Below are 127978 nucleotides of genomic sequence, written 5' to 3'. Positions count from 1 at the left end.
CCGAGTGCTGGGCAAACGGAGACAGCCCGGAACTAGGTCTCCAGTGAGAAGGCCCCGCCCCATTGGGCCTGGTGGAGGCGCTCTCCCGACAGGAAGGACACGACGTGAGCAGGAGGCGGCAGCGGCAGCAACGGGAAACCGTCTCCCGAGTTCTCTAAACACGTGTGACGACTGACTAGGAAGAGGCCAGTTATGATAGCTGGCGAGGCAGCCAACTCATCAAGTAGAGAGAACCATCCCACACGTGTGTGTAGCTAACAGCAGAGCCTCAAAACACACGTGGCACAAAGTGAGACGCGGCAGAAGTGACCGCTGGAGAGGCCAGGCGCTCCTCTCTCAGCAAAAGATGAAGCTAGTCGGCAGAGGCCGTGGAGACACAGCTGAGCCCTCCCCGTCGGCTTCCTAGGCAGCCCAGACAGTGAGCCGCACACCGGGAAGTTTAAAATGGAGAACTGATCCTCTCCGAGTCCTGGAGGCTCAGGTCGGAGCTCACGGGGCTGGCAGGGCCGCTCCTGGGGAGGCGCCCTTCCGGGCTCTTCCTGGGTTCGCCCGCTGTCTCCAGGGCTCTGGAGAGACACGCTCCCCAGGCCGGCACGTGCGTTCCCCTCTGCGTGTCCAGACTCTGGGCATGCTGGATCGAGCCCAGCCTAACGCCTCCCTCTAACTTATCTCTGTAAAGGCTGCCATTCCAAACGAGGTCACGTTCTAAGAACCACTGAGAAACAGTACTTGGTAGCTTTTGGGGAACACAGTTCACCCCATGACGAGTATCAGCCACAAATCTGGTACATACAGGACGCTCCCCTCACCGACCACAGCAGCACAGACAGGCACGGGATTCCAGGCGCTTCCTCCAGCCAGGAGGGATCCTGCCGAAGCTGCGAGCCTGTGCGCAGGGCTGGATGGGACGCAGGGCAGCAGGGACGCCCGGCCAGCCCTGGAGACAGGCACAGGCAGGTGTGTGCCTGTGGGAGTGGAGTGGGGAGGCGACAGACTGGGGGGGCTGGCGTTTACAGCCCCGCCGTGCTCAGCACGCCAGGCTCTCTACCCTGGGGCAGGGGACCCGGTGCACACATGTCCCGTGTGGGAGACCAGACATGGAGACAGAAATCACACACACAGCAGAGGACCTGATCGGCAAGGGCAGCGCCTTGGCCAGCTGAGGCGGCACGAGGGGAAGGAAGCCGGACTCCGCTTTTCTGCAACGCCTCTTTTTAATTAAAATATGTAATTCAAAACGTGGACATGGCTAACTCTGGGCACGGAGTTTATAGCTCTCCGTGCTGTGCTGCTGATTAACGTCTCAAACCAGAGAAGTGAGTGGCAGCGCTGAGCGTGTCCTGCGGGCCCCGGGGTCTCTGAGGACCTGGCCCTCCAGTCTCCCAGTCGCAGTCACGAGCACAGCTGGGTGTGGACAGCCAGAGGCCAGGGCCTGTGCCCGGCCGGGGCCCACCAGCTGCACCCCGTGCTCAGGCCGCCCGGGCTCTGCCGCTGTCAAGGGGACCCCCAGGGCGGGCGAGGCTGCTCCTGGGGCAACACCACATCAGGCCGCCACTGAAGACAAAGCCACTGACACTTTCCAGGCCGGGGGCCCTGCTCTCCACGGAGCCCCTGGTGACACCTGAGGGAGGGAAGCTGCCCAACAAGCAGTCTCCCAGGAGAACAGCCGATTTCCCTGAGGTCCGCGGTGTCCAGGAGCCACGGGACGCTCAGGGAGACGGCCAGGGTCACTGCCCCCAGGGCCGGAGCCAGGACAGCACTCAGCACAGAGAGCTGAGGGTTTGCTAACACCTCCCCGCGTGGACGGGAAAGTTGACGTGTCTCTTGGCAGGGCTGGGCCCCCCACACACCCCGCAGGGCCGGGGACATGGGGCACCCCCCGCGTGCAGCCTGTCAGGCTGGCCCAGCAGGGCTCTCCTCCGAGCGGCAGCCAGGCCCGAGGCCGACCCTCCTCTCCCGGGCTCCTAGCCACGGCCGCCCTGCTGTGGGCTGAGGGCTCCAGGGCCGTGGGGCGCAGCTGCCAGGGACACACGGCCCCGCTCAGGACGGGCCCTTCAGGACTGAGCTCAGCAGGCACGCAGCCAGCGCAGGGCCGCGCTGCGCCAGAGGCGGCTAGAGCCCGGTCAGGTCCACAATGGCCTTGATAAAGATGGCGTCGTCACGCACGTAGGAGTTCTTGGCCTCCATCTTGGAGACAGGGCAGAAGAGTGGGCAGCCGCTGGCGATGTTCATGTCGCCGACCGGCCTCTGGAAGGAGGACGAGGTCACGTCGGGCCTGAAGGCGTCGATCACGTGCTCCCGGTTGTTCTGGTCCAGCAGCATCAGGGTCACCTGGGAGGAGAGCGCCCGGGGGCCACAGGGAATCACGGCTCCGAGGGCGGCTGGGCGTGTCCATCTGGACCCGTCCCGGCCTGTCTGCTGACAGAGGCCCAAGGCTGGCGCGGATGTGTGGCCCGCGGGCCTTCTCTCTGAGGACACTCGTCTCACGGGCATTTTCTCAGCAGGAGCTCCCAGCTGCCCCGGCCCAGGAGCAGCGCCCCCCGGGGAGAAGCGCGACCCCGCCCTGCGCTCGGGGACGCCACATCCTCCGTGAGGGCCACGGGGCTGTGTGTCCCCTCACTTCCGTCCTGACCTAGACCCAGACCTGGGTCCCCAGCTCAGCCCGGCTGCCCTCCGCCCTGGCACACAAGCTCTCTGAGGCAGCCCTGCACGCACCTTCTGGTTGAAGGGCCAGCGTAGGAGGGCGTCGTGCGGGCCGCGCATCAGCACAAAGAAGAGGGACAGGTGTGTGCCGCGCCCTGTGCCGTCCCCGTTGAGGTAGGCGCGCAGGCACATCTTGTAGCCGTACCTGCTGGTGTAGAAGGCTGCGGGGCGGCGGGGGTGAGCTCAGGCCGGCCGTGCGGCCCCCCCACAGCGCCTGCCACTCAGCCCGGGCTCGAGGAGGGGTCAGCCACCGGCGCAGACAGACACAGAGCGCTCAGAAACGGGAACGTGAGCCCATGTTGGCCCTGCTGCCGGCCGGGAGGCTCAGGCTGGGTCAACGTGCAGCTCGCAGGGCTCTGGGCAGAGGGCCAAGGTCAGCCACCCCCGGTGTGGACGAGCATCCCGTCCAACGAGGAGTGGAGGGCTGAGCACTGGGTGCAGCGGGGGCGGCCGTGTAAGAGTGAGGGGGGTGAGGAGCAGGGAGCAGGCCTGCGGCAGACCCCAGCCCAGGGGCGGGGGCGGGAAAGCCCCCAAGAGCACCTGGGGAGAAGATGGCGGGCGTGCGGCCTGCCACGGCTTCCTGGCGCTTCCTGGAGAAGTCCGAGATCTTCCAGACAAACACGCCGTCGAAGGTGGACGCCTCCATCTCGAGGACCTTCTGCTCCAGGTCGGCCACGGCCAGGTCCTTCAGGCCGATGCTCCTCTCCAGCTGCTGCACCTGGGGCGTGGGGCTGTGAGGACGGGCCTCACCAGGCCCTCAGAGACCAGCTCGCGTCCGGCACACACGAGCTTGTGACAGACCTCCATGCCTGTCCCCATCTCCAGGAGGGTGCCCCTCACCCAGCGCCTCAGCCTTCCTGGGCTCAGCTGCTCGCAGGTGGGCTCCATGCCCCCGAGACCCCCACCCCAGGAGGAAATGCGTGTGGGTCCACACAAGCAGCAAGCACGCCCCCCGCGGCCACCTCCGCCCCCGTCGGAGGAAGGGCTCAGAGGAGCTCTGCTCAGGCCCTGGCGGAGCAGGGAGCCTGCCGGACACCCAGGCGCCACCCTCCATCCCTGGCTCGGACACCCCACACCCCTGTCTGAGGAGGCCTGGGCACTGCGGGCACGCGCCCCGCCCCCAGCACGGACCTTGTTGCTCAGGGCCTCGATCCTGTCTTGGTCCAGCCGGTGCTGCCGGCCGCAGGCCTCAGCCGTCACGGCCACCCGCTCCACCTCCCGGTTCAGCACACAGACGATGTTCTCGAAGGTGGCCGTCTTCCGCTCCAGGGCCTCGCACCTCTGCAGCAGCTCCGCCACCCTGGAGGGTGTGCCGGCCTCCCAGGCGCCCTCGCCTGGCCTGAGGAGCGGGCGGCTGTCCCCCGGGGGCCGCCCAGCCTCCAGCAGGACGCCCAGCAGCAGGGCCAGGTGCTCCCGGAGCCGCTGCGCCTCGTGCTCCGGCTGCTGCTCGCTCTCCACCTGCCGGGGAGACAGCACTCAGCCCTGCAGGCGCCGGGCGCAGACCTCAGCAGGCGCCGGGCCCGAGCGCGCGGCGGCAGGAGCGTGAGCCCCGACACTGAGCGGCAGCGTGGCGCCACCCACCCCCACCTGGGGACACAGACCTCCCCACGGGCCGCCCCCGCGCGTGGGCCGCGGGAGGAGCCATCAAAGACGCTGCCACATGGCGGGGCGTGGGGATAAAATTCACCTTCAGGTAGTCCCCCCACACAGATCTGACTTTGAAGCCACATCCCTTGCAAAGCTCCACAGCGAGTGTGGAGGGTCAGAAGGGCCGAGAAAGTCTCAAGCACAGATAAAGGGACACAGCTGCACGGGAGGTCTCGCGCCTGGGAACCTGGGGTGCTTGACGTGGAGGCTGTGCCGAGGCCGCTGCTGGAGCCACGAGGTCAACAGGACGGGACCCTCCATAGGCCGAGAGGAGGCCCTTCACGCCCTGGGCCCCTCTGCTGGCTGCTAACAGCCCTTGGGCCCATGTGGAAAATAAACAGCGCTGCAATGCCCAGAAGCAGGAGGGCACACACAGACCGAGGGATGGAGGGGGCCCCACCCCCATTCAACCTCAGAAAATCAGGGCAGGTGATGAGACCCAGCGACGCCAAGTCACCAGGTACCAGCAGCGCCAGCAGGACGCGCCCGCCGAGCGCAGAGGGCTGGGGTGCCCGTCTCTATGGGCCAGGCCTGCACATGCCCAGCCCTCGGGGACACAGAACCGGTGAGAGAGGAGGGCCAGGGCCACGCGCACAGGGAGCCGCCCAGAAGCTGGCAGGTGCGGCCACAGAGAGGAGGTGGGTTCAAGGTCCAGAGAAAGTCGGCGTGCTGGAGGACAGCTGGGCCAGTGTGGGAGTGAGATCACACAGCAGGGCCATGCAGGCCACAGAAGTGAGGTGGGGAGGGCTAGGGGCCATCTGGGAAGAACAGAAGCTGGGCCGGAGACCGGACGTGACGAGAGACAGGAGGCAGGTCCAGGATGACCACGGGGCTTTTGGCCAGAATAGCCAGGTGAAGCGAGGTGAGCGGATGGGCAGGGGGCGTGGCCAGCCCTCGGGGGGCGCAACATGCTGGGCATCCTTTCCACTGGGTGGTCAAGGCTGGGCACTGGGGATCACTGGGAGGACAATGGACAGAGCCAGACACCCGTGGGCCAGGCTGGAGTGAGAGTGGAGACGTGTCCAGAAGGGCCTCTGCTTGAGAACGAGAAGCCGGGCCACCTGCAGACCTGGACTCACCATCTCGGGGCAGCCAACAGCGTGAAATCGGCACGGGACTCGGCATCTGCCACATGCCCGGACGTGGTCCTGAAACTGACGGGCCTGGAGTCAACACCGCTCCGCCTCTGCTCTGGCCACTCACCCCTGCGGCCCCGACCAGGTCAGAGTCTGAGCAAAGGTCCCTGGACCCACCCCACCGGCTTCTGCACACTCAGGCCAGACAAGGCCCAGCAAGGTGCTCCCAAAGCTGCAGTGCACACTCGTGCACATGCACACTCACACTCACACGCATATGTGCAAACTCGGCCACGTGTGTGCTTGAAGCCAGCACAGGCTGAGGACATCTCAGATCATTCGCGGAGCCTCTATTCCCCGCACAGGCCTCCGAGTCCCAGAAAGCAGCCCTGCCGTCTCCCCCCCACAGCCGGTCTATGGCCCCGGGGCTCTAAGGCCGGAGGTGAGTTAGCGGGAGTCGCTCAGTTGTGTCTGACCCTTTGTGACCCCATGGACTGTAGCCTGCCAGGCTCCCCTGTCCATGAGATTCTCCAGGCAAGAATACTGGAGTGGGATGCCATGCCTTCCTCCAGGGAGCAAACTACACCCCAATATAAAAAAAACCTGGGGGGGATGCTGGTGAAACTCAAGGCAGAAAAGCTCTTGGCCACGTTCACACGCCGAGCATCGCCACCTGAAACCAGCCGGGACACAGTCCTCACCGCTTGTGCGGCCAGGCCTGAGGGACCAAGGCTGGCAGGGCGGGTCGGGACGGGCCCCCTCCCGGCCTGGGAGGGACCTGAGCCCCCACGCGCCCAGAAAGCACCCACCACCCAGTCCTCACCCTGGAGCACCGTGACGGCTCAACACAGCTACAAGCAAGTTTTCTCTACAGAGCGACCCCAGACACTCAAAAGAAGAGAAGACAAATGGACTCTGTCAGACGCACCACGGCTGCCTCCCCAAAAACAGGCCACAGGGCTCTCATCCTCCCCCCAGAGCTGGAGGACTGGAGAGACAGCCGGCCAAACAGGTCAGATCCCCACACAGCTAGCAGGGACGTGAGATGGGCCCGCGAGACCACGTGCTGTGTGAGCAGACGAGAGCTGCTGCCCACCCCACCCTGCCCCACCCTCAGAGACAGAGACCCCCAGCAAACTGGGAGCCCCGACACAGCGTGGAACACCCAAGCGCCAGGTCCCCGCCCCCGCGGGCCAAGGGCGCAGACCCCGGGTGGTGCCTTGGGGGGTGGGGGGGCGGGAGAGACATGGCGCCCACCCTGGCCCAGAGCGCCCACCTTCTCACGGGCGATCTTCTTCTTGCCGCAGCCGTCGCACGTCAAGGGGAACTTGGGGCAGATCTGGTGGTGCGCCTGCAAGGGGCACGGCGGCCGTCAGAGCCCTGGCCCGGCGTGCGGGGGGCGTCCACAGGCTCGGGGCCGGCCCGTCTGGACGCCAGGAGGCCGAGGGAGGGAGACGCGGGCCCGCGTGCCACCCCGGCGCGCTGACCTTCATGTCGGCGGGGGAGCAGGGCGCCCTGCAGTGCCGGCAGCTGAGGCTCCGCTCCGGGCACTGGTGCTCCAGGTGGTGCTCCTTCTCGCCCAGGCGCACGAGGCCTTTGCAGGCCGGGCACTCGGTCAGCATGAATGGGCACTGTCCTTCGTGGCAGCTCTGGCAACAGAGGGCGCGGGCGTCGGCGGGGCAGTGGCGGGATGCTGGCCGCGTCCAGCCCACGGGACCCCCACGCTCACTCCGGTGCCCCTGCTCCAGGGCAGAGAGCAGGACCCGGGTCCAGCCGGCGGAGCCCCACCTTCTGGACACAGAGGGGACGGTGAGGAGGGCACGGAGGCAGAAGAACAGGCTCTCAGAGGACGAAAGGCAGAGAAGAGCCACCCCGGCCCAGGCGACAGCCAGGCGGAGGCCCTCCCCTCACCCTCCTGGAGCCGAGGCCATGGGTGACGTGGCCGGGGACGCGAGGTCCCAGCCTGGGCTCCGAACGATCAGCCAGGCCCAGGCTGTCCCAGGAGAGGTGACGACGCGGGTGGCTGTACCGCGGCCGTGAGAGCCAGGCCTGCCGGGCACTGGGGTGGCCACAGGGTGAGAGAGGAGGCGGAGGCAGCTGGAGCGGAGAGAAAGGGTGGGCCGGGAAATGGGCGGGGTGGTGGGCGCAGGGGACAGGCGGAGACCGGGAGAGCCGTCAGGAAGCCTGGCCGGAAGGGGCGCAGGAAGAGGCAGTAAGCAGAACACAGGACGTGATGCTTGGTGTGCGGTGGTTTTATAAAAACTGCAGTCAAATCCACATCATGTGAACATGACCACTCGTAGGAGCACAGCTAGGCGCCAAGCACACCACCCCGCGGGGCCAGAGCCTCCGTGGAGATGCAGGCTGGGCCCCCACCAAGCGGGGGCTGCTCAGGGCTGCAGGGCCGATCTGCAGGGCCGGATGCCCAAGAGGTCAGCCACAGTGACCCTGAAGGAGGAGGAGCCTGTCTCGGGCCATCTCCACGCGGCCCACAGTCCAGGACGGCACGCACACACGGCCTCCAACTCGCGCAGCAGGCTTGGCTGCGGGGAAAGCAGAACCCCGGAGCACCCTGGAGGCTCGGCATGGGGGGGCCCTCCAGGCAGCCGGGGAGCCCCCAGGACCCCAGCTCCATGCTGCCCCAGGGGTGCGCATCAGATGGGATGCAGCCCCCAGGCAGCCCCACATGGCCGGGGGGGGGGGGGGGGGGGCGGTAGGGACGCTGCTGCGGAGGCCGGGCCCCAGGACACAGACGGGCCACGCAGCGAGGGGGCAGGACAATACCAGATGCAGGGAGCAGAGTGGAGGGACCCTGCCCCGGGGCTGCCGCTCCATGCACAGCGCCTCAAACACTGCCCTGCAGGTATGCCCAGGGGGCACGTCCCTGAACCCCCAGGGCACCCGCAACTCCCCAGAGGGCTCTGGTCTGACCGCACTGAGCGCAGGGCAAACCACCACACAGAGGCTGAGGGGGCCTGAGACGCCCACGGCTCCTGAAGCACAAACAAGGGGCACCTGGGTTTGATCAAAGCAAAGGAAATGCTGGAGGCTGGGCACGGGGCAGCTTGACCAAGCCTGGAGAGGAAGGCCCGCCTGGTCGAGCCCGGCCCCACTCCACGGCGGCCACCCCCAGGCTCAGGGTCCCGCTCAGGGGCCGGGCTGGCTCCATCAGCTCCCACTCCTCTCGGACGGCACGGAGAAATCAACAAACACGCCGTCAGCCAGAGTTCAAACCAAATGCTTAGGTGTTTCAACTTTGGATGCCCCGGCAGGGCCCAGCACCCCCGCTGTGCGCCCCTTTCAGCTGCAACGGCCCCATAGCCTGGCCCCCTCAGGTCCGCCCGGACCCTCCTCTGAAGCCCGAGGTCCTTTCTCCCTGCTGTTCCCTCCCCCGTTCCCTGCCTTTCCCTTCCAGAGAGCAGCCCCCAGCCGCCCCCACCTGCATTTGGCAGGTGCTCCACCACCTTTTGACTGAACTGGAACATTATCTCACTGGGTTCTTAGAAAATGCTAGACATCACCGCAAGGGAAAAGCTTATTCAAAGGCTACACAGGATTTTCCCCATCTTTCCACACTCTCCGGAGCTCAGCTGCAGCCCCAGCATTTCCCAGCACAGCCCCAGTTCTGAGCAACCCAGAGGGCAGATGTCTTGGTGCAGGGCAGAGGGCGGGGCCACCATGCAGCAAGGTGGCTGCCCGCACACGGAGGCGGGCCTCGCTGGCTGTGGCCTCTCGAGCCAGTGACAGGTTAAGCCTGCACCGAGGGCTGCACTCAAGAGACCAGGCGGGCCCGCCTCCCACATGACCACCCCCTTGGGGACTTTCCTGAGCTCCCAGGCCCAGCCAGGGACTTTCCAGCCCGCGTGCCTGCAGGGCTGGCGGGCCCACGGCTGGCTGTGGTCCCAGGCTCTTGGCCAGAGGCCCTCGAAGCTGCCCTCGCACTGCCAGCCGGACGCAGAAGAAACCCCCGAGGACTCGGGAGCTGGGGTTACTCCACCTGTCCCCAGGGACCTTTGGTCCCCTCAAAGCGCATCACAGCATCCCCCCCCAGGGAGACCCTGCCCCAAGGCCTCCTCTCTGACAGCCCCGGGCAGCAACAGTGCAGGCCCGTCCACAGACGGGACCCGTCCTGCCGCTGCCCCGCGGTGGCCCATGGAGTCCCGCTCCCGGAAGGGGCGCAGAGAGGCCTGTGCGTCCTGGCCCAGTGCCTGATCAGAGCAGAGCATACGTGCTGTCCATCTGCCCACAGGTTCCTCCACAGACGTGGACAAGCTGTTCTGGCAAAATGCAGACCCCGAGAGCCCGAAGCCCACAATGTCGAGTCGGGCAAGAAAACAGGTAGCACCGCTGGACATGGCCCAGGGCTGGGGATAGGAAGAGAGGATCCGTGGGGACCCAGGGTCCCAACGCCAGAGCCGACGGGCCCCGCTCTCGGGCGGAAACTCAGGACAGCCTGGACTTGCCCCCCGGCTGGGAGACTGCTCTGTGGTCTGGGCAGCCCTGGGGAGAGAACAGGTGCCCTGCAGACAGCCCTGCAGCCTCGCCAGGGGGCTGTGTGGGCACTGAGGCCTCCTCCGGGGCCCAGCCTGGGGCCCCCCCCCGACACACGAGCCCCGGCCCCTCGGGCGGGGCCTGGCCACTCTGCCCTGTCGCGCTCCCCTCCCTCAGACCCCGCGTCACAGACCCCATGGCTGAGAGTGGCCTCGGAGTAACGGCCCAAGGCCCCTCCCCCTGCAGCCTGGGGCGGGCTCCCCTGTTCTCAAGACTAGGCCTAGCCCGGGGTCTGACCCGCCACAGCGTGGGCACCGCGTCCTCCGCGGGGAGCACCCGATCCCTGGGAAGTGCTGCGGGCACCGCTTGTGCGGACGCCCCGCAGAGGAGAGCCTCCAGGAAGAGCACTGGCCCGGCTCCCGAGGAGGCAGCGGGGTGGTAGGCCCAGCTGCCAGGGTGTGGCTGGCACAGAGGTGCCCCAACCTGCCAGACGGGCCCACAAGAGACGCAGCCGGCCACTGCCCTTGTGGCTGGCACCTTGTCAAGACGCCTTCCTGTGACCCCAGGACTGACAAGCGGGCCACTCCTATATCCTCCAGCGTGAACACGCTCAGCGAGGAGACACCACCACCTCAGCAGCGAGAAAGCTAACTTCTCGCCTGCGTGGTGCTCTGGCCGCACCCGGGCCCCGCACACACTGCTGCTCCCTGCCCCCCGGCCACCCCAGGAGCATGCACAGACAGCGAGCTCCCCAGCCCCAGGCACGCAGCTCCGTGCAGCCACCCAAGTGGCGGCTACTCTCCTCCGTAGAGGCCCCTACCTCGTAGTCCTTCAGAGTCCCCTTCCAGGAGCAGCCCTCACTGGGGCAGACGGCCGGCAGGCTCTCCACCTCCCTGCGGGCAGCATTGTCCGGGAACGCCTGGGGAGACAGCGGCCCTCGGGTGAGCCCCCCACCACCCACCCCAGGCCCGGAGCCGAGGCTCGGGAAGGGCCGTCTGTCCTGTGCAGCTGCTGCCCCCAGGCTCCCTCTCGCGACGCGGCCGGGGCAGCGCCTACGGCTCACTCACCGAGCTGCTCTCCAGGATTGAGACGCCCTCCTCGTAAATGCCCTCGTGCACGCAGGCGGCGCAGCTCTGGGGCCCGGAGCTGGAGGGGGGAGCGGCCCTGTGAGCCTGCTGCCGACGGCGAGCAGCCCCTGCCAGCCACCAGACCCACCCCACGGCCCTGGCACTTTCACGGCCACCAAGTAGGGCGGCCAGCAGGCACAGGCCAGTGTGTGCCAGCGCACCCCACAGACGGACGCGGGGACCGGGGACACTGTCCTGAGGACCGGCCACTGCCCCCGCCTCCCAGCCCCTCGGGGACGCGGGCGCCCGGAGCAAAAGGGCCGTGAGCCTGCGGCTCTGTCAGACTGTGCGGTTCCTACTAAAGACACGGAGGAGTGGGAAGACTGGCCCCAGGAGACGACCGCCTGGCCCCCACCATGGGCCCACCTCAGGATGTTGCTCAGGCAGGAGGAGCAGTAGCGATGCCCACACTGAGCCTGGAAGGGTCTGCGCAGCACGTTCTTGCAGGCTGAGCACAGGTACTTGTCCTCTAGCTTGGTCCCCAGGAGAGTCTTGGAGAAGCCGGGCTGCAGCAGGTCCAGGGAGCCGGGAGGGGTCACGCTGGCTGCAGCCATGAGCGCCGCAGCCCACCAAGCCCACGCCCTAAGGGAGAGCACAGCGCGTCAGGGTGGGTCTGGGGACGCGCAGCCACCAGGGGCCGAGGCCACTGGGCTATGGGGGTCCAGCCCGAGAGGTGGGACACTGGTCTCGTACACGCGGGGGCCGAGGCTGAGGCAGCGGGCACCCCCCACCGCAGGGTGGCCCCTCTCCCAGGCCAGCCGGCCCAGCCTGCGTCCGACGGAGACCGCAGCCCTCAACCCTTGGGGCTGGCATCTCCTCAAGGCGGCGATCGTGGAGTGCTCGGGAAACACCGGACAGCGTTCACAGTCGCCTGCAGGGGGCCCCCCGGGCAGCCCAGGAGCTGCCGCGCTGACCCCAGCCCCAAGACAGCCGGTCTCCCGCGGCAGCTTTCCACCCAAACACGGCTGGCTGGCTACCCCTCCTGCGGCAGGTGGAGCCCGTTCCACAATCCACACACTGCTACTCCTGTTGGACGCTGAAGAACCACACAACGGTCTCTTTTTTGAGCAATAAAGAGGGAAAAGGCCCCAATACATTGCAGGCCTCGACCTCCCCCTCAGCAGTCACAGCTCCCTGGCCCAGAGCGAGGGCGCTCTGGGAGGTCTCAGTGCTTAAAGCACTGTGTTTCATTCCATCACATCTATAAATGCACTTTAACCCTTAATCGTAAAGGAGTGAAGAAGGAAATGGCAACCTACTCCAGTATTCTTGCCTGGAAAAATCCACAGAGGAGCTTGGCGGGCTGCAGCCCATGGGTCCCCTGACTGAGCACACGTGCGTGAGGGCAGGGGGACATGGGTGGGTAGCCATAAACTGGTAGAAATAAAAAAAAAAGGATCATAACGGGGACACCACAGAGGCTCTAAGCTCGTGCCCAAACCCCACCTGAACCGCACGCTGCTGCGGCCGCCTGCCCAGACACCTGCGCCCCTCCCGCACTGTGGGTGGGCAGCCGGCCACCTTTGTACTCAGGGGACAGATGTGAGGGGTCAAGTGTCAGGAGCCTCCAACCAGGCACCAAACCCCTCCTGGGCCTTCCAAGCTTCCAGTTTATTTTCCAAGTCCTCACTTCTCTTGAGCAAGGTGGTAAAAAGCAAGGAGTGCTCCGCGTGCCCAGCCCTGGCCTCACACTTAACTCACACCCCAAAATACGCTCCAGACGGGAACGCATTGACTTTACACAACAAAGTGACATTCTGCTAAATGGCATTTCTACTAGACAAAAAAAATTACTTATAGAATAACTCCAGTTACAGGGAGTTGGAGGACAGGCAAAGCTAACAGGAGACGAAGGAGCTGGGGGGCGGCTGCCCTGGGGCGATTCTGAGGCAGCAAGCGCGGGGGCTTCTCCCTACCGGCAGCACCCAGACCCCCCCAGGGCTTCCTGAGCGATGGGGCCGGATCGCCCCTTTACCACCACCCCCGTCTCCTGGGGGTGAGGGGAACTAGAGGTGACTTTCTGATGATTTATCAAGCGCACCTTCACAGTGGAGCCCTCTAGAAAACTCTAAACCAGGGGGTTTGGAGAGCTTCTAGATGGACACGGGAAATGCACAGAGGGGGTCTGGCTGCCCTCCCCACCCCCGTACCTGGCCCTGGGTGTCTCTCCCAGCAGGCCGACACTTGAGATTCTCTGAGTTTTCCGAGCTCTGTTAGCAAATCATTGACCCCAAGGAGGGGTCATGAAAAACCTCAATTTACAGTCAGTGGGTCTGAAGTACGGGAGGCCTCGCCCACCCACTGCCATCGGAGGTGGGGTGGGGGCAGCCGTGTGGGGCCAAGCCCTGAATGTGCGGGGCCTATGCTGACTCCAGGCGGCCAGGACACCGGTCGGCGTCCATCGAGAAACGGAGGGCTTCCCTGGTGGCTCGGTGGTGAAGAACTGGCCTGTCAACGCAGGAGACACGGATTCAGTCCCTGGTCCACGAAGATCCCAACATGCCGTGGGGCAGCAAATCCTGAGCCATAACCACTGAGTCTGCACGCCCTGGAGCCCGGGAGCCATGAGAGAGCGGCCCCCGCCCTCCGCAACTGGAGAAGAGCCCCCGCAGCAACAAAGACCCAGCAGAGCCAAAGAGAAATAAATTAAAAAAAAGAAAGGAATGGAGAATTGCTTGGTGTGGAAAAACCCACACATTTGGACTCAGAACCCTTACAGTAGCGGAGCAGAGTTTCCGTGTAGGAGGGTTAGTGCTACGGGAGGGGAGGACTTCCAGAAGGAGCGGTGGCTGTGTGCGTGGACACAGGTGTGTCTGCTGTACACTCAGAATTTGTACACTTTGCTGTACAAGTATTTCATTTTAAAAATAAAGAGACGGAGCTTGTATTCCCAGAGAATCCAAAAAAGATGGTGAAATCCCTAATTATGGTACACTCATGCACATTTATCCAGAACAACCCTGCTTCATAACGTTAACAATGGCAGGGCAACCTTAGAAATGGGTTTTAACACAAAAGAAGCCCCCAGGTGGGCTGCAGCCCCCAGGAGGGTGGAGGCACCTGGCACCTACTGCTCCTTGCCATCTCCTTCACTGCAGGCCTCCTTCGCAAGCCCAGGTCCCACCTGCGTGCAGAGCAGGAGGACCCGCGGAAAGGGCCGTCCCTGCGGGAGATCGCCCAGACCCCAGCTGAGCCCGAGGCCACTGGGCAGCTGGGCCCCACCGTCCTCGCCCACTGCATGGGTGTCAGTGAGTCATCTCAGAAGGGTGAGCTGCTGCCCAAACCAGCGTCACATCAAGAGTCGAACAGGCGGCTGCTGGGGGGCCACCTGTCGCCAGCAGACACACGGGTTCAACTCAAAAGCCTCCCTCTGGGATGCCCCAATGCAGGGACTGAACTCCCCCAAACCCACGCTCCCACCGACAGCTGCCCCTGCTGCTTGAGTGCTTGGGCTCCCACCCCCCAGGGCTGAGCTGCTGCACAGCAGACCTCCCGCGGCCACAGTTAAGGCCTGGCATCTGCGCATGGCGCGCAGCGCGGCCCCAGGACCAGAGCCCCAGTGAGCAGCACTGTTCACACGGCGTCCACCTTCCTTCAAGCTTGACGCGATGCCACGTGATCGGGTACCAACTCAGCACCCAGCAACTGCTGACACGAGAGCGCAGGAGGACACGCTGCGCCCGCCCTTCTCGCAGCATCCACTAGCAGCTACTCGTGCTGCCAAGCCCCCTGCCCTGCCAGACTCTGGCCGAGCAGCGGCCATCACGGGCGCAGCTGTCCCCGGCTCCCGCTGAGCCCACCGCCAGGTCCACCGGGAGCCCGGTCGGCATCCACTGACCAAGCTGGCACATCCTGCCCCCATGAGTCCAGCAATGTTCAGACTGAGAAAGCCCACTTGCAGAAATGAAGACCCAACAATCCCTCCCCCCCCAAAAAAACCAGCATCCAGAACCTGACCACAATGCTACCGCTGGGCCAGGCCACCATCCACCGCGATGTGACTTACTGCAGGGCCGCCCCAGGCCCTTAAACACGTGATGGGGACCCGGCTCCTCCCTCAGAACCCCAGGCTGCCCAAGCAGGCTCTCGGAGTCCCAGAGCGCCCTCACCTGCTCCCTTGGCACAGGGGCATCACGGGCCTGGAGGCAGGGAGGAGGGGCCCGGCCATGTGCGGGGGGTTATGACTGCCCTCCCTGCTTCCCAGGCTCCCACTGGCCACCAACTCCCACGCCTGGGTCCGGCCCTTCCTCTGTGCTGCCCCCGACACACACCAGCCCAGCCATGCCCTACCCCGTTCCAAAGCAGGGCACCCCAATCCTGGAACCTGCACCACATCAGCCCTGCTACTCACCTCCTACCCCCACCACTGCTGTGCATTCACCTCCTAAACCACAGCCAGTCCACAAGAACACCTGCCCCAAACGCCTCTCCACCACCTGCGGGCCTGCCCTGCTGCTCGGAGCCAGGCTTCTGTGGAGCCTGCCTCGGTCCCTCTCCCGAGACACAGCCCCTCCACGGAACAGTGACACGCCCTCCCCCTAGACCCATCTCCCGGAAGGGGCAGTCCTAGCACCCCTCGTGGACGGGGCATCGAGCCCAAGCCTGGACTCGAGGACGGACGGGCTGTGTGCACCGCGCTCCACATGACCCGTGGAGCCTGCAGGGCACTTTTTTCTGAGTTTTCTTCTCTTGACCTTCCTCCCCTTGCTTGTGTGTGCCATCCTGCCATGGAAACCCACCTGCCAGGCTGTGCCGAGTCCACACTGGTGCGCTGACCATGCTGGCAGGTAGGCTGGCCTTTCCCACTGCTGAGAGGGGCCCACACCTGACTCAAGTCAAAAGGTCTATTCTTCCCCCAAAAATACTGTTCCCAGCACCTAGTGATGGTTATAACTCCCCCGCTCCAGCCCCGGCTCACAAGCGCTGTTGAAACGGCCGGTCCCTTCAGTTCCCCAGAGTGACCGAGTCAGTGATGCACACACGTGACCTTCACCTCATCCTGCCGTGCGCCACGCAGGGCGCTGGGCACGCTGAGCGGCACACCACCACCAGTACGGCCGACAGACCGGGGCCACCGGGCACCACGCAGCCTGGGACAGCAGAGGTCTGGGACGCAGGCAGGGGGATGCCCGAAGGGCCCGTGGTGCAGCCTGGGTGTCTCAGGAGGTGCCCACGCAGCTGTCCGCCGCACAGGACCGCAGCGCCCACGGGCTCGGCTCCCAGCGCCGGCCTTCGCAGGCTGCAGCCTCGGGGGGCGGGGCTTCGGTCCCCGGAGGGCAGGCTGAGGTGGGAGCTGGGCCAGGCTGCGGGGCTGGGATCAGCGAGTCCGACGCCCAAATGTGTGAAGAGGCTACTGCCCCCCAGAAAAGGCTTTACAAAAGCACTTCTGAGGAGTTTGAAATTCAAGCAATGAGGAGTTTTACGATATGCAAACTGCACCGCAATAAAGCTGTTAAAAAATACAGAAACAACTCAAGCCACACTTCTGGGCAGGCTGGGAGACTGAGCTACTAAAGGCTGTCGCCGGCCGCACCGCCGGGGACATGTGGCCCCTGAGTCACGCAGGGCCAGGCGCGAGGCCCGGCACGCCCCCTGCCCTGCCAGACTCGGATCCGCCGAGCGGCGGCCGGCGCGGGCGCAGCTGTCTCCGGCTCCCGCTGTGCCCACCGCCGGGTCCACCGGGAGCCCGCTCGGCGTCCACCGAACCCGAGGCCCCACACACGCGGCAGAGCAGCGTCCCCGGGCTCCGCCCGCCCCGGCCGCTGCCTCCGCTCTGGACCCCGCATCCGCCCCGGGGCCCGGGGTCACCGTCGGGCAAGGCCAAAGCGCAGCGGGGCCGGGGCGGGCGGAGGAGCCGCGGCGGCCCCGAGGTCGGGGAGTCCGTCCGCACCCCAAGCGGGCCCGCAGCTGGCGGGCGGCTCGAGGCGCGGGGGCCCCACCGGACCCGGGCCCGCCCCCGCGGACGCCCCGCCGTTCGCGAACCTTCCTGCGTGGGGCCCGCTCCGACTTTCAGTTTCCGGCCCCGAGAAATCCCCTCAGGCGCGCGCGCTGCGGCGTCCGCGCCTCCCGCCGGGCCTCCCGGGTCCGCGCGCCCCGCCACCCCGCGTCCCCGCCCCTAGACCCCGACCCCCGACCCCACCGCGACCCCGACCCCGACGTCAGGACTCACCAACGGTCGCCTCGCGCCCGGAACTGCCTGCCAGCCAGCCGCCGCGGGTGCCGCCGACCCGCCCCCGAGCCCGCCTGACGGACTGCGGTGGGGGCCTACCAGAGGCGCCCAGGAAGCCATAGCGAGCACCGATTGGCTATATTTATCCCCGCCCCCTCATTAGGGCCCCCGCCCACCTGACGGACTGACACAAAAGCCTACCAAGGGCCTGCAGAGAGCCACGGGGGGCCCGATTGGCCGGCCCTGTCCCCGCCCCTCCCGCCTCCTGACGGACTGACACTGGAGCCTACCAGAAGCGCGCAGGGAGCTTCAGCGGGCACCGATTGTTCGGGGCTGCCGCGCCTTGGGTACTTAAGTCTCCCGTGGGCTCTGTCCTGGAAGGACTCCGCGGCTCCTTATGCCGGTGGTAGCTGTTCATTCTCGGAGGGTCAGCTCCAGGCCCAGGGTCCCGGCGTAGAGCTGAGCCCGAGAGTGGGCTACATTCATGAGAAAAAGTACAAACGGACCCCGCCTATCTAAAGGGTGCTTGTGCTTAGTCGCTCAGTCGTGTCCGACTCTGCGACCCCATGGAGTGAAGCCCACAAGGCTCCTCTGTCCATGGGGATTCTCCAGGCAAGAATATTGGAGTGGGTTGCCATGCCCTCCTCCTCCTTCCTGTCTAAAGGGTAGGAAGACCTAAAGGGAGGTCTCCTTTCCAAGTAGTGAAATGTTCTATATCAAGTAGCGGCGATGGTTCCCAGACCTTGCAAAAGTACAGATGACACTGAAATGTAAGCTTGAAAGTGGTTTAAATGGTGAATTTTCTATTATGTGAATTTTACCACCAAACAAAACCAAATATACATGCCTTTGGCATGCAAACACACAAGTGGAAACATTTAGAAAGGAGGCTGCAGTCTTGACCAGAACAAAAGGACCGTGCCGGGAGGGGCAGGGCACTGCCTCTGCGTGTGGGACCCCAGGACAAGCGTTTCTTATCTGCTGAAGGAGGGTGGGGAGGATTCGGATTCTCTCCCGTGGGACACAGCTTTCTAAATACCGGAGAACAGTCTCCTCTGACACCAGCTCGGGGGAAAGGGGATGGCTCTCCCCATCTTGCAGGAAGGGATGGGCAAGATTCCTTTGGCAGGTCGCACAGAACACTGGGCACCCCCGTTCCAGGGGAGCATCAGAAGCCAAACAAAGTGCTCAAGGACGGAGTGAACGAAACCAGGCAGGCTGTGAAGCCACGTAATGTAAATTATCCACTCGGCATCCAGAAGTACTCTCGTCACACTGCATAAATCATGACTTGGAGTCGGAATTCCCCAGTCCCAAACACCACAGCCCTGCATGCAGCAGCGAGGCCACCCTGTGTCCAGCACGAGTTTTGTGAACCTCGAGGCTGAGTTTGCCACTTCCCTGGTGGCTCAGATAGTAAAGAATCTGCCTGCAATGTGGGGGACCTGGGTTCAATCCCCGGGTTGAGAAGGTCCCCTGGAAGAAGGCATAGCAACCCATGCCAGTTTTCTTGCCTGGAGAATCCCGTGGACAGAGGAGCCTGACAGGCTACAGTCCATGGGGCTGCAGAGAGTCGGACGGGACTGGGCGACTAACACTTACCTCAAGCATTCCGCCCCACCGTCCCCTCCTATGGGTTCCGTGAGCCTTCCTCTCAAGGCTCATGACTCATGGAGCTCTCAGGGGTAAGGAGGTCTCTTCTCCTAGGGTCTGGGGGGCCGAGGCTGTCCCATGAGGTTCCCCATAGCAGCACCCCTCTTTCTTCAGGGTAAAATCTGGGAGTCGCTCACCTGCCTCTGCAGTGTGTCCCCAGGGAGGCTCAGACCTCACTCCCCCTTCCAGCATTGGGACAGCAAAGGTGCTGGGCTCAGGGCGCCATCAGCCCACCCTGCCTCCCGAGGAGGTTTCCTGGGCGAAAGTCCTGCTTCCCCAGAAGGCGGCTGCCTGCAGCCTTTGGCACTGACAGGGCTGAGCTAATCTTGAAGGTCCTAGAGAGGCTTCCAGCATGAGAATGCTTTCATATCTTTCAGACTGCCAGTTCAGAGGGTCTCCCTGCATACACTGATCAATACATAGAGTGTACGTGTGTGTGTGTGTGTGTGTGTGTGTGTGCGTGTGCGTGTGTGTGGTTCTGGCAGCAGGTCCTGGAGAGACCGGGGAGATGGAGCCTTGGCAGGGAGGGGCTGCTGACGGAGAAGCGGCCAGCCCACACCCGCCACCAGCTCAGAAGGTGACATCTAGGTCCTGGCAGGCTGGGAGGAGATGACTCACTCTGGTCGTCCAGCAACGCAGGGGATTCCCATGCAGGTTCCTTCCTGCCAAAAAGAAAGCAAAACTCAGTCTCTGAGGCAGCCATCCGGGAGGTGACTGGGGCAGCCCAGTGGGCCCTGCCGGGGCGTCATCGGCCTGCTCCCTGAGGGCTGCGGCCTGCGGCCTCTGTCCCTCACCTCGGTGCCCCCCAGAGAGGTGTGGGCCCGGGGCCTGCGTCATCGGCCTGCTCCCTGAGGGCTGCGGCCTGGGGCCTCTGTCCCTCACCTCGGTGCCCCCCAGACAGGTGTGGGCCCGGCTACAGACCCGGGTCGATGCTGCTGTGGCTCCTGGCTTTTCTCAGCTCTCCCAAGCAGGCAGGACAGGCCCCATCTGCCGTTCACTGGGCCTGCAGACCCCTGGGGACGGTGCGACCGCCACCTCCTACTCTGCCCGAGGCCCCCTCCCTGGCCCCTGGCGCCTGCTCAGCTGCCTGGGGTCTCCTCTCCCAGGCCCTCATCAGCGCCCCAGGACACTTCCTAATGCCCAGGGCACCTCTGCTCCTCACTGGCACGGCCAGTCTCCTTGGACATCTCACCTCCTGTCCTTTACGCCCAAGCTTCTGGGAGAACAGCACTCAGCCCTGAGGCAGGAGGGTCAACATAGGCCCCCACTTGGGACCCTGGTTGTGGGCTGCCCCCCTGTGCCTGAAGCTGTCCCCAGAGCAGAGGCCGGAGCTGGTAGAGCCAGCCTTCTGACACAACCCACTCCCTGTCCTGAGAGCTCAGCCCTGAAGGTCACACCGGGGCTGCAGCTTCTGAAAGGAGCCAGTTTCACTCTCACTGTGTAGTCACCTGATGGAGGGGGTTCCAGAAAGGCCAGCCTCCAGTCCTGCCCAGAATTCCCCTGCCCCAGCGCCAGCCACAAGGGGCTCCCCCGCTCTCCCGCCTGGAAGCGCACTGCCCACGCTGTCCCTCCTCCAAAAAAGGAGAAAGAAGGGGGTGGTGAGGTCCGGCAGCTGACTTCACAGCAGCCAGTCACGCCCACTGACGCCCAGGTGCAGACGAGGTGCAGAGAGCAAGGAGGTGACAGTGTGTGCAGCGTCCTCCGTAAGCCGAGGTGGGAGAGAAGGGTCTCCATGGCCGTTTGTATTTTGTATTCTCTGTAGACTTGGGAAGGATGCAGGAGGAAGTAATTGACATGGTGGGAGGCGGGGAGGGGCCAATTTCTCTGAACACCTACTGTTTTTAAACCACTTCATGGTACCACCTATTCACAAACATTTGGTTTTAAACAACAGAAGAACATTTTGGAAGCTCTGGAAAACACATAAAATTGCCAAGAAGGCAAAGATCACCCCCAATTCCCCCACTTAGAGACAAGCTCTGCCCAGATTCTTAGAAAATGGACCCCACCCCACATGCAGAACTGCAGACCTGGGAGACAACCTCACGTGCAGAATCACAGGTGCCAGGGCTGCCCTGACCACCCACGGCCTCCCGACACCAGGCCAATCTGGCCCCAGGGCCTTTGCACCAGCTCACAGGTGGCGGGGAAGAGCTACCTTCCCCCTGCCAGGCGCTGGACACAGCCTGGGCCCTCTAGTGTCTCAAGATAGAAAAGGTCTGTCTCCTGGTTGCCCTGTGTTAAGTGGGCCTCTCCCCCACCCCTGGTGGGACTAGCCTCGTGTGCTCCTGTCCTCCCCCAGATGTGGGTCTTTGGAGGGCAGCGGCCCCTTCGGGCTCATTGGGGAGCAGCGGTCGGTCCGCGCGTGCCCCCTGCCGGCCTCATCCGGAACTTCGGCCCTTGCCCCTTGACGCCGGCGGGACCTCCCGCCTAGGACCCGCACTTGCTTGCTACCTGGGCGGAACTCGCTCCACTGCCTCACTTCGAACCCGGAAACCCTAAGATGGCTCTGCTCGCGCTAAGACCCACCAGCTCCGTGTCGGAGAGGCTGCGGCTGGCCCTCGGGGATCTCCAAGGACCCCTCCGCAGCAGACATTTCCCGCCCCACCACGGCCACCCTCCTCCATGGGGCTCCCTCCTGTCCAGGACCCAGCAGTCTACAGCCCAGCTGGGACTTGTGACCCTGGTTCTGCCAGCTGTCCACCACCCCTCCTAGCTTCCACTGAACCCAGGCCCATCCCTGGCAGCGCCACCCTCTCCTGCTGGCCCCCTCCCCTCCCCTGACCACCTGCAGAGGCCCTGTACCTGGCTCAGTCTAGGTGGGGCTACGTTCTGCAGCTGAAAGAGGTGGCCGCCAGGGCTCTGGAGAAGCTGGTGGGGCTCCTCCACTCCTGGTCCAGCCACTCGGCCCCCAGAGACCACAGCCCACCCTCTCCTCCCACACACCTGGCCTTTGCAGTCCCCACTGGGGATGCCCAGTGGATCTTTCAGCTCCCCGTCTCCGGAGGACCGAGAGCTCAGGGATGACAGTGGCCTGAAAAGAAGAGCCAGCGGTGGGAACGCTGTCTTGCTGAACTTCATGCACACAGCCATGTAAAAAGTGAAAAGTAAACACACTCAATAAACAGTACAGGAAGGGGAGAGCGATGGACAGAAACTTTCTTTATATTAACGTGTTTTCTAAAAAAAGAGGGGAATGCACATTCCAACACGTCCATGTTTCACAGTAATGAAGAACATCATGGATCAGTTTCTGTTTTCAAGTCTTAGTATCTGCAAATTTGACAACGCTTTCGTCACAATCAACCTTTTCCATCTTGTCATATTCAACAGACAATCCAGCCACATTTGTCCATCCACTCTCACTCAGAGGTGACCAAAGAATGCCCTTTATGAACCTTAACAAACTTACGGTAATTTTCTTTCACTTCTCCAGTATTGTTGCCTGGAGAGAGGAGCCTGCCAGGCTACAGTCCATGGGGTCACAAGAGTCGGACATGACTTAGCGACTAAACCACCACGGCCGCTGCCAGCCAAAGCTGGAGTGGGGACTGGGCTGTAGGAGAAGCCCTTGTGCCTGCCATGGATGCCAGTTACCCCAAAGAGGAAGGTGCCTCTACTTACCATCAGGCAGGAGGAAGGAAACTGCCCTAGGCACCCTCAACCACCCCCACAGCCCAGCCAATAAAAATAGGGGCCCAGCCAATGGGAAGCCTCCACTGGAGCCCTAGTTCCTCCAATCACCTTTCTGGTCATCACAGCCCCTGCCAGCTCCCCCTTTCCCTATAAAAGCAAGTTCCCCTCCATGTTGTTCTCTGGATTTGCCTATGGTCGGTCACACTTCTAACACCCTGAATTGCAACTCCTTGGCTTTTCCACATAGTCTCTCTTTTGCTGATAACATAATTATTAAAGTGGACAGTGACAACCTGTTTGAAACTTGGCTGAGTAACGTCAGTGCCTCTGAGCTAGTGAAGGAATTCACAGGTTCCATCACCCGTGTGGGAGCTTTATGTACACATGTCCCCTGCGTGCGCCTTTACATGCGGAAGTTTGGGGAAAGGCTGCAATGCTCGGGCAGCCTCCTGTCGTGATGGTTGGAGAAGACAGGACAGTGTGCCCTGCTACATTCACTGTCCTGTTCTCCCCGCATAATGGAAGAGAAGCCTCACATGGATCGGTCCCATTAAACCTCTGTAACGGCCTTAAGTGAGAACTTTGCAGGAGGCATTAAGAGTTTCTGGCTTTGCCTCTGTAGGAAGACCCTTCCTCCCATGGATGGGAGTGAGCGCCAGTGAACCTGTGACCACCTGCTTGCTGAGCGAGCAGGTGTCTGCAATAGCAAACGCCTCTTCCTTCGATGGTTAAAGGCCTCTGGGGAAGTAGAGACCCAATGACAGAAAATTAAAGAGCGGACACGTTGGCCATAGCACCGTCACCTGATAACCAGCTGTCTTTTTCGTTTATTTGGCTGGGTTCCTGCAGTTCTGGGCTCCTGATTTGGAACCGTCTTGCAAATTGGGCTTATTGTATGCTTCTTTAAAAAATACTTCATCTCTGTGTGGTGCTGCTGGGTCTCTGCTGCTGAGCGCGGGGTTTCTCTAGCTGCCGTGAGCAGGGCTGCTCTCGGTTGTTGTGCCCGGGCTTCTCCGTGCAGTGGCTCCTCTCGCTGCCGAGCACAGGCCCGAGGGCTTCAGGAGCTGCAGCACCCGGGCTGAGCAGTTGCGGTGCATGGGCTTTAGTTGCTCTGCGGCACGTGGAATCTTCCCAGACCAGGGATTGAACCCGTGTCCCCCGCACTGGCAGGCAGATTCTTATCCACTGTGCCACCAAGGGTGTCCCTATTACATGGTTTTTAATTCTGCTCAATATACTCAAGTTCTGCATCTATTGTTTGTTGAAACTTTATAAACGACACTTCTAATAAGACAGTGGCTTCCCTGGCGGCTCCGTTGGTGAAGAATTCACCTGCGATGCAGGAGACCACGGTCTGATTCCTGGGTTGGGAAGATCTGCTGGAGAAGGGAAAGGCTACCCACTCCAGTATTCTGGCCTGGAGAATTCCACGGACAGTCCATGGGGTCGCAAAGAGTCGGACACAACTGAGTGACTTTCACTTTCGATACGATGATGCTAGCTTAGCACTTGGAGATAATTCCTAGTGCTCATAGCCTTGGCTAAGCATGGACTTGTAAAAGGAGCGCTGAGAGCTCTCCCCACTGTGCTCTTCCTCACTCAGATGCCGTCTGCCTCATTTGTTTACTTTTCCTCCAAAATGGGAAGTGATGTGGGGCTTCCTTGGTGACTCAGTTGGTAAAGAACCCACCTGTAATGCAGGAGGCTGCCTGAAATACAGGAGATCCGGGTTCAATCCCTGGGTTGGGAAATTCCCCTGGAGAAGGAAATGGCAACCCACTCCAGTATTCTTGCCTGGAAAACCCCATGGACAGAGGAGCCTGGCAGGTGACGTCCATAGCATTGTGAAAGTCAGACACAGCTGAGTGACTCGACCACGACCAACATGGGAGGGACGTGACAACCAGCGAAGGTCCTTGGCACTGAGGGAGAAAACACCACTATACAGAGATCCTCTTCTTTTTATTTTTTAATATTTCTTGATTTGACTACACTGGGTGTTAGTTGCACCATGAGAACTCTTAGCTGTGGCGCGTGGGATCCAGTTCCCTGACCAGGGATGGAACCCGAGCTCCCTGCATTAGGAGAATGGAGTCTTAGCCACTGGAGCACCAGGGAGGTCCTCTCATCTTTTTATAAGTTAATTTCTTCGGCTGTGCTGGGTCTTAGTTGAGGCATGTGGGATCTACTTCCCTCACCAGAGACCCAACCCGGGCACTTTGTACTGGTAACTCGGACTCTTAGGCACTGGATGATCAGGGAAGTCCCGAGATCCCAACTCTTGATCACTGATACTTTGACAAAAGATCTTCATGAAAGGGGGAAACGTGGAATTAATTACAGAAACCACACCTGCAGGAGGCTTCAGGCTGGGGGAAGCGCTCACCTCCACCAGGTGCATCAGTTACTCTAAACAGGAAGAGATCTCTGTCTACATCTCCCACTGGGGAGGCGCCTCTACTCACCATCAGACGGGAGGAAGGAGACTTCCGTTGGCCCCCCACCCCACGCACAGCTCAGTCTGTCCGAGATTTCAGCAGTCCAGCCAATGGGAAGCCTCCACTGGACCCCCAGTGCCCCCTGACTGCCCCTTTTCCCCATGAAAGTGAGTTCCTCCCATGCTCTCTAACTGCCTGTGGTCTGCCACAGTGGTGTCTACACGCGTATTAGAATTCCTCTGTTGTGGAGCATAAACCTACAGGAATGCTGCAAACAGAGCACGTCTATGCAAAGCCAGGAGTGCTACCCAAACCAAGGTCAACATTAACTTTGATCTAACAGGTTAAAGAAACGTCTGAACTGTTCTTTCCAGAAAACAATTCTGCAAAGTCATGATGTGGCATTCAATGAGAATGCAGCCAAAAATGCAAGCAAAAGCGTTAAAGATGCATTCATTAACTCACACCAAGGCTATTTTTCTGAATTTTGTGATGCTTGTGGCATTTGTCAATTTTTGACTTATTTTCTCATGATCCAAGATTACCATAAAATAACTATTAGTTATCGTAAAATAGCATTCACTACATTATGTATACATTCATATTATACTGTAAAATTATGTATACATTATCCAAAATATACGTTACACAAAAACATATTGTATAACTAATTTTGTCTTTATAATTTTACACATTTCCTTGCGTCGTCCCACAAAATGTATTTGCTTCAGGCCCCACCTAAGCTGCATCCACCCCGGCCCCACCATCTTTGTATCGCTTGATAATAACCCCCGAGAAACAGAACTTCAGTGGGCGTGCAAGGTGACCAAAAAAGCCAGGAAACAGAAACGAACATCAACGACAGAGGAATCGACGAGGCCACCTTTCCCCTGCATCAAGTTCGCGCGCACACCTTGCCCGCGAGGGCCCAGGCCGCGTCCCGCCGAGCGGGCGCAGGAAGTCAGGCGTTGGCTCGTCTCCCTCCTTCCCGCCGCCTGCGCCCCCTCCGCCCCCTCCCCGCTTCTCGCACAGACCTCCCCCCACTCGCGTTTCTCCTTCCCCGGCCAGTACGCCTCCTTTCGTCCCGGCCCCCACCTGGTTTCGGGGCCCACCCTGCACCGCCTTCCCGAGCCGGGCTCCCCTTCGCCCCACCCCTCCTCCTCTCGCCTCCGCCCCGCGGCCCCTGCGCCCCTCCCCGGCCCCAGCGGCCCGCGGCCCCGCCTCAGCCACCCCCGGCTCCCCCGGCCCCCTGCAGCGCCCCCCAGCGGCCACGCGTCAGGGCCGCGCCGTCTCCCGCCCCACGTCGCGCACAGCGGGGGCTTGCTTAGACGAGCCGGGCGCGGATTGGCTCCGAGCCGAGGGAAGTACCCGCCCCCCGAGTCGCCGGCCAATGGGAGGAGGGGCGGGCCCGCAGCGGGCGCCGGAAGCGGCCCAGCGACGAGGGGACGTCGCGTCGCCGGGTCTCGAGCAGCTGCCGCGGAGCCGCCGGACGGACCGCCTTCCCTGCCCGCCCCGCCATGGCTGAGAGCGACTGGGACACGGTGACGGTGCTGCGCAAAAAGGGCCCCACGGCCGCCCAGGCCAAGTCCAAGCAGGTGCGGGCGCGGCGCGGGCCTCGGGACCCAAGGGCGGCCGGGGGCGGGCAGTGGGCCCGGCGCCGGATCGGGCACCGGGTGGGCGCGGAGAGGGGCCCCGGGGCGGGCCGGGGGCGTCGAGGCGGCTTCGGGCAGTGACAAGGGCCCGCGGGACAGGCACTGCGGGACCCGGGTGGAGGAGGAGAGCGGGCCGAGGCTGTCAGCGAGGACGGTCAGTGGCGGGCCCTGGGAAGCGATCGGACGCGGGCAGGGTTGGCGGGCACCACCGCCCCGGCGAGTTCTTCCCCCGTCCGCCGGCTGCCCGGTGCCCGGCCAGTCCAAGGCCGCCCGCGGAGCCCACTGCCGGCCGAAGGGAGTCCCTGGCCCTGGGCTGAGTGGCCTAGGACAGCGTGCTGGTGACCCTGGTGTCCCCATCTTGCCAGAGTAGCCTGCACGCCCTGAGGGGCACTTGGGGCAGACGGTTCTCTGGGAATCCATAGGGTTCCCCCCTGTGAGTCGCTGCAAGGGAAGCTGGGAAGGGCAGGTCAGTCTCCAGCCCTGCTCGTTTCTACTCTCAGCAGCCTTGGGCCGGCCTTAGACACGCAGTGCCAGGTCTGGGCCACGACTGGCTTTGGCCCTGCTGACTAGCATTCATCGACCTGCCCAGGACTTTCTAGTTGGTCAAAACCAAGTTCACTCTCTCTCTCTTTTTTTTTTCCAAAGGAACCTTAATAGCCACAAGCTAGGAATCACGTGAACAGCTTTAGAAAACGTTTGTGAACATGTCACACTTAGAATGCCCCACAGCCGTGTCTCTAAGGTGTCAGAAACTTTAAGAAATACGCTACATTCGTTCTCTACACTGTGGATCAAGGGGTAGTGCTGCCTCTGCCAGCGTTTGGGGCGAGGGCCACAGGCCTTGTGCGATGCGCTGTATCTTATTAGGAGCCAGTTTGGCTGAGGAAGGCCAAACGTTCTTTCTGGCTTTTGCAGGAGAGTCTCGTAGAGAAGTCTGTTTCAAGTGTGGGTTTCTAAAAGGACTCACTTGCCTGTCTTTTTCAACAGCAGAGTCATGAGCTGTTTCTGTTTTCTCTAGTAGAAGTTTATTGAGACTTGCCTGGACAGTTGGACATAGAGGGATTTGTATGACAAGCTTTGGCTTAAACCCAGCATTTGCTTGTCGGTCCTTGAAAAAACATCAGGTACCAGGCACGTAGGAGGGCGCCTCAGGGCGTGAGTTCAGAGCCTGACTGCCGGGGCTCGAGAAGCATGAGGCATTGTTAGTTGGCTGACAGCAGCCTAAACTGCGAAGGCAGTGGCACCCGCTCCAGCACTCTTGCCTGGAGAATCCCATGGACGGAGGAGCCTGGGAGGCTGCAGTCCATGGGGTCGCTAAGAGTCAGACATGACTGAGCGACTTCACTTTCATTTTTCACTTTCATGCATTGAAGAGGGAAGTGGCAACCCACTCCAGTGTTCTTGCCTGGAGAATCCCAGGGATAGGGGAGCCTGGTGGGCTGCCGTCTATGGAGTCGCACAGAGTCGGACACGACTGAAGCGACTTAGCAGCAGCAGCCTAAACTGGGGTTGGCCAGGTACCGGAAAGCTAATTTTGACCAAAAAACACTTTCTAATTTTCTAGGCCATCTTAGCAGCTCAGAGACGAGGAGAAGATGTGGAGACTTCGAAGAAATGTAGGTACTCATATGCCCACTTGTGGGAGCAGGGAGTGTCTAGGTTCCCTGGTCGTTAGGGTGGCTGCAGAGCTGGGGTCTGTGAGGGTCCTGTTGGAGCAGCGGTGGTTGGCATGAATCAGGAGGGGTCCTCCCACCCACTTCCTGTCGCTGGGAGGAAGTCCTGGGCTCAGGGCTCCTAGATCTGTGAGGGTGTCCCCACTTTGGGTGGCCTGGCCGAGCCTGTCTTCTAGGCTCAGGGCGCCTGTGGGGCCAGGTTCCATTCCGAACCAGCTCACCTGTGGGATTGTTGCAGACCTTCTCCTTTGCTCTTGCCTTGCACGGTCCAGGGGCCGCCGGCCAGAACAAGCAGCATTCGATCACCAAGAACACGGCCAAGCTCGACCGGGAGACCGAGGAGCTGCACCATGACCGGGTCACCCTGGAGGTCGGCAAGGTCATCCAGCAGGGCCGGCAGAGCAAGGGGCTGACGCAGAAGGACCTGGCCACAGTGAGTGCGCGGCCCCCAGCCGCAGCCGGGCGGGCGGGCGCGGGCCCCGGGAGCCCCGAGACCTCTGAGGAGCCGCACGAGTCAGCTGGGACTTGCCGAGCTGCATCTGCTCTGGCCCTGGGCCCGCACACAGCTGTGCGGAGCCTGAGGCCCTCCCCTGGCTGTGTCCGTCTCCCACCACCGCCTGGAGCTGATGGACAAACACACGTTCTCTCTAGAAAATCAACGAGAAGCCGCAAGTCATTGCGGACTACGAGAGTGGCCGGGCCATTCCCAACAACCAGGTTCTGGGCAAGATCGAGAGAGCCATTGGTAAGTGTCCTGCTGGCCTTCACTGCCTGGCCAGGCGCAGGGTGGCCGCCCCTCCTGGCTGCAGTTGGTGAGGAGGCTGCAGGAAGGCCCCGAGGGCCCCGGAATCCTCCAGAGCCTGAAAAACATTCCCAGGAGCATGCTGTCTCTGGGCGCCCCCCTTCACGTCTCCCCACCCCCCGTGCTGCCCACCCAGCATTGGCAGCAGCATAGCTCAGAGCAGAAGCCTAGTCCTGGGAGGGGCTGTCCTTTCCCCTCGAGGAGGGGCAGGCAATGCTCTTTAGAAGCAGACGTGAGAACTAGTCCTGGGGTGGGTGAGAGCCCAGGGCCGGGACGGTGCTCCCCGCCCCCTCCAGATGACGGGAGCCGGTGCCCCAGGGACAGTGGGTTCGGAGGCTGAGGAGCTGCCCTGTGCCTTCAAGTCCAGGGTGGGAGCTGCAGTGGTCAGTGGCGGCCCATGGCTCTTTCAGGCCTGAAGCTCCGGGGGAAGGACATTGGGAAGCCGATCGAGAAGGGGCCAAGGGCAAAATGAACATAAAGCCTCGAAATCAGTGCGTTCCGGCTGATCTCGTCCGGCTGGTCCTCTCGACCACCGGCGCCAGCACGGCTCTCTCCACGCGGCCGAGCGGAACATGGGCGGGAGCCCCGCCCGGGAACCCCTCTCCTCGTACCTGCTGTCTAACTAACAAACAAAACCTTGCAAAGTGTTTGCTTCTGATTTTTTTCTTCCCTGCCCCCCGCCCTCAGTGGGGTGCAGAACACTGCCTTCCTCTCCCCCGGGGTCCATCCCGCTGCGGGGATGGCTCCAGGGAGCTGGCGGGGGGTGGGTGGTCACCGTCTGGGAGAGGAGCTGTCTGTCCAGCCTGGCTCGTAGAGAAGCTAATAAAGTTTGTGCCCTTCTGCTGGTGGTGTTTCCTTGCCCCCACCCTCTGCTGTCCTGCCTGCAGTGCCCCCTCCCTCCGGCCCCCAGTGCGGCAAATGGCTATCTTCACGAGGCGCCGCGAGGGAACCTGAGGGGCTGGGACAGTCCCTCTGCAAGCTGTTTCTCGTCACTTCTGCTGGGATGGTTAGTGGGCATCGGTCAGCCTCTGGGCATCAGACTTGGGTGCCCCTGGTGCCAAGTCCCCAGTCACATCCTTGTCTCTGGATCCCAGTGGGCTCGGGTGGCAAAGTGGCGCCGCCTGGGCTGGAGGGGGCACCTGGCTGTGCAGGCGTGGCCGCCACACCCTCCGGGACAGCCAAGCCTGGGGGCCTCCGCGGACTTGGGTGGGTGGTGTCTGAATCTCCTGTGTGTAAGATCAGACCTGGGACTGCCCCTGGGTTAGAAAGACTCTGCTTCATTTTATTACGTGAGGGTGGCTTGTGGGTAGGGATTTTGACCGGGGAAGGGCGGACACGGGGACCTTGACCCTGGCAGGGTGGGCACGGGGACCTTGACCCTGGCAGGGGGGGCACGGGGGCCTTGGCCCTGGCAGGGCGGGCACGGGGGCCTTGGCCCTGGCAGGGCGGGCACGGGGACCGTGGCCCTGGGAGGGCGGGCACGGGGACCTTGACCCTGGCAGGGCGGGCACGGGGGCCTTGGCCCTGGCAGGGGGGGCACGGGGACCGTGGCCCTGGGAGGGCGGGCACGGGGACCGTGGCCCTGGCAGGGTGGGCACGGGGACCGTGGCCCTGGCAGGGCGGGCATGGGGGCCTTTCTTTGGGACTCTGGACAGATGGGAGCACCCCCCGCCAGTCCAGCCCCGGCCACCGTGGACCCTGACGAGTGTCTGCGACTGTTGCCTGAACCTGTGGGGGTTTCTGTCTTTCATCAGATACGGAATCACCCAGTGAGGTGGGGCCCTGGGGGGTCCCTCTGGCCTGGGCTGGGGAAGTGGCTTCTTGGGACCCCACAGCATCTGCCTCCAGGTGCCGCGAGCCCCTGGCCGTCTCCTGAGCCACTGAGGCCCACGGGAGGGGCCCCCAAGCATGTCCTCTCAGGTAGATTGGATTGGGTCTGGGGAACTACCCTTCCTGCTGACGGGCAGACCCCAGCCAGCGGGGCGGTGTCCTGGTGGGCTGGCACATATGTTGCTGGGGTTAGGACCACACTTGGGTCTGTGGGTGCAGCCCCCGTGAAGGTGATGGACGCAGGGTCTCAATGTATTGGGAGGGAGGCAGGTGTTGGTCCCTGGCCCCGGGTCCTGGTGGTGGGTGAGCTCATGTGAGGAGCTGAGGTCTTCTCTGGCTCGTCTACTGGTCGTTGGGGACTGATGCTGGCAGGGTGACGCGGTCCTAGGGGGAAGGGGAGGAGCTTAGTGGCCTCTGGGGCCCTGTGCACCGTCAGGCTGAGTGTGGGGCAGCACACAGCGACCCCCGGCTCCCGCCCGCCACCCCCACCCAGGGCTCCTACCGCACTGAAGAGAATGTTGTCGAAGCCGGGAGTCACGGCGTCCGCCTTGCCCCAGGAGGGGCAGCCCCCCTTCTGCAGCCAGCGCCGGCCTGCGACGCCGAGCAGCAGCAGCACGAGCAGGAGGAGGGCCCCGCCGACTGCAGCCGGCACCGCCGCAGCCGCCGCCCCGTCCCCTGCAGGCCGCAGGGCACGTGACCCAGGATCCCAGTCCCATTTCAGCCCCACCCAGGCTCGAGGAGGGTGCCCGGCATGGCTGCCCCATGGCCTGGCGTTTCCAGGTCCCCTCTGAAGTCACCGGTCATGGGCTGAGGCTGGGCCCTGGCAGGCACGGGGCTGCAGAGCCGGGGCTTACAGCCCCAGGCTGGACGCCCCCTTTATCGTGAAATCACAGCCCCCAGCGAGTGCTCCAGCAGGAGGGCGGCCGTGGTCTCTGGCCTGACTGGGAGCTGGAGCACAGTGGGCAGAGGCCGGGGGCACCCCGCTCCTGGGGGCACAGGAACCTGGGACGGCCCGGCCCCAGGCTGGGGCCCCGCAGCAAGGGCAACCGGCCTGTGGCTCTCCTGGTCCCTCAGGCGAGGGCGTGACCCCCCCACCCAGGTCCCTCAGGCGAGGGCGTGACCCCCCCCCACCCACGGGGCTGGCAGAGGCCCTGCCCTGGAGCAGAACCGGCCCGCTGGGCAGGGCTTACCCTGGCTGGGTGTGGGCAGCTGGCACCGCTGCCCAGCCAGATACTCAACATCATCCAGGGCGATGGGCCCCAGGGCCGGCTGGCCGCCCAGCGTGGCTTCAAACACAATCTGACGGGAGGGAAAAGAGGCTGCGTGGGCCGGGGAGAGGGCTGGAGCTGCCCAAGGGCTCCTGGGTCGGCGCACCCGCCTCACCTGGAACTCGGTGGCGCTGGCCACGTCCACCTGGCCCTCCAGCCACTGGTGCCTGTGGAGCCCACCCGCGCCCCACACGGCCAGCTGCCCCTGCACGCTGCTCAGGAGGACCCTCAGCTTGCCCTGGTCTGGGAGCAGGGTGTCAGGACAGTCAGGCAGAGTGGGGCGGCCCCAGCGCCCCCTGCCCCACCCTGGGGCTCTGGCCCACTCACAGAAGTGCTCGGGGAAGCCCATGTGGTACCAGAAGCGCAGGCAAGAGGCCGCGGTGGGGGGCAGAGGCTGGCTGATGAGCCCGGCCGCTCGGCCCCCCGGGCCCAGCACGCTGGTCTCGAAGAGGGCGAAGTGGCCTGGGGACGAGACAGCGGGTGCCCGGCGGACCCGATGGAGCCGGCGCCCTGACCTGCGGCCTCTGACCCCGCTGGGCGCTGGGCGGGCCAGGCTGGGGTGAGGCGTGTGTGGCTCTGGGGGCCCTTCCCGCCTCGGACCCACCTGCCTCTGTGCCCAGGGTGTGGTCCACGGGGGGCTGTGGGTAGCGGGAGGGCGAGGCTCCGCTGCTCCAGTCCCAGCTGTACCCGCCCAGGCCGGGCCGGGGTACGTGGTTCCAGCCACACAGACCAGCCTCGAAGTCACAGGAAGCTGCAGGGCCCGGCCGTGAGGGTGATGCCCCGTGCCCTCCACCCCTGGGGCACCACTTCCGCGGGGTGTGGCGGTCAGGCCGGGCGTTGTGGGGGTGGCAGGGAGCTGGGACCACCAGGAGCCAGGCCACGGGCGCCCACCTGGCAGGGGGCAGGGCCCATCCTGGAGGAGCAGGTCGTCCAGTGCCACGTAGGAGTGCTCCACGCCGGCGGCCACCACCTCGAACACCACCTGGGGGCACCGGGCGGAGGTCGTGCCTGCTGCGCCCTGGACAGCCCTTGGGGTGAGGAGGGCCCCCTATTCCGCTCACCCTCCAGGCCTCCCCGGCCTGCAGGTCCACGCTGCCCAGGCGCCAGGCGGCCCCTCCGCGGGAGCTGACACTGAGTACTTGCTGCCTGCCGGCCTCCTCCACGTGGACCCTCAGGGTGCCTGCCGCCGAGCAGCCTGCCCCGTCAGCGTGGCGGGGGTGCCCGCTCGGGCCCCTGTGGTGGGGGGGCTCCCAAGGGCCTCCTGAGGGGACCCCACGGCCCCGGCTCCCAGCAGCCCCTCACCTGGGTTGCGGAGGCTCAGGTGGTACCAGAAGGTCAGGCAGGTGGGCTGCACCAGGGGCCGCTGCTCCTCCGAGGTCAGCAAGGCCACGTGGCCACGGGGCAGAGCCTGCGGGCTCATGTCCACGACCATGTAGTGCCCTGGGGGGTGGCAGGGTCAGCCCACCAGCCGCCGCCCCACCCTCCCCGCCCCACCTGTCTGCCCACTGCCCCACCCCAGCAGGCACCCTGAGCTGTCTCCGTGGTGTGGTCAGCGTGGGGGCCCCACGAGGCGTTGGCCTGGCGTGTCCAGAGGCCCCGGCCCCCCACGGAGAAGCCACAGGCCGAGTCCTCGAAGGAGCAGCGCCTGGGGGCCCAGCAGGGCCCAGGCCGCAGGGTCACATCGTCCAGCGCCATGCTGCCGTGGTACCCATCCCGGAGGCCCTCAAACAGCAGCTGGGGGGCAGAGAGGGGTCAGCGGCTGGGGCCTCGCCTCACCCACCGCGCCCACGCCCTGGGCCTCACCTGGTACTTGGCGCCCGTGTCCGGCTGGTGGTGGAGGGTGGCCCAGGCTTCGTGCCAGCGGTTGCCGTGGGTGCCAGACCGTGACCACAAGTGCGTTTCTGCCTCCCCCTCTCGCCTCATTGCCAGGCGCAGGGTCCCTAGAGGCAGGGGGTTGGTTGGGAGGGGATAAGGCCCTAACCCCTGCCTCTCATCCCCTCCCAGGGCCCCTGAGGGAGCAAGAGGCAGGACTTGGGGCCCCTGTGAGGCTCCCCTGAGGCCCTGCCCAGCTGCTGGCCTCACCAATCTGGGGCCCGAAGAGGTGGAACCAGAAGGAGAGGCACTCCTGAGGGGCTGAGGGCGCCCTGGGCTGGGTGAGCAGGTGGGCAGCAGGGCCCCGGGCTAGGGGGTCCGTGGGGTCCAGGAGCACGAAGTGGCCTGCGGGGGCACGAGGGGCTGGGCTGTGGGGCCCCAGGCTGCAGGGGCTCAGCCCTGCGCTCCCCTCTGCCTCCAGGAGTCGGGGTCTAGCAGCTGACCCCGTGGGCACCCCACCTTACCTTGGCCCGTGGTGTGGTCGTACCTCGGGCCACGGCTCTGGACCCGGTGCCAGTGGGCATCTGTGAGGTGGCTGGTGTGCCAGCCGCAGGCCCCCCGCTCAAAGTTACAGGAGACCTCTGGGGGCGGGCAGAGGTGGGTCAGCACCCCCGACACCCCTCCTGAATGCCGAGAGGGTGGGGGAGACTGGCTCCTGGAGAGGGGGCTCCTGGGGCCCCTCGAGGAGGCCTGGGCGGGGGGCCGGGCACCCGGGGGAAGCTCCTGGGGCCCCTCGAGGAGGCCTAGGTGGGGGGCCGGGCACCCGGGGGAAGCACCTGAACCTTCCTCAGTGGCTACTGCGGGGCTGCAGCCCGTCAGGGTCACGTCGTCCACCCCTGCGCCCTGCTGCCCGGGGCCGTCCACGTCCACCAGCCCAACCAACTCCAGCTTCAGGGGGCACGAGGGAGGAGGCCGTCAGCCAGGGCCGGCCCCGCGGGGGCCCCTCTCCGCCCCAGGCCGCTCTCCTCACCCGGAACGGCCGGCGGCGAGCCCCGAGAAGGACCCTGTCCACCTTCCAGCCCCCAGCGGTGCTGCCCAGGGCCTGCCACACCAGCTCGCGGCGGGTGCCCTCCACCACGACCAGCTCCAGGAAGCCTGGCAAGGGATCACTGTGGGCGGCCCGTCCTGCCCCCGTCCTTCGTCTGGGGGCTCTGACTCCCCACCCCAGGATGGGGCAGAGGGTGCGAAGGGATGGTGGTACCTTGGGGGTGACTCTGAAGATAGTAAACCAGGCGGAGCTCGCAGCGGGGGCCCGAGGGGCCGAGGGTGGGTGTGAGTGCTCGGGCCTCCTCGGCCAGCTGCCCCCAGGCCCTCTGCACGGCCAGGAAGTGCCCTGGGGAGAGCAGGCCTCAGAGCTGGTTCCTCCCAGACCCCGACTCAGTGCCCTCCCTGGGGAGAGGGGGCAGCTGGAAGGCAGGCCCCAGGCCGTCCCGGGCAGAGCCTCACCAGAAGCCCCGTGGGCATCCGGGCTGGGCACCCCCCTGTCCGGGGCCGGGAGGCGCACCCACTGCAGCCGCCCCACACTGGCGTCCTCCCAGCCCCCGCCTGAGAGTGACTCGAAGTCTGTGGTGCCTGCAAGGGCAGGGGGCATGGATGGACCTGGGGCCTCGCCCGCCGCTCCCAGAGGGGAGGCTGGGGGAAGGGAGGGGAGGCCCCGGCCGGCTCACCGCAGTCCTGCTCGTCCTCGCCGCCCGGGCACTGCTGCTGGAAGTCACACAGCTGCTCCGGGGAGACACACAGGTCCCCACAGAAGAAGTGTCCGGGCTCGCAGAAGCTCCGCGGCCGCAGGCTGGATGGCTGGGGCCAGGGGCCTGGGGCCCGGCACCCTGGAGGTGGACCCGCCAGCTCTGTGGGCCGGCACGGGGGTCAGGTGGGTTGGTGGGGCCTGTGCTTCTCCCGGGGTGGGGCGTGAGGGCGCCCAGCAGGCTCACCTGGGATTGGCTTGCAGTGGTTGGACAGGATGAGGTCATCCAGGCCCACGACGCCTCCCGGGCCTGTCTGCCCAGCCAGGAGGATCTGGGGACGGACAGGGTCGGGGGCGCCCCAGCACCCCTCTGTGATCCCCAGGCCGGTCTGCCTCCGAGTCCTCTCCCCAGAATCCACACCTCATCCTTGGCTCTTGCTGGACACCCAGCCCTTCAGGGGGCATCTCTGCAGGGAGCCCCTCCCGTCCTCTGGCCTGCCCTCCTCCTGAGACGGTGGAGGGGCCCACATGGGACTCCCTGAGGGGCCCCGGACCTCCCCGCACAATGCTGCCCTCGCCAGCCTCACCCGAAAGGGGTGCTCGCTCTGGATGTCAACTCGGTCTCGGACCCAGGCGGCCCCCAGCTCCCCATGGCGCCTGCGCAGCAGGATGGGGGTCTGGGGGGCTGCAGGGCTCGTCGTCTGCAGGAACACCTGGAGGCAGCCGGCCTCAGACCCGTGCAGGTAGTGATAGAAAACGAGCTGGCAGGGGCCGAGCACAGTCAGCAGAGATGCCACAGGGCCTGGGCAGCCAGGGCCGCGCCCTGTGACTCCCACCCGCTCACCGAGCAGTTGTGGGGCGCCGAGGCCTGGAACTCGGGGCTGGAGAGGACCGCTGGGGCACTGGGCTCGGACACGGATGCGAGGAAGGAGCCTGGGGAGATGGCAGGCCTGGGTCGGGGTGGCGGGCGCGGGGGGGTGTCCCAGGGCGGGGCAGGGCGGGGCGGCAGTCCCCAGGGCCTCACCCTGTGCGCTGTTCCAGGTGTGGTCACCGCGTGGCCAGGCGGGGTACCTGGGGCCGCCGGCACTGTGATTCCGGGTCCAGCCCTCCGAGTGGTTCCACAGGCCGAGGCCCATCTCAAAATTGGTGGCTATGTAGTGTCCTGGGGGACAAGGGGGCTCCGGCTGTCGAGTGGGGCCTCCTGCCTGGCCCCCCCGCTGCCCAGGCCTGTGCTCACGGCCCCAGCTCTGGCGGACATCAGCTGTCTCAGCCCCCGAGGGACGGTGCCAAGGCCAGCCCCCTGCCCCACTCACTGCAGGGGGCCGCATCCTCATCCGAATGGTCCCCGCAGTTGTCCTCCCCGTCACACAGCTGGGGGGGCTCCACGCAGGCCTCGTTCCGGCAGCGGTGGTGCCCCCGGGGGCAGTGTGCCTGGGGGGCTGGGGGCGGGGTTAACCCATCACCCGCCCCAAGTCCCCGGGCGGGGCCACTGACCAGGGCCTCCTGCCGACCCCCTCCCGCTCCAGGAGTTGGCCCACGGCCGGGGGACCTTACTGGGCAGCCCGCAGCGCCAGAAGGCCACGTCGTCCAAGGCCACGGTGCCCCTGTGGGTGGCATTTCGCGTGGCAGAGAAGGTCACCTGGAGAGAGCAAAGTCCCTAAGTCAGGGCCCAGACCCTCCCCGCTGGCCCCACCGTCCAGCGTGCCCATCTCACCCTGAAGGCACCCCGGATGCGGCCAGTGGGCACCGCCAGCTCCTGCCAGTCTGGGCCCCAGGGCCCTGCGCTCCGCCACAGGGTCAGCGTCTCCGCACCGTGGGTCAGCTCCAGCCGCAGCTCGGCCACATCTGCAGTGAGGGGTCCGGGGGCAGCTCAGGCCCCAGGCCTCCCCCAGGCCTGTGGCTGTGCCCACCCCAGGACCCCTGCCCACCCTGGGGGCGCCTTCCCATCTCTGCACCCCTCGTCTTGGGCTACCTGGCTCGGGTCGTGGGGTACGGGGTGCGCACCTCCTGAGGCCGCGTGGTACCAGAGCCTCAGCTCGCAGGTGGGGGCGGCCTCGTGCAGGACAGGGGAGCGCAGGGCCGCGGTGGCCGTCTCCCTCCCGCGGTGTGTGCCGACTGCCACGTACCAGCCTGGCCAGCCGAGAGGTCAGGAGACGGGGCGGGAGGCACAGAGGGCTGGGGACAGTGTGGAGCCCCGCCCAGGCCTCACCAAGGTCAGTGCCCAGAGTGTGGTCCGCGCGCAGCCCTGGCCCTTCCGGCGAGGCCCCTGCGCGGTCTCGGAGCCAGCGGTAACCCGCGGTGCTGATGTCCCGCCAGCCACAGGAGTCCCGCTCGAAGTCACAGGTGAAGGGGGCGCCCGGGCTGGGTGAGGCCCCGTAGTAACCTGGGAGGGCAGGGGGTCAGGCGGGGCGGCCGCGAGGGTGGGCCCCGCTGCTGCCCCCCTGGCCCTGGCTCACCGCACTGCGCCTCGTCGGGGCAGCCCCTGCAGTCACACACAAAGTTGCACACGGCCTCGAGGGGGGTCCTGCAGTGGTTGGGGACCCAGGCCCAGCTGGGGGACCCTGCTGCCAGCAGAGACAGCCAGGTGGCCTGGGGTAGGGAGGCCCCGCTGTTCTCCAGGACAGAGACCCCTATGAGTCAGGCATCCTGGGATATATGGGGGCCGGGCCAAGAGGCTGTGCAGGGAGGGGGCCAGAAAACCACGGAGAACTGCCCCCGGGGGTCCCTGTCAGGGCCCAGGAGAGGCTGGCTGTCAGGATGGGGTGCCTGGGTGTTCAAGGGACCAACCATCCCCAACGTGGGTCCCTCCCCAGGGAGGACCAGAGCCCAGCACGACTTGGGAGGGGCTGCAGCCCAGGCCCCCCAGCCTGCACCCAGAACGGGCTGGACTCGGATCCCTACCCCAGTGAGGCTGTCCCCAGGACCCCAAGGGCTCGCCCGGCATCTGGACTGCAGGCCATCCTGGGCCCACCTCCCTCCTTCCCTGCAGACCCAGCAGCTGGGCCCCCTGTTGTTCCTGCTTCAGGAGCCAGGCCCAGCGACTCACCCAGGAGCATGACCACGGCAGGGAGGAGGTGGCCGCGCAGAGGCATGGTCAGGCCCAAGGCAGGGAGGCCTGGGGCGCTGTGTGCCCTGGCCAGCCTGGTGGGGACTCTGCCTGGCTGTCAGCCTGAGGCCCCGCAGGCCGACTCTGCTCTGACTGCAGGCCTGGCTCAGCTCTTTCTGTATCTGCAGCCCTTCGCTGGCCCCACCCCGTGCTGACAAGGACGAACACCTGGCTGTAAGTGCACCCAGGAAGAGAGGCCCCGGCACGGGGGGCTCCCACCTGCCTGGCCCCCTTTTGGCCAAAGGTCGGGCCTCAGCCGTGGTGCCCGCTCCTGCCCAGCCGTCTGGTGGAGGCCCCGCTGGAGACAGCGCCGAGTGGCACAAGCCTCAGTTGCTCCTCCTGGGGCCTCTGGTCCCACAGAGTTCAACTCAGCCGGGCAGGAACGCAGCTTGTGCAAACCACACACCTGGCTTGAGTTCCCTGCACAGGGAGGGGGCAAGCCTGGCAACCAGGGACTGCATCCCTCCCCGTAACTCAGCCTGCGGGCTCCTCTTCACTTGCTCGCTTAAAAACAATGACTGTTCTCTCGTCAAAAAGCGTCCGAGCCGTGTGGTGTGGGCTGGGTGCAGCCAGGCACAGGATCCAGAGGAGCCGAGGGGCTCTGGGCCTCGCAGCATTGACCCCAGTGGAGGATCTGGAGCCAGGCGCTGCCCAGTTTATCACCGTCCGGCCTTGGGAGCTTGTCTAACCTGAGCCTCAGTTTCCTCATCTTTAGAAGCGTGACGATGGCGCCTGTGTGGAGAGGCTCCTGTGAGGGCCCTGAGGTCCAGAGAAGGCGGGCGCAGCGTGATGGAGGCCTCTGCTCCCTGCAGCGCCAGGAGGAGGGTCCTGGGAGAGGGGCTCCACGCCTGACACCGGTTCACTTGAAGCAGGAGCCTGAGGCAGCGGCCCCGATTCTGGAGTCGAGGGGCCATAGACCACCCTACTCGTGACCTCAGTCAGCAGTGGCCAAGACGGGAGTTGCTGGTGCCCCCACCCCATACCGGGAGGGGCCCCCGCCTCCGCAGGCTGGAGGGACTTGGCCCTAGCTCCTTGCGTAAGGGCTTGCCAGGCCTCTTCCCAGATGACCGTGTGGACAGCAGGTGCACAGAGAAGCAATCAGGCCATAAACGGCGGCAGCGGCCAGGGCCCCCTTATCAGACCCCAGAGGGCTGAGTGCGCACTGCTGCTCCCTGGGCCCCGGGGCAGGTTCGGGTGAGGGGCAGCCTCCAGCTCTCAGCCACCCACCCACACTAGCTGCAAGTACAGCGAGGTGAGCTGAGAACAAAGACGCCAAGACACACAGAGCTCAGGGAGCAGCAGAGCTGACGATGCTTTTAATTCTCCCGAGACGGAGCCCCAGGCACTGAGGCCTGGCCAGGGTGGCAGAGTGCCAGGGGTGCAGTCCGGCCCCTTGGGAGGGGCTTCAGGGCAGAGCTCTGAGTGCGCTGCTGGACGGAGCGGGCCTCGAGTGGGCCTCAGTAGCCGTCGTCAGCCCACGTGACTTCGTAGTCCGGATACTTGGCTTTGATCTTCTCAGTGGAGACAGAGTGCTGGGCGCGACCGTAACCCTGACAGAAGGAAGTGGCTCTCACACACCCGGTCCTGGCTCTGGGGGCCCCCAGGCAGCAGGGACACCAGGAGCCAGCTGTGGAGAAGGCTGTCATGCCCCTAGCCACCCAAGCCACTCTCCTGGGGAAGTGTGGCCTCGAGTGAGCCAACCTGGAGGGAGGGCCCTCCAGCCAGAGGCCGAGCCGGCTTTGGGTGCCCTGTGACCCTGCAGGTAGAGCGGTGAGGGGAGAGGCAGGCATCCGAGCTCCAACGCAGGGCTGGCAGCCTCAAAGCGCTGGAGGACAGCGGCCGGCCAGGCCTTTGGGGCAGGAACAGCCCACAGCCCACGGGGGGCAAGCAGTGGCTCCCTCCCACCCCCTATGTTTCCTGGGTCATGCCGCGTGGAAACTGGGAGGCTGCGGGCCCTGGAGGCAGGGTTCTGTGGCTGAGAAGGGCCGGGTGTTCCCCAGCCAGGACTGGGGCCCTCAGCTGTGGGCTCACCATGGAGTAGCCGTACACGTGGATCTTCCTGTCCTGGCTCTGGTGGGAGATGCGCCCGCCGCCCAGGCACTCGCAGTCATAGCCCTTCTTCTGTATCTCGCCTGATACCTTATCGTAGATGTCGGCTGGAATGGGAGGGGAGCTCAGCACCAGCCAGGGCGGAGGGGGTCTGAGGCCCTCCCCCCGCACCCCCTACCCCGGCCCCCCAGCTCTAAGCAGCCCCCGCCCCCAGGAGAGGAGACTCTCTGGACGGGAGAAAAGGGAGGAGGGGGTGCGCTTGGGCAGGGGCCCTGGGACTAGGAGTGGGGGTCGGGCCACAGCAGCCCCTCGTCTCCAGGACAGTCTGGACGCCTCCCTGCCACCCAGCCAGCCGGCGAGGAGACCCGGTACAGGATCTACCCCGCCCCGCCCTCAGCCCCTCTCCAGCCGCGCTGGCCCCGCCCACAGAGCCCGAGGCCCCGCCCCGGCCCGCCGCCCCGCCCTCACCGTGGTACTCGGCCCACTTGTAGCCGCGCACGATCTCTTTGGTCTCCACGGCCGGGTCCCCGGAGGGAGGCGCCGCATAGACTCGAATCAGCACATACTTGAAGACGCCGTCGGAGTCGATGTCCACGTCGGGGATCTGGGCAAGGCCCGCCGCCGCCATGATCCCGGAGCGCGCTCGCCCTGCGGCCCACGGCCCTGCCCCACGCGACCCCTGGCTGCGCGAACAGCGCGGGGGAGGCGGGGCCTGGAAGCCGCTGGCCAATCCCGCGGGGGCATGCTGCCCGGGCCCAGCGCCTCAGCCAACCGTGCGGCCGACCGGCGGCACAGACGGGCCAATCGCGGCCCAGCTCCTTGCAGCGCGGTGACCGCGCCAGCTCCCCTTAAAGGGGAACAAGGAGCCGGGAGTGGGTGGGGATACCTTTCAGCCCACGGAGAAGCCCCTGCCCGGGGGTCGGGGGCGGCTGACGGGCCCCTCTGGTGGGGCTGGGCGGCCCACGAGGCGCAGGGGGCGCGCGCTGGCCCTGACTCGCTCCGCAGACCACGCGCGCTGCCCTCGGCTTCCTCCTGGGTCCCCGCAGCGTATCTGAGGGCCTCGCGCCCGGGTACTCCCCGCGCTGTCCCGCGGCCTCCCGCCCGCTTCCCCACCGAGTCCCACGGCCTCCCGCCCCGCGTCCCCACCGAGTCCCACGGCCTCCCGCCCGCGTCCCCACCGAGTCTCACGGTCTCCCGGCCCCGTCCCCACCGAGTCCCACGGCCTCCCGCCCCGCGTCCCCACCGAGTCCCACGGCCTCCCGCCCGCGTCCCCACCGAGTCCCACGGCCTCCCGCCCCCCGGCCCCACCGAGTCCCACGGCCTCCCGCCCCCCGGCCCCACCGAGTCCCACGGCCTCCCGCCCGCGTCCCCACCGAGTCCCACGGCCTCCCGCCCCCCGGCCCCACCGAGTCCCACGGCCTCCCGCCCGCGTCCCCACCGAGTCCCACGGTCTCCCGCCCCCCGTCCCCACCGAGTCCCACGGTCTCCCGGCCTCGTCCCCACCGAGTCCCACGGTGTCCCGCCCCCCGTCCCCACCGAGTCTCACGGTCTCCTGGCCCCGTCCCCACCGAGTCCCACGGTCTCCCGGGCCCGGTCCCCACCGAGTCCCGCGGCCTCCCGGCCCCCGTCCCCACCGAGTCCCGCGGTGTCCCGCCCCCCGTCCCCACCGAGTCCCACGGTCTCCCGGCCCCGTCCCCACCGAGTCCCACGGCTTCCCGGCCTCGTCCCCACCGAGTCCCACGGTGTCCCGCCCCCCGTCCCCACCGAGTCCCACGGTCTCCTGGCCCCGTCCCCACCGAGTCCCGCGGCCTCCCGCCCCGCGTCCCCACCGAGTCCCACGGCCTCCCGCCCCCCGGCCCCACCGAGTCCCGCGGTCTCCCGCCCCGCGTCCCCACCTAGTCTCGCGGTCTCCCGCCCTCCGGTCCCCACCGAGTCCCACGGTCTCCCGGCCCGCGTCCCCACCGAGTCGGAGCCCCTCTCTCCACCCTCCCACTCCACGTTGTTTAGTGGTTTCCCACCCCTGTTTCCGAAGGTCCGCCCCCCTCGGCTCCGAAAATCTTCAACGTCGCACCCACTCTGAACAAAAAACGAGGCAGCAGTGGCTACATTCGAGTTATATTTTCCTTGGTTCAAAAGCGCTCCCCCTCTGGAAGTAACCCCAGTCCAGGGTCATTCCTGGGCGGCGCGTGGGGCCGAAGGCGGAGGCCCCTGGGCAGGGGACGCGGCGGCCAGTTTGTGAGGCCGCGAAGGCGGGAGGGGCTAAGCGGGGCGCGTGGCCAGTGCGAATGCGCGGAGCCGAGGCAGGCGCGCAGGCAGGTGAAGGAACGAGAGGAGATGGGCGCGGGTGCGCGGGCGGGGGTGCGGGCAGTGATCGGAGGTGGGGGGTGGGGCCCACAATTTAATTGAATCGATGCCTCCCACCACCTGGCCCTGACGGGGGCCTGAGGCTTCAGGAAGGCCCTTCGGGGCGCCGGGCCTCGCCCTCTCGGGCCAGGGCCAGCGGGCACCCCCCGACGAGAGCGGGGATAACGGACACTGGAGCGTGCACTCCAGCCTCAAGCGTCCAGCCAGCACCACAAGGCGGGGCCAGAGCGAGTTAGAGCGCGGGCGTTTGCGCAACTGCGCCCCCCACACCTCTGACGGACCGCCGCCCTGTGGAAGTAGCTCGCTCCCGCCCCTGCTCCAGACTGGGGACGAACCTCCTCCTCGGTCCTCACTAGGGCTTCTGATAGGGTCCCAGCTGGAGGGCCTCCTGGGCCGCTCGCGCTCACCCAGCCTCTGCACCTGCTCCCGCCTGTGAGGTTAGGGCCGCTCTGGCGCACGCCTGGGGCCATCGACCGGGTGAGAGCAGGCAGCCCAACGCACGCCCTGCCGGGTCTGAGCTCTGGCCAGCGCCCCTCCCCTCTGCTTCCCCGGCCCAGGACCTCCTCCCCTCTGGTTGGGTGTCTTGTGCCTTGGTTGAGGGCCCCCCACCCCCAGTACCCCTTTACTGCTGCTTGCCCCAACCCCCGCGGCAGGGCGGGCAGCACCGTCAGTGTACCGAGGTCTGACCCAGTCTGCGAGGGCCCCACGCAGGTCCCCGCCGGCCCTGCCAGCCCACCAGGCCAGGAAGTGCTCGGGGTGCGGACACACCGAGACCAATCAGCGTGTCTGTCCTCCAGAGAGGAAAAGCCTCTGAGCAGGGTGCATCCCAGACCACAGGAAGCGGGTGGGGGGGGGGTGTGTTTAAAGGGACAGGACTAGGCTTTGGTCAACTCGGGCTCCTGGACCACGGCGAGCCGCGGTTGGAGACGCTCCAGGGAGGCCCTGCAGATGGGCAGGGGGCGGACGAGTCGGATACGCGCGGTCGGGTCTGCAGTAGTGACTTCTCCGCGCAAAGGCAGGGCGGGCTGGTCCTCAGACCCACCCCGCCTCCCAGCGGGGAGCACCAAGCGGTCGAGGACCTGCCTCTAGGGAGCCCCGAGGACGAACTGGGGGAGAGGGAGCCCGGCGGGACTGGGACAGTTGTCGCCGGAAGGGGGGGAAAGGCGGCGCTTCTTGAGACCGCGACGGGGCGGAGCTCGCGGCGATGTGGGCGGGGCCTGGTGGACCAGGTGGGGCTTGGGTGGACCTGATGGGGTTCAGGGTGGGCCCTGGGTGGACTGGGCGGGGCTTGGTGGACCTGACGGGGTTCAGGGTGGGCCCTGGGTGGACTGGGCGGGGCCGGACGCTCCCCCGCGGCTCACATGATGTCATCCAAGAGGTTCGCACTGGCCACCCAGTCGAGCGCGCGCGGCTCGGACGCAGCCATGATCATGCACATGAAGGGGCGGCCGGTGCGCCGGTCCGTGGGGTAGATGGTGGTGGGCGTGAAGCGCCGGTTGGCTTCGACAAACTCGCAGAGCTGCTCGTAGACGCGCGGGAACTCGTGGCGCAGGAAGACGCCGCGCAGCCGCAGCTCTCGCTGGATGTGAATGAAGGCCACTTCGCGTGCTCGCCGGCCCGCCTCGCCGTCCTGGTCTAGGCCCGCAGTGCCGGGCGGCGGCGTCAGGATCAAAGTCTCCATGTCGGGTTCGCGACCCCGCGCGGGGGGCGGCCGTGCTGGGCTGCCGGCCGCCAGCGCCACTTTGGCGAACTTGCGCACCGTGGGTCCCGGGCTGCGAGGCGCGGGCACTGGCCTGGCAGGGGCGCCGGGCGGGGTGGCCCCGGGGCCCACAGCCACCGACACGCTGAGCAGGAAGCACTCGGCTGGTTCGTAGAGGCGCCCAGCGGCCGCCAGCTCCCGAGCATAGCTGCCCAGAGGGGCCGCATGCGTGGCCAGCTCGCGCAGCGACAGGTAGGTGGGCGACAGCAGCAGCCCCTCGAGGCCGAAGCGCAGGAAGTTGTCTGCGGAGCCGGGGCTCGGGAAGCCCAGGAAGAGCACCCCACGGCCGCGGGACAAGAAGCCGACGCGCGCGATGCGCGAGAAGGCGCGGTGCACCGGGCCGCTGTCGCGGCAGAACTGCAGCACGTGGCGGCACACGCTGCCCACGCGGCCGTACACGCAGCGTGCCTTGTGCGCGTCCCAGTCCTCGCGGCGGCACAGGCGCGAGCAGTAGTAGGTGTAGCAGCTGTGGCAGGACTTGAAGTAGAGGCAGGCGTTGAACATGGTCTCGGTGCGCCCGCAGCGCGCGTTGGAGCACGTCATCAGGTCGTCCTCGTCGGCGCTGGGCTCAGGGGAGGCGTCGGCCGCCTGCCCCTGGCCCGCGGGCTCTTCTGCGCTACCGGCGGACGCAGGTGGCGAGCGCGGCGCCAGCGCCGGGCCCCCGGGCCCCGAGGGCCGCGAGTCGAGCAGGCGCCGCAACTGGCGGCCCAGGCCGTCGGACGTGGGCTCGAGCGCCTGGCCGGCTGGGGATCGCGAGTCGATGACCAGGTCAGTGATGAGCTCGTCCAGCTGCTCGAGGCTGCGCTGGCGGCCAGAGGCGGGGCCGTCGGGGGCGGCGGGCTGATACTGGCGGGGGCGGCTTCCCGGCATCTCCCAGCTCCTGGCGGCCGGGCGCTCGGCGGCGCGCAGATCGTTGTCGGTGATGGTGATCTCCGGGGTGACGTACCAGTTTCGGCCGGGGCCCTCCCCAACACGGCCCTTCTCGGACAGGGACGTCTCGGACAAGGACAGCGCCGCGTAGCGTCGGGGCGAGGTGGACAGGTTCACGACGACGGGCGGGCGCCGGCCTTCGGGGGACGTGCCCCGCGGCTCCCGCGCCTCGTGGCCCAGCAGGTTCTCGTAGCTACGGCCACGGCCCAAGGGGTCTTCGCGGCGCGGCCCTGGTGCCAGGATGTTGTCCCAGGAGCGCGAGTAGTGGCGGCTGTCGGTCGCTAGCCGGGGTGGACTGGTGCCCGTGCCGCCGTGCCAGGAGGCGAGCAGCGGGCCGGGGTCCGGCGGGGGCGCCACCTGCAGGGTGCGGTAAGGCCGCGGGCCCCAGTCGCCCCAGGCCGGGCTGCCTCGCGGGTGTGGATAAGTCCGCGTCAGGGCTTCTCGATTGCGGTACCGCCCGAAATCCTCAGTGTAAAACGCGCGGGCGGCGGGGCGGGCTCGAGGCTCCTCGGGGGCATAACGCGGGCCGCAGGGCGGGCCGTAGGCGCGGGGGGCCTCCCCGTAGTAGGAGCGGGAGGGTGGTTCCTGGACCGGGAAAGTTCGAACTTCCCCCGCGTAGTAGCCGCTCCCGCGTCTTGGACTGGGCCCCGGGGGCTCTTCGGGCAGAAAGGGCCTGGGATAGTAGCCGTCGAAGGGCGGGCCAGGGCTGGCCATGAAGCCCCCAGGGTGGCCCTCGGGTTCCTCCGTGTAGAAGAACTGGGTGGGCCCCGGCGGAGTGGTGAAGGGCACACTCCGGCGCTCCGCGTAGTCCCGGGGCCCGGGCAGCGGCCCGTCGCAGTACAGCGCCCGGGGGTCGGCGCAGTAGGAGTCACTGGGGGTGGGGGTGCGCGAGAGGGCCACGTGGCGAGGCCCGGGCACCGTAAGGCCGTGGAGCTGCGGGGCGGCGCGGGGCCAGGGCGCGGTCTCGGGGGGCCCGCAGGGCCGTGAGCCCCGGGCGGCGTGCTGCAGCACCGCTTCGTCTGGCTTGATGTCCAGGCGGCAGCGGACGTGGGGGGCGGGCCCCGCGGGTGGCTCGGCTGGCTCGGCTGGAGCGCAGCGGTTGGCTGCAGCGCAGAGGGGCGCGATGCGGCCAGGGCCGCCCCGCTGCGGCTGCAGCTTGATGGGGTGCAGCTCGTTGGCGAGCGCGCGCAGCGCGGGGTACGCGGGCTCCCGGCGGGGCGACGCGTCGGCCCGCGCCGTTCGCTGCGCTTCTCGGCCTCGGCGCGGCAGCACGGGGGGTGAGGCGGGCGCGGGCGCCAGGCTCGGGGGCGCGCGGGGGGCGCTCTTGGAACGGGCGCGGCGCCGGGTCTCGCCGTCGCGAGATCGGGCGCGCGGCGCAGCGGGCTCCGGAGGCGGCGCCTCTGGGCGGGCCTCCATGGCCACCCCGTCCAGCCCCTCCAGGAAATCGAAGCTTCGACAGTGGCGCTTGTTGAAAGGCGCGGGCGCTGCAGGCCGAGCCATGGGGCGCTCACATGGCGGGGGCCTCGACACGGGCCCCGGGGCCGCCACCTTGATGTCCTGGTACACGGTCGACACCAGCAGATCCGGCGGGTCGGTGCGGGTCATCTTAAAAGAAGTCTCCAGGCGTCAGCTCACTCGGCCTTTCGGGGCTTTCGCCCTGAGGGGAGACGCGGGTCAGGGCGGCCCCTCTGCAGCCCAGGCCCCGCTAACCCCCAGCGCTGGCCCGGCTTACCTGGGGCACAGCCCGGGAGGCAGCCAAGGCCTGCGGCCACAGGCCCATGTTCCATGCCGGCGTCCCAGGCACCTGCAGGGGGCGCCCAGCTGTCCAGCCACTCGGGTCCTGCCCCCTCCTCCACACCATCCTTTCTGGGCCACTTTCTGCTGGGAGGAGGTGGGTGACCAGAAAGGGGACGTCATCGCAGCGGCCCCCGAGCTCCTGTGCTCACTAGTGACCACTGGCAGGCTGGGGTAGACCCCCTTTCAGGGACAGGCCAGCAGTGGGGTAGGAAGAATGAGCGTGACCCCAGGACCACCCCACCGGTGCCCACAGGTGGGACAACTGTGTGCTCACTGGGGCCTTCACAGACTGCTTTAAGGTGCTGGCTCCTATAAAGCAGGTGATGAAGCCCCCTCCTAACGCCTAGTGCAGACCAATCCCCCCATGCTGCAGTCTGAAGCCCCTGGCCCCAGCCTTAAGCAACCTTAACCAGCCTCCTGCACCCCCCCACCCCCCCCAACTGGCGCAGCTGGACAGGCAGCCGTCCCCCAGCGCTGTGTCAAGGCCCAGCGCAGAGGCCCCTGCAGGCCCTGAAGTGGCCCCGTCAGGCCCAGGCGTGGCACAGAGGCTCATGGGCTTGCTGCCCTGCCCTCAGTCTCCGGGTGGCACTGGCCACAGCCATGCTTCCGGAGCTCATACCTGGGCCCCAAAGCTCCCCTTGCCTTGCAGGAACCGCCTCTGACTCTCCCCCTTTTTGGGGTGGTTGAAACTCACCAAGCTCTTTGGGGCTGTCATGACAAGGCTGGGAGAGTGACCCCCTAATCTTTGCAGCAAGCGCATGGCAGCGGAAACCAGGCCCTGGCTGTCGGACCACGTGGGGGTGTGTGAGCTCAAGGAGCTCAAGGCTGCCCCCAGGTCCCTGAGCGGCGCAGCAGGCCAGGAGGCCGCCAGCAGGGGAGGCAGGGCGGTGGGTGGATCAAGCCCCTGCCACCCGCAATTCTCAGGCAGGCCCTCCCCTCAGCATCACGGGAGAGCTCCATGGAAACCTGAGGTTCCATGCCCCCGCATGCAGGCTGAGCTGGGGTCCACCCCTCTGTACTAGGCCCACGTTCAGACTTGGGCCAGCGGCTTCTCTGGGTGCCCAAAGCCTGGAGAGGCTAGGGGTGGAGGGGGGTGGCTCAGACAGCGGTATGGGGTCTCCACCTCCTCACGGGCTGGGGGAGCATGCTCCAAGGTGAGCTCGGAAAAGCGAGCTGGGCGCTCACCTGGCAGGGCCTCTGGTTTGGCTGACCCTCTGTGTCCCCGGTGTGCCAGGGCTTTCCTGCCAGCAGAGCTGCCCCCCTGGGTCAGAGCCACCCAGGCCCAGTGCTTGTCCCCATCTCAGCACCCCCACCCACCTGTCCCTGGTTTCCAGGCCCATCCCCCTCCCACCCTGAAGCCAGGCCAGGACCGGGGGCTGGATGACAGGGTATGAGGCTCCGCCCCAGGGAGGTGACAGCCCGGCCTTGGCGCTGCCGCGGCCCCCGAGGAGCCAGACTGGGCGACACACCTTCCCTTGGCGATGGGACGGTCCGCCCCCGCCGGGGTCCCAGGCCTAAAGAGCCCGGCGGGTGGCCCTCCCCGGCGCGCAGCCCGGCCCAGCCCCGAGCCCCCGGGGGTGGGGACCGCCGTCCTCCAAGGCGCAGCGTCCCCGTCCTCTTGGTCGCCGCACTCACAGAAGATCCGCGGGGCAGCGGCCTGGACCCCTTACCTGGGCGGTGCTCCCGCACCGCGCCCGGCGGTCTGCGCAGGCCCGCGCGCGCTCCGCCGTCCCCCGCGCCGCCGCGGCCCCGGCACCGGCAGAAGCTTCGAGGCAGCGGCGTGAGGCTGCCGGGCCGCTCGGTGCTGCCCCCGATGGCGGCCGGTGGGACTGCACTTAAAGGGACCGCACTGTGGGCCGGGGACCTGCGTGGCGCGCTCGCTCCTGCTTGGGGCCGAGCTGGGTGCGCGGTGAGGGGCTCCTTGAGCCCTCAAGGTACATGCCTGGGGTCCAGCGAGAAGACCTCGGGCCGAGGAGCGCCTGGCCTAGCCTGCCCGCCCCCACCTCCCGGACATCTGCTGGAGGGCAGCCGGCAGCCTGGCCGGCCTTGGAGGCTGCCCAAGTCCTGGCCGCGCTGCGGACAGCTCCCGGAATAAACGCCTGCGGCCAGCCAAGGCAGGAGCAGATGGGCAGCCCCATGCCCTGTTGGCCTCTGTGCTGCAGGCCTGTCTTTGCCAAGCCTTCCCCGGGCACGTGGGCACCCCCAGGGCCCTGCTGCTTCCTGTCCTCCCGCTGTGCAGCCTCCCCGGGAGGACAGGCTCCTCTGCCCCCCGTGTCCAGGCAGGCGGAGGCCCCACTGCCCTGGTCAGGTGTGCACACCCCAGAACTGCATGGTAACATCCCCCCTCCAGCCCCTCACATGAGGCTGAGCCAGGAAACAGTCCAGGCTGGCAGATGGGCAGGGCGCTGGTGCCTGCAGCTCCCAGGGGCAGGGTCAGCCACGTTCTGGCCTGTCAGCTGAGGGGCCCCTGGGCCAGTCCAGGTCAGTCTGGTCCTCATGGTAGTGGGCACTACAATGATAGCCAGCCTCACGAACTGGGTTACAGGTGCCCTTATGGGTTAGTGTGGTGCCCAGCCCCCGCCCAGTCATGACTGCCCATCTGCGTCCTGGTGTGGGTCTCCCTGAGTTGGGGGGAGGGCGGCTGCCCACCGGCCCCTCTTCGTCCTTAGAAGGCAGTCTGTACGCCTTTGGAGGGGACAGTTCTCCGGCACCTGTGGGTGGGGCAGGGCCCTAATGACAGCCGGAGGGGCCTGCAGGGCTGAGGTCAGCGCCAGGTGGGAGCAGGGGTGCGCGGCGGCCCTCGGGGGTGGGACCAGGTCCGCGGAGGGCGCCTGCGCTGGCCCACCTGCACGCGGCACGGCGCGAGTGGGGCTGGGCCTGCCTGAGGCTTCCTCCCCCGAGCGCAGTCACCTCGCGGGGAGAAGGGCCCCATGGCCTGTAGGCAGGGAGTTCGGGACCTTCCTGCCCACCCACTTCCTGCCCACCTGGGCCGGGCCCCTGGCAGCAGCAGCACACACGGACGCACAGTAAAACAGGAGAGCTTTATGGTCCGAGCAGTGCGGAGGACAGTGATGGACACGAGTGCTGAGGGCCTCCTGCTCGGCCCGCGCATGCCCGAGCTCAGGTGCAAAGCTGGAGGCCGTGCCTGGCAAGAGCCACCCCCGCAGGGGCGCCAGCACTGCCTGGCCTCAGCGCGCAGCGGACCCTGGGTCCGGGGACGGAGGCCTGCGGCGCCGGCTGAGCCGCAGCAGGAAGTGGGGACGGCCCGCATGCAGCAGGCCAGGTGAGCGCGTGCAGCGGGCCGGGGGCGAGCAGGGGCCGGCGGGGACGCACCCCCCCTGTAAACAGCCTCACGGGCCTCCTCGGCCTGTCCCATCCCTGAGAAGCGCGGGGGGCCGGCTGCCCGCCGCCCCAGCCCCCGGCGCGCCGGCGCCCGCGGTCCGCAGGGCGGGGCCTAGAGCGCTTCGTAGTCGCCGCCACCGCGGAGGGGGCCGCCAGGCGCCCCGCCGCCCAGAAAAGCCTCCAGCTCGTCCAGGGCCGTCCTCTGCGGGCCCCGAGGCCGCCGCCGCCGCTCGTCCCTGCCCTTGTCGTCCACCCGCTCCCGGTTCTTCTTATGCTTGCTCCTCTTCTTCGCTGCCTTGTCTTCCTCCTACAGGGGCACACCGCAGTGTCAGGGCGGCTGGGTGAGCGGGGCCGCCCCAGGGCGCCCGGGGGCTCAGATACCTCTCTGCCCTTTTTCTTCTTCTTTTTCTTCTCCTTCGCGGGGGGCCTGCCCTCCTTATCTGCAGAGGAGAGGCAGCGTCAGTTCCCCGGCCCGAGGCCAGGCCCACCCTGGGCCTGGCACGGAACAGCAGCCTGGGTTAAGCCGGGGGTGGGCAGGTCTGGTCTGAGCCGGGGTCCCTGGGTCCCCAGCGTGAGCACAGCCCAGAGCCAGCACCTAGCCCTGCAGCCTCTGCCCTGGGTTTGGGCAGGGCCCGGGCCACTCCTGCAAACAGATGTCCTTTCCTCTCTGCTCTGGGGATGAGGAAGGCCCAGGGAGGCCCCAGGTCGGCTTCTAGGCTCCAGCGGCCCAGAGACTGGGACGACGCCAGGAGCCGGCAGCCAGAGACTGTGTGTGGGTCCCCACGGGCCCAGAGACCAGGCCCTCTCTCTGCAGAAGGCCAGAAAGGCAGGGCGGGACCGCGGCCCAGAAGCGCTCCTGCCCGCCGCCTGTGCCTGCAGAGGCCTCCCGTGTGGCTGCACTCAGGTGCCTGGGGAGCTGGGAGGTGGTCAATGAACAGCGGGGCCACGCAGAGCAGGGCTGGGGACGGGGCTTCTGGCCCCGTGGGGGCCTGCCTGCCGCCCCTGTGCCCCTGCTCCGGAGCCCTGGGTTCAGGGTGAGGCCGAGGTCAGCTGGCGCCTGGCAGGAGGGGGCGGGCCCAACACGGCTACCTTGCTCACTGCTGTCCTCGCGGCCCGGCTCTTCCAGCCCCAGCCCGAAGAGGTCGGAGTCGTCCTTCAGTCTGAAGGAGGGGGCCAGGGGTTTGGGGGGTTCAGGGGGCTGCACGGGGCCAGCGTCCTCATCGGTCAGGTCAGAGAGGTCCTCTCGCACAGGGAACTCGCCCTGGACAGGGAGCAGGCAGGTCAGCCGCAGACCCCCGCATCCCCCTGGCTGTCACGTGACCCCCAGGGGCTTCCGTTACCGCCCCAGTCCAGGGGCCCCCCCAGTAACGACGGCCCGCGTATGTCAGCTGTGACGCGGCAGCCCCCCAGCCGTCCCTAGAGCAGGGTCAGCTGTGCCTGTTGTACATGGTGCCCCGTGGGGCAGCCGCCCTGCAGTCCCCACGGGCCTGACCGTGCCCTGGGAGCCCCCACGTCTCGGGCGGCACGTCCCCCGCCCACCCAGCTGCCCTGGGCTCGCAAGCAGCACGGGCGCAAGGCTGGTCCTCACCGCTCTCCGCTGAGCATCTGAGTCGCTCTCAAAGTCCGGGTCATCCATGACAAAGGACAGCATCTGGGCGGCGATGGGCCCCTCGGCGTCGCTCTCTGACGACACTGGCTTGTCCGTGCCCTCCTCCAGCCCGCCAGAGGGGCCCTCGGGGTGGGGCTTGGTGCTGCCCGGCCGGCGGGGCTCTGCCGCCCTGGGAGCCGCGTCCCGGGGCGGCCCCAAGGCCTTTGTGGAGGACCTGGGGACACAGAAGAGCGTCAGGGACCTGAGGCCGCCTCCCGCCTTCCCTCCCCCCAGGGCCCCGGCACCTCTTCCCTTCCGTCCCAACACACCGTCTGGTCTCTGGCTCAGGGCACTTCTGGGGGGCCAGGACTGCAGGCTTGGGGTGCCCTGCCCCCTCCTCTGCCTCCTCCTCGCTGGACAGAGTGATGTCCTCGCTGGGGACGGGGCCTGTGGGTGGCAAGGGCCTGCTGGGAGGCTTATCTTCAAGGTCCACGTCGTCCTGGAAACCTGCCACCATCGGGTTCCCTGCCTGGGTCTCCCTGTCGCTGCAGGGAGGGCAGGGCAGTCAGAAGTCACGAGGAGGGCCCAGAGCACCCACTCTAGCCTCCAGGCCTGGGCCTGTGCAGCTGCTCTGCCCTACGTGGACACGGCTAAGGGGCACCAGCTGCCAGGGCAGCCTGGGGGCAGCCCTGTGGGGGGGGGCCGCCACATGTGTGAGAAAAGCAGGAGTGGGGGCGGGTCTGAAAGGGACGGGGTGCTGGGAAGAGTGCGTGGAGGGGCCTCAGGCGGCCACAAGCTCGCGCCTCCCCTTCACACCCGCCCTGCCCCCGGGAAGAAGTGCACAGCGGCTCTTTTGCCCCAGGCTCCGTCCAGCAGGCCTGGCCTGTGCTCTCAAGCGGCAGCAGCCCAGGGTCAGGCAAGGGGGACGCCTGCTGAGTCGTGACACCGAGGAGTCAGGATGTGGCCTGAAGCTGCTCTCCCTTCCTCCTCCGCGCACCTCTGCTCTGTCCCAGCGCCCAGATGTGGACGGGCATGTGTTCCCGGAGTCCATACCTGATGGGCAGAGGGCCAGGCTGAGGATGGCCCCAGCTGCCTCTTGCCTCTGGGCCCTGCCCTCACCTGTCGCTGTCCTGAGGGCCCCTGGCTCCCAGTCTCTTTTCGTCCTTGGCAGGGACCGTGTCCTCCAGGAAACTGCGGTCCAGGCTGTCTTCAGGAACGAAGTCCTCCACGTTCTGGACTTTCAGGGAGGCCTCTGCAGCTGGGGTCGGCTCTGGGGACAGTGGGTGCCAGCTTGCGCTCACCAACTCCCCCCGCCCCTGGCTGGCCCATGAACAGGATGGTACGGCTGGGCTGCGGGGCCACCTGCCCAGGAGGATGGGGGACCTTGTCCCTCCTGGGGCCGGGGAGACAGACAGGGCTGCTCCCCCTCGGGAAGCCTGGGCCTGCCTCCGGTCCTCCCTGGGGTTGGGGTCGTCCCTGGAGGTGGGGCCTACCTGGGGGCGGGGGGGCCGCCTCTGTTGCCGGCGCGGCCCCGAACAGCCGAGCGATGATGCTGCGTCGGGGAGGTGCGGCTGGCGGGGGCGCGGCTTCAGCAGGGGCAGGAGGCGCCGGGGGGGCCTGTAGGGGTGGCTGCAGAACCGGCTGGGGCGTGCTGGGGCTGGAGCTCCCCGTAGACACTGTGCTGGGAGGCACCACGGGGGACTGGGAGCCGGAGGACGGGCTCTGCCCGCTGGTGGTCAGCGGGGATGCGTGGCCACGGCTGCGTGCCTCCATCATCTCCAGGAAGCTGCGGGAACGGACCACTTGAACGCTGCCCGCCCGCGTGAGTGCGCCGCCCGCCCCGACACAGCCCTCCCCATGTGCGTGAGCGCGCCGCCCGCCCCGACACAGCCCTCCCCATGTGCGTGAGCGCGCCGCCCACCCCGACACAGCCCTCCCTGCATGAGGTCCCTGGAGCTGCTGTGCTGATGGCGACAGGGCCCCTGCCCCAGGGTCCTGGGCACCACCTCCCCCTGGCTGAGGACACCGGCGGCATGGAAGCCTGAGCAGGGCCCTCCTCTGGAGGGACGAGCTTTCAAACAGGTGTGCAATGGAGAGCCGGCGTCCTTGCCTCTAGGCTGGTGTGTGGAGACGGGGTGGGGCAGGCACAGTACAGGGTCTTGGCAGGGGCTGGGGTGGGGTCTGCCTCCGACTTTGGTGGCCTTGGCAGGGGCTGGGGTGGGGTCCGCCCCCGACCTTGGCAGTCCCCCAGCGGCTCAGGGCAGGTCGCAGTCACACCACTGCTGAGCCCCCAGGGTGCCGCCTTCTCCAGGGACTGTCCTGGGGGCTGGTGGAGGGTGGGCACCATGGGGGGGGGGCTCCAGCTGCCACCTCCCCAGGGAACCTGGTGCCCACGTTCAGTTGGAGACCTGGCGGGAGCTGGTCAGCCTTGGCGGGGGTGGGGGGTGTGGGGTGTGGGGTGTGGGGGCAGGCGTGTGCAGCAAGGCCAGCCTGACAGGGTGGGTGAAAACACCGCCACCTGGATGACCCCTGCCGCCCCCCTCTCAGTGTCAGAACTAGTAGCTGGATCTGCCTCCGGGGAGGCCCCAAAGTCCCTCCCTGAGGCCCTGGGGTGGCAAGGAGACGGGAGGGTCCCGCCCGAGGCGCAGGTGGAACAGCGGCTGCCCCACCCGAAGAACACCCAGCAGACCACAGGACACAGTTTAGTGGGAATTTGGGGCCAGGCCTTCCCCAAAGAAACATGCCCACCCCAGGAGCTAACCTGACCCTCAAGCAGACGGGGCTGCCCCGTGCTCTGGGTGCCCACGACCCACCCTGTTGCGCGTCAGAGGAATGCCCACCAGGCCTGCTCCCCATGGGTCAGCCATCCCGCTGGACGCACTGGGACAACACCCTCCCTCTGCTATCGGGCCTGGAGGCTTGGGCCCCTCCCCTGCGCCCTCCCAGGGGCAAGGAGCTGCCTCCACGGGTGTCACCCAGCAACACCGACATCAAAACAGGGACGGGGCCTCGGCTGGCAAACAGGGCCGCCGGGCGTGCAGGGGCCTGGGGTGGACACAGGGCTGGTCAGTGGCGCCTTGGGCTGCACACCAGGTGGCCAGCAGCTGGGCTGGTCTGGACAGAGGCGGGGGGACAAGGCAGCCGATGCCCACAGCTGCACCAGGCCTGAGCACCCCCGCCCCTGCCCGAGACAGGCGGCCACTCCGTGTGCCCATCACACCCAGCGAAGCAGGCCCAGCGGAAGTGCTCAGTGGGCGGGGCGGCAGAGCCCAAGTGCCTGACCTCCCATCCCAGGGAGACTGGGGAAGGGCCGTTGTCTCATCTGATTCCCAGGAAGGGCTGAGACCTGACTGCAGCAAGGCCCGGGGCCTGTACTGACTCAGACCTGACGTGACTCGGTTTCTCTGAGCAGCAGCTCCTCGTGCAGACACATCTACGTGGTGGGAGGCACTCACATGCCGCCCGCCAAGCGCAGAGCAGGGCTGGGGCGCGGCCTGGCCCAGCACGCACCCGCCTTCCTGCAGAGCCCGCCCGGGGGTCTGAGCGCGAACGCAGCCCGGCCACACGCACATGTCATAGTTCTGGTCCTCGGTCTCCTGCTGCACGGACAGCTCCTCCAGCGTGGCGTCTATGTCCAGCTGGTTTGTCTCCAGCTGCCGCAGCAGCGTCTCCCTCTGCAGACAGGAAGCAGGAGGCTGAGCCGGGGCTGTCCTGGGGTGATCAATCGCCCATCGGCCTGGCGGCCCCCAATGGACAAGGCCACCGCGGAGCCGGGAGCCCGCAGGGCCGCACCCAGGGGCCAGTGAGATGCCTTGGTGGCTCCGTGAGGCTCGAGGGGCAGAGATCACAACGTGCGCAAAGCACCCGAGACAGCGCCCTGTTCACACAGGTGCCCTGAGGTTCGGGAAGCTCCAGCACTTGCTGAGACACTCGCTTCCTGATGGCCCGGTGCTCCATGGCAGGATGGCTTCCACCTTCCGCTCTGCCCACTGCTGCCCTTCAGTCCACGCTGGGGGTGTTTTCCTGCGACTGTTTGCATGCTGTGCTCTGACAGGAAGCTCAAGGCACCCCTAAGGGTGATGCAGATCAACCCCCAGGGTGCCCAGGGAAAGGGCAGGTGAAGGGTGAGTGCCCGCATCCTGGCCTTCAAGGGCCTCGTCTCTTCAGAAGGCGAGAGAGGAGGAAAGACAGCCGCTCTCACTGGTGAGCTCTGCACCCTTTCAGAGGAAGTGAGAGGCCTCTGTGGCGGCAGGAGCCACAGGCCAGCACCCCGGGGATGGACCATGGGGTGCTGTGTGTCTGTGCTCCGTGATGAGCAAGGCTGTCACCTCTGGGGTCTCGCCTTGAAAGCTGATTGCTTGTCTAAGGTCAGACACTGAGCCAGACACATCTGAAGGGCCACTGCAGCCAGCAGAGCCGTGACTGACGTGTGGGGCTACCGTTGTGGCGGGGCAGGGGCAAGCTGAGCCAGGGTGCAAAAGCCTCAGCCTTTTCTGTAAATCTAAGAGCATCCCGACAAAAGGGAGAGCGAGACTCCAGAGAGGGTGGCCGGCCAGGTGGGGGAGGGCGGGGGCTTCTCAGCCCCTGCAGCTGTCGGCAGAGTGCCCAGGCCCATGGCGGGGGCAGCGGGGCGCCCATGTGGGCTGGTCACTGCCGCAGGCCACAGCACCGAGAAGGACCCGCGCAGACAAGCTGGGGAGGGCCCAGCTCCCCAACCAGCCTGGGGCACCCCGCCGGTGGCCCCGAGCCCCGCCCCTGCCGGCGGCGCTCACCTGAAGCTGCAGGAAGGGGATGTTGAAGAACCTGTGCAGGTACTTGAGGCCGAAGCTGTTCTTCATGGAGGACTCAGCGTAGCGGAAGTAAGAGGATCCCGGGGGCCTGTTCACAGGAGAGCAGAGTCGGAGAGCCTGAGGCGGCCGGGGCAGCGGGGCGCACTGGGCCGAGGATGCACCCGGGCCAGGCTGTCCTGGGAGCAGTGCCCCGGGGCGCTGGGTTGGCCAGTGGGTAACGGGCCCACCGTCCCAGGAGGAGACGTTGAGGTTCAGGTGGCTCTGCTCGGCAGGGCGTCCTCCGGTGGACGCCCAGACCAGGCCGCTGGGGCCGTCTGCCCCTGCAGGGCCTCACTGTGCACCCACCCATGCTGGCCCAGGGACGGGCCGACATTCCCGCCACACACGGGGGGTGCTCGGCCGTGACCCTGCCCGAGTCAGTCTCCAGGAGGGCCCGGGGCCTGCAGCTGGGGGGGTGGCCAGGGCTCGGGCAAGGGCAGTGCAGCAGGCCGATCCAGGGGACAGGAGCGTCCCGGTGGGGGGGTCAGGTGTGTCTGGGGGCAGCTGTGGACCCACCTGTCCAGGTGGTCGAGGACGTCGCGCACGTCGTCGGGCAGGATGACGCGGTGCTCGCCCATGTCGCGGTAGTTCCCCAGCACGCACACGGGCACGTGCGTCGGCACTTTGGGCAGCTCCCGCAGGATGTAGTTGAAGGTCCTCGGGGGCACATGGGGGGAGAGGCCTGCCTGAGCCTCCACCCGAGGGCGTGGGCGCGGCGTCAGGGGACCCCCAGGGTGCACGCCATGTACCCTGCAAGCCACCCCGAGGGGTCGCCCTGTACCCGCGTGTCCCCAGACCCGTCTGCACCCCCTGTGGGCACCGTGTGCCTGGGCTGCTTTCAGTGGGGGCAGGGGGCCCTGGCTGTCCTGGCACGGGGCCCACGCTCCTGTCTCCTGAGTGGTGAGCAAGGAAGTGCGCCCCTGTGCCCAGATTCAGGGCGCTCTGACCCGGAGCCCGCCCACCTCTGGCCGCTGGCGTGCACGCTCTGTGCATACGGAGCTCCCCGACTGCAAACGCTGGCGTGTCCCAGCGCCCTCTTCTGGTGACGGGGACAGCACCCGGTGCTGTAGGAGCGAAGCAGAGCCATGCTCCCTGGGGCTCTGGGGCAGCAAACCTCCCCACCCGCACCGGGTCTCCTGGGTGGGCTCAGCCTCCCTCTCGCCCCCTCCCCAGCCAGCAGCCTGAGGTGCGGGGACATCCATCTGTGTGGCTCCCTGCGGGGCCCTCCTGGCCTCTGGTCACAGCTCATCCAGCCGTGGCCAGGAGCTTCAGCAGCGGTGACAGGGCACCCGAGGCCCAAAGGGCTGTGCCAGCGCTCGCGCTGCTCCCAGGAGGGGATGGCACCCCCGGCCCGGCTGTGCCCGGAGGCAAACCTGCTACTCCTGCAGGGGGTGTGGCCTCGAGCTCTGGGCACGCAGCGGCCCCTCCTGCTGAGCACCCTGCTGCCACTGGGGGCCGCTCACACATGGACTGGCACCCTGTCCTCTGTGGACACTGAGCCATCTGTCCCTGCAGGTGGGACGGCGGGTCCCCAGAGCGCTAGGCGAGGCTGGAGCTGTGTTAGACCCCAGGCACCCAAGTCACTGTCGGGCACCCTGGGGTGAGCGGGTGAAGCCCGGGAGACTGTCCAGCCGTGACACGGGGGCCCCGTGGTAAAGGAGCGCCCACACTGGGAGGGGCCACGTCCCGGCAGGTCTCACAGCGGCTGTGGGGACGGCCAGGCTGCTCCAAGCACCCCCAGCTGTGCAGCCCCTGCAGCTCCCGTGCACGTCCTCTCCAGGCAGCGCGCAGACTCGAGGCCACCAGCCTGGAAAGGCCTCTGGCAAGGCCGGCCTGAGTCACGCGGGGAGAACACTCCTGTCGGCCAGCAGCCTCCCCCCAGAGCCGGGGTCCCGGGCGTCAGGAGGGCCTGGCCTCCCCCCAGAGCCGGGGTCCCGGGCGTCAGGAGGGCCTGGCGCTGGCCTCCCCCCAGGGCCGGGGTCCCGGGCGTCAGGAGGGCCTGGCCTCCCCCCAGGGCCGGGGTCCCGGGCGTCAGGAGGGCCTGGCCTCCCCCCAGGGCCGGGGTCCCGGGCGTCAGGAGGGCCTGGCCTCCCCCCAGGGCCGGGGTCCCGGGCGTCAGGAGGGCCTGGCCTCCCCCCAGGGCCGGGGTCCCGGGCGTCAGGAGGGCCTGGCCTCCCCCCAGGGCCGGGGTCCCGGGCGTCAGGAGGGCCTGGCCTCCCCCCAGGGCCGGGGTCCCGGGCGTCAGGAGGGCCTGGCCTCCCCCCAGGGCCGGGGTCCCGGGCGTCAGGAGGGCCTGGCCTCCCCCCAGGGCCGGGGTCCCGGGCATCAGGAGGGCCTGGCCTCCTGCCACGAGTGGTGCTGTCAGAGCTCAGAGCCGAGGGACGAGGCCCCACCCTCGAGAGCCCACGTGGACACGACCCTCGGGGCTGGCGGAGGGTGTCCCCACACCTCTGCACGTCCATCTTTGCTCATCTTGCTCCTGAGCCTCGGCTGTGATGAGCCACAGCGGTGTGCCCCCCCCACCCAGCGAGCCCAGGAACGTGGAATCTGGGGACCCTAACACAAGCGACCACTCGACGCTAGCAAGGCCTCACAGCTGGAGGGGCGTGTGCCTCCCCACCCCGGCCTGCCGTCCGGCGCAGACGTGAGCACCCCACCTGGCCCACTTCCAGACTCGAGTGCTGAGGCCCCCAGGCCGGCGGCTCCATGAGGCTGAATGGCCGGGGCGCTCCCAGCCCAAGGCTGGCCCTGGAGCAGCGCTGGGCGTAGTCTCGGGAGTCGCAATGCCCTCGCAGGCCAGTCCTTACCACTGCTTGGTGATGTCAAACATCATGACCACCCCGTTGCAGTTCTTGTACACGTCCAGGAACTCCGCGTCCAGGGCCATCTCGGACTCCGCCTGCAGACGGGGAACCAAACCTCAGAAACGGGCCATGACCCACAACGTGAGTACCCACCTCCTGGTGAAGGCCGAATATGTCTTTTAAACTGAAAAGACATCAGGTGTTTTTGTTTTGGGGAGAAAAAAAAAGTCAGCACGAGGCTAACTGGCGCGGCCACACAGCCTGCCCTCAGACCAGGGGGCCCGCACTGCCTGCCGGCAGGGCCCTGCACGGGGCTCACAGGTGCTGCCGCGGGGACTAAGCTGAAGTGCGTCCCAGACCCGAGGACGTGGCCAGAGAACTTTCCAGAACCCATAGCAGGGACGCTTGTGCCGGGGCAGTGCAACGTGTCCATGAAGGCCGGGGACCTGGGCCGGCGCTCACGGAACCTTCCGGCCGGCTGTCAGGAAGCCGTGAACAGAGGCCCTCGAAGCTGGCAGAGCCCGTCACAGGTCAGGAGCGCTGCCAGTCGCGGGGGTCCTCGTGGAGCCACAGGCGGCCCATGTGTGCCCGGCTACACCCGCAGACGTGCCTGTGCCTTTATGGGCCCGGCCTCTGTGCCAGGAGTGAGATGTGGGCTCCACCTGAACACCTCCCGGGCCACTGCAGCCCCAGGTGGGGTGCGGCAGGGGTCACGGACGTGAGCAGCAGCTCGGGTCAGTCCGCCACCCCAGGCTGCTCAGGAGTGGCCGCTGCGTCCCTCCAGCGCCAGCAGATGCAGTCCTCGGGAGGGCCGGGCCAGGCGGGCAGAGGGGCTGAAGCGCAGACGCCTGCTCATGACCGCCCCGTGAAGTCGGGGCCACGCGGGACGGACCAGCTCACCTCCTGGGGGTCATTCTCCATCTTCAGGCCGTCACCTCGCTTCTTGCATTTTCCTTAAGGACAGATGGACACAGTCACGGGTGGAGGCGCTGTGCCCGAGGGCAGCGTGAGCAGGGCGGCCTCTCCCTGCGCCCTGCCCCTGGCAGGGGCCTCATGCCCATGGGGCAGTGCCGGGCGCTCGCCCCCCACCACAGACCCAAAGCCAACATCACAGCTGGCACGGAGCCTGGCCACCAGCCAGCCCGCCTGCTCCTGGAGCCAACAGTGAGCCTGCCGGGAGCCGGATCGAGGGGGCAGCGGAGGAGCAGCTCACACAGCTGCAGGGTGGAGAGAGCCCGGAAGAGAAAACGCGACGGGAGTGACTCACCTTTGTCGACTACGTCCCAGACTTCAACTTTTACGACGTCATCAGTGGCTGAAACAGGAGAACAGCAGGATCAGCGCCCAGGGTCAGCCTGTGGCTCCAAAGACGGGCCTCCAGGCTGTGCGGACGCCACACTCCCCCGGGCGCCGCCCCCAGGGCTCCTGCACAGGCGGCAGGCACAGCGTCCGGGACGCTCCTTCCTGGGAGGCAGGGAGCAACCTGGACGCGCGCTCAGGTGACAGGACCCCAGGTCCTAAAGGCACCCCTGGGGCAGGCTCGTGCCCAGCTAGTGCCCTGCGCCCCCGGCTGCTGCAGGAAGGCCTGGTTCCAGTGACTCCACAGCTGCTCTTTGGCAGCACTGTCTGGGGGTCGCCAGCCTGGGGTGAGGTCCGGGGCACGTCCCCAGGCGGTCGGGGGGCTACCCACCTCCCAAGGATCCTGTGGGGAAAGGGGAGAGACGTACGTGCCACCCAGAGGAGGGACAGAGCTTCACCCTGAACTGAGAAGGGGCACCCTAGGGGTGGGGCCCAGTGCGGCCAGGGCAGGGCGACGCCGAGCCTGTGTGGCTGCCCAGACAGTGCCTGGCGGGCGCCGGAGGGTCAGGAGGCCCGCTGAGGCCCGGGCATCCTGCTGCCGGCCACGGGGCCTGGTTTTCCGACGACAGGGGACGTTTAAGAGGCTCGAAGACCTTTTACTGTCGTGGTTCCCGAGCACGCAGACTGGCTCCCCCGCCTCCCCGCAGGGTCCCAGTGGTCACCGACCCCCGCAAGGGGAGGGCGGCCTGCCATCCTGGTCATGCCCGGGTGGCCGCCAGGGGTGCTCTGCCCACCAGGTGATTCTGCCAGCAAACCCCTCCTGGGACCCTGCGGGGGTGGGGCTTCCCAAGGGCCACAGAGAGCTGGGCTCCGAGGACCGAGGAGCCTGCCTGCTGAGGCCAGTGCAAGCCGCGGCTGCAACCGGCCCGGCCCGGCCCGGCGGTCTGCTCCGACAGCCAGGGTCCAGCCCCTGGCACTAATCCCCAAGTGGACGAATCTCCTACAGGAGCGGGGACTTCAGGACGACCCCAAAGCAGCGTGTGTGGTGTCCCAGGGCTGACTCCAGGCTGGGGGTGACGGGCGAGCCCTCCCTCCCCGCAGGCTGCGCCCGCCCAACCCCAGGCTAAGGGTCACAGGAGAGCCCCTCACTTTTGTAGCTCCAGTGGATGCTGGTGACCTGGATCTCCTGCGTGGGGATGTACTCCTCCACGAACTTCTTGCCCTGCAGCCGGTGCCACAGCGCCGTCTTGCCCGTGTTCCTGTCCCCACGGATCACGATCTTCACTGGGAGAGAGCACAGGTCAGGTAAACAATCAGAGCAAGGTAAACTTGCTCCTCCGCAAGCATCCACGCACACCTTCTGCACACGCATGTCTGTATGCCGGCGAGCAGGGAGCCTGGGGGAAGAGGCAGCGGGCACAGGCTGGAGAGCGGGCAGCCCTGCTCACCCCCAGGTCCCCAGGGCAGCTGACCGACACCTGGGAGTCTGCACTCAGGAAGGCAGCCTCCGGAGCAGGCAGGGCTGTGCGCTCACCTCCGCAGCCCTGCGTGTCCCACGGCTGCCCTTAGCCTGCCTTCCCGCAGCCTGGGCGTCTTGGGTGCAGGACACGCGTGGGGTGATGGCAGGAAGCCTGGATTCCACCTTGCTGCCCAGCCACTACCTAGGAGAGGCGTGCTCACGCACATGCCCAGGAGGACAGGGTGGGCTGGGGACAAGGTGGGGAGGGGGCAAGGTCCCAAGGTGTTGCAGAAGGGTGGGCTTCCTGCCGCCTGCAGAGAAGGCAGGGGCTCAGACTAAGAGTGTTCCAGAGAGCTGGGGAACTCGGCAGAACCAGCGGGTCGGGGTGGAGCTGATGGCCTTGGGTGGGCAGCTGGGCCTCTGCGGAGGGAAGCTGGGCAGCCTGCAGGGAGGTGTTCTGGAGGCCACAGGCCGGGCTGGGGCAGCGTCTCCCCGGCTAGTACCGAGCGCCCGGCAGGGCTGGGCCTGGGAGCACAGACGCCATGTTTCTCGCCCAGTCATTCTCTAGGGGGCTGTCTTCTCAGTTTCCAACAGAGGGACGCGAAGGCACCGTAACACGTTGACTGAGTGGCTGCAGCTGTGTACTCTTTGTCCTTCATGATGCTGGTTTTGTCTTTTTAATTAATCTTGCCAGGGGTTCATCAACTTGGCCAGTCATGGGCACACAGCCTGTTTGGTTGGCTGGATGCCTCTGTTGATTCTTCTTAAAAAGCACCTGCTTCTGTTTTTTCCCTTGTCACTTACTTCCTTTTACTTCCTTGGAGTTTATCCTGCTCTTTTTCCTGGGTTTTCAAGCTGTATTCTCAGGTCGATGACCACCCCAAGCATGTGGGGAATCACAAATACTTCTTCAACCTGTAAATTACTTAGAGAGGTTTCCAAGTTTCCCCTCGGAGCTGTGCTTGTCGCTGTTCCTAACCAGCTCTGTTCACTGCGGCCACAGACGTGGTCCTTATGGTGCACACTCCCAGCTGTCTGTGGGGACCACCGCAGTTGGGGACGCGCCTGGGTCTGGGGGGCTGGGTGCAGGCGCCTGCTGCCCCACCGGGTCTTCCGCCCGCCGGGCCGGTTGTGTGCCCTGCACCCAGTCTCAGCGCCCAAGGCTCAGCCTCCCTGTGGCCGACGTCTACCCAGGGCTCGGCCCACATCCCCGCTTCCGGCCTTTCTGTGCCACCGTGAGCTGGATGTCATTCTTACGCATCACACACCGGAAGGAAATCAAATCACAGTCTTCTTTTGCTGCTGCGTCTCAATGGTCGCCTTCCCTGGCAGCTGACAGTCTCCAGTCCCTGCAAGAGGTTCCCTCCCCATTTTTCTGCCTTTTCACGATGGGCAAGGTTTTGTAAATTCCTGTTTTGCCTGGTATTTACCTGGAAGATTCGCAAGTTATTTCTGCTCTTAAGCTTCTGACACACATCTTTGCCACAGTAAGTCTGAATCCAGCATCCTCGGCCCCCACTCAGACGCCACTCGCCACTGGTCGGCTCGGGGCTGTGTGCCAGCTGCGAGCATTCTGGCCTCTCCTCCTGTGTTCTCCACAGCAGCTGCGAGGCCTGTTCCCCATCTCTGTGCCCTGCAGACGTCCTGCATCTCCCGAGCTCGCCATCCATCCGCCTGGAGTGCACAGCCCAGGATCCATCTTGGTAGGAGCCTGGCCCCCGCAGACCGCAGGGCTGATCGGCTGCATTTCTAGGCCGACGGGGCTCCCCCTCAGTGCCTTCGTTGCCAGCGTGGGGTCAGGCTCTCAGCTGCCCCTCAGCGCGGTCACTGCCAGTGTGGGGTCAGGCTCTCAGCTGCCCCTCAGCGCGGTCACTGCCAGCGTGGGGTCGGGCTCTCATCCCCCTGAAGGCGCTCCATTTGCTCCCTTCCCCTTCAGCTTTGCTGTCCTGAGAGTCCCACGATGCGTCCAGCTCTGGGGTGTGGAAGCCGCAGCCTCAGGCTTCTCGGCGTTCCGTGTGCTCTGTGAGCCGCAGGAGAGCCTGGCCTGCGTTTCTCCAGAGGCCGCCTCTCCATCCTGCTCTTTGCTTCTGAGACTCCATCGCACGTGTGCATGCCCGGCTCCATTCTGAGCCTGCGTCTCCCCGTCGGTGCACGCTCCATATGCATCCTGAGCCTGCGTCTCCCCGTCAGCGCACACTCCCTCTTCAGTTGGAGTACTACGCTGCGTCACCGGTCTGCCGGCTTCCTGTTTTAGTGACCGTGCTTTTTCGTTTCTGGAGGCTCTCTTTGGTTCTTTTTCAAACACAACCTTTCTGTTCTGACTCTTGATATAATCTTACAACTGTTTCCTTCTTTGATATGTTTCCAGTCCCATCACTTCGTGGCAAACAGTGGAAACAGTGACAGAGTTTATTTTTTTGGAGTCCAGAATCACTGCAGATGGCGACTGCAGCCATGAAATTAAAAGATGCTTGCTCCTTGGAAGAAAAGTATTAAAAAAGCAAAGACATTACTTTGCCGACAAAGGTCCACTAGTCAAAGCTATGGTTTTTCCAGTGGTCGTGTATGGATGTGAGAGTTGGACCATAAAGAAAGCTGAGCGCTGAAGAATTGATGGTTTTGAACTGTGGTGTTGTAGAAGACCGCTGAGAGTCCCTTGGACTGCAAGGAGATCCAACCAGTCCATTCTAAAGGAGATCAGTCCTGAATATTCATTGGAAGGACTGATGCTGAAGCTCCAATACTTTGGCCACCTGATGCGAAGAACGGACTCATTGGAAGAGACCCTGATGCTGGGAAAGACTGAAGGCAGGAGGAGAAGGGGACGACGGAGGATGAGATGGTAGGATGGCATCACTGACTCAATGGACACGAGTTTGGGTAAACTCCAGGAGTTGGTGATGGACAGAGAGGCCTGGTGTGCTGCAGTCCATGGGGTCGCAAAGAGTCAGACACAACTGAGCAACTGAACTGAACAACTTTAACATATTTTTTTTCTATTCTGTTTTGAGAATGAAAAGTCTTAATTTTCTCTCCAACTGAAATCCTTTTAAAATCTGAAATCTATTCTTCAAAAAGCCAATTAGAAGAAAGTGTATAATACCAGAAATAAACAGAAAGACCTGGTTTCATCTGGTTAAAAAAAGTAACCGATCTCTACTTCTAAGTAAAAAAGTCAAATCAATCTTAGAAACTTAGATATCACTCAAATAAACTAAGTGATTCACTGGAAAACCTTTAATTAAGATTCACTCAAGAAGTGACAAGAAGCCCTGACCTGAGAAGCGTGTGGCCCTTTTACTGAACAGAACAGCTGCCTTTCTATCCTGTGCCTTTTATTCTAAGGAAAGAACACCACAGACATGGGATTGGCTAAGGGCTCCAGAATCTCTTTTACTCCCTGATTCTATAGTAATTCACCCAGACTGCCACACACTGCAAGCGAAACAGGGAACCTTTTTTTTAAATACAAAAGAAAGCTGCCGGTCTATCCTGGATGGGAATGACGCATTCCCTCTGCAGGAGGCAGGACTGAAAGCCCACGATGCCCTTTGGTGGTGCCACCAGCAGGGGTCGCTGGACAGCTGGCCCCCTCCTGGCAGCTCCTCCCAACACAGCCTCCAGGGTCTCTCTTCATAGAGTCCCTGGGATGGGGCATGGCGGGAGGGCCATGAGGGCCTAAGGCCGTGTCTCCCTCTCTCCGGCTTGGCCTCACGCTTCTCTCCTGACCTCACGGCACTCTGACACGCCCTCGGCCTTTCTCCGTGAGGCCGGCGCTAACCTTCGGCTCAGCAGTCCCAGCCTCAGCCCTCAGCCTGCGCAGGCCCTCGGCCGCCAGTCAGGCTGCGTGGCTGCTTCCTCGCGGTGTCTTGTGCCCGCTGCCTGCCTTCCACTCCCCCCTAAATGTAAGCCCCGTAACGCAGAGACTGTGGTCTGGGTTTTCACTGATGAACGCTCAGTAAATATTTGCTAAGCAGATGCATGCCAGGGAAGGAAAACCTATGAAGAAAAACGTGGTGCACGTCACAGGCAGCAATGCTCGGGGATCCGCACATCAGCCCTGCTGGGGCAGCCACACAGTCTACCAAACGCAGCTGTTCACTTCTGAAAGGAAAACCTCTACCCAGTGACCAACCTTTCAAAGCTTTCTTGTGTTCTAGCACTGAAATCTGACTGGCCAGGACTCTGAATGCAGCCCGGAGCAAGGGCACGGAATCCACAAGACCAGTGCATCCTCACTCCACCAAACACAGCTGACCACCCGGGCCCACCAGGAGCACAAAGAGCAGACAGCTCAGGGAGCGTCCTGCCGCCTTACACGCGAATGGCTTCTGACCCACAGGTGTGGTCCCGTGGCTCACCTGGGCTTTGATGTTAAATGTGATGTGTATGCTGGGACTCTGCATGTGAGTCACTTCTCACCATCACAGCAATTTACAAGAAAACGACTTATCTGCTGCAGGAGAACAAAGTTCTATAAGAGCTCTTTACCCATAAAAATCCTGAGTCCATAGTTATCATACGGCTGGTGTGCTTCCTTAAGTAAGATGTTTTGGAAAATAAGTACTAGAAGTGTTCTTTTCTGCTGACTAATAAAGGAAGTAAAAAAGTTTGGAAAGTGCATATTAGCCCACGACGGGGACAGCGTCAGCCTGAAACGTCACACAGGCACGGGGCTCGGCTTCTCTCAACCGCTCCACATTTCACTCATTGTGTTCCACATCAGAATCTGCTGCCATGCACCCACAATCCCTGAAGTGGGGGCTCTTCTCTGGAAGATTCCAGTGTCCTTTCTGCTTCTGACCCACCTCCCAACCCCAAACAGGGGGGTGTCCACCAGGGAGGGCTTTTCAGAAGGTGAACACTTTCCAGGCCAGTTTCCAAAGGAGGAAGATTAAGTTTTAACAAATAATACCATAACTAATAAAATTAAAGAGAGACATTACTGTGTCAATAAAGGTCCGTCTGGTCAAGGCTATGGTTTTTTCAGTGGTCATGTATGGATGTGAGAGTTGGACTACAAGGAAAGCTGAGCGCCGAAGAATTGATGCTTTTGAACTGTGGTGTTGGAGAAGACTCTTGCGAGTCCACTGGACTGCAAGGAGATCCAACCAGTCCATCCTAAAGGAGATCAGTCCTGAATATTCATTGGAAGGACTGATGTTGAAGCTGAAGCTCCAATACTTTGGCCACCTGATGTGAAGAGATGACTTATTTGAAAAGACCCTGATGCTGGGAAAGATTGAGGGCAGGAGGAGAAGGGGACGACAGAGGATGAGATGGTTGGATGGCATCACTGACTCAATGGACATGAGTCTGAGTAAACTCCAGGAGTTGGTGATGGACAGGGAGGCCTGGCATGCTGCAGTCCATGGGGTTGCAGAGTCGGACACGACTGAGCGACTGAACTGAACTGAATAAAATTAAATAACAGGAACCAAATGTGAATTATAAGACGTGTGAAAATGAGTTTCTGTTTCTTTTTTTTTTTAATATTTATTTACTTTTGGCTGTGTCAGGTCCTGACTGTGGCCCGCAGGCTGTTTTTGCGGCACAGGCCTCTCTCTAGTTGGGGTGTGTAGGCTCACTGGTTGTGGCCCATGGGCTTAGTTGCTCCTGAGCATGTCGGGGATCGAACCTGTGTCCCCTGTACTGGAAGGTGGATGCTTAATCCACTGAACCACCAGGGAAGAAGTCCCTGAAAATGAGTATTTTGATTTACTATTCTCTTCTGGGAATGTGAGAGAATCACACACAAAATTGGGTAGAATACGTGCAAACCGATTCCTCTTTTAAATTCAAAGTCTTTCCAAGCAGTTTCTTAATATGGCACATTGTTAACTGAAATACAGGGCTCATCACAGAGACTGGCAGGCTGCCCTTAAAGTCGGAAATGGGGTAATGTCCGATATTTTGTAGCAATATACAGAAATACTCAGGGGGGAAAGATTTAGAAGCAGAGAACACATTAAAACAAACAAACAACTTCAAATACCGCTACCGAAAAGCCAGCAAGATGGAAAAACTTTAAAGAGGTCAAGAGGGCAGTCAGCGTCTAGGAGCTAAACAATTTTACATAATTTATAGCTGAGGACTGGAAACGATCTAGGCTTTCAGGGCATCGGGTAAATAGCTCCTTCCCATAGAAGAGAAGGCTCTGCAGTAACAAGAGTCTGTTCCTTCTCAAGTTCTTCTAAATATACCTCTTACAGATGCTTCCTTTTAAAAAAGGGGAGCAAGAACGAGCTGCGCAGCTGACATTCTCTCTTCAAACTGAATACCAAGTCTATAGAGAAAAACCCCGTAGGTCAAACTAGCAGGCCAGCGGAATCCCCCGCCCCGTCCTCCTGCGGGTGGCCACACGGCTCGCGGGTGGAGAGCCCGCCACCCCTTTAAGACCGGGTCCCAGACCACAGACTCGCCCCCGTTACGTAAGAACCCCTCTCGGACGGGGTCACCTGGGCCAGTCAGGGTGCCGCAGACGCACCCGGAGCCGCCTGGACGAACCGCACCGTGCACGCGCGACGCACGCCTGTACCCCCCGGGCCAGCATTCCTGGGGAATGACCCACAGGCCAGACGGGAGAGCCACAGGCCGAGGCGCCCGCCCCCGGTCCTGGGGTGCTCTGGGCCCTCCTCGCCGGCCCGCATTACCTCCCGACGCCAAGGGAGCGAGCGCCCCGGGGCCCCCGCCATCCGCGCAGGCACAGACAAGGGCTCAGCTGGCCGGAACGCAGAGAGCAAGGCCCTCGGGGTGCGACGAGTCCCCGCGCGCTTCCCGGGTCGGACGCTACCCGGATTCAGCGAGTCTTGGGCGGCGCGGCCGGGCCCCCACCCTCCCCACATGCCCCGCAGGCGCCCCCGCGCCGGGCCGCACTCACTGTTGTACTGCACCCCCTTGGCGAAGCGCCTCTGCAGCGCCTGGTTCATGGACTGCAGCCCGGCCGGGATGTTCCTGTCGCGGCCCGGCGCCTGCTCCGACCCCACCAGCTTCTTGAGAGCGGAGAACATCTTCCTGCTCCCACGTCCGAGCCCGGTACGGCCCGCGAGCTCAGCGGCGGCGGCGGCGCGGCGGTAGTCGCACCATGTCCCGGGTTCCGGCGGGCGGACACCGGCCTGCAGGGCAGCTCGGGGGCTCAGCTGCGGAGGCTCCGCTCCGGCCCCCACGGCCCCCGGCGCGGCCGCTCTGTGCTCGTCAGCGCCGCCATCTTGGCGCCGGCTCAGCGGGGCGCGCAGCTACGGGGCGCCGCGAGGGCCACGGGAGTGCGGCGCGCGAGGTGCGCGGCTACGGGGCGCCGCGAGGGCCACGGGAGTGCGGCGCGCGAGGTGCGCGGCTACGGGGCGCCGCGAGAGCCACGGGAGTGCGGCGCGCGAGGTGCACGGCTACGGGGCGCGGCGAGGGTCACCGGAGTACGGCTCGCGAGGTGCGGATGCGCAGAATGCTGCGGGCGCGGGGCGCGGGGCTCGGGGCGCGAGGGTACCGAGCACCGCGAGGGTCACGGGAGAGCGGCGCGGTGCAGGCAAAGGGCCTCGGACTCTGCAGTCCCGCCTTACGAGTTTGTCCCCCGGATTTCAGCTCAGTCCGGATCCCCGTCCGCGCCCCCGCCTGGTACCCCCCTGCTCACCCTCGCCCCTGAGCCCCAGGACCCAGATCCACACCGAGCACCCCCACTTCCCTGCAGACTTCCCCACGTGATGCCTCGCATCCGCGTCCCCTCGGCGCCCCGAATTCCTGGGAAAATGTTTATTTGGGTAAGCAATGCAAGCGTGGGGGCGGGGTGTGGGGCAGGGCGGCCTCCTCCTCCTCCTCCTCCTCCTCCTCCTCCGGTCACTTCTTCTTCTTCTTGGCCACCTTGAGTTTCTCCTCGATCAGCCGCTGACCTTGCCTCTTGATCTCGGCCCGCGAGGGCACGTAACTGTGGTCCACGTCGGCGAACTGGAAGGTCTCTGCAAGGAAGGAGGGCGAGGGCAGCTGCGCCCGCAGTCCCTCTGCCCCACCTGCGTCCCTAGATCCTGGGCTGTCCTCTGGCGCCCTTTCACGGCAGGGCCCGTTGTATCAACGACGTGTATTTCTTACTGTCTGGCGTCTGGGGTCTCGCACACCCGGGGAGAGAGACAGCCGAGAGTTCACCGAGTCCTTCCAGAGCCCACGCTCGACCGCTAATATCTACCCTATACACCAAGCCTGAATCCTTCAGGGACAGGTGCCAGACAAGAGGGGGACAGCCCCGAGGCCCCACACGCACCAGAATTATTAGAATGGGAGGGTCTTAAGCTGTGTGCCCTGCCCTTCCCACACAGACCCCCATAGGGGCCCTGGCCTAGGCACCCCCTGCCTGCCTACTGGCGCTGGTGCCTTCCCATCGCCTCCATCAATTAAAGTCCCGTGGGTACAGCTGATGCGGTCTCCCCATTGCTTTAGCCCCCACTGTCCCTCCTGGCCACTCTGGTCAGATGCAGCAAGCGCCACCCCTAGCCCCTGCCTCTGCACGGCTCAGGCCAGCCGCCTGCCCCCGCCTCCCCTCCAGCTGCTGGGCCTCCTGTACCTATGACGTCCTCCTCCGTCTCCTCAAAGCTGATCCTGGTGTTCTGCTTCTCCCTCAGTGTGGAGGACTCCAACACATCCCTCACCTTGGTGCTGACCTGCAGGGCACGGGGCCGGTGAGCCTTGGGGCAGGTGGGGCGTGCAGGCACCCCTGGCCCAGGGCTACCTCCTCCGTTTCAGCCAGCGTCTGCACTCGGTCAGCCAGGTACAGCAGCCTGCCCTCGCAGTACGCCAGCTTGCTGTACATGTCCAGGGTGGTCGAGGGCGCTGCTTCCTTCTGTAACGGGGAGGAACCAGTTGTCTCGCCCTGGCCCCTCCCAGGGACCCTCTGTCCTGGGGGCTCCTCCCAGCTCCGCTGGTACCTGGCCTATGGGTAGGGGAATGCCAATCAGGCGGATGTAGAGGTTGTCGATGCCGGTCTGGATGGTCAGCAGCAGCTTCTGACTCTTGGTCATCTTGCTGTGAGCCAGCTGCAGCCGCTCTTCCTCCTCCTTCAGCATATCGTTCATTTTCTTCTCAACAGACTTAAAGCTGTTGGGGATGAGGGTGGGAGGTGGCGGACCGAGGGCACAGCGGCGGGGTCCTGAGCGAGTGCTGTGCTAATTCCGGCTCAAGAGCTAAGACATGGGCGCGGGGAGCGCCCTTGCCACGCCCTGAGGCAGCGGGCCCGCTCAGCTCCAAGCCTGGCGCCAGCCATCAGGCTGTCAGTGCAGAGAGAGGCGGGACCCCCCACGTACCTGACGGAGCTGGGCGTCTGGCGGAACTTGAGCGTGGCCTCCTCTATCTCCAGCTTCTTCATCAAGGCCTCCAGCTGTGCCTGCCTCTCCTCACAGTCCTCCATCTGCAGCTCCAGGTCCTCCTCCGTGCCCTTCTGAGCCAGGAACCGTCCGGCAATGTCCTGGCAGGGCCAGTGGGGCAAGCAGCAGCTGTGAGCCAGGGGGCAGCTGGTTCTTCTGGCTCCCGGTGGTCAGTAATGTCGACCACGCGATGTGTTGAAGGCCTGCGAGGCCCTCGGTGTGTGTTCTTGCATGCCACCCCTCACGACAGGCAGAGCGGGCAGACGACCCCAATGAAGAGCTGGAGAGACCACCGCCAAGAGACCTAGTGGCTCTGAGTCGCTTGTCCAAGGGTAGACAAGCTTATGTCAGGACCATGGACAGGAGCTCAAGGTTTACTAATAATAATCCCAGAGTGGATTAAAGTAAAAGGGGGGTTAGGTGGAGAGGCAGCTGCTGTTGGTTTGGGAAGGGGAAGGAGTCGGAGGTGGAGGCCACCCCCTCGGGGTTTAATCCTCAAGTTCCTGTGGGCTCTGTGTGACCCTGGACCACAGCTCAGGCTTGCTGGCTGCATCCCAGGGGCCCTCCACTCTGATCTGCGGGCCGCTGCCCTGTGTGTCCATTCACGTGAAGATGTCTGCAGAGCCTGGCCAGGCTCAGCTGGGCCTTGGGCTGGGGATGGGCCCTTCCCCTTGCCCCTCTGCCCACACCCAGGAGTCAGTGAGTAGTACCCAGAGGTGGGAGCACTGCACGGCAGTCTTGACCTTCTCCACCAGAGCAGTCACATTCGTTTGGTATTCAACGTCAGCCTTGGAGGCCTCTCTCTTCCTCACTGGGCGCAGCAGAGGGGAAGGACGGCCAGCATGCAGGGAGGGCGTGGGAGCTCTGTGCGGGCCATCAGATGCCCCCCCAACGTCCTCAGGGGAGGCCACCCAAGAGCTGGGTAGCCTTCAGAGTCGCCTGTATCTTAACTGGCTCCCTCCTCAGCCAGCCCTCGAGCGGCTGCATCCAGAGCAGGACCAGAAGCGGCTGGCGTAGCGGGGCTTAGCGGAGCTTCTCAGAGGGGCTTGGGTTCCGGGGGGGCATTGCCGAGTGCATTTCACAGCTGAGAGGCGGGTGCGGGTGCGGGGTGAGCCACACCCGGCCGAGAGCCCAGAGCCAGAGCAGCGCCGGAAGCCAGTGCCGTGGCAACTGGTGTGTGCCTGTGCAGGGCCCGCCAGGGAGGGGTCGGGGTTCATCGGTCTCCCTCACCCTGGCCACTGCAGGTGACACCCAGCCTCATGGTGACTGACCTCTCTGGACCTTGGCTGGGGCGGTGGGAGCTGAGCGCTTACCTTTCAGAGTTTCTGGACCCATCAGGTTGGAGGAGAAGTCCAAGTCCCGCCGGCCCTGGAGAGAGGGAGGAGGAGGTGTGGTGAGGGGCGTCCTCTGCGGGGCTGAGGAGCGCTGGGCGTCCCGGAGGGCAGTGCCCAAACGGGCCAGCTCACCCGGCGGTACTTCTCGCTGGTCTCCTTGGTGTGGATCTTGTCGATCAGCTTCTTCTGCTGGTTCAGCCGGTTCTCTCGTGCCCGGCGCTCCTCGATGAAGGTGGCCTCCCCTTGCCTCATGTTCATCTGGGGACACGGGGAAGGGGCGGGGTCTGTCCCACTAAGGCCGTGTGGGGTGCTAAGCCAGTGTCTTCCTGATCTGGGATGCTGCACCTGTGTCCCCTCTCCTGGCCTCTGAGCCCTCCCTTGTATTACACTTCTCTCTGCCACCCCTGCCAGCTCCCCTTCAGGTCAGTTCAGTCCTCAGTCATGTCTGACTCTCTGTGACTCCATGGACTGCAGCAGGCCAGGCCTTCCTGTTCATCATCAACTCCCGGAGCTTGCTCAAACTCATGTCCACTGAGTTGGTGATGCCATCCAACCATCTCATCTGTCACCCCCTTCTCCTGCCTTCAGTCTTTCCTAGCATCAGGGTCTTTTCCAGTGAGTCGGTTCTTTGCATCAGGTGGCCAAAGTATCAGAGCTTCAGCCTCAGCATCAGTCCTTCCAATGAATATTCAGGATTGATTTCCTTTAGGATTGATTGGTGTGATTTTCTCGCAGTCCAGGGGACTCTCAAGAGTCTTCTCCAACACCACAGTTCATAAGCATCAATTCTTCAGCACTCAGCTTTCTTTATAGTCCGACTCTCACATCCATACATGACGACTGGAAAAACCATAGCTTTGACCAGATGGACCTTTGGCTCACATCCTTCTGCTCTGCCATCTTGTAGACCTTGCCAGCTCCCCTTAGAACTCACTAAAGTGGATTCCATGTGTCTAAACAAAAGCTCATCATCTTTCCCCAAACCACCTCTCTCCCAGCACGTCCAGCTTTGGTGGCTAAATCTACTGTCCTTCCGTCCCCGCCTGCTCACACGTCCCGGACCCTGCGTTCTCCCTTGGCCTGCACATCTAACACCCTACCCCTCATCAGGGTGGAGCCTGGCCCATGTGACTAGCATCTCGATCCTGGTCCTCTGATCTCTGCAGTCAGAGCGTACCCGTTTGGGAACATGAATCTGATCCTTTGTCCCTCCATCTCCTCTCAGGGCTACAGGTTCCCCAGGGGCTTCAGCCCCCATGGCTCCTTTTGGCCCTGTTATACCCCAAGACTGTGTTGCCCAATCTCCACCCCCAAAACCCGCTTGTGCACTGCCCCCCTGATCAGGTCCGCACCCCAGGGTGGCCCTGCTTCATGAAGAGGGGTACACAGGCTTTTCAGGGGCCTCAGCACAGACGGGGTGAAGGGGTGCCACCTGCCCTGGCCAGGCCAAATCTCTGTCTCCTCTGTCTACTTCCTGGATTCTGTGTCTGGTGGGATCCTGTCTGCCCAGACTCATGGGGGATGAGGAGAGCTGGCTGGCAGGGCAGCCACTGGACTCCTCCAGTGATGGCAAGGTGTGGGCAGGGGTGTCCAGGTGGGCCCTGGGCCAGACAGGTTTGCAAGACAGCCCTGCAGGGCCCCAGCCTGGGAGCTCACCTTGACCTCATCTGTAATCATCATGGCATCCTGGGACATGACTGTCATGTCCGACAGCTCCAAGCAGTAGTTGGTCACGAGATTCTGCAGCTTGTCCAGCTCTGTGGGGTATCCTGCCAGCTTCTGCAGCACAAGGGCAAGGGCAGGGGGGCAGAGCACCTCATGGCCCAGGAGCTGTGGGCCCATCCCAGGTCAGCTCCCCTGGCCCCTTCCTGATTCTCTTCTGTCCCCCAGAGTGGACCATGCCTGCTCTCCACTCCTCACCCCAGACTGTGTGAGCCCAGAGGACAAGTAGGGCCTGGCCTTTGGCCCCAGCCAGGCCCAAAGCAGGTTAAAGGAAGGTTTTGAGAGGGAAAACGGCCTCCTGCTGGGGGACTTCTCCCTGCTCAGGGCTAGAACCCAGAGACACTTTGTAAGAAGTTGTCATGGGGAGTCCGACTACCTGAGAGGTGCCCCTGGAGCCCTGGGAGGCTGACTGCTCTCTGAAGTGAAGTAGATGGTGTGGGGTCAGACGCAGGACTCAGGGCCAAGGCTAACCTGACCAGCTAGCGTGGGACCATAGGAAAGCCACTTAACCTGAGTTTCCCCGTGTGTAACAGGTAATAATGGCTCTTTCAAGGGGTTGCTCTCAGGATGGGATTGAGACGGTAGAGTGATGTATTCTTTAACACAGGGTCAGGTTCACAAACGTCCAAGACACCTTAGCTGTTAGTATTTTGTTGTTGATAACTACTATGTAGACTCTCTACTGTTTTTAAAAATTTATTTTTAAAGAATATATAGTGTCTTTAATGTCTACTTTTTTTGGGGGGGAGGGGTGTGCCACGTGGCATGTGGGATGTTAGTTCCCTGGCCAGGGATCGAACAGGTGCCCCTGCATTGGGAGCACAGAGTCTTAACCACTGGACTCCCAGAAAGTTGTTTTTTTATTTTAATAGGCGTGGGGACTACCCTGGCGGTCCAGTGGTTGAGACTCCAGGCTTCCACTGGAGGAGGCACCAGTTTGATCCCTAGTCCAGTAACTAAGAATGCAAATGCTGTGCCATGCAACCAAGAAAAAATGCAGGTGGCCACGGGAGGCACTGTTTTAATGCATATGTTCTAAAAAAGCAAGAAGGGACAGCTGGGAGGATAGAATGCATCCAGATGAGAGAGGGGCCCTATCCTCCCATCTTCTGGCCGTCTGGCCTGTGGCAGGTGCCTGGGCTCTGCTCTATGGGGCCCTGGGGGGCCTCCAGTGAAGGGGGCTTGCCTCTTAGGAGGGCTCAAGGCCCCTGGGGCTTCCCCGTCTCCTCGGCAGGGAGCCTGGGGGCTGGCTTGGAAGAAGTGGGCAGCAAGCCCAGGCTACTGGACTGTGCAGAGGCAGCTAGCCCTGGGTGGTGTGAGGGGACTTCCTGAGGGTGCTGGATTCGTCTCTTGCCCCCAGAAGCTGGGCAGTGGAAAACAGTGGGGCAAAGTAAAAATTCTGACATAGTACACGACACGCCTTTTCAGAGCAGAAAATAACAAATTCTTTCCCACCTACAAGGTGCCACTGCTCAGCTGATGCCCAAAGCAGGGCTCACTTTCTAGGGGTCACTCAGGCTCTAGGAGAGGTGTAAGGCTGTGTGTGGGGGTGCCCTGCCCTGGAGGACCCCGCCCCCACGGAGATCCCAGTCCTGCACACGGCCTGGGGCCTGAGAGTCCCGCCCTTCAAGCCCGGTTAGGCTCCCTGGAACCAGGATGCGGCAGCAGGTGTTGGGATGCGAGGTGAGGGGGCTCACCTTTTTCAGGTGGTCCAGCAGGTCCATGTACAGGAATTGGATATTTTGGCTTGTGGTGATCTTGATCGTCGTCTTTTCTATGTTGTTCTCCAGCTGTCGGATGACCTGGGGTTCGGGAGTGGAGGGCACATTGAGAGTGCCTTGGGGACAGGCCACCTGGGAGCCCAGAGACTCACGGGGGCGGGGCTGGCCTCTCTTCCTAGGGGCGGGGTCTCACTTAGCCTCGCCCCACGCAGCCCCGCGCCGGCCGGCACATGAGCCCCGCCTCCCCAGGGCCCCGCCCCCTGCTCAGCCCCGCCCCTCGGCCGCACCTGCTGCAGGCGCAGTTCTTCCTTGGTGGCGTCCGGCTGGCTCTTCAGGCCGGCCAGCTCCAGCTGCATACTCTCCAGCTTCCGCCCGCGCCGCCGCACCAAGTGGATCAGCACGTTGTGCACGTTCACGCGGTCGAAAACATACTTGCGCAGCTTCTCCCGCGCCACCTGCGTCGGGGAGGGCACGGCCCGCGAGTGGGTGCGCGGGGGGTCACGGAGCACGTGGGAGCTCCACAGGGACCCTGGGGCTGGGCTCTCGCTCCGCTCCCCACCGGCTCCACCTCCTAGTGTAGTTGGGGGTGCACCGGCTGGGCGGGGCGGAGGGGCCGTCCCGCCACCTACCTCCATGGTGCAGCGGCTGTTGGCCAGCCTCATGGGCACGTCCTTCCCACAGGCCCTGGAGATGGTCCACTGATCGTACTGCGGAGCGGCGGCGGCTGAGCTGGGGGCCCATCCCCTCTGCGTTCACCCGGCCGCAGGCCCCTCCAGGCCCTCTCCCCAGGCCCCTTCTGAGTAGCAAGACCCCAGCTCCTGGGGCCGCAAGGGGCAGAGCGCTGCAGGCCCCATCAGGTCATCCCCTCTCGGATGTGATGGGGTCCAGAGAGGGGGGTTCCCGTGTCTCCTCAGTGGCTGCCGTAGGGGGTAGCCCCAGAAAGGGCCCCGAGTTGGGTCCCGGCCCCACCCCCTAAGGTGGGTGGTGGGGTCAGCGTGGGGAAAGCAGGGGCCGGCTGTCCACTTGTGTTGGGGGTAGAGGCTATTACAGCGCCCCCCTCCCCCCACGTCCCCAGCCATCAGGCAGCAGGAAGGGCCCCGAGTCCACCTTCTTGGCCAAAGCCCACTCCTGGGACCTGCGGCGGATGTTGCTGCGCAGGAGAGCCAGCGTGGCCTTGTTCTTGACGGTCTTCTCCTTCACGGACTGGATCTGCAGCGCCCGACATTGCTCTGTGGGCGGGGGAGGGGCAGGGCAGTGGGATGTGGGCCGAGGGCTGGGCCTGGATTCCTGGTGGCCGAGGCTCCGGGCCGGGGAGGCCCGGAGTGGGGTCATGAGTTTGCTGTCTCTAAGCCCATGCAGCTTCCTCCCAGCCTGCATGGGGGCCCACTTCGCTGTCCAGCGGTGCTCAGCGTTCAGGGGACAGTGTTGCTGGGTGGTGAGGTGGGTGGGGCAGGTGGAAGCCAGGATGGGCAGGCCTGTCATCACTCCCAGACGCTCCTGTCCCCTCTGGCTTTGGGCCCACTATACTCACAAATCTCTTTGAAGCCCCCAGCTTCTCCAGCCCCTCCCCATGGCAGACCCTTCCCATCCATCCTTCCAGCTCTGCTTGTCTGTGAGCAGTGGCCTGGCCCCTGGCCAGTTTGCCCTGGGCTGTCTCTGTGTTAGGACCAACAGTCCTGCACCTGGAGCCCCGAGTCACCTGGTGGCAGGCGTACCCTGGAGCCGAGTGATGGTCTTCAGCTCCTGGATCTGCTCCTCCATCTCTGCCTCATTGCGGATCTTCATGGCGGCCCTGGGGGTCCTCCAGGACCCCTCTTCACCTCCTGCCCTCTCTGTGCTGAGCCTGCTCCGCAGAACCTGTTTAGATGGTCCCTGGAATCCTGGCCCATTGTGACAGGGACCGAGGTTCTCAATGCCCAGGGAACCCAGGAATTCCCAGCCCTCCCTGGTGACCCCACCTCTGCCCCCAGCCAGCCTCAGAGTTTTCCCCCAGACGAGTCTCCCTGCTGCTCTCTGCTCAGGAGTGCTGCCCTGGCCAGCGGCGCTGTCTTCCAGTCTCCCTGCTGCTCTCTGCTCAGGAGCTGCCCTGGCCAGCGGCGCTGTCTTCCAGTCTCCCTGCTGCTCTCTGCTCAGGAGCTGCCCTGGCCAGCGGCGCTGTCTTCCAGTCTCCCTGCTGCTCTCTGCTCAGGAGCTGCCCTGGCCAGCGGCGCTGTCTTCCACAGGGTGACCTGTGGTAGCTTCACACTGCACCCTCCCCGTCCTCCCCACACCCCCACGGTCCTCCATGGAGCCTCGAAAAACCGCCAACCTCTCACTGCCTACAGGGTCTCCATTCCCTCACCCCACCCCAAGTTCAAACCACACCCTGGGGACCCGGCTTGTGAGACCCCCACCTCACCCCACATCTCTCAGTAACCTTCCCTGCTCGACCTCCACTTCCCTGGCGAAGTCCTGGATCTGGCTTTAGCTCTCACTTACTCCAGAAATAAATTTGGCCTCCTGGGTGGCTCAGACAGTAAAGAATCCGCCTGTAACGTGGGAGACCTCGGTTCGATCCCTGGGTGGGGATGATCTCCTGGAGGAGGGCATGGCAACCCACTCCAGTATTCTTGCCTGGAGACTCCCCATGGACAGAGGAGCCCGGTGGGCTACAGTCCCTGGGGTCACAAAGAGTTGGACACAACTGAGTGAGTTTCAACAACTTCAACTGACTACAGGAGGGGCCAGTGCCCTCCCTCTGCACCCCAGTCCAAGCCTCCCTTACAGCCACGTGGCTCAAGCCTGGGGTTCCAGGGGGTGCGCACCAGCTGGGGTACTTTTCCCAACCTGCATGAGTTTGCCAGGGCTGCGGAGACAGAGCACCACAGACCCGGCAGCTAAAACAGGAATTTATTATCGTGCGACCTGGAGGCTGGCAGTCTGAGATCACAGGCTGGCTTCTGCTGAGGCCTCTCCCCCAGGCTGGCAGATGCCGCCTTCCTGCTGTGTCCTCATGGGGTCCTTACCCTGGACTCTCTGGGTCCTAATCTGCTCTGATAAGCACACCAGTCTGACGGGATGAGGCCCCACCCCCATTTAATTAATTTAGTTACCCCTTTAAAGAAGGCTGAGCACCAAAGAAAGCTTTCAAACGGTGGTGCTGGAGAAAACTCTTGAGAGTCCCTTGGACTGCAAGGAGATCAAACCAGTCAATCCTAAAGGAAATCAACCCTGAATATTCACTGGAAGGACCGATGCTGAAGCTGAAGCTCCAATACCTGGGCAACCTGATGCAAAGAGCCGACTCATTAGAAAAGACCCTGATGCTGGGAAAGGTTGAGGGCAAGAGGAAAAGGGGGTGACAGAGGATGAGATGGGTGGATGGCATCACCAACTCATTGAACATGAGTTTGAGCAAACTGGGAGACGGTGAAGGACAGGGAGGCTTGGTGTGCTACAGTCCATGGTGTCGCAGAGTCGGACATGACTGAGCGACTGAACAACAACAACCCCTCCAGGGGCCCTGTCTCTAGAGGCAGTCACATGCTGAGGTCCTGGGGGTTAGGGCCGCACACTGTGAGCTTGGGGGAGCCGCGGCGATGGCCTTCACCCATGTGCTGTTAAGCGTGCATCTTCTTCTGTGACCGCTCACACAGACCCTTTCCTTTCTGCTCACTCTCGGTTTTCAGTCCCATCTGAAACTCCAAGTTCATCCTCTGCCCTCCCTCAGAGCCCAGGTCTTACCCTCAGGAAGGACCTGCCATGGGCACGGTCTACTCCTTTGCTGCCCCTCTTCTCCCAGGTGTGATGCAGAGCCTGTCCCCTGATACTGGCTCTCCTCTCTTCAGACAGAGATCATGGGGACACGTGGCTGCCTGGAGCAAGGCCACCCTCCCAGGTGCCTTTGCACCAGGCGTCCCTCCTGACTTAATTCTAGCCAATGGAGTGAATGCAGGAGTGGTGAGTGAATCACTCTCCTCCCTCCCTTTCTCCTTCCTTTTCACAGGGGTGAAGACATGATGGCTGGAGCTGGTACAGCTGCCTGGCACCATGAGGAAGATTTGGAATGGGGGCCCTTACAGCATAGAGCACAGTAAAAGGAGCCTGGGTTCCTGACTCCCTGTTGGCCCCAGGCCACCACTTGGACTTCTACATGGAAGAAAACGCACACTCTAGCTGACTTATGCCACAGTTACCATCTTGCCTTCCTACACACAGATTCCTTGGTGCACATAAGTGTGCAATGGGTGTTCTTTAGAGTGAGGGCCAGGCCAGCAGGGCGGGGCTGGGCCTGGAGCAGCGAGGCCCTGGGAGGTGCACCTTCAGTGTTCCGGAGGAGCCTGATGGAAAGGATGACGGCTCTGCCCAGGTTTCGGGTCATGTCTTCCGCTCCCTCTCCCTCTGTGGGCCATGGCTGAGCTGGAGAGTCCTGCCCCCTCAGGAGCCTTCCTCCATGTGGACAGAGCTCCAGTCAGCTGGCTCTGGTCCCCTGCACTCCTCACTTCCTCCTCTCCCAGAGAGAAGTGACTTAATCTGATAGGTGGGTTGGAATGGTAGGTGGGTGGCGTGGTCACTTCTGGCCCTCCTCTCTTGAGAGCAGGTGCTGTTCGGCTGCACACATCTGCTCTGTGCCTCCCCCAGCCCGCGTGGAGAGCACGTGGGGCCCGCCAGATGTCTAATTCTGGGGTTCAGATTCAGAACTGCCCTGGTGCCTCCTCCCCTCAGCGGTGTGGTTCCAAGGAGACGTTTCTCTCATCTTCTTACTGCTCCGACATGTTCCCTGACTGCTTTAGAACTTAGGTGGGAAACAGGACAAGGTGTTTATTAGTTCCGCAGCCCCCAGGGGAACTGTCATCTGTGACTGGGGTGGGTGGGGGATGCAGGGGTCAGAAAGGGAGTGTCAGCAGCAGAGTGCAGAAGCCCCCTCCCTGCTCCAGGGCTGTCCCCAAAGGTGCATGAGGCATGCTGGTCCTCTCCAGTGCTGTGTCCACCTGCAGGACAGTCATCCCAGAAACGGAGTCTCCTGGCTTGAGCTCCCGGGCAGCCAGGCTGGGCAGGAGCAGTCTGCACAGGTTCAACAGACCTGGTCATGCCTGTGTGCTGGGGCCACGGGTGTGGGGAGGGCCAACCTGGGGTGCAGAGGTGCCGAGGGCTGTGTTCTAGAATTGTCTGGCCCCAGGTCTTCTGTGCCCTGGCTGGAGCTCTCCTAGCTGTGCCGATCTGTAGGAAGCAGAGAAGACAGCTAGAACCACACCCCAAAGCTGTTCCCAGTCCCTGTGCCCATTTTCTGGAGGCAAAAACTGAGGCTTGGAACAGGAAGGGTGCAGGCAGTGGAGGCCAGACCTGAGATCAGCCAGCCTGGTGTCTGATGCAGGGCCTTTCCATCCAGCCGCTCTTCTTGGGGTGTCTGCCTTCCTCCCTCTGCACTCACTCCCCCTGGGCCACCCACCCCCTCCTGCATCTTCCTCCTGCATGCGGGCCCTCTCCTTCCCGCCCTGCCCCTCGTGTGCATGTCGAGGGGACAGGCCTGTGCAGCCTACACCTTGGGCCCGGGCTTGCTGCCTCCAACTCTGGGCACTGCAGCCTCGGTTCTGCGTCCTGCTGCCCTGGGGGCTCTCACCTGTGCCCATGTCTTTGGGGAGCTGCCCTGTCTCCAGGAAGAGCCAGAGGTTGCTGCATTTCTGCGACTCCACTCGGGTCACCCAGTAGCTGGCCACTGAGCCTGCGACTGGGGAGCAGGGGTCAGGGGTCAGGGGGATGGGCATGCCCAGAACCACAGCCACCCACCCCCAGTGGGAACCCACTTCTGCTGAAGAGCCAGCGGCAACTGAGGTGCACTTCAGGGGTCCCAGGCTGGAGTACCCACCCACAGCCAGCAGCACCTTCCACTGAAAGGGGTATAGAAGCTTCCTTTGAACCAGCATCTGCAGGCCGAAGGTTGCACCGGTGCCTGCCAAGAGCCACGGTCCCCATCAGCCAGCTTGTCCTCGGGGCCGGCCAGGGGACCACCGCGGCAGAGCCCGCGTGCCCGCCCACCTTCCAGGCTCCCAGCACTGCGGGCTGGTGAGCTGGCGCCACTTGCTGGGGAGTCAGGGTGCGACCTCCTCACACCCGGCACCCAGCCTACCTGTGACAAAGGTGGAAACGCCCTTCACGAAAGCGTTCGACTGGCAAGCGGCGTACTCGCCTAGTCCCTGGGAGGGGGAAGGGGTTGAAGGCTCAGTTCCCTGCCCCTCCTGTCCCTCCCTAGGGCGCACTCCGGCCCCGGGAGAGGGGACCACTCATCGTGAGGCCCTGGGGGCCCAGCCACACCCCGCCCGCCCCTCTGCCTACCCAGGCAGGAGGCCTCCACTGCCACCGCAAGAGGGTCCCACACCTCTGTCCCTCTTCGCTTCCCTGATGAGGGTACTCCCACCAAGGCCCCAGCCGCGCTCAGGTCAGCTTCTGAGGTCGGGGCCCGCGTCCAGGCCGGCCTTCTCACCGGGTGCTTGCTGGCCACGGCGTCGTCCACCCGGGACAGGCCCAAGTTCACCATGGCTGGCGCGGCGGCGGGGAGCCGGCGGGCTGATCCACACCCGGCCGGCGGAGGGCGGGGCCGGATGGGAAGGGGCGGGGCGCTGGGCGGGGTCTGTGCAGGCCGGAGCGGAGGGGCGGGGCCGGAAAGAGGGAGGGCCGGCTGAGAGGGGCGGGGCCTGCTCCGGCCGGGGCAGGGGGCGGGGCCAGCGCAGAGGGGGCGGGCCTGCGCGCGCTTCGGGCGCCGGGCTCCGCGGAGGACGCAGGCAGCGGAGCGCGCTCCTCGCCGGGAGCCTGGCCTGGATCGCCTGCATTATCTCCAAGCTCTTAGAGACCTGATTACTGTTAGTAATTTGTTGGGGTGGGCTTTGCTTAAGGGATTACCTATACTGAAGACGACCACGGAATATGAGGTGGCGTATCTAAAAATGGTTTAGTGAGTTAACTCCCCAAATACTGTGACCGCATGCCTGGTGTTAGTCCTGTGCTCGGAGCTGGGGGTCCCACGGAGGAGTCAGAGCCCTTACCCCTGATAGAGCAGACAGGTAAACAGACCTGGGGGGAGGTCAGGAAGACAAAATGGGGGCGGGGATGGAGAGGGTCAAGCAGAGGACCCTCAACCACGTGGGCCTGAGCCCTGGCCTATTTGGTAAGCTTCAGGAGGCCCAAGTGGCTGAATCTGAGGGTCAGGCAAGGGTTGGGCTGTAAGTTAGGGTCTCCGGCCACAACCTTCTGTGCCTTGAAGCCTGGCGGGAGCTTCAGTTCTTCTGATTGCACTGGGAGGGCCTGGGCAAGGATGTCAGTGCCGTGGACACATGGCCTTCCTGCTTGGTTGGGAGCCAGCCTTCCAGGAGAGCGTCTGCTAAGGTTTAGAGGGTGTTTCAGTGATGAAACAGGCAGGGGTGCTGTGGGCTGCATTTGGAGGCTGCACTGGTAGGCTTTGGCACTGGGTTGGTGGTGCCAGTGAAAGGTTGTGGTGGTGAGCCGTGTGCTACGCCGGGACTGGTGACCTCCAGAGGACAGGATTTCGATCCAGGGCCAGAGACAAGGCTTGACTACTTGGAGCTTTTCGTGTAGCAAAGTTTTATTAAAGGGTAATAGAGATACACTCTTGACAAGAGAATTCCAGAAAAACATCTATTTCTGCTTTATTGACTATGCCAAAGCCTTTGACTGTGTGGATCACAATAAACTGTGGAAAATTCTGAAAGAGATGGGCATAGCAGACCACCTGACCTACCTCTTGAGAAACCTGTATGCAGGTCAGGAAGCAACAGTTAGAACTGTTGGTGGTCAGGGTCCCCACCTGACCACCAGCCTCCCAGATGCCTGATGGGAGAAAATGACGGTGAAAGACAAAAACATCATCCCAACCTTCACATTAACCTTGTTCATTATTTTTTCAAGCAGGATTTCCTGAAAAAACACCTGAGAGATGAAGACTAAGTGAGCGAGACAGCAGAAAAAAGCAGATGCTAGAAGCAGACCCATTGGGCTTCCCTGGTGGCTTAGTCAGTAAAGAGACTGCCTGCAATGCAGGAGACCCAGGTTCAATCCCTGTGTTGGAAAGATCCCCTGGAGAAGGAAATAGCAACCCACTCCAGTATTCTTGTCTGGAAAATCCCATGGGGAGAGGGGCCTGGCGGGCTAAGGTCCATGGGGTCACAGAGTCAGACATGACTTAGCATCTAAACCACCAAACCACCATTCCCATCATGAGGCTCCACCCTCATGACCTAATCACCTCCTAAAGGCCCCACCCCTCAGTCCCATCACATCAGGGCTTAGGGTGTCAGCTGCAATGCGGGAGACCTGGGTTCGATCCCTGGGTCAGGAAGATCCCCTAGAAAAGGGAACAACTATCCACTCCAGTATTCTGGCCTGGAGAATCCCATGGACTATACCAACTCTGGGTCATGACTGAGTGACTTTCAGATGTATAGGTCCAATGACTACCCTGGTGACGGTAGAGAATCTGCCTGCAATGCAGGAGACCCGGGTTGGATCCCTGAATCAGGAAGATCCCCTGGAGAAGGGAGTAGAACCCACTCCAATAATCTGGCCTGGAGGATTCCATGGACTGTATAGTCCATTGGGTCTCAAAGAGTCGGACAGGACTAAGTTACTTTCACTTTATGGCTTTTTACTTTTTTATTTTAATGATTTTATTGAAATGTAGTTGATTTACAGTGTTATGTTAATTACTGCTCTACAAAAAGTGATTCTGTTTTATATATTTATCCGTGTGTATCAGTTCAGTTCAGTTGCTCAGGCGTGTCCGACTCTTTGCGACCCCATGGACTGCAGAACACCAGGCCTCCCTGTCCATCACCAATTCCCAGAGCTTACTCAAACTCATGTCCATTGAGTCCGTGATGCCATCCAGCCATTTCATCCTCTGCCATCCCCTTCTCCTCCCGCCTTCAATCTTTCCCAGCATCAGGTTCTTTTCTAATGAGTCAGTTCTTCACATCAGGTGGCCAAAGAATTAGCACTTCATATATATATTATACATATATATAATATATATATATACACACACTCTTTTTTTCAATTTAAACTTTTTATTTTCTATTGGGGTATAGCCAGTTAACAATGTTGAGACGGTTTCAGGTGAGCAGGGGGACTCAGCCCTACACATACATGTACCGTGCTCCCCCAGACCCCGCCCCATCCAGGTGGCCACGTGATACGGAGCAGAGCTCCCTGTGCTGCACAACAGGACCTTGTGGGTTATCGTCCGCAGAGGACTTTAGTTGTGGGGGCAGGTACTCAGACACTCAAACTGCAGCATAGGCTGTGGAAACAGCTAGGATTACTCTGCTTACATCTGACCATCAGATGGGCAACACCGAAATCAGATTGATTATGTTCTTCGCAGCCAAAGATGGAGAAGCTCTATACAGTCAGCAAAAACAAGACCGCAAGCTGACTGTGGCTCAGATCATGAACTCCTTATTGCCAAATTCAGACTGAAATTGAAGAAACTGGAGAAAATACTACACCATTCAGGTATGACCTAAATCAAATCCCTTATGACTATATGGTGGAAGTGAGAAATAGATTTAATGGACTAGATCTGACAGACAGAGTGCCTGATGAACTATGGATGGAGGTTTGTGACATGGAGGAGACAGGGATCAAGACCATCCCCATGGAAAAGAAATGCAAAAAGGCAAAATGGCTGTCTGAGGAGGCCTTACAAATAGCTGGAAAAAGAAGGGAAGCAAAAAGCAAAGGATAAAAAGAAAGATATACCCATTTGAATGCAGAGTTCCAAAGAACAGCAAGGAGAAATAAGAAAGCCTTTCTCAGCAATCAATGAAAAGATATGGAGGAAAACAATAGAATGGGAAAGACTAGAGATCTCTTCAAGAATATTAGAGATACCAAGGGAATATTTCATGCAAAGATGGGCTCAATAAAGGACAGAAATGGTATGGACCTAACAGAAGCAGAAGATATTAAGAGGTGGCAAGAATACACAGAACTGTACAAAAAAGATCTCCATGACCCAGATAATCACGATGGTGTGATCACTCACCTAGAGCCACACATCCTGGAATGTGAAGTCAAGTGGGCCTTTGGAAGCATCACTACAAACAAAGCTAGTGGAGGTGATGGAATTCCAGTTGAGCTATTTCAAATCCTGCAAGATGATGCTGTGAAAGTGCTGCACTCAATATGCCAGCAAATTTGGAAAACTCAGCAGTGGCCACAGGACTGGAAAAGGTCAGTTTTCATTCCAATCCCAAAGAAAGGCAATGCCAAAGAATGCTCAAACTACCGCACAGTTGCACTCATCTCACACGCTAGTAAAGTAATGCTCAAAATTCTCCAAGCCAGGCTTCAGCAATACGTGAACCGTGAACTTCCAGATGTTCAAGCTGGTTTTAGAAAAGGCAGAGGAACCAGAGATCAAATTGCCAACATCTGCTGGATCATGGAAAAAGCAAGAGAGTTCCAGAAAAACATCTATTTCTGCTTTATTGACTATGCCTAAGCCTTTGACTGTGTGGATCACAATAAACTGTGGAAAATTCTGAAAGAGATGGGCATACCAGACCACCTGACTTGCCTCTTGAAAAAGCTATATGCAGGTCAGGAAGCAACAGCTGGAACTGGATATGGAACAACAGACTGGTTCCAAATAGAAAAAGGAGTATGTCAAGGCTGTATATTGTCACCCTGCTTATTTAACTTATATGTAGAGTACATCATGAGAAATGCTGGGCTGGAAGAAGCACAAGCTGGAATCAAGATTGCCAGGAGAAATATCAATAACCTCAGATATGCAGATGACACCACCCTTATGGCAGAAAGTGAAGAAGAACTAAAGAGCCTCTTGATGAAACTGAAAGAGGAGAGTGAAAAAGTTGGCTTAAAGCTCAACATTCAGAAAACGAAGATCATGGCATCCGGTCCTGTCACTTCATGGCAAATAGATGGAGAAACAGTGGAAACGGTGGCTGACTTTATTCTTCTGGGCTCTAAAATCACTGCAGATGGTGACTACAGCCATGAAATTAAAAGACGCTTACTCCTTGGAAGAAAAGTTATGACCAACCTAGACAGCATATCAAAAAGCAGAGACATTACTTTGTCAACAAAGGTCCGTCTAGTCAAGGCTATGGTTTTTCCAGTGGTCATGTATGGATGTGAGAGTTGGACTATAAGGAAAGCTGAGAGCCGAAGAATTGATGCTTTTGAACTGTGGTGTTGGAGAAGACTCTTGAGAATCCCTTGGACTGCAAGGAGATCCAACCAGTCCATCCTAAAGGAGATCAGTCCTGGGTGTTCATTGGAAGGACTGATGTTGAAGCTGAAACTCTAATATTTTGGCCACCTGATGGGAAGAGCTGACTCATTTGAAAAGACCCTGATGCTGGGAAAGATTGAAGGCAGGAGGAGAAGGGGATGACAGAGGATGAGATGGTTGGATGGCATCACCGACTCAATGGACATGGGTTTGGATGGACTCTGGGAGTTGGTGATGGACAGGGAGGCCTGGCGTGCTGTGGTTCATGGGGTCACAAAGAGTCAGACACGACTGAGTGACTGAACTGAACACTGCTTAACGGCGTGAAAACCATATTTGAAACTGTGTTACATTTTTGCAAAACATTGTAAACTCTAAAGATGAAACTATAAAAAAGGCAGTTAAAGAACATCTGTGTAGCACAAGATAGTGACCATCATTAAAACTAAATCTCTGTACAGTCCTGCAAAAAAAAAAAAAAAAATGCAACCGCACAAATCATGAAAAATAGAAACCTCACATTTCTTGTAAGTGAAAAACCCCAAAGTCCACCAAAGATCTCTCTCGAGCCTCTGTCTTAAGACTTCCTGGAGAACTAAGAAGGACTGTGAAAAGGAGAGGAGATGGACGAGTGCCCTAAGACTGAGCTGAAATAGGTCCAGAACTCCAACAACGGTTGCAGACCAGCCACCAAGACAGGACCACAGGGCAGCTCGGGGCTCAGCGGCGACTTCAGAAAGGCATCACTTTTGGGAAGGAGGAGCATTAGAAAGGGGCTGGGTGCCTTTCCACACTGGGTAGTGGAGTAAAATAGACACCTGTAAATGTAGGATCTTCAGGACAAAAGAGAGCCAAACTTCACACACACACCAGTACCCAGATGCCACCCATTAAGGAGAGTCCATTAAGGAGATGTTCTATACAGTCAGCAAAAACAAGAGTGGGAGCTGACTGTAGCTCAGATCATGAACTCCTAATTGCAAGATTCAGACTTAAATTGAAGAAACTAGAGAAAACTACAATACCATTCAGGTATGACCTAAGTCAAATCCCTTATGGTTGTACAGTGGAAATGACAAATAGATTCAAGGGATTAAATCTGATAGACAGTGTCTGAAGAACTATGGATAAAAGTTCATGACATTGTGCACGAGGCAGTGTCAAGACCATCCCCAAGAAAAACAAATGAAAAAAGACAAAATGGTTGTCTGAGGAGGCCTTCCAAATAGCTGGGAAAAGAAGAGAAGCTAAAGGCAAAGGAGAAAAGGAAAGATATAAGCATCCGGATGCAGAGTTCCTAAAAATAGCAAGGAGAGATAAGAAGCCTTCCTCAGTGATCAACGCAAAGAAATAGGGGAAAACAACAGAATGGGAAAGACTAGAGATCTCTTCAAGAAAAGTAGAGATACCAAAGGAACATTTCATGCAAAGATGGGCTCAATAAAGGACAGAAACGGTATGGATCTAACAGAAGCAGAAGATATTAAGAAGAGGTGGCAGGAATACACAGAATTATAGAAAAAAGATCTTAATGACCCAGATAACCACGATGGTGTAATCACTCACCTAGAGCCAGACATCCTGGAACGTAAACTCAAGTGGGCCTTAGGAAGCATCACTATGAACAAAGCTAGTGGAGGTGATGGAATTCCAGTTGAGCTATTTCAAATCCTGCAAGATGATGCTGTGAAAGTGCTGCACTCAATATGCCAGCAAATTTGGAAAACTCAGCAGTGGCCACAGGACTGGAAAAGGTCAGTTTTCATTCCAATCCCAAAGAAAGGCAATGCCAAAGAATGCTCAAATTACTGCACAATTGCACTCATCTTGCACACTAGCAAAGTAATGCTAAAAATTCTACAAGCTAGCCTTCAATAGTATGTGAAATGAGAACTTTCAGATGTTCAAGCTGAATTTAGAAAAGTCAGAGGAACCAGAGATCAACTTGCCAACATCCATTGGATCACAGAAAAAGCAAGAGAATTCCAGAAAAGCATCTACTTCTGCTTTCTTGACTACACCAAAGCCTTTGACTGTGTGGATCACAACAAACTGGAAAATTCTTCAAGAGATGGGAATACCAGACCGCCTTACCTGCTCCCTGAGAAATCTGTATGCAGGTCAAGAAGCAACAGTTCCGAGTCTGATATGGAGCAACAGACTGGTTCCAAATTGGGAAAGGAGTACATCAAGGCTGTATATTGTCACCCTGCTTATTTAACTTATATGCAGAGTACGTCATGTGAAATGCTGGGCTCAGTGAAGCAAAAGCTGGAATCATGATTGCCAAGAGAAATATCAATAACTGCAGATATGCAGATGACACTACCTTTATGGCAGAAAGCAAAGAGGAACTAAAGAGCCTCTTGATCAAAGTAAAAGAGGAAAGTGAAAAAGCTGGCTTAAAACTAAACATTCAAAAAATGAAGGTCATGGCATCCGGTCCCATCACCTCGTGGCAAACAGATGGGGAAACAGTGGTAACAGTGAGAGACTTCATTTTGGGGGGGGGCTCCAAAATCACTGCAGATGATGACTGCAGCCATGAAATTAAAAGAGACTTGCTCCTTGGAAGAGAAACTATGACCAACCTAGACAGCATATTAAAAAGCAGAGACATTGCTTTGCCAACAAAGGTCCGTCTAGTCAAAGCTGTGGTTTCTCCAGTAGTCATGTATGGATGTGAGAGTTGGACCATGAAGAAAGCTGAGCACCAAAGAATTGATGATTTTGAACTGTGGTGTTGGAAAAGACTCTTGAGAGTCCCTTGGACTGCAAGGAGATCAAGCCAGTCAATCCTAGAGGAAATCAGTCCTGAATATTCATTGGAAGGACTGATGCTGAAGTTGAAGCTCCTATACTTCAGCCACCTGATGTAAAGAACTGACTCACTGGAAAAGACCCTGATTCTGGGAAAGATTGAAAGCAGGAGGGGGAAGGCGACAACAGAGGATGAGGTTGGGTGGCATCACCGACTCGATGGACATGAGCTTGAGCAAGCTTTGGGAGTTGATGATGGACAGGGAGGCCTGGCGTGCTGCGATTCATGGGGTCACAAAGAGTCGGACACGACTGAGCAACTGAACTAACTGAACTGAACTGAGCGAGAGTCCTCTGCATATGGATGCATATGAATTAGGAATCTTGAAAGTCATCGAAACTGCCAATCCCACCGGAAATGAATAGACTTAAGGAGTATATCGGAGAAGGTAATGGCATCCCACTCCAGTACTCTTGCCTGGAAAATCCCATGGACGGAGGAGCCTGGAAGGCCGCAGTCCATGGGGTCGCTGAGGGTTGGACACGACTGAGCGACTTCACTTTGACTTTTCACTTTCATGCATTGGAGAAGGAAATGGCAACCCACTCCAGTGTTCTTGCCTGGAGAATCCCAGGGACAGGGAAACCTGGTGGGCTGCTGTCTATGGGGTCTCACAGAGTTGGACACGACTGAAGTGACTTAGCAGTAGCAGAAGGAGTATATACTTTGCTCTTAGAAGAAGAAATCAAGAAAAGATGAAACCATTTCTTCTAATGGAAATCCCACCGTGGGGAGAGGAGGGTATGTGGAAAGCAATAACTATTACGAGAAACTCCAGACTGAACTAAATATGCCAAAGCATTGAAGGACATTAGAAGAACATCTTGAAATATGTTTTTTTAATTAACTAAGAGCAGAAATGAACAAAAAACAGGAAAGAATTCAGTAAGAGCTAATTGTTGTCAGGAAAGAAATTGACTCTCAGACTTTACCGATGAAGGAAAATTCTTTAGGGTCTCCAGGCAAATGATCAAATTACTTTTAAGGGTGAGAACAAGCTGGCATCGAACTTCCAAAGGCAAAGTACAAGTCAAGACAAACAAATGCACTTGTGGCAGGAGAGATGCGCACGCCCTCTCAGTAGAGGTGGGCCTAAGGGCTCACTGTGGGTGAGCGTTAAAGTGAAAGTGTGAGTCACTCAGTCGCGTCTGACTCTTTGCAACCCCATTGAACCTGGGTCAAAGCACTGCAGTTCAAAATCATCAATCATCAATTTCAGGCAGATTCCGTAGCATCTGAGCCACCAGGGAAGCCCCTGATGTGGATAAAGAAGTCCTAAAAAGTCTAAGGCAGGTCATGAGGGTTTATATATTAATTTTACAGGCTTCGCAGGTGGCGGTAGTGGCAAAGAACCCAGCTGCCAACACAGGAGATGTAAGAGACGTGGGTTCAATCCCTGAGTGGGGAAGATCTCCTGAAGGAGGGCATGGCAACCCACTCAGTCTTCTTGCCTGGAGAATCCCATGGACAGATGAGCCTGGTGGGTTACGGTCTACAGGGTCACAAAGAGTCGGCGACAACGGAAGCAAATTCACCACATGCGCATAGAATTGTACGTCTTGATAACAGAGAGGAAAACATGCACAGAACTGACTGTCTAGCCACAAGGACAGGATCGGTGAGCTCCACAAAGTAGAAATATTGCAAACTTATCTGACCAAATGACAATAAAACAAGGACTTTAAATTTTTTTCTATTTTAGAAAATACTCTTGGATGAAACAAAAATGCAAAGTGAAATCACAGAATTTATTTATAATAAATATTATTAAAATATCACATGAAACAGGGTCAGAAGAGATGTCAAAGCCTTAAACACACCCTTAAAAATAAAAGATTGAAAGTAATGTATTAGATTCCCAATTCTCACAGCTGGACTGGGGATTCCCCATGCTCCAGGGGTTGAGAATCCACCTTCCAATGCGGGGGATGTGGCTTCCATCCCTGGTCGGAGAACTAAGATCCCACCTTCAGTGGAGCAGCTTCCCAGGTGGCTTAGGGGGAAAGAACCTGCCTGCCAATGCAGGAGATGCCAGAGACATGGGTTTGATCCCTGGGTGAGGAAGATCCCCTGGAGGAGGGCAGGGAAACCCACTCCAGTATCCTTGCCTGGAGAATCCCATGGACAGAGGAGCCTGGTGGGATGCAGTCCACGGGGTCTTGAAGAGCTGGACACGACTGAAGCAGCTGAGCGCACGGACAGTGGAGCAACCAAGCCCACGGCCACAGCTACCGCGCTGCAGAGCCAGGCAGCCACACGCCGCGAGGGAGAGCCCCACGCAGGGGGCCGGCAGCCAGACACACAGAGAAAGAAGTGTTTCTAAAAAGGACAAGAGGGGCTTCCCTGCTGGCTCAGCGGGTGAAGAATCCACCTGCAATGTGGGAGACCTGGGTTCGATCCCTGGGTGGGGAAGATCCCCTGGAGCAGGGAAAGGCCACCCACTCCAGTATTCCGGCCTGGAGAACACCATGGACTGTATAGTCCATGGGGTCGCAAAGAGTTGGACAAGACTGAGCGAAAAAATACAATTAAAAATAAAAATTAAAAAAGGACAACAATATAAACCACAGGACTTCACAGAGAAGGAAATAACAAATAGGGACCAGAGAACAGCGGATGTAATGAATGGATCAAAGTCCTCCCCCAGGGGAGTGGCCAGCAGGACTGGGCATGCTCCACACGCAGGTTTTGGTCACAGAAGGAAGGAACAGGTGCACAACCCCGACAAAGGCAAGCTCGGGCCGCCGCCACCGCCGTGCGGGCGGAGGGCCACCCAGCCCACCCTCGGGTCCTCACAGTGTGCCCGACCCCTGGATCGGTCCTCGGGGTGGCGAGGACCCTGGGCCTGGGAGCCTGAAAACTAAAAAAAAAGTCCTCATCCTTGAGAAGATGAACAGAATTTTTCCATTAATTTACAGGATTATTAACAGAATCATTAGTATTACTTTTTAAAAATAATAAATTAACTAACATAAATAAGAAAAAATGGAGAGACTATAAATGCATGAAGTAAGAAATGACAAAGGGCGGGAAGAATAACCTTTGGGACAAAAGGATAAAAAAATGTTTCATCAACAGAAAGTGCTTTGCTGGCTTCTAAGAAAATAACTTCAAAGTCTTCAACCAGATGTGTTTACAGAATTCAGTTTGCCTGAATTTACCCTATTAGAAAGAAAGATGGGCTTCCTCGCTGGCTCAGCAGTAAAGAATCTGCCTGTCAATGCAGGAGACAAGGGTTCGATCCCTGGGTTGGGAAGATCCCCTGGAGGAGGGCATGGCGATCCGCTCCAGTATTCTTGCCTAGAGCATCCCCATGGACAGAGGAGCCTGACGGGCTACAGTCCACGGGGTCACAAAGAGTCAGACACGACTAAGCAACTGAGCATGCACACACCCAGAAAGAAATGTCTGTGATAGATATAATAGGTGATAATTTACAGGTAAGCTGAGAAATGGACAGGTTGATAAGCAGCGCAATCGATTGATAAAGAGAGGCTATGAGAAAGGACCAGACTGACGGGTGGTGGAAAGGGCACCCACGCGGGAACAGAGGGAAAGCTCAGGGTGTGAAGCCGGCTTCAGACCTTCCTCTCCAAACCCAACCCTGGCTCTTCTCAGCATCACTTTTAATTGTACGTGTGTTAGCCACTCAGTTATGTCCGACTCTTTGCGACCCCATGGACTATAGCCGGCCAGGCTCCTCTACCCATGGAATTCTCCAGGCAAGAATACTGGAGTGGGTTGTCATTCTCTTCTCCGGGAGGTCTTCCCGACCCAGGGACTGAACCTGGGTCTGTTGTATTGCAGCAGACTCCTTACTGTCTGAGCCACCAGGGAAGCCCCGGTTTTTATTAACTCCTTGTTTTCGACCATAGATTGCATTTTCCCGTTTCTCTGTCCGTGAGGTAACTTTTGCCCTGAATAGTGCTGCAGACACGTGGTGGGGGCCCTGGTCTCCATCACGGGCCTCTGAATTGTCCCCGCCCCCGCTTCCCGTGCTGAAGCCCTCATGCTGGACATGATGTATTTAGCCAATGCCTTCGGGGCCTTCCAGGGGGTGAAAGTGAAGTGGGGTTGTAAGGGTGGAGCCCCAACCCAGTAGGGCTGGGCCCCTTAGAAGAGGCAAGGACACCAGAAACCTGTCCCCATGTGTGCAGAGAAGAGGGTGCGATGGGAAAGCTGCCGTCCACAAGCCATCATGGGGGCCCTCGCCAGACACCAGGCTCTTAGCACCCTGACCTCAGACTTCCAGCCTCCAGAGAAGAAACCCCTGTTGCTTCTGTACCACATTCAGCGGGTTCTGTGTTACAGCAGCTCAAGCAGACGTCCTAGAACCTTCTATCGGGAGGTGCAGCTGAGGCAGACGGCCCTGCTTCCCTGAGCTCTGGCCAGACAGATCTGGGGGAAAGGCCAGGTGCTCCCCAGGCACCTCGCATGTGTCAGAGTGCAGCCTCCAAACGTCCCCCTGCGCGTCTTTCTGGACCCGTCGTCTCAGGCAGGCCCTCCCCTCGAGGGTGGTCCTTACTCCTGGAGGCTTTCTGGTGGCCCGCTGGGGTCAGCAGGGTCTCTCTTCTCTGGATGGATGGGCCCCACCAGCACCTCAGCTGTGCTCAGAAGCCCCGTGACCCTGCTCTGCACATGGGCACGGGGCGGACACCCACCCACATTCTCTGCCTTGCCCCAGCCGATAGAAGGAGGGTGTGGTCATGGTGGGGGTGCCCCCAGGTGCTGAAGAGGACTGGACTGATAGGGGATGGAGCCAGCAGGGGGCCGGGGTTGGGGCAACTGTGGCCTGAGGGCCTTGGACCCAACGCCCACGGATTTGAGCTCAGGGCAGCAGGGAGCCAGGTGAAGATAGACAGGCGGCAGCCGTGGTCACCTTCCACTTGGGAGGAGCTCAGCTCGGGCCGGCCAGGGGCTGCCGTGGGCTCTCGGGGACCAAAGGAGAGACCAGAAGGGCCCGGGGCAGCCCGGCCCGCAGGCACTGAGCAGCACAGGCCGGCAGAAGGGATGGGGAACAGCGGGAGCTGGCCTGCCCGCAGCCGTGTCGGCCACAGCGGGAGGAGCCCACCCAGGGGCGGGTGTCCCCCATGGTCATGGTGAACCCAGACCTCCTGAGAGTCAGGTCTGCTGCAATGTGGAGGCAGTCACGGGACAGACACCCCACCAGCCCGCCCGCCACCCCTGGCTCCCTGGAAAGACGGGACCAGACACACCCACCAGCCCGCCCGCCACCCCTGGCTCCCTGGAAAGACGGGACCACGGTTCAGCTGAAGAGTTTATTCGGGCGGAGCAGCTGCAGGTGGCCCCCCAGGGCTGGTGGCCCAGGGAGGCCGGGTGGGCGGGCCTGCAAGCACCCCAGTGCGGGGTACGGGCTCCCCTAGGTCAGATCCTGTGACACGGAAGGGCAGGGCCTCAGGATGCCGCCCTCATCCGAGGGCCCCAGCCAGGAGTGGGTGTCCTAGCTGAGTGGCCTGAGCCTCAGTTTCTCTACCTGTAAAGTGGGGTCACAGTACCATCTCTTGGAGCTGTGGAGACAGAGGGGACCGTGCAGCTGAAGGGTTAGCACAGTGGGGGACCCGGGAGCCCGAGACGGGGTCCACAGGGCCTGTGACCCTGAGGCAGGACCCTGCTGGGTGGAAACCCGGACGAGGCCAGCCTGCCCTCACCTCCAGGGCCCCCTCCTGGCGTCAGCATCCTGGAGGCCCCAGGAGCTAGAGTGAGCGCGGACTCCTGTCAGGCTGGGACTCAGCCAGGGCGGAGACTCGCCTCCTTCAGGAGCCTGGCGCATCTCCCATGGGCGGGGGCAGCGTGCGGGGCTGCGCAGGGGACAGGCGCCCGGCCCCCTGTCAGCCCAGGCTTTGCAGCCACAGGAGGGGCTGGCCCAGGACAGGAGATGCTCACGGCGTCCACGCCCGGGTCGGCCCTGACTCTCGGGAAGCCCCAGCTCCACCCGTCCCGGAGTCAGCCCCTCGATCCCTGGGACCCCAGACTCCTCTTCCAGCTGTGATGGGGAGGCCTGGGGACCCAGCCCCAGCCTCGGGGTGGGGAGGGGGCTCACCACTTAGGGCAGCAGGTTCACACAGGTCACTGTGGAGACGAGACGGTGGGAAAGTGGGGACACAGTCCCAGGAAGGAGGCCCCGGCCCCCAGCCCGACACTCACAGTGCTTGGTGAGCAGCTGCACATTCGAGACCGACAGCCCCTGCTCCACGGCCTTCTCCACGAACTTCTCTGTGGCCTCCTCATTGTGCTCCAAGGTCCGGCCTTCGAGGAAGGGGGCGCGGCTGGCCAGGGCTCCCAGGGACGCCCTCCCTGCCCAGCCAGTCCCTGCTCGCCCCGCCTGCCCCAGGCCCCCACCCGTCTGCCCCCTAGGCTTCTCCTGCCCCCTCCCCGAGGGGCTGGGCTGGCCCGGGCTGGAGCGGGAGGCCGTGGGCTCACTGTAGAGCTTCAGCACGCTGCTGGGCTTCCCGCCTCTGTTCAGGATGATGTTCATGATGGCGTAGGTCTTGTAGTCCGTGGCCACCACGATGACCTCTTTGCCTCCTTGGGATAAACCAAACAGAGGACTCCCAGGCTGTTGGGGGGGCGCCTCCCATGGGCCATATCCCCCCCTCGGAAAGTACACACACATGTGCTGCACACACGTGGGGTACAGCAGGCCTTCTGGACTCCCCGGGGAGCTTCCTGAAGAGGGTGGGCAGAGAGCCCCACTGGCCAGGACAGAGGCCACCTGATCAGGCTCATCAGAGGTTGCAGAGAGGAGGCGCGGGCGGCCCAGGCCGGGGGCTGGGCAGCTTCTGTGCAGGCTGAGCACTGAGCTCAGGCCGAGGGCTCTGGGCGACCACGTCCCCACGGGAAGACCCTCAGGGCCAGGGTGGCTGAGCAAGGGCCGCGTGCGGTGGGATGAAGGGTCCCCACCGGCTCCCGGCCGCGCAGAGGGCGGGGCTGGGGACTCCAGGCTGAGCGGGGTGTCGGGGCAGGGAGTGAGGAAGGGGCGACTGCGGGCCACATTCCTCACCAGACTGTAAAGGGATCTTGAACTTCCCGGGGGCGTCCCCCTTCACGGCCTGGTTCTTCTCCTTCATGCATAGGTTCATGCTGGAGAGGGCAGACGCTTTCAGCCCACCCTCGCCCACCACCACCGCGCCTTGCTCTGGACAAGGGGCAGCTCTGAGACCACCAGGTAGCCCCCGACCAGCGGGCCCCTGCCCAGCTCCACGTCCAGGCACCGGCCACCTCAGGAAGCCGCTCAGAGGACGGAAGCCCTGCGCCTCCGCTCTGCCCTGGGGGCCCCGGCACCCTCCTCCCCCCACCCCACCCTCATCCTGCCAGGGGGGCCGCGTGACACCGGGAAGACCAGCACCACTCACTGGTCAGACACGGAGGTCAGGCTGAGGTGGGGCCCGTCCTGTTCCACTATCACGGCCCCCACCTTCCGCTGTGGGGACGAGCTCTGGTGCTCCAGGTTGGAGGCCAAGGCAATCTCGTACCACATACCTGAAAACTGGGGGGACAGCAAGCTGGAGGGGGACTGCCTTGGAGGGGGGCCTGCCGCTGGTATCAGGGCCTCCCCCAGCCCAGGACAGTGGTCTGGGGGATTCCCGGGCCCCGCATGCCTGGAGCTGGCAGGGGCCCTAGAGGGAGTGTGTTCCCAGGGGCCTCCAGGCTCCCTCCAGCCGGCTCGGCCGTTCACCATGGCGGGCGCCCTGACGCAGCCACCTGGGTCAAGTTGAAGTTCTGGAGGTCCAAGTCCTCCTTGCCAGCCACCAGCACCACGAGCAGCCCCAGCAGGGCTGCAAGCAAGTTGCCCCTCATGTCTGGCCAGCAGGGACTGGGGCCAGCTCCCCAAAGCCACAGGACATGCTCCTTGGGCCCAGTCTGGGCTTATACCCTCCCCGTGGGTGTCGGCAAAGGCTCAGGCTGGCTTCATTAAGCAGACCGCCTGCCCATCAGCTGAGCCAGGCCTGAGGGGCCTCCGCCCCCGGACCTTGATGTTGCCCCAGCCGCTGGGCCAGCCAGTCAGCTGCCCTGCAGGCTGGGCCCCAGGCCCCTGGAGGGACAGTGCCCAGAGCCCCCAGACCACCTGCGAGAGGCCGGAGGGCAGCATGGGGCTCCATGGTGAGGGGGCAGGACAAGAGGCAGCATGTCCTGCACTTCGGGACACATGTGTGGGGGGCGGATGGCGGTCGGGGCCCCTCATGGCACCGGGACCCAACCGCTGCCCACAAGGCTCCGGCAGGAGCCCTCAGCAGCACCCAGGGCAGCCTGAGGCCCTGGCACCTGGCCCGCCTGGGAGCACCAGGCGACCTCCGGATGTGGGTACGTGCCCTTGAGGACCCACCAGCTGCGTAGGCAGGGGCCCAGGTCAATGGGGCGGGACCAAGGACACAGGCACCCAGGCGACGCTGACTCTGTAGCCCACCGGCTGTGGGCAGCGAGGCATGAGCTGGGACGTCCCGATCCCGCCAGCCCTGCAGGCCGATCAGCAGCCCCCGAGGTGGCTCCCCTGGCCCTTCACCCACGGAACCGTTCTCCATGGCGGGGACAGCGTCTCTCTGTCCCATGGAACTGTTCCCCGAGGAGGGACAGCATCTCTCCACCTCACGGGTGAAGAGCTTCATGAGCAGGGGTGGAGGGCACCTGTCCAGGTCCACCTGGCAGGTGGGCAGCCACCCCGTGACCCCAGCTGCCCTCACGGCCCTTGACTGCACCCCACCTCCAAGTGTCAGCTGTCTGCCCAATGGTGGCCAGCAGCAGCCAGGCCGGAGGGCTGGGGGAGCGGCAGGGACAAAGACAGGGCAAAGGAGGCAGAAGACGAGGGCAGGGGGAGCGATGCCCGCAGAGTGCCAAAGGGACATGGGGGTCCCAGCTCCCCGGGGAGCAGAGTGCCTGGGCCCGCAGACAGAGCAGGGCCTCACGGTCTCAGCTCAGCCTGCCGCTCACGGCAGAGGCTCCAGGATAGCTGCTGATCATTTGTTGACCCCACCAGCCCCGCCCACCACCCCTGGCCCCCCAGAAAAGACGGGACCATGGGTTCGGCTGTAGAGTTTATTCAGGCTGAGCAGCTGCAGGTGGCCCGAGGCTGGCGGCCCAGGGGGGCCGGGTGGGCGGGGCTCCAAGCTTCCCCGTGGGGGTGGGGGCTCCCCTAGGTCAGATCCTGCGACAGAGAAGGGCAAGGCCTCGGGGCGCCATCCGAACCCGAGGGCCCCAGCCAGGAGTGGATGTCCTAGCTGAGTGGCCTGGGCCTCAGCTTCTTTACCTGCAAAGTGGGGTCACAGTCCCGTCTCTCGGAGCTGTTGAGACAGAGGAGGCCGTGCAGCTGAAGGGTTAGCACAGTGGGGGAACTGGGAGCCCGAGAAAGGGTCCACAGGGCCTGTGCCCCCCAGCAGATGGAAATCCGGACAAGGCCAGCCTCCCCTGCCCTGCCCCCGCCCCGCCCACCCCAGCCTCCAGGGCCCCTCCGGGCAGCCTGGTGTCAGCACCCTGGGGGCCCTGGGATCTAGAGTGAGCTGGGACTGCCATCAGGCTGGGACTCAGCCGGAGGCGAAGACTCACCTCCTTCAGGAGCATGGCGCACCTCCCTGTGGGACAGGAGAGCGTGAGGGGCTGCACGTGGGATGCATGCCCAGCCCCCGCCCCCCGCCACCGTGGGCCCCCTTTCCCAGAGCCCACCCCGAGGCCTGGAGCTCACCGTGCCGGCCCACCAGATACAGCCCCATGTCTGTGGTCAGCTCCCGGAACTTCAGGAACCCGGGCTCACACTTGCCGCCCAGGCTCCGAGCTGTGGGGGCATGGGGGCCTGAGCCAGGGGGTCCCCGGGGGCCACGGCGGTCCAGCCCCCACCCCGGGGCGGCTTACTGAAATACTTGAACACGTAAAACTCATGGTTCTGCCACTGGAGGGACACGCGGAGGATGGCGTACTGCTCATAGTCCGTGTCCACTACGTGGATCTCCCGGCGGCCTGCGTGGATAAGCGGGAGGGCCAGGCCTGGGTGGACGGGCACCCTACGGGGTGGGTCGGCCTGGGCGGTCAGGGTCGCCAGGGCCTGACTCCATTCTCCCCCACCTAGCCAGGACTCTCTCGGGATGCCGGGACCCTCTTGGGGGGACTAGAGCAGCCCTGGCAAGATGACCGGTCCACTGGGGGGAGCACAGGAGCCTGGGGTGTGAGGAGGAGCACAGGGAACAGCATGAAGAGCAGCCAGGCCAAGAGGAGCTGGTGGGTGGGGCCCGAGGAAGCAGCTCTTACCAGGAAACACAAATTTCCCCAAAACATTCATTTCTGAGCTCACTATTTCTTCTGTCTGACAACTTCCTGAGCTGAAAGGCAACAGAGTGGTCACTAAGGAAATGCCCGCCTGAGTGCCTTCCCGGGGCCCGCTCCTGGCAAGGGGGCAGGCGTGCTGTCCCCAGGAGCGCCTGGGGCAGGGGGGCCGTGCTCTTGCAAGAGCCACCCACTGGCAAGTTCTCCTCCCATCCTCCCAAACCCGTGGGGCCTCATCAAGATGCCCTGCTTCATCTGGGAGAGGACGCAGCTTTGGGGCCTGGGGTCCAGTCTCAGGGGACGATAGAGGAGGACCCTGGGAGGACTGGTGCACCCAAGGGACAGTGGCGTCCACGCCCCACGCCCACAGCTGCAGCCCCCCCGACACACACGCCTGACCCCCACGCTCCCGGGGGCTGGCCGCTTACTTGTTATAGGCGACCGTCACGGTCAGAGTCTCCCCACTCAAGGTCAGGAACAAGGCCTCCAGCCTCCTTGGGGTCTTCAGTGCCAAGTTTTCTCTGGAGGCCACACCAGCTTCCCACCAGAATCCTACCATCTAGAGAAAGGACCGGAGCCAAGCCCATTCGGGCAGCAGAACCAGACCCCGGGAGGCAGACCCCTCTCCCTAGACCTCCCAGGCAGGGAGTCAGCGGGCTCTGAAGGGTCAGGGAAGCAGCAGGTGACGGGCCTTCCGCGGGGTCCCCACACGAGCCTGTCTGCGGCTGCCGCAGGGCTGGCGCCCTGTCTCTGAGGAGACCCGGCCTTGCGGTGCTTTCCCCTGAGCAGAGGCAGCGGTGGTCAGAGCCCGAGAGACAGCGCAGGGAGCAGGCCAGCTGGACGTGAAGGCCCCCCGGGGGCACTGGCCAGCAGCCCTGCCCCGTGGGGGAGGCCCGGCTCTGCATGGCCACGCTGGAGGACCGAGCGGCCGCCTCAGAAACCACCCCTGGGGCCCGGACCTTCCCTCTGAAGCTTTTATTTTTAATTTTTTTTAGTTCTACCAGTTTATTGCTACCAACCCATCACCCTCCACCCTCATGCACACTTGCTCAGTCATGTAACCCCATGGACTGCAGCCTGCCAGGCTCCCTTGTCCATGGACTTTTCCAGGCAAGAATACTGGAGTGGGTTGCCATTTCCTTCTCCACCCTCTGAAGCTTTTAAAAACGGATCATTTTTTGCAAGAGAAGCAAACCTGTGTCTGACACCGGCTGTTTCTGAGCCTGCCGGCCCAGGCCGGGCAAAGGAGGAGCTCAGACAAAGAAGCCTCCAGATGGAGACCAAACGCCCCCGCCAAGGTCCCTGCCCTGGGAAGGCCTCCTCCTCTGCTCCCACTGCCTGCAGGGTCAGAGGTCAGAGCAGGAAGCCCGCCAACCCGGGAGCAGGAGACGGCCACCCCGGGCCCCACACCCTGGAGACCCCCTCAGGGGAGCTGCCAGCCAGGCTGAGGACACGGTCACCCAGAGGAGGCCCCGGGGGAGGGGGCCGCCCCCATCGGCCCTGGGTACTCGCCATATCCCCACCGGCCAGGAGCAGGGACCCCAGGCCGGGCTGAGCTCACACCTGGGGGGTCCTGGGGCCCCCGCGCGCCTGCCCCAGCTCAGCCGTGGGAGAGGAGAGCTGGAGGAGCTGGCCCCTCAGGGCCCTCCCGGCCCAGGCCCGCCGCCCCGAGGAAGACCAGCACCTTCTGCAGGTCCAGGCCCTGCGGGGTCATCTGCACCTGGGCCAGCATGAGGCCCAGGAGGGCGCTCAGCAGCCCGGCCCCCATTGAGCATCTGCTCCGTGCCCTGAGCCCTGGGCAGGGTTATAGCAGGATGGAGGGTGGGCGGGGGTGCAACCCCCCAAGAGGACCGCAGTGAACTTGGCCTCCAGCCACTCAGGGGTGTGCATCCGGGCCCCAGGACGCCCACAGCCCTGGGGCAGGGTGACCTGGACCAGAGCAGCCCGTGCCACCCCCCTCCCGGTCTAGGGCCTGCCTGGGGGCCTGAGAGCAGGACAGACACCCCCACTCTCAAGCAGGGCCGCCAGAACCACGTCTCCCCCCGGGGAGGGGCTGCCAGGATGGATTCGCCAAGCCCAGGCCTGCACACACGGCCAGACTCCCTTCCCAGGGCTCCCAGCGGTCTTGAAGCTCTTTTTGATGGGTCTCGGGACAAGTGGGTGAACGGCCTACAGGCCTGGACCACAGAGGCAGGTGAGGGCCGCTTCTGGGTGGGAGAAGTGTTGGAGGGGCTGCGAGGTGTGGGTGGGAGAGGTCGCTGCCTGCAGAGGGGGCCGCGGAAGAGAGACAGACGCTCTGCGGGAGGTGGCGCGGGAGGTGGCGCTGGGGTTGCCTGGGCCCCTGCCCCTCCACAGACACCAGGCAGCGGCCGGCAACCCACCCGCTTCCGGTGCGTGCAGCTTCTCCACCAGATGGGACCCTTCCGGCCCTGACACCTGCCCTGACACCCACCCTGCATGGCCAGGCAGGGCCGGCCTCGAGGACCCCTGCCCTGCTTACGCTCCACGATCTGTGGGCTGCCGGTGTCCACCCCTTCCCACCGTGCCCAGGGCCCCAAGCCCGGGACCAGATGGCGAGCAGGTCAGGGTGAAAGCAGAGCCAGGCTACCTGGGCACCAGGGCCTCCAGCCGCATCGCCCGAGGGAGCCGCCTTCCTCAGTCTCCCCACCCGTCAGGATGGCGAGCACAGCAGGGGCCAGGTGCCCAGGAGGGTCCCAGGCACCAAGGCAGCCGCGACCCAGGTCGCAGCCCTGGCCTCTGGCCAACGCAGGGTGGCCTCCCCACCTCCAAAGCCACAAAGGCTCACACAGGCCTGGCCAGCTAAAGGGGAGGCCGCTCACCCGAGGCAGGGGGACTGCCACCTTGACTCTGCAGCAAAGCTGTGGGTCACACAAGGACCAGTCAGCCCCAAGACCTAGGGGGCCCGTCCAAAGGGAAGGAGCGGGGCGGGATGCCCGAGGAGGCTGACCCGGGTCCGGGCTGAGCCCAGAGCTGGGCTCACGAGCCAGTCCCCCAGGGGCTTGAGCGGGCAGAGGAGAGAGGACAGGAAGCCCAAGGCCACCCCCTGTCTTGGGGTGACCAGCCCGAGGCAAGGATGGGCACGCTCAGAGCTAACAGCTTCCTGCTTCACCCTGCCAGGGCTGCAGGATGCCCGCGAGCAGTGAAGCAGGGTGTCCAGTGCCTTCCTGCCCTGCCGCAGGCCCAGCCAGCCCTTTGAAGTGTGCGCATCGGGCAGAGCCGGATGCTGTGAGCTCCACGGGGCGCAGTGTCGGGGCAGGAGCCACAGGGGGCCCCGGGCGTGGGGCGCTCCATTCCCCCCAACTCATCGAGGCTCAGCAGGGAGCTCAGGCCCCGGAGCCTGGCCGCAGGACCCCAGCCAGGCCACTGGGTGTGCAAGTTGCCGACCTCTCTGTGCCTCGGTTTCCTTGTGAGCAGACAAAGCACCCAGCAGGCTCTCCGCTCGGGACCGAGGGTCCATCCAGGGGCACTCAGGCTGGGCCACAGGGAGGGGCTCAGGGTGCTCTGGCCATGACCATGACCCGTTCCCAAGCCTCAAGGAGGCTCACCAACGAGCCCAAGGTCAAGGTCACAGCAACAGCAGGAAGGAAACGCCGAAAAGCTGCACCCCGAAGCTCCCCTGCGGCTGCTCTGCCTCTGTGGGTTCTGCCCCTAATGGAGGCCCAGATGCGGGGCCGGGCTGCCCAGGGCATCTCGGCATCCCCACAGGGGCCATGAGCCCACAGGGGCCGGGCTGGGGGACCCAGATGCTGCTTGTGGGTGCAGACCTTACGGGGGGTCACCCTTGGCTGGTGCCTCCTCCCTCTGAGCCAGAGTGCCCGTCCTCAGCCCTGAGCTTCCCGGCCTCAGTGGCTCCAGGAGCCCAGATCACAGCGGGGCCCCAGGGCCCTCCCTAACGGCCTCTCCAAAGAATCCAGGGCCCTCGAAACTGCAGAATCTGTTTATTGAGCAGAAGGGGGAGGCCCCAGGAGATGCCCGAGGAGGGTAGGGGACGGGGAGGTGCAGGGCTGGAGGGCCGCGGGTCAGGACGACTCGGGGTGACAGGACCCGCTGCTCCGGCTCTCCCTGTACAGACAGCAAAGGTCTGGTCACTCCTGGGACCCCTGAGTGGCGCTTCACACAGCAGGGTGCCCCATCTACTCATCCCCCGAAAGGGCAAGGTGAGCGGATTCTGCCACCGAAGCTTCTGCAACCATGGAAACGCTCTCCCAAGGCGGCCCCCTCCCCCATTGTCGCCCCTTACCGGGCTCCCCAGGGACCCAGCCACTGTCCCCAGGTCCTCACCACCTCCCTGGCTGGTGGAACAGCCGCTTAACCCCGAGGAGCCTGCAGACACAGCCCTGGAGAGGGGGTCCACGTAGGTGTGCACTTTACCCTAAAAGGTGCTTTTTAAACATAGTCCTGGGGGTGGGGCACAGAGCAGGCAGACAGGCTCACGCTCTCTGCAGCTAGAACCTTCCCGATGGCACGTGACCCGATCCCTAACGTGGCTGCAACAGGGACGGAGCCAGGACCTGGGCTGCGTCACTGAGACCCACTGAAAGCTGCAGCAGCCTGATGCCCCCAGCGCAGCCCTGGGAGAACTCGGCCTGGCCGAGGGAGCAGGATGAAGTGACGGACAGAGGGCCGCTGCCCGCAGGCCGCTCTGGAAGCCCCCACCTAACCTAACCAACCAGGCCAGGAGAGGCCGCAGGGGTGCCTCCCGACGCCGGCGACTGTCACATCGTGTCCGAGGTTTACTGCTCTTGTAGGTTCCCAAGTTCTTCAGGGGGAAGGGGGGTGAGGGGCCCAATGGTCTCCTCTCCGCTTTGGGAGGAGGCGTCCCCAAGAGCCCACCTGCATCCATGTCCCAAGGGGTCCTGGGGACTCAGCCTTGTGCCAGAAGGCTGCGGTTCCCATCTTGTGGGGCCCTTGGGAGAGGATGAGGACTCGGGAATCCCAAGGCAGCGCCCCATGCTCCGGGCAAGCCAGGGGCTATGGGGACACAGGGTGCACTGGGCTGGATTATGTCCCTCCAAATCCACATCCACTTGGAACTCCGAAAATGCCCTTATGTAGAAATAAGGTCTCTGCAGATGTAATTGTTAAAGATCTTGAGAGGGGATCACCCTTGATTTAGGGTATCCTTTTATGAAGGCAATCTGGCCTCTTAACAAGCGAGGCAGGGATGGGAGTGGTGGGTCGACAGGCCAAGGATCGCCAGCACCAACAGCCTCTGGAAGAGGCAGGGATTCTCCCCAGAGCCTCTGGGCAGTCCTGCCCCGTCCTTGACTGCACACCTCTAGCCTCTAGGCTATGAGACAGTAAATTCCTGTTGTTTTAAGCTAGGGCAGCCCTAGGTAATCAGGAGAGGCTCCCCTGGAAGAGGTGATGTGTGAGTGCAGGCTGCAGGCACAGGAGTGAGTATCCAGGGAGAACAAGGGATGCTGGGGGATCTGCATGTGCAGACCTCAGCAGGTGAGAGGGAGGAGGTCCCGGCACACAGGCCCTGGAGAGCGGGAGGGAGGTGCTACCCTGGCCCCTACCTGGGAAGAGCCAAACTGGTTCTCCGGAGCCCTCAGGGTGCGTTCCTGTCCCCCGGGGAGCACACATCTGTAGAAAGACAGAGGGTCCCGAGAGGCTGGGCTGGCTGGGACTGCACCCTGCCTCCTGCAGCCCCTCCCCATGCCAAGGGACCCGCTGGGGGCGGCACCCCCACTCTCCCACGGCCCGGCCAACACACCCTTGGGAGACAGGGCTACCTCCTGCCGGCACCTCCCAGGACTCCGGAATGGGGGCGGAGCGGGGCTCTGGCAGGGGCGGGGCTTTGACCGGGCGGGGCTTTTTACAGGGGCGGGGCTTTTTGCAGGGCGGGGCTTTGGCAGGGGAGGGGCTTGGGCAGGGGCGGGGCTCTCAGGGGTACCTGACTTGGGCAGCATGGCCACCATGTCCGCTGGCAGCCCCACCGTCGGGTAGAAGTCCTGGAAGGCCTCCAGGGCCTGGGGACTCGCTTCTTGGGTCCGGCCTGGGGCAGAGCAGGGGCCCCTGTGAACCCCCGTGGGTCACAGAGATGAGAGAGAGATGGGCAGATGGGGGCCCCTGGCCTCACTGCCCTTTCCTGAAGGCTGGCGGTAGGTCTGCCCCCTGAGGTTGGGCAGGCTGTGCACTGATGAAAGTGCCTGCCTGGCTGAGGGGCCAGTGGGGGCTGGAAACTGCACAGAGGGGCAGCCTTTCCCAATTCACGCAGGGCACCTGCGAGCTTGGGGTGCCTGGCTGCTCTCCCAGACCCTGCGCCCCGGAGCCCCACCCCTTCAGACACCTTTACCCGCAGCTCCCAAAGCCAGCTTCCCGCCCTCACCCCTGCCTCTCCCCTTGGGGAACTCTCCTGGTTCACTCTTCCAAGCCTACGAGAAATTAAAGCAGAATAGTATCACAGCCCCTGCTCAGGGTGTCAGGCAGCAGGCCAAGCAGGGGAGGCAGGGTCTCCAGCCAGAGACAGGCCTGAGCTTTGGCCTGAGTGCCCAGCCTTCAGAGGCCCCTCAGTTCAGCCGTACCCATTTGTGATGGGGTGGGCAGGGCCTGAAGAGGTGCTCCAGTGGGTGGGGGTGGGGTCGGGGGGTGCGGGGGAGCCCTCACTGTAGAGCTGCACCATGGTGCTGAGCGCGCCCTCCAGCTCCTTGTAGATGTAGACCACGGCGAAGGAGCTGTAGTCCGTGTCCACCACGCGCACGTCCAGGTAGCCCAAGGCTGCAGAGAAGACAGCCGGCTCCGGACAACGGCACGGCTGAGCATCCACCCACACGGGAAAGGGGGCGGGGCCCAGGCAGAGGCGGGGGAGGGCTCCGGGAGGGGAGGGGCATGGGGGAGGGTCACCCATGGAGAAGGGGGTGGGGGTCACTTACCTGGGACTCGGAAGTGCCCCTGGGCACCCACTCTCAGGTACTCCGCATCCGCCTGGTTACAGCCGTCGGCCCTGGGGGGTGCACGGCCCGCTCACTCTCGGCCCCGCCCACGCGGCCCCGCGCGCGCTCACCCCGCGCCCGCTCACCGGGGGAACTCCATGTGGACGCTGAGGTTGCCCCCCGCCGAGGCCTTGATGTCCCTGGTGGACATCAGCAGGTGGTCCTTCTTGCCCAAGAAGACCTTGCAGTCAGAGACCATGGAGACCACGTACCAGAGGCCTGAGAACTGCAAGACAGCTCAGTGACCCGGGGCGGAACCTCCCGGCACCCGGACAGTGGGCCACAAGGCCCACGGATTTGTCTGAAGCCACTCGGCCGGGGGTCTCCGGAGTGTCCGAGCCCCAGTGCTGCGACTCACCTGGGGCGGGGCTCCTGGCCACTGGGAGCCTCAGTTCTCCGAGTTGTGAAGTGGGTCAGTAACTACCCAACAACAGGGTTGTTTCAGGGTTAAACGGAAGGGACTCTAAAGGGTGTGCAGGCCCAGGACACCAAGCAAGCGTCCCACGGAGGCGGCAGGCTCCGCTAGCGCACGGTCACTCCTGTTTCCAGTGGCTGCTCAGCCCGGACCCCCACCCGCATGGCACAGCACGGGGGCCTGTCGTACCTTGTTGGCATCAAAATCTGGCTGCGCCAGCACGTCCGCCCGAGCCGAGGGTGGCAAGAGCACCAGCAGGACGCAGCTCAGCAGCGTGGCCCCCATCCCCGTCTGTGACCCTGGCCCCGGCACTGGTCCATCCCTACCGCCGTGGGCAGCTTTATAGCCCGGCCCGCAGTGGGGCAGGGCCAGCGAGCCGCCTGGGCAGCGGACGGCGTCTCGGCTCTGGAAACGCCAGCCCCTCTTTGTTCATTGTTTGGCACAATCGCCCGAGTGTCCCCACTGGCTCCAGGGGTCATTTCCGGGAGGGCTCCAGAGGGCTCTCATTTGACTTGGGCCTTGCCCACCTGTGGGCAACGCGGCTGGAGCCCGGGGCCCTTGGGGGCACCGCTGGGAAGCACCCATGGTCAGGCCGCTCCAGCCAGGAGGCTCCCCCTTGGGGCCCAGGTCCCCCAGAGTCCTCACCCCCTCACCTCCCCGCACAGGAGCGTAGTCACATCAGCCGGGCCTGGGGACCTCGTCTCAGGGGGACAGAGGTGATGTCAGAGGCCCGAGCAGCCCTGCCTCCAGACTCCTGGCTGGGCCTCCAGCAAGCCCGTGTGGAGGGCGGGGCTGGGCCACCACCTGGGGTGGATTATGGGGTCACGGCCACCTTATCACTGGTTGCATAAGTGTGTGGACCGCAATGTCGCCGGGGAGGCGCCGCAGGCTGGCCAGGCCTCTCTCCAGGTGGCCTCTTCTGTCCTCTCAGGGGACCCCAGGGGCGCCATGTGAGGAGCAGCACGTGGCCTGGGGCACCCGGAGTCCTCTGGTCAGAGGCAGGCATCCCCAGGGAAGGCCAGCACTGTGCTCCCAGTGGAAGTGCGTCCAGGGTCGGAGAAGGACCCTCATTGGCCAGTGGGGTGGGGAGGAGCGGGGGGTCAGGGCCGAGGGCTCCAGCTCACCGCCTCCACTGGGTTCAGGAGGCGCCAGCTCTCACCCAGATCCCAGAGTCCTGGGACAGAAGGCAGTGAAAGCCTTCCTGTGCAAATATTTACAAAACATCCATCTGATAAAGGACTTAAATCCTGAATCTCTAGAGAATTCTCAAGACTCAAAAAAAAAAAAAAAAAACAGACAAAATATTTGAAAAGATTCCAAATCAGAAAGTAGAGAGGCTCATGGGCATTCGTTCACTGTAAGGAGATGCCATGGCAGACCGGCAGGCTGGCCACTCTGATTCCAAACCGGAGACACTGGGTGGTCACCGCCAGGGCGGGAAACCAAGAGTGTGCGACACCCTGGGGACGGCTTGGCAGATCCTATAAAGGAAAACATTCAAATACCATGTGATTCGACAATCACAAGCCTAGATATTTACCCAAGAAAAATGAGACACACTTTAGCCGAAACCTGCTGGTGGCTAGTCATGAGATCTTATTGACAATCCCTAAAAAACGGAAATGACCAAATGCCGTTCAGGGGGCAGGATGCACAACACTCTGGGCATGAGACCTCTCCAGACACACTGACCCAGGGCAAACCCCAGATGCCCCACGCTGAGTGACAGAAGCCGGCCTGGAGGGGTGCAGACTGTGGCGGCAGGACACGGGAATCCTCAGGGAGAGACGGGCCTGGCTGACGACAAAGGGGCTGGGGAGACGCGGGGTGATGGACTGTGGTGCGTTTGTCTAAACTTACAACCAAAGAGGGTGAATTCCAGAGCGTGTAAACTACACCTCAACTTTTAAAAAGTGTAAACTAGAGACTTCCCTGGGGGTTGAGTGGCTAAGACTCTGTGTTCCTAATGCAGGGGTCCAGGTTCGATTCCTGGTCGGGGAACTAGCTCCCACATGCCGCCAATAAAGGTCCTGTATGCTACAAGTGAGACCCAGTGCAGCCAAGTAAACAAGCTTCCAACCGTGGACCGCAGCACGTGTTCATGCTTATACAGTGTGGACAGGCTGCACACGGAACAACAGGCTGGTTCCAAACAGGAACAGGAGTACGTCAAGGCTGTATATTGTCACCTTGCTTATTTAACTTCTATGCAGAGTACATCATGAGAAACACTGGGCTGGAGGAAGCACAAGCTGGAGTCAAGATTGCCGGGAGAAATATCAATAACCTCAGATATGCAGATGACACCACCCTTATGGCAGAAAGTGAAGAGGAACTCAAAAGCCTCTTGATGAAAGTGAAAGTGGAGAGTGAAAAAGTTGGCATAAAGCTCAACATTCAGAAAACGAAGATCATGGCATCTGGTTCCATCACTTCATGGCAAATAGGTGGGGAAACATCGGAAACAGGGGCTGAGTTTATTTTTCTGGGCTCTAAAATCACTGCAGATGGTGACTGTATCCATGAAATTAAAAGACGCTTACTCCTTGGAAGGAAAGTTATGACCAACCTAGATAGCATATTCAAAAGCAGAGACATTCCTTTGTCAACAAAGGTCCGTCTAGTCAAGGCTACGGTTTTTCCAGTGGTCATGTGTGGATGTGAGAGTTGGACTATAAGGAAAGCTGAGAGCTGAAGAATTGATGCTTTTGAACTGTGGTGTTGGAGAAGACTCTTGCGAGTCCCTTGGACTGCAAGGAGATCCAACCAGTCCATCCTAAAGGAGATCAGTCCTGGGTGTTCATTGGAAGGACTGATGTTGAAGCTGAAACTCTAGTATTTTGGCCACCTGATGGGAAGAGCTGACTCATTTGAAAAGACCCTGATGCTGGGAAAGATTGAAGGCAGGAGGAGAAGGGGACAATAGAGGATGAGATGGTTGGATGGCATCACCAACTCAATGGACATGGGTTTGGGTGGACTCCGGAAGTTGGTGATGGACAGAGAGGCCTGGCATGCTGTGGTTCATGGGGTGGCAAAGAGTCGGACACGACTGAGTGACTGAGCTGAACTGAGTGTGGATAGGCAGGCAGGCAGACTGCATGAACTCTTCTCCCAAATGCCAGGTCTTGGGCTGAGGGGCAGGGAGACAACGTGTCCGAAGCCCCCAAGTAAGATCCGAGTGTGGCAGGGAGAGGTCAGACCTCTCACCACAGAACTGTGGGGTGAGAGCAAGCAGGGATCGAGGGACAGGTCACTGCGGCCTGCAGGCCCCCCACGGACCCCCTTGAGCCTCAGGTGTGGGGCCACAGAGAACACTCCTGCCACCAGCCTGTTCCCTGCCGGGGTCTGGAGACTCTCCATCACGAGTTCTAGATGCCCGCTCACCTCCTGCCTCCCCAGCCCCCTCATCTCCGAAGTCCACTCTCCACACAGTGGCCTGGGCAAGCCTTGTAAAGCATCAGTCTGATGTGTCCCTGCTTGAGACGCTCCTGAGTCACTGTGGTGCAGAGCACAAACCCGCCCCGAGTGCAAACTCCCCAAGCGCAAACTGGCGCCCAGCCCAGCCCAGTGCTGCCCAGCTCCCCAGCAGTCAGCCCAGCCCGCTCCCCGCCTGCTCGGGGCCTCTTGCTCATACCCTCCGGCCCAGGGGCCCTCTGGTCCCGTCCAGCCCCTCACCAGAGTCCCCGCTACTCGGGTTACTTCTCACCCTCTGCCTAGTCAGCAGCCTTCCTCAAACCCAGCCCACCGCTGGTCTGTGTCCTGGGGGCTTAGCACCGTCCCAGCTCTCTCCTGAGTTTATTTGTTCTCTGCTCTCCTGTGAACCCCGAGACGACAGGAACTGCAGCAGCCTGTAGGCCAGCCATCGGCCTCTGTTTCCCAAGCCTGGAGTGCGGGGCCTGGCGGTGGACGCTGCCCACTGACTCTTGTGAGTGAACGAGGGTCAGGCCCAAGTCGCTGTGACCCCCAGGTCTGCCAACTGGAAACCTCACAGCATGCATTTGCCTGCGGGCAGGTCTGTGTGGCCACATCCGGCCTGAGGTGGCCCTGAGTGCCTGGCACCGCAGGCCCAGACAGCAGCAGCTCAGTGGGGGCCCCGCACACACAGTGGGCCGGGCACTGCGGCCAGGGCCTCCATCGCGTCCTGCAGGCCTCAGCGCCCTGGAGGAGGCTAGCACATGCTCTGCTGTGTGCAGAGGGGGTTTGTGGTGGCTCAGGACGAGGACAGGGGCACCGGCAGGAGAGGTGCCTTGGTGGGCAGTAGGCAGACCGGAGCTGGCGAGGCCCTGGACCCAAGGAGGTGCAGTCCCAGAAGTGGCCACAGGGCGGTAGCAAAGAGACGCCGCTCGCAGGGCTGGTGGAAGAGCTTAGATGGGGCCTGCGGTTCACTGAGCTGGGGAGGGGTCCCCTAGAAGGAAAGCTGCCTTACACTGAGGTGAGGTCTGCTAAAGGGCCGGGCTTCCCAGGTGGCACCAGCGGTAAAGAACATGCCTGCCAGTGAGGAGATGTAAAAGACGCAGGTTTGATCCCTGTGTCTGGAAGATCCCCTGGAGGTGGGCACAGCAACCCACTCCAGTATTCCTGCCTGGAGAATCCCCACGGACAGAGGAGCCTGGTGGGCTACAGTCCATGGGGCTGCACAGACTCAGGCACAGCTGAAGTGAGTTAGCACTCGTGCATTCCGCTGAAGGGCTGCCTGGATAAGCAAATGTGGTCCATCCACACATCGGATGACTGTCCATATAAGAACATGATGAACCTCGAAGACAGGGTGCTGGGTGAGAGGCCAGACCCCTAAGGCCACGACGTGGTGTATGAGCCCCCTACGGGACGTGCATAATAGCAAGTCCGCAGAGACAGAAAGGAGCTTAGTGGTTACCAGGTGCTGGGCTGGGGGAGACTGTTTGATGCGTATGGGGTCTCCCTTTGGGGAGAAATGCCCCAGGGGGGCAGCAAGTCGTGCCAGGAAGCCAACATCTGGCCGTGGGCTGGCACACACAGGTGGACACAGCCCAGCCGGGGGGGCAACAGCTGCCCAGGACAAAGAGAGCTGGGGGGTGGGGGGGTCACAGGGAGGGTTTCAGGTCTGGAGAGCTGGGGGGTGGGGGTCACAGGGAGGGTTTCAGGTCTGGAGAGCTGGGGGGTGGGGGTCACAGGGAGGGTTTCAGGGCTCCCAGAGGCTGCTCTGGGTGCTGAGCAGGAGCCAGCAGGAAGGTCCAGGGCAGTGCTGGGTCGGAGGCCATGTGGGAGGCACTAAGCTCTGAGTGGCCACCACCCCCACCCACGTCCTCAGCGCCCAAGCTCGCCCCCTGGTGTCCACCAGTCTGCACAGCAGGTTGCCTGCTGCTGGGGAGCGGGGGTGGGGCGGGGGGAGCGGGGGCGGGAAGGAGGGGTTGGCGGGGAGGCTCAGGGCCGCAGGGGCAATCCCAGCTGGGCCCCGTGGCCAACGGCTGCCCGTGGCCAGTGCCCTACGTCCCGCTCCTGCCCTGAGGGCCCCTCCTGGGCTGGCTTCCACCCCATCCATCCAGCCTCCCAGTAAAGAGCACTGGGAGGAGCTCTGGCTCGGCCTCCTGGGTAGGGGTCCTTCAGCCCCTGCCCGCTTCCCCATCCAGTGCCCCCGGGCCTCCTCTGTGGAGCCACAGGGAGCCACCCCTGCCCGTGGTGGGCTGTCTGTGCCAGAGGCCCCGGCCCTGGGGTCCTCCAGGCCTGGGGGCAGGGCGACGCTTCTCTGCAGATCTCTGTGTGATGGGCTCTCTTTGGCCCCCTTTCCTGCAGGACTCGTCCTGTCTCCAGGCAGGGGGTGGGGCACCGGCTCATCTGAGGTCCTTCCTGGGAAGGCCCAGCAGGACAGACAGCTTCATCTTTCGTTACCTTCCACGCTGCCTGTCCTGTGTCCACGGCACCCTGGAAGCCAGCCAGCAGAGGTGGCTGGGAGCTGTGGTTTGCAGGGCGCCCCCTCCATGGGAGGGCATCCTCCCAGGTACTTCCGCTTGGGTTTGGGGGCCTCAGACAGATCCTGCCGAACCCTCTGACCTCCGCTCCCAGGCAGGGTCTCCAGTGACCCAGAGTGGGCAGCCCAGGTCCAGGGCAAGCTCTCATGTGGCCTTGGGGGCCCGGCCAGGCTCATGGTGAGCAGAGGTGGGAGGCATCACAATGAGGCTGCCCAGAGAGTGGGCAGGTCCGGATGGCGGGTGGGCGGCGGGTGGTACAGGGCGTTCCAGTTGGGTGCTGGCCGTGGTGGGGCGGGAGACAAGGGCCAGTCAGGCAGGAAGGGGGGTGGACCAGGAGCGTGTGGGAGCTTTCAAAAAAATGGGGGGGGCCTTTTTAAAAATTTAATGCCTAAAACAAAAGATACCCAAAACCACAGCTTCTGGAGGAACTGTTTGTTCTTGCCTCTCTTCTCAGAAGTGACCTTGGCCTGGGTTCAAGAGCAGGATCTCTTTCCCTCCTAGACTGAGTGACAGAGGGTTGGCGCCCTGGAAGGGAGGGGATGGTGCAGCTGTGGGCAGGATGCTCATTCTGGAAACTTCCAAGTGGAGGGCCGCTGGAGAAGCCAGGGTGGAAGGGGCCCCGCACACGGTCCCAGCCCCTCCTTGCTCCCCGGCACGGCTGGAGGACCAGGAGAGAGGCAGGAGGGAGCCTGGTGATGAGTGCCGCCCACACCACTGCGTTCAGAGCCATATAAACGGGCGTCCAGAGGCGGGAGGGCCGCTCAGCCCAGGCCCGGGCAGGTTGCTGGCGTGTGGACCTCGGGAGATGCGCGCAGTGCTGCTGGCCGCCCTGCTGGCTGTGGTCTTGGTGCCCAGCGCCCAGGCCGTGTGGCTGGGGAGGCTGGACCCTCAGCAGGTGGCGGCTCCCCCGCACCGGTGCGGGCCTGGGGCCACACGGGTCCTCGGGCCTTTGTGGTCTCCGGGCTCCCCCGGGGCCCCCCGGACCATGGGGGCTGCAGGAGGCCGGGCTGGGGGTGGAGGGACGGCCCCTCACCTGCGCCCCCTCCCTCAGCTCATGGGGTCCTGGTACGTCCTTGCTGTGGCCTCAGGGGAGAAGGACTTCGCGCTGGAAAAGGCCACGAAGAGCGTCGAGGGGGTCGCGGTGATGCTGGCGTCCCAGAGCACCCTGAAGATGCGGGCTTCCCGGCACAGGTGGGTGCGACCGGGGGCGCGGCTGGGTGGCCGGCCCGCCCTCCCCTCCCTCTGCACCGGGCTCTGCTGTGAGCACCACCCTCCGCTGGGTCTCCGGGGTCTGCGTCCTGGGCTCCGGCCAGGGGGCGCCCTGGGTGGGACTCATGCCTTCTCCAGCGAGGCCGGCACAGCCTCTGACCACCCCCTCCGCCCTGGCCCTTGGGCAGCTTGGCAGCGTCTCCGGTCAGCAGGAGAGGACGCTTCTTTGTTCAAGGCCCTCCTGAGCAGCTGCTCAAGGTGGGTCTGTGCATTTGAGCCCACACGGTCCGGGGGGCCCTGGGGGAGCCTGGAGACCACGAAGCCCCAAGGACCCACGTCACCTAAGTGTCCAAGTCCCCGCCTGTCGCTCGGGATGGCTGGTGGGGCGCCACCACGGCCCTGGAGTCATCACGCAGCCTGAGCGGCCGGCAGCCCCGTCTGGAGAGGAGGCTGTCTGCCCTGCTCCTTCCCACAGCTGAGCCTGCTGCAGCTGCCGCCCAGCTGGGGTGGCCTGGCGGTGGACAAGCAGGACAGAGGACATGGGGCTTGGGGCGGGGGCCCTGCTGTGCTGGGTGAACACAGGCTCACATGCGTCGTGGGCTGTAGCCCCAAAGCCATGAGGCTCAGAGAGTCCTAACAAGGCTGGCAAAAAGCCATCCAAACACAGCCCTCTCGTGGCTCCACAGTACACACTGTTAGGGCTGGTGATGCTCCTTTCAGGCTTTTCCTCGTGACTCCTGGGTCTTGCAGGGAACTTGGCTGTGAGCTCGTCTTGCTCTGCTCACAGAAGGCCGTCTGCTCATTTTTCGGGTTGACGGCTTAGGGACACTGGCCTCTTTAGACGTGGACTCGCTTTACCCCAAACCGCAGACCTCCGTTTCTCTCAGGCTCCTTTCATGCCCTCAGCAGTGCTCCCAAGTTTTCTCCGTGTGGATCTGGCAAAGCAGGTCCCTCGGGAGGTATATTCTGCAGGTCCCCAGCCAGCCTGTGGCCCTGATGGCTCACCTGCGGTTGAGACCAGGGTTTCTGGGTAACTGCGGCCCCCGAGGGGGAGGCAGAGCCCCCCTGCAGCCACGCTGGCCAGGTCCGGGCAGTCCTGCTCCTGGACCTGAGCGATGACGGATCCTTCTGTGCTCCAGGCTGGAGAGATGCCACCTGCAGGCTGTGGAGCTGCGGAGACAAAATTCCAGATGGGTCTTCGGGAATCCCTGTAAGGATGACGGCCACCGCGGTCCTTCTGGGCAGCGTGGGGACTCCTCCAGTCCCCTGACCGCCATCCGGCTGCCTTCTGCCCCCAGCGGCCTTGGGCCTTCCACCCCAGCTGCGTCCCCAGGCCCCTGTGTGCGGGGTCAGCCCCTCACGACGGGGAGGGGCAGCTCCACCCCAGCTCCAGGGGCGCTCCTCCGGGGACTGGGAGGTGCTCGGGGCCAGTCAGTCCCGGCCCTCCAGGTGGGCGCGGGTGGGGGTGTCCTCTGCCCCCGTGGGGACCCGATCTGAGGAGGGTGACCCGGGAAGAGCTGGGGCTCACCTGCCATCCCCAGACCACCTGGAGACCCCGTGTGCCAGGGCTGGGTGGGGGCGGGGGGCCGAGCGGACGGAGCCTGGGGGCTCTTGGTCCGCTGAGGCCTGACGCACTCCCCCGCCCCCGGGGGCACCTGTCTCCAGCCCTGGGCGTGCTGGAGTACCGGGTGCTGGGCACCAACTTCAGGGACTACGCCATAGTGTTCACGCAGCTGGAGGCCCAGGAGGAGGCCTTCAGCACCGTGGAGCTGTACAGTGAGTGCGCGGGGCTCCGCCCCCCCCCACCAGCCTCATCCCGGCCAGAAACCGCCCACCGGCCCTGCGCCTGCGTCCCGGCGGCCCCTCCCCGCGCACAGCCCCTCCCCGCTCCCGGTCCCGCGGCGGGAGTGGTCCTGCCTGGAGGGGCGGGCGGGGGGCTGCACGTGGCGAAGAGCCTTGGGCCAGAGGGCAGGGAGTCCCGCCGCCGCCTGTCGGGTTCTCGGGGTGGGCCCCTCCTCGCCCCCACCCCCGCCCGGCTCTCCCGCCTCCCCCGCAGGCCGGACGGCCCTGGCCAGTCGGGAGGCCCTGGGCCGCTTCGCCAAGTGGAGCCGGAGCCTGGGCTTCCTGTCGCAGCAGCAGGCCGAGCTCCAGAGGGACTGTGAGTGTCGCCGGATGCTGGGGGGCCGTTTGCCGGCTTGAGGACCTTCCTGGCCTCGGGGAGTCAGGCCGAGCTCAGGGGGGCTTCAAGGGGTCACCTGCTCCCTGCCCAGCATCAGGCCTGCGGGGTGGATGGGGCAGGCGGTGTGTGGGGCCAGGGTGCTGGTTGGCGAGGGGCCGGCCATCCTCACCTCGGCCCCTTTCCTCCCCAGTCACCTGCGCACACAAGGTCTTCCCGGTAAGCGGCCTCCCCGAGCACCCCTCCCCTCTGTGTGGCAGGAGGCGCCTGGGTGCCCTGGGCCCCTCTCGTCCGGAGGCTCCACTGTGGGCAGGGCTGGGGCCCCAGGGAGCCGATGCCTCTGCGGGCGAGTCCAGGGCACCCGTGTTGCTCTTGGTTTCCAGTGAATGCTGCACCCACCAGGGGCCCGGAGGAGGCTGGCCAGACACTGCCCTCCTCGCCCAGCCGCCTAGGGGCTGGGCAGGGGGCCACCTGCTCCCAGGGGCTCTTGCTGCGGATTCAAATAAAGCAGTTCCACAAACCCTCCCGGGGTCTCTTGCGTGTGTCCAAGCAGGGCCCTGGGCCGGAGAGTGCTGCTCCCCCCGGGGGGTCACCCCGGGCCCTGGGCCGACAGGAGGCCCGTCCGCCTGAGCTGGAGCTAGACCCTGTGGTCTGGGTGACGTGTGGGCAGGGCGCTGGGCTGGGGCGCCCAGGGCGTGAGAGCTTGGCTTTTCCTGGGGCCCTGGGGCAGGGCGGGGGGCCAGGTACCCCAGAGAGCCGGAGTCTGTCTGTCTTCCTGTGTCCTGAAGTCCTGGCAGAAGCAGGGGCTGCCGGGGGGCGGGGTCATCTCGCACTCTGCTGGTATTGGGTGTACACACACACAGACATATGTGAACACACACAAACACACACACACACACACGCACACATGTCAGGACCTGCCAAGGGCATCACGCAGGCGGCCCCAGCGTCAGCACCAGCACGGTCCGAGCCCCGTCCTCAGAGACCCCGCTTCCTGTGTGCACGCCCCGTGGAGTAACTCAATGCCCCGTCCAGCCTTTGTCCCCCCCGGGGGCTAGGACAAGAGCACCAGCAACCTCCTTGCCAGGTGCATGGCTCCAGGGGACACTCGGTGACCCGAGGCCCAGGAGGTGACCTCGGGATCTTCGACGCCTCTGTCTTCTGGGGTGTCCCAGGCTGGATCTGAGGGCCAAGGGCGGGGCTGGCCCTGCCTGCAGGGCGGGGGGAGGGCCCAAGACCCCTCCCCGTTGGCCCCCCAGGCTGGCTCACGGCTGTGGTCAGCTGACGCCCACGGCAGGGCTGGCAGGCTGGGCATTTAAGCGCAGTGTCCAGGCGGGCAGCTGAGGTGGCGAGGATGGGGCTGGGCTGGTGGCCGGCCCTGCTGGCCCTGCTGCTGGGGCTGGGTGGGGGCTCCCGGGCACAGGAGCAGCTCCCCCGAGAGTCCCACAACCTCAACTGGCACAAGGTGAGCCTCGTGGCGCCCTCGCCGGGCGCTGGGGCCAGGGGGGTGAGGGCAGCGGGCAGAGGGCCCCTGAAGCCGGATGGGCTGGCGGGGGGCTTGGGCACTGGTCTGCTGGTCCCCAGGGCCTCTTCTGGGGACAGGCTGGGGCTTCAAAACTCAACTGCTGACTGTGGGCCACAGCCCGGAGCTCCGAGACGGGTACTGCCGAGTCACCTGCAGCTGCCTGGCGGGGAGGGGAGGTGGGGTGAGCGGGCGAGCCCTGGAATAAGGAGACCGCAGCCGGCGGAAGGTCCTGGTGGGGGCGGCCCTGGGCACAGGCCGAGCAGACGCGGGGGAGCCGGTGGGATGGGGGCCAGCTGGAGGAGAAGGCCCCGAGGTCCCTGCGTCCCGGGCCCTGCGCTGTGCCGCCTCAGGTCCCAGACCAGCTGGGCGTCCGCCTCCACGGCCTGGGAGGCAGCGGGCACCCAGGCTGGTCCTGGACATGGGCTGGGCCGTGGGCGGGGGTCACCGGTCCTGGGGGTCCTCGGAGACTGGGGCTGGGCGGGACCAGTGTGGCAGGCCCTGCGCCCTCTCCGCAGTTCTCAGGCTTCTGGTACGTCCTTGCTGTCGCCTCCGATGCCCAGGGGATGCTGCCGCACGGAGGCCAGAGGAAGCTGGGCGCATCCGTGGTGCAGGTTCAGGAGGTGGGCCAGCTGAAGGTGGTGCTCGCCTTGAACCGGTGCGTGGGCCAGGGTGGGGGGCCCTGAGCCCAGGGAAGGGGAGGTGGCCGGTGGGGGGACCAGGGTGGGGGGCCCTGAGCCCAGGGAAGGGGAGGAGCCGATGGGGGGACCAGGGTGGGGGGCCCTGAGCCCAGGGAAGGGGAGGGGCCGATGGGGGGACCAGGGTGGGGGGCCCTGAGCCCAGGGAAGGGGAGGCGGCCGGTGGGGGGACCAGGGTGGGGGGCCCTGAGCCCAGGGAAGGGGAGGGGCCGATGGGGGGACCAGGGTGGGGGGCCCTGAGCCCAGGGAAGGGGAGGGGCCGATGGGGGGACCAGGGTGGGGGGCCCTGAGCCCAGGGAAGGGGAGGCGGCCGGTGGGGGGACCAGGGTGGGGGGCCCTGAGCCAAGGGAAGGGGAGGCGGCCGGTGGGGGGACCAGGGTGGGGGGCCCTGAGCCCAGGGAAGGGGAGGGGCCGATGGGGGGACCAGGGTGGGGGGCCCTGAGCCCAGGGAAGGGGAGGGGGCCAGTGGGGGGGACCAGACCCAGGGTCAGTCTGGAAATCCCACAAGGACTGTCCCCAAACACCATCACTTCCTGCTGTCAAACTCAAGTGGCCGCTTTTTTGAGAAGTCCCCACAGCCCACGGGGGGCTGGGGGGCAGGGGTGTTGGAGCATTTCCCCTGAGTGGTGGGACCGGCCCGGGTCCCAGCTGGAATGTCCCAGGACGGCAGAGCCCCGAGAGGTCTCCCAGGCCCGCAGCTCACAGCCTGCTCCCCCCACCCAGGTCCCGGGGGTGCCAGACACACTCGCTAATCCTGCGGAGAGACAGGAAGAAGCCGGTGTTCAGGAACACCTGTGCGTACCCACTGGGCCACGGGGGGCTGGGGGAGGGCCGTCCAGGGCTTCCTGAGCCCCCAGGACCCTGGACAAGACCCCTGACCGCACGGCCCCCAGCAGTCCTCCCTGAGAGCATGTGCCGGTGGGGACAGACGCCGGGATGCGCGGTCAGCCCACGGTGGCCCAGAGTTGGCTCGGCTGGTGTGTGCCCAGGAGCCCAGGCCTGGGGGTGGGGGGCTTTGCTGGCCTTCCAGATGGCCCCTCGGTGCGGGTGGTAGGGGCCCGGGGACCCTGGAAGGACCGCAGTGTTCAGGAGTGAGCAGGGGATTCTGCGCTTCCTTCCTTCCAGTGAGGGGCGTGGAGGGCTTCCGCGTGATGGTCCCCAACTACAGTGCCAGCGTGGTCTACCTGCGCCTGGGCCGGGCCGGCCGGACCACCAGGACCCTGCTGCTCTTCAGTGAGTCCAGGGGCCACAGCCCCCGGGCCCTGCAGGGCGGCCCCCCTCCCGAGCCTGTCTGGGGACCCCGGCTCCCGGCTGATGCTTCCCGTCACCCACCAGTGGCTGCAGGTCCCTGACCCGGAGCCCGGGGGCGTTCTGGTGAGGGGTGGTGCCGGGGGCCAGGGCACCCCTCGACCGGGGGGCTCTGACGCTGCGGCTCTGGTCCGCACCCGCCCCACCCCCGCAGGCAGACAGCCCACGTGCAGCTTCCTGAGCATGAAAAAGTTCGTCAACGCGTGTGAGGCCCTGGGGCTCGCCAGCCGGGCGGCCGTGCTCCCAAAAGACGGTGAGGTGTGGGCAGCACTGCCCCGGGGCCACCCCGAGACGCCAGGGAGCTGGCCCCCCTGTGGGATGGAGGGACAGAGGCCAACAGGGGCACCTTTAAAGAAAGTCACGGCCGCGTGCACGTGCCCATCCTGTCTCCCCAGGGCCCCCTGAGAATGCCGGTGGCTGGGGCCGGGTCCCCGCGGGGCGCTGGGGGCCAGGGCCGCTCAGCTTTGCCCTCTGCAGGGCCCGAGGCCCCAGGGGAGCTGCCGCGCGTGCCCGGCAGACGTGGGATCCCTCGGAGACGCCCAGCCCTTTCCTTCCCCTGCAGCCTCCTGTGCGCACACCATCCTGCCGTGAGCCAGCCGCCCACCTGCTCCTCCCCGTGAGGCTCGGCTTGTGGTCCTCCCAGACCCTGGGAGCGAGTTCCAGATTGCAAGCTTCATACCCCACTGCTTGTTGAGACGGGTCTGGAGACCCCAGGCCACTGATGGTGTGGAGCTCGGGCGGGGCTTGGGCCCAGCAGGGTCCTTTAGGGTCCCCCGGGTGGGGGTGGGGGTGCATGCTGACTGGGGGGGGCACCTGGGGCTGGGTCCTCTGGATGGCGCGGCAGGCAGCTGCTACCCGCCCTCACCTGCTGGGAAATAGACGGGGCCAGTCCAGTGTGCCGTGTGCTTTCTCTGCCACCCTCCTCCATGTTCCGTGACATCCGACACTTCCCAGGAAGCCGGGGAGAGAGCCCGGGGCAAAGAGGCAGATGCGACCTCTCGTTGGGAGGCAGATGCCGACACGGTCACCCGGGTTCAGTCATGGACCCTGAGGTCTGTGTCCAGAGGTGCCAAGTGCAAACCGTGGCAGGTCGGGGAAGAGGGGTCACGGAGAGTTTCTTGGAGGATGCGACGTTTGAGCTGAGAAAGTTACGGTGGCACTGGAGCAGGGAGGGCCGTCCCAGAAGAGGAAACAGCCTGAAAACCCCCAGAGCAGCGGAGACCATGGGGAGGGCGGGTGCAGGGCCACTTGGAAGGGAGGAGGTGGACGGGGCTGCCGGTGTCCTGGGAGAGATGGGATCCAGAGCAGAGGGCAGGGTGGGGGACGGACGTAAGAGTAACAGGACTATTTAGGGGTGGGGGTTGCTGGCGTGGACGAGTCAGGCCGCCTACAGAGAGAAGCAGGACTGAATCTGTCAGCTACTGCTGTGTAACAACCACACACGTGCATTTCTCTTTATCATTATTAGGTGGCTCCTCAACTTGCAGGATCTTAGTTCCCTGACCAGGGATTGGACCCAAGGCCAGGGCAAGGAAAGCACCTGAGTCCTACCTGCTGGACCACTAGGGAACTCCCCCCACCAGTGTGTTCAGCGACTGTGCCTGGGACTCAGCTCGAGACTAGGGGGTGCAGGCGGGCCGAGAGGCGGAACGCAGCTAGGCGTGCTCCGCGGCTCTGCGGGCGGGAGACGGGCTGATTCGGGCCGGCTCAGCCCCGGGGGCTCGGGGCCCTTGCCCTCCAGCCGCTGGGCTAACCACAGGGTGCCTGTCTCGTGGCCGTGACGAGGGCACACGGGGTTGGGGAGCAAACAGGAGTCCTCTGAAGGCTCAGGCCCGCCCGGAGTTGCTCGCCTCCGCCCTCCGAGTCACCACCTGGCCCCACTCTCCACCGCAGCAGCTCATGTCGGGGGGCTTCCCTCTGCCTGCCTCTCTGCTCCGGGGCTTCCGTCGTGCCCGCGTGGCTTGAGCCCTGCAGGCCTCCTCTACTCCACGTGCCTCCCAGCCCAGCACTCAGCCTCCCTGGCAGACAGAGAGGGGGGCCGCCTGGGTGCGCCCGTCCTGGAAGGAGGAAGGGTGGCCCTTCTGGGGGTGGGGTTCCCCGGAGCGTTGGTTCTGAGGCTCCACACCTTGTCATCGAAGATGCTTCTTTTTCATGTGCTCGGCCACCTCTGAAGGAGGCGTGGGGACATGCACCAGGTGGGCACAGCCCTCAGCCTGTCTCCAGCCTGGAGGGTTGGCCCAAGGCCGCCCTGCGCCAGGCTCAGCCGCGAGGCGCTTGCGAGGCTTGGAGGGTTTTCCCTGCGTTTGCCTCCAGCATACTCCAGGTGCCCAGGGCCACACCCACGGTTCCTCAGGAAACCTGTTTCTCTAGGTTTGATGGTTAGAATTTGGGAGCGCTCAGTCTCAAACATCCGAGGGGCCCTTATGTGAACCTCGAAGGCCTCCCTGGAGCCTTAGTACTTCCCGGACCAACAGCAGCATCGCAGGATCTTGGTCTGCTCTGCACCCTGAGGCTGGGTCTCACCGTGGCGCCGGGATTGGGTTCTGTTCCCTGTATTTTAACAGCCTCCTCCTGGATTTGATGCCCAGCTGGCCTCACCCCTTCTCGGGGGTTTCCTCTGGGATGAGAGCTCCTCAGGTCCTGGAGGACCCCTGCCACCCCTCCCATGGGGGCCAATTCCTCTGGGCGTCCCCACGAGGGTGCAGGTGCACGCGCTCACACACATGCTCACACTCACTGACTGTCCTGCTGGGAGTCAGAGGGGTGTGCACGGGGGGAGGGGACAGGGGTGAGGAAGAGGAGGCTGGGGACAGAGACAATGACCCCCCAGCAACATGCCCGGCCCATAGCATGGGAAGGGGGTCGTCAGGGTGCCCACTGAGCCATCCCTAGAGAGGCCTGGGGAAGACAGGGTCTGGAGTCCTGTGTCCACCATTCTGGGCACCGGGAGCTAGGATGAGGCTCCTGCCCAGTGTGGAGGGGCTACAGGAGAGGAGGCCTCAGCTTACTCCCCCGTAGAGGGGGTGCTTAGACAGGGTGGTCCTGGAGGCCCCATAAGATTGCAGGAGAGTCTGTTGGCCTTGCTCCCCCATCCGTGACCCACTGTGCTCCGAGTCCTTGGAAAAAGCTTTCTGCTCCCTGAGGTCCTTCTGAGCAGGGGGCAGCCTGGGGACGTGGGGGACTGCGGACCTGGGGGTGCAGAAGGGGGCAGGGACTGGACCACCCACTGGGAACCAGGGACAAGACCCTCCTTGTTGGCCCCTAGGGGTCCTCATTTGGACCCCTGGATGGGGTGAGGAGGCCTCCGGAGTGACCTGAGCACGGGGACAGGGAGGGGGGAGGCGGCAAGGGAGGCGCTGGGGTCCCTCTCGCCCAGGACTGGGCAGGCTCTGCTCCTTTGGGGGTGGGCCCTGGTGGAACCACTGCCTTGCTGAGTTTCTGTCATGCCCCGCCAGGCTCCTCTGTCCATGGGGTTTTTCGGGTAAGAGTATTGAGGGGGCTGCCTTTTCCCTTCTCCAGGGGATCTTCCCAGTGTGTGTCCTGCATCGCAAGCGGATTCTTTACCCGCTGAGTGGTCGGGGAACCTGGACCCCAAACAAGGGGTTTGGTCTCTGCTTTTCCTGCCTGGGCTGCAGTGCTGGAGATGACCACGAGGGGGCGGGCAGTGCCCACTCTGCTCTGTGGAGGCCAGGGTCATTCTGGGCGTCCCCCTGCCTCTGACTCAACAGGCACCTTTTATTGTTAGTCTCCGGGCCCACAGTGTCAGCTGCTCAGAGGCGGGAGGGGGCTCTGAGACCCTCTGTTGATGGTTCAGCTACTGCCTGGGGGTGGTGCTGACACCACAGACGGTTCCTGCCCGCAGGAGCTCACGGCCTGGAGGGGCAGGTGGACGAGAGCAGGAGGCCAAGTCCATGTGAGAGAGGAGCACGTGCTCCAGGGAACTGAGTCAGGGTCCTGGGGGAGGGCCGGGAGCCCTGGGGGTCTACAAGGCTCCACGGGACACCGATGCCATGACCAGAAAGACAGGGGTGGTCAGCCCTGCACGCTCGGAGCAGTGAGCTGGGCTCAGAGGTGCGGCCAGCCCTGCACGCTCCGAGCAGTGAGCTGGGCTCAGAGGTGCGGCCAGCCCTGCACGCTCCGAGCAGTGAGCAGGGATGGGAGGGATGTCAGAGCATTGGAGGAGGAAGAGACTTCGGCCAGAGGGCAGGTGAGGCGGGAGCCGGGGTGGCGGGAGAGAGCTGGGGAGGAGAGCAGGTGGGAGGAGGGGAGGGCAGACCCAGGTCTGGACTGACGGTCGGAGTCTTGGCGTCTGCGTGGCTGGGATGCGCCACCCCTGCAGGGAGAACCGGCTCCGGAACCACCCTCAGTGCCGGCCCCACCCACGCCGTCTACCTGCTCCCTGGCCCAGAACTTTCCTTCCCTTCCCCCACTTTAGAAAAAAATTTATTCTCTCGCATTTTGTATAGTGTTTTATATTTTAGGCTCTAAATTAAAACTAATATAATATCACCTTGCATCATTTAAACTGAGCCGCACATGAGCGTTAAGTCCGTTCCCGATTATGTGCAGCCTTCAGTCCGCAGAGGCAGACCCCGACCCAGAGTGCCCGGTTCCCGGCCCGTCCCCCAGCCCCTGACCACCTCTGGTCTCCTTTCTGCTCGTCTTTACTGTTCTGCTGTTTCCTATGAATGGACTCATACAAGCTCGCTTTTTGTGTCGGCCACATTTTTAAGAGGGCAGTAGTTGCTTTTTGTTTTCTTTTTTTAATTTGAAATAGCATTTCTGTTATTTGAAAAGGAAATCCCAGATGGATTAGAGATGACATGTACAAAATGAAGTCCTTCTAGTGAACATATGTGTGGGCTCCGGGCTGACCCTCCTGTCCTCGGTGTCAACCAGGGACAGAAGTTCTGGTTTTGCTTGGGCCAAAATGAAAATGGGCAAAATGTAGCAAGTGGGAAAGACAGACCATGAACTGGAGCCCCATCCCTCATGTCCCGGGGCCACAGAAAGATCTGACATCCCTGACGAAGACGTGGGCTCGACCCCTGGGTCGGGAGGATCCCCTGGAGGAGGGCGTGGCAGCCCGCCCCAGTGTTCTCGCCTGGAGAGTCCTGCGGACAGATGAGCGTGCACATCTCTGTGGGCCTCAGACTCTGTGAAGACACTGATTTGAAAAGAAACAAAGAGCACACAGCTCTGAGAGGCGACCCCGCGGTCGTGCAGGTGAGAGGCCGCGTGCTGCACCAGGCCCTCTTTCTGAAACGTCCACAATAAGAATCCTCAGTGCTGGAGAGGCGACGGCTGGTTCCTGGGGCCGGCGTGGGACCCAGATGGACGTTTGGTGCTCGGTGGGCAAGGGGAATCTGTTTGGCATGATGGGAATGTCCTAAAAGTAGATTTTGCTGAAGGTTGCACAGCGCCAGATGGTTGACACCGAAATCAGATTGATTATATTCTTCGCAGCCAAAGATGGAGAAGCTCTATACAGTCAACAAAAACAAGACCGGGAGCTGACTGTGGCTCAGATCATGAACTCCTTATTGCCAAATTCAGACTGAAATTGAAGAAACTGGAGAAGACCAATAGACCATTCAGACATAACCTAAATCAAATCCCTTATGACTGTACAGTGGAAGTGAGAAATAGATTTAAGGGACTAGATCTGATAGATAGAGTGCCTCATGAACTATGGATGGACATTCATGACATTGTACAGGAGACAGGGAGCAAGACCATCCCCAAGAAAAAGAAATCCAAAAAGGCAAAATGGCTGTCTGGGGAGGCCTTACAAATAGCTGTGAAAAGACGGGAAGCAAAAAGCAAAGGAGAAAAGGAAAGATATAAGCATCTGAATGCAGAGTTCCAAAGAATAGCAAGGAGAGATAAGAAAGCCTTCCTCAGCGATCAATGCAAAGAAATAGAGGAAAACAACAGAATGGGAAAGACTAGAGATCTCTTCAAGAAAATTAGAGATACCAAGGGGACATTTCATGCAAAGATGGGCTCAAAGTGCAGAAATGGTAGGGACCTAGCAGAAACAGAAGATATTAAGAAGAGGTGGCAAGAATACACAGAAGAACTGTACAAAAAAGATCTTCATGACCCAGATAATCACGATGGTGTGATCACTCACCTAGAGCCAGACATCCTGGAATGTGAAGTCAAGTGGGCCTTAGGAGCATCACTATGAACAAAGCTAGTGGAGGTGATGGAATTCCAGTTGAGCTATTG

The 127978-nt window shown here is 63.1% G+C and overlaps 12 protein-coding genes and 1 long non-coding RNA gene across 25 annotated transcripts; 3 read left to right on the top strand and 10 right to left on the bottom strand.

Moving 5' to 3' along the window:
- Positions 1 to 1195: 1195 nt before the first annotated feature.
- Positions 1196 to 17318, bottom strand: TRAF2 (TNF receptor associated factor 2). Of its 4 annotated transcripts, none has more exons than XM_006062519.3 (11): positions 17214 to 17318; positions 11411 to 11626; positions 10985 to 11063; positions 10738 to 10836; positions 6914 to 7075; positions 6703 to 6777; positions 5430 to 5504; positions 3835 to 4161; positions 3244 to 3421; positions 2716 to 2864; positions 1196 to 2331 (listed from the first exon to the last, which is right to left on the bottom strand). In XM_006062519.3, exons 2-11 carry the CDS (start codon positions 11596 to 11598, stop codon positions 2113 to 2115), a joined length of 1551 nt encoding a protein of 516 aa, XP_006062581.1. In that variant the 5' UTR covers positions 11599 to 11626; positions 17214 to 17318; the 3' UTR covers positions 1196 to 2112. The 4 variants fall into 4 exon arrangements, with proteins under 4 accessions (XP_006062581.1, XP_025133360.1, XP_044782488.1 ...); XM_025277575.2 differs by lacking the exon at positions 17214 to 17318 and adding an exon at positions 17027 to 17150; XM_044926553.1 differs by lacking the exons at positions 5430 to 5504; positions 17214 to 17318.
- LOC123328675 lies at positions 5075 to 6696 on the top strand. The gene is made up of 4 exons (XR_006543675.1): positions 5075 to 5212; positions 5349 to 5571; positions 5792 to 5868; positions 6301 to 6696. It is a non-coding gene; the product is annotated as an uncharacterized LOC123328675 (long non-coding RNA).
- A 9031-nt stretch (positions 17319 to 26349) lies between the features above and the next one.
- Positions 26350 to 29907, top strand: EDF1 (endothelial differentiation related factor 1). The gene is made up of 5 exons (XM_025262212.2): positions 26350 to 26535; positions 28157 to 28208; positions 28538 to 28698; positions 28917 to 29010; positions 29478 to 29907. Exons 1-5 carry the CDS (start codon positions 26458 to 26460, stop codon positions 29537 to 29539), a joined length of 447 nt encoding a protein of 148 aa, XP_025117997.1. The 5' UTR covers positions 26350 to 26457; the 3' UTR covers positions 29540 to 29907.
- A 1237-nt stretch (positions 29908 to 31144) lies between these two features.
- On the bottom strand, positions 31145 to 38813 carry MAMDC4 (MAM domain containing 4). The gene is made up of 29 exons (XM_044926725.1): positions 38768 to 38813; positions 38178 to 38351; positions 37931 to 38104; positions 37726 to 37851; positions 37436 to 37566; positions 37276 to 37360; positions 37035 to 37160; positions 36746 to 36883; positions 36566 to 36654; positions 36309 to 36482; positions 35969 to 36053; positions 35705 to 35884; positions 35484 to 35609; positions 35239 to 35370; positions 35008 to 35132; positions 34814 to 34925; positions 34502 to 34618; positions 34248 to 34382; positions 33969 to 34105; positions 33692 to 33899; positions 33468 to 33605; positions 33227 to 33345; positions 33057 to 33147; positions 32770 to 32916; positions 32493 to 32627; positions 32281 to 32408; positions 32088 to 32196; positions 31400 to 31572; positions 31145 to 31281 (listed from the first exon to the last, which is right to left on the bottom strand). Exons 1-29 carry the CDS (start codon positions 38811 to 38813, stop codon positions 31240 to 31242), a joined length of 3702 nt encoding a protein of 1233 aa, XP_044782660.1. The 3' UTR covers positions 31145 to 31239.
- A 1302-nt stretch (positions 38814 to 40115) lies between these two features.
- Positions 40116 to 41582, bottom strand: PHPT1 (phosphohistidine phosphatase 1). The gene is made up of 3 exons (XM_025277577.2): positions 41345 to 41582; positions 40859 to 40983; positions 40116 to 40377 (listed from the first exon to the last, which is right to left on the bottom strand). Exons 1-3 carry the CDS (start codon positions 41502 to 41504, stop codon positions 40285 to 40287), a joined length of 378 nt encoding a protein of 125 aa, XP_025133362.1. The 5' UTR covers positions 41505 to 41582; the 3' UTR covers positions 40116 to 40284.
- A 1393-nt stretch (positions 41583 to 42975) lies between these two features.
- AJM1 (apical junction component 1 homolog) lies at positions 42976 to 49528 on the bottom strand. Of its 2 annotated transcripts, none has more exons than XM_044926552.1 (3): positions 49397 to 49528; positions 47662 to 47810; positions 42976 to 47586 (listed from the first exon to the last, which is right to left on the bottom strand). In XM_044926552.1, exon 3 carries the CDS (start codon positions 47532 to 47534, stop codon positions 44598 to 44600), a length of 2937 nt encoding a protein of 978 aa, XP_044782487.1. In that variant the 5' UTR covers positions 47535 to 47586; positions 47662 to 47810; positions 49397 to 49528; the 3' UTR covers positions 42976 to 44597. The 2 variants fall into 2 exon arrangements, with proteins under 2 accessions (XP_044782487.1, XP_025117998.2); XM_025262213.2 differs by having other exon boundaries at positions 47662 to 47807; positions 49397 to 49521.
- A 1220-nt stretch (positions 49529 to 50748) lies between these two features.
- RABL6 (RAB, member RAS oncogene family like 6) lies at positions 50749 to 70260 on the bottom strand. Its single transcript, XM_025262215.2, has 15 exons — positions 69928 to 70260; positions 62738 to 62872; positions 61557 to 61604; positions 61190 to 61242; positions 60293 to 60384; positions 58002 to 58142; positions 57429 to 57534; positions 56227 to 56330; positions 54150 to 54442; positions 53776 to 53926; positions 52986 to 53201; positions 52657 to 52891; positions 52158 to 52329; positions 51450 to 51508; positions 50749 to 51375 (listed from the first exon to the last, which is right to left on the bottom strand). The coding sequence occupies exons 1-15, from the start codon at positions 70055 to 70057 to the stop codon at positions 51181 to 51183; spliced, it is 2130 nt and encodes a 709-aa protein (XP_025118000.2). The 5' UTR covers positions 70058 to 70260; the 3' UTR covers positions 50749 to 51180.
- On the bottom strand, positions 70137 to 79539 carry CCDC183 (coiled-coil domain containing 183). Its single transcript, XM_025262216.2, has 14 exons — positions 78881 to 79539; positions 78273 to 78394; positions 77795 to 77872; positions 77453 to 77620; positions 77142 to 77246; positions 75379 to 75501; positions 73855 to 73980; positions 73702 to 73756; positions 73099 to 73199; positions 72329 to 72489; positions 71954 to 72122; positions 71758 to 71868; positions 71593 to 71689; positions 70137 to 70993 (listed from the first exon to the last, which is right to left on the bottom strand). Exons 1-14 carry the CDS (start codon positions 78948 to 78950, stop codon positions 70875 to 70877), a joined length of 1605 nt encoding a protein of 534 aa, XP_025118001.2. The 5' UTR covers positions 78951 to 79539; the 3' UTR covers positions 70137 to 70874.
- Positions 79540 to 81945: 2406 nt separating this feature from the next.
- TMEM141 (transmembrane protein 141) lies at positions 81946 to 83787 on the bottom strand. Of its 2 annotated transcripts, none has more exons than XM_006062499.3 (5): positions 83626 to 83786; positions 83272 to 83338; positions 83011 to 83094; positions 82765 to 82872; positions 81946 to 82364 (listed from the first exon to the last, which is right to left on the bottom strand). In XM_006062499.3, exons 1-5 carry the CDS (start codon positions 83677 to 83679, stop codon positions 82351 to 82353), a joined length of 327 nt encoding a protein of 108 aa, XP_006062561.3. In that variant the 5' UTR covers positions 83680 to 83786; the 3' UTR covers positions 81946 to 82350. The 2 variants fall into 2 exon arrangements, 1 of the variants encoding a protein (XP_006062561.3); XR_006543674.1 differs by having other exon boundaries at positions 82949 to 83094; positions 83626 to 83787.
- A 13514-nt stretch (positions 83788 to 97301) lies between these two features.
- On the bottom strand, positions 97302 to 99303 carry LOC102389470 (epididymal-specific lipocalin-5). Its single transcript, XM_044926721.1, has 5 exons — positions 98611 to 99303; positions 98259 to 98338; positions 97679 to 97783; positions 97403 to 97504; positions 97302 to 97327 (listed from the first exon to the last, which is right to left on the bottom strand). The coding sequence occupies exons 1-5, from the start codon at positions 98934 to 98936 to the stop codon at positions 97302 to 97304; spliced, it is 639 nt and encodes a 212-aa protein (XP_044782656.1). The 5' UTR covers positions 98937 to 99303.
- A 903-nt stretch (positions 99304 to 100206) lies between these two features.
- Positions 100207 to 102759, bottom strand: LCN8 (lipocalin 8). Its single transcript, XM_025262220.3, has 6 exons — positions 101935 to 102759; positions 101492 to 101562; positions 101099 to 101203; positions 100932 to 101021; positions 100796 to 100821; positions 100207 to 100533 (listed from the first exon to the last, which is right to left on the bottom strand). Exons 1-6 carry the CDS (start codon positions 102063 to 102065, stop codon positions 100513 to 100515), a joined length of 444 nt encoding a protein of 147 aa, XP_025118005.2. The 5' UTR covers positions 102066 to 102759; the 3' UTR covers positions 100207 to 100512.
- A 2694-nt stretch (positions 102760 to 105453) lies between these two features.
- Positions 105454 to 115287, bottom strand: LOC102416569 (lipocalin-15). Of its 3 annotated transcripts, none has more exons than XM_045162340.1 (7): positions 114752 to 115287; positions 108552 to 108691; positions 108406 to 108476; positions 108140 to 108250; positions 107427 to 107528; positions 107050 to 107116; positions 105454 to 105589 (listed from the first exon to the last, which is right to left on the bottom strand). In XM_045162340.1, exons 1-6 carry the CDS (start codon positions 114977 to 114979, stop codon positions 107082 to 107084), a joined length of 687 nt encoding a protein of 228 aa, XP_045018275.1. In that variant the 5' UTR covers positions 114980 to 115287; the 3' UTR covers positions 105454 to 105589; positions 107050 to 107081. The 3 variants fall into 3 exon arrangements, with proteins under 3 accessions (XP_045018275.1, XP_025118013.1, XP_045018276.1); XM_025262228.3 differs by lacking the exon at positions 114752 to 115287 and adding an exon at positions 109070 to 110169; XM_045162341.1 differs by lacking the exon at positions 105454 to 105589 and having other exon boundaries at positions 106301 to 107116.
- LCN6 (lipocalin 6) lies at positions 115287 to 123002 on the top strand. 6 transcript variants are annotated; one of them, XM_044926542.2, is made up of 11 exons: positions 115287 to 116022; positions 116229 to 116298; positions 117180 to 117250; positions 117706 to 117816; positions 118097 to 118198; positions 118410 to 118435; positions 120257 to 120396; positions 121160 to 121230; positions 121562 to 121669; positions 121899 to 121997; positions 122307 to 123002. In XM_044926542.2, exons 1-10 carry the CDS (start codon positions 115391 to 115393, stop codon positions 121951 to 121953), a joined length of 1386 nt encoding a protein of 461 aa, XP_044782477.1. In that variant the 5' UTR covers positions 115287 to 115390; the 3' UTR covers positions 121954 to 121997; positions 122307 to 123002. The 6 variants fall into 6 exon arrangements, 5 of the variants coding, with proteins under 5 accessions (XP_044782477.1, XP_044782476.1, XP_044782478.1 ...); XM_044926541.2 differs by lacking the exon at positions 116229 to 116298 and having other exon boundaries at positions 122307 to 122998; XM_044926543.2 differs by lacking the exons at positions 116229 to 116298; positions 118410 to 118435 and having other exon boundaries at positions 122307 to 123001.
- Positions 123003 to 127978: the final 4976 nt, after the last annotated feature.

This window comes from Bubalus bubalis, chromosome 12 (genome assembly GCF_019923935.1).
Source record: "Bubalus bubalis isolate 160015118507 breed Murrah chromosome 12, NDDB_SH_1, whole genome shotgun sequence".
Classification (NCBI taxonomy): domain Eukaryota; kingdom Metazoa; phylum Chordata; class Mammalia; order Artiodactyla; family Bovidae; genus Bubalus; species Bubalus bubalis.
This window is presented reverse-complemented; position numbering and strand designations above follow the sequence as displayed.

What these genes read in the sequence shown, in the direction of transcription:
- TRAF2 (XM_006062519.3), bottom strand. Translation starts at nt 11,598, where the DNA reads ATGGCTGCAGCCAGCGTGACCCCTCCCGGCTCCCTGGACCTGCTGCAG. An exon ending in CTGTTGGCTGCCCCGAGATG is followed by an intron (nt 4,162 to 5,429) that starts GTGAGTCCAGGT and finishes TCTCCCCGGCAG; the next exon opens with GTGGAGAGCGAGCAGCAGCC. An exon ending in TCGAGGCCCTGAGCAACAAG is followed by an intron (nt 3,422 to 3,834) that starts GTCCGTGCTGGG and finishes CCCACGCCCCAG; the next exon opens with GTGCAGCAGCTGGAGAGGAG.
- EDF1 (XM_025262212.2), top strand. Translation starts at nt 26,458, where the DNA reads ATGGCTGAGAGCGACTGGGACACGGTGACGGTGCTGCGCAAAAAGGGC. An exon ending in TGTGGAGACTTCGAAGAAAT is followed by an intron (nt 28,209 to 28,537) that starts GTAGGTACTCAT and finishes TGCACGGTCCAG; the next exon opens with GGGCCGCCGGCCAGAACAAG. An exon ending in CGCAGAAGGACCTGGCCACA is followed by an intron (nt 28,699 to 28,916) that starts GTGAGTGCGCGG and finishes CGTTCTCTCTAG; the next exon opens with AAAATCAACGAGAAGCCGCA.
- MAMDC4 (XM_044926725.1), bottom strand. Translation starts at nt 38,813, where the DNA reads ATGCCTCTGCGCGGCCACCTCCTCCCTGCCGTGGTCATGCTCCTGG. An exon ending in CCCCGACGAGGCGCAGTGCG is followed by an intron (nt 38,105 to 38,177) that starts GTGAGCCAGGGC and finishes CTGCCCTCCCAG; the next exon opens with GTTACTACGGGGCCTCACCC. An exon ending in CGACCACACCACGGGCCAAG is followed by an intron (nt 34,383 to 34,501) that starts GTAAGGTGGGGT and finishes GTGCCCCCGCAG; the next exon opens with GCCACTTCGTGCTCCTGGAC.
- PHPT1 (XM_025277577.2), bottom strand. Translation starts at nt 41,504, where the DNA reads ATGGCGGCGGCGGGCCTTGCCCAGATCCCCGACGTGGACATCGACTCC. An exon ending in CAAGTGGGCCGAGTACCACG is followed by an intron (nt 40,984 to 41,344) that starts GTGAGGGCGGGG and finishes CTCCCATTCCAG; the next exon opens with CCGACATCTACGATAAGGTA. An exon ending in ACGTGTACGGCTACTCCATG is followed by an intron (nt 40,378 to 40,858) that starts GTGAGCCCACAG and finishes TCCTTCTGTCAG; the next exon opens with GGTTACGGTCGCGCCCAGCA.
- AJM1 (XM_044926552.1), bottom strand. Translation starts at nt 47,534, where the DNA reads ATGACCCGCACCGACCCGCCGGATCTGCTGGTGTCGACCGTGTACCAG.
- RABL6 (XM_025262215.2), bottom strand. Translation starts at nt 70,057, where the DNA reads ATGTTCTCCGCTCTCAAGAAGCTGGTGGGGTCGGAGCAGGCGCCGGGC. An exon ending in TGGAGAATGACCCCCAGGAG is followed by an intron (nt 60,385 to 61,189) that starts GTGAGCTGGTCC and finishes CCCCGTCTGCAG; the next exon opens with GCGGAGTCCGAGATGGCCCT. An exon ending in GAGGACCAGAACTATGACAT is followed by an intron (nt 54,443 to 56,226) that starts GTGCGTGTGGCC and finishes CCGTTCCCGCAG; the next exon opens with CTTCCTGGAGATGATGGAGG.
- CCDC183 (XM_025262216.2), bottom strand. Translation starts at nt 78,950, where the DNA reads ATGAAGATCCGCAATGAGGCAGAGATGGAGGAGCAGATCCAGGAGCTG. An exon ending in TGCTGGACCACCTGAAAAAG is followed by an intron (nt 75,502 to 77,141) that starts GTGAGCCCCCTC and finishes CTTGTGCTGCAG; the next exon opens with AAGCTGGCAGGATACCCCAC. An exon ending in CCAGCGAGAAGTACCGCCGG is followed by an intron (nt 73,757 to 73,854) that starts GTGAGCTGGCCC and finishes CCCTCTCTCCAG; the next exon opens with GGCCGGCGGGACTTGGACTT.
- TMEM141 (XM_006062499.3), bottom strand. Translation starts at nt 83,679, where the DNA reads ATGGTGAACTTGGGCCTGTCCCGGGTGGACGACGCCGTGGCCAGCAAG. An exon ending in CCGTGGCCAGCAAGCACCCG is followed by an intron (nt 83,339 to 83,625) that starts GTGAGAAGGCCG and finishes TCCCCCTCCCAG; the next exon opens with GGACTAGGCGAGTACGCCGC. An exon ending in GAAGGTGCTGCTGGCTGTGG is followed by an intron (nt 82,873 to 83,010) that starts GTGGGTACTCCA and finishes CCTGCTCCCCAG; the next exon opens with TCGCAGGCTCAGTGGCCAGC.
- LOC102389470 (XM_044926721.1), bottom strand. Translation starts at nt 98,936, where the DNA reads ATGGTGAACGGCCGAGCCGGCTGGAGGGAGCCTGGAGGCCCCTGGGAA. An exon ending in CTGACCTCCGTGTCTGACCA is followed by an intron (nt 98,339 to 98,610) that starts GTGAGTGGTGCT and finishes TGCCCTCTCCAG; the next exon opens with CATGAACCTATGCATGAAGG. An exon ending in CAAGATCCCTTTACAGTCTG is followed by an intron (nt 97,784 to 98,258) that starts GTGAGGAATGTG and finishes GTTTATCCCAAG; the next exon opens with GAGGCAAAGAGGTCATCGTG.
- LCN8 (XM_025262220.3), bottom strand. Translation starts at nt 102,065, where the DNA reads ATGGTAGGATTCTGGTGGGAAGCTGGTGTGGCCTCCAGAGAAAACTTG. An exon ending in GTGACGGTCGCCTATAACAA is followed by an intron (nt 101,563 to 101,934) that starts GTAAGCGGCCAG and finishes GTTGCCTTTCAG; the next exon opens with CTCAGGAAGTTGTCAGACAG. An exon ending in TTACGTGTTCAAGTATTTCA is followed by an intron (nt 101,022 to 101,098) that starts GTAAGCCGCCCC and finishes ATGCCCCCACAG; the next exon opens with CTCGGAGCCTGGGCGGCAAG.
- LOC102416569 (XM_045162340.1), bottom strand. Translation starts at nt 114,979, where the DNA reads ATGAGAGCTTGCCCTGGACCTGGGCTGCCCACTCTGGGTCACTGGAGA. An exon ending in GTCCACATGGAGTTCCCCCG is followed by an intron (nt 108,477 to 108,551) that starts GTGAGCGGGCGC and finishes TGCACCCCCCAG; the next exon opens with GGCCGACGGCTGTAACCAGG. An exon ending in GGCCATGCTGCCCAAGTCAG is followed by an intron (nt 107,117 to 107,426) that starts GTACCCCTGAGA and finishes GTCTTTCTACAG; the next exon opens with ATGTGTGCTCCCCGGGGGAC.
- LCN6 (XM_044926539.2), top strand. Translation starts at nt 115,391, where the DNA reads ATGCTCATTCTGGAAACTTCCAAGTGGAGGGCCGCTGGAGAAGCCAGG. An exon ending in ATGGGTCTTCGGGAATCCCT is followed by an intron (nt 117,251 to 117,705) that starts GTAAGGATGACG and finishes ACCTGTCTCCAG; the next exon opens with CCCTGGGCGTGCTGGAGTAC. An exon ending in GGCCGAGCTCCAGAGGGACT is followed by an intron (nt 118,199 to 118,409) that starts GTGAGTGTCGCC and finishes TTTCCTCCCCAG; the next exon opens with TCACCTGCGCACACAAGGTC.